Here is a 144,179-nt window from a genome sequence, read left to right on the forward strand (position 1 = left end):
ACAAACTCCAGTTCAATTATCTTCTTCCATGTCCCTTCCAAAAACTGTTACTAAGCATACTACGTCTAAGCTAGAGAGTCTTGTTGAGTATTCCTATATCCCAGATTCTGTCCACGTAAATGAGTCTTCTCTTCCTCTTGTTAATCCTTACCAGTTGTATCAACGTCCTTCTCGTTTCACTCGTTCTATCCGTTCTCTTATTAGTACTTCCCGTTCTACTCCTAAAGAGTACATCCAGTCTTCGTCTCTTGATCAATGTTCCCTCCAATCTACTTCTGCTGAGCAGTATGTCACTTTAGAAATTTCCCCTGAGCTCATTTCCCACTGGAAACAGCAACGATATACTCACTTTCATCTCGGTGGTGTCCGCCTTATTCTCACCCTCCATGGGCGAAAAGGTCTTCCTGTCACAGCCCGTATTGCACTCCTTGACACCCGCTTCAAACAATATGAGCAGGCTACCATTGGTACTGTCCTCACTACCCTGCATGCTGGCAGTGTTGTTCTCACTGTCTATCCCAACTTCAATCTTTCCCTTGATGACCCCAACCATACACAGACCAGCTCAAACTCTATCATTTGGCCCAGTCCCCTGCTGATTATCAGTCTATTTCGGCCCAGTTACTAAGGTTTTGTCCTCCAAATCATTTGGCCTTTGCCCATCCACATCCTCTGTGGAAAAATCCAGCCCATTTCGTTAAGCTCCCTTTTAAGCTTAATGAAGACCTTAATCCTACCAAAGCAACCCATCCGGGTATGCCTCCTTCTGAGCTTCAGTTAGCCCAAACAGAATGTGCAGAGTTACTCGCCCAAGGCCTCATTGAGCCCACAACTTCTCCGTGGGCCTGCCAAGCCTTTTATGTTAATAAACGTGCCGAAACATTACGGGGTAAAAAGCGTCTTGTTATTGATTATCAGCCTTTAAACCAGTTTTTACAGGATGATAAATTTCCTTTACCTCGAAAAAATTCCATCTTTACCTACCTCCAAAATGCCAGAATATTTTCTAAGTTTGACTTAAAGTCTGGGTTTTGGCAGCTGGGTATTGACCCTGCTGAACGTTATAAAACTGCATTCTGTATTCCCAATGCCCATTACCAATGGACCGTTCTTCCCTTTGGTCTCAAAACTGCACCATCCATTTTCCAAAAAGCCATAACCCAAATCTTCCAGCCCCTCCTTCACCATACCATTGTTTATATTGACGATTTACTTCTGTTTTCAGGTACTCCAGAAGAGCATCAAGTTTTACTCCAACAGTTCCATGATATCATAGCTCACTACGGTATTATGCTTTCCGACAAAAAGAGTACAATTGCCACAGATACCGTAGAATATCTCGGTATGCAGATAAAGAATGGATTCTACCAGCCTGGACCCCACATTGCACAAGAATTACTCCACTTTCCAGATAAGGATTTCACAAAGAAACAAGTCCAACAGTTCCTTGGCATCATCAACTACATCCGCGATTTCCTGCCTCATGTGGACCAGCAGACAAGTATACTTTCTGCTTTACTAAAAAAGAATCCTATCTCTTGGGATTCCCGTCACACTACAGCTGTCCAGCGGCTAAAGCAGATAGCCCAGAATCCACCACAACTCAAGATCATGACAGATGGCAAACGTATCCTACAGACTGATGCTTCAGACACATCATGGGGAGCCCTGTTGCTTGAACAGATCGACAAAAAGGAATATCTAATCGGACATGCTAGTGGACATTTTAGTCCAGCCCAGCAGCACTATCACACGATCTACAAGGAGATTCTTGCCGTAAAAAACGGCATTAAAAAGTTCGAATACCACCTCCTTGGCCATAGATTCCTGATCAGATTGGATAATTCCTCTTTCCCTAAAGTCCTCCAGTTTAAAGGTAAAACGATTCCCAACAGCCAGTTACTTCGGTTGCAGGAATGGTTTTCCCGATATGAATTTGATGTTGCACATATAAAAGGACAAAAGAACCTCATTCCAGATTTCCTATCTCGCATTCAGACACCTGCCTCTCCAATCTTCTACACTTCCCCAGTCTTCCCGATCTTCATGGCTACTAGATCTACTGCTACCTCTCTGCCTTCTAAGGCTCTTACCCAAAAGACCTTCCCACGGCCTGTACAAACTTTTCCTTCCCTCTACCGCCTTCAGGAGTTTGCTAAACAATTTCTTTTCCGCTACTACATGAAAGCTTTCTTCCTTGAAGAAAACCCTCACAATCAGTTCCTCACTTTTCATCCCGAGAATCTCTTCCTCACCGGATTCTTCATCCCCTCTGTCTGGGATATCAGTGACGATGAACTCTGGTATTTCTGGTGCTTAATTGCACTCCATGCAACTCAGTTAATCATCCCCTTAGCCTACACAGTCAACACCCTCAATAATCCTTCCAAGGCTACTTCTCTGTTATGGACTCTGTTAGAATGGTTCTCTCCTATTCCTCAATAGAGATCCCAACTCCAGCAGCTTAGTCACAACCATCATCTTTCCACCATCCCTTCTCATGAAGCTGAAAAATTCACATCCGTGTTCATAGTTCACCGACCATATTTCCGTCACCCAGAGACAGCCGCCTTCTTTGCTCAACCACAAATCAGCCACTACCACACAACCCCTCATCCCAGCACACTTTAGCATGGACATTCCCGGGAATGCAGAGAGATCTGCATTGTGATGGTGGATGAGTGATGATGGGCTCAGATTGTGAAATGACTCGTGATGACTGGCCTTGTTCTGGTGGAGTCTGAAACTCTTGGAGGAGTTGACTGAGCGGTAAAAAGTCATCTTCAGGATCCTGAGAATCCTGGTAGTAAATCTGTGGAGGAGTATCTGGAGTATCAGGAGAGAACTGATGTAAGGATTGAAGCTGTTGAACTAAGCGTTGAGACCGCTTAGGGTTCTTAGGGCATTCTTTAGCAAAATGTCCGAGCTTTTTGCAAATGAAGCATCTGCTCTTTGTTCTTCGTCGGTCAAGGATCTCAGAAGGTTGTCGTCTTCTGAAGTACCGAATCTTTTTGGGACGCCTAGGGAATGGGCGTGACTGTGGAGTTCTGGAAGATTTTCTGTGAAACCTGACTTTGTGGTGTTTCTTCGTGGAGGGACAAGTACAATGCTTAGAGTCTTTGCACTTGATTTCCAAGTAGGGTTTCTTGCAGGCGGTTTGGAATCCTTCTTTGTCTTTCATGAGGTTTCGGAAGAATTTCTTCTGATCACAGAGGTAATCAAGAGACACTAAAGCCAGCTGGAAGAGACGGCCAAGAGAAAGATTATTGATGTCGAGCTGGGCATTAGCAATCTGGCGACAGATTTCAGGTTGTAATTCTTCAGGCAAAGAAGACAAGAAGACATGCTTGAGGGTGTGGTCATTGATACCACCAATTTTATGGAACAGGGCAGACATGCGTTTGAAATGATAATGCAGGTCAGATCTCTGCATCGAGCAACATCTCATTTGGAGATATTCTTTACGAGCAGTGGCAAAGATAGCTGCAGGTTCTCCAAGAAACTGGGAATGAATGTCCATGAGAGCAGCAGAGACAGTAGGGTGCTGGAGATATAGTAATTGTCTGTATTGTCCGAGACTGTCAAACCAATCACGGAGAGAGCCAGTAAATCGGGAGACAAATTCTTTAAGAACTGTAGAAAGTTCTGCATCAGGTTTAACCATCTGTAGATCTAACCAGGCAGAGAGTTCCTGGAGACGTTCACGCCACCGAGCCGGTGGAAGATCATCAAAGGTAAACCATGGTCCAACGCCAGGGGCAACTTTAGTTCGAATTCGTGGAGGAGGATTAGAGTTGTCTCCTTCATTTTCTCCTTCAACATCGGAAGGAATGTCAACATAGGGTTGGCCAGGTTCCCGAGGAGGGGGATCAGTAGTGGTAGACTCAGCATGATCCGCCATAAGAAGACGAGAAATATCAGTCAAGTGCTGTTGGGATTCATCGGAACTGAAACTATGGGGCTCAGAAGTCTCAGTGATAGAATCAAAGGAGTCGACTGAATCAGAGGGACTGGATTCTTCTGAGGATCGGTGAAGCTGGTCAAGGTCTGGTGCAGTGATAAGGTAAGTCTCAGTAGGCTTCTTTTGTTCGGCTTTAGAAGGAGATTCCAGAAATGGAGGTAAGGCTGAGGTAGATGGAAGGTCAGGGAATACTGGTTCATGTATCTGAAGGGGTTTTTGGATAGCGTTTGAATACATAGGACGAACTGGAGGAGGGATAGACACTGTAGGAGGTGGAACAGGGCGTCGAGGAGGTCGAGGTTTAGGTTTTGCAGGTTGAGGGTTCAAGTGGTAGGTCATGGGAAAGACTTTCTCAAGAGTATAATCCCTTGGAGTAGTAGGGAAAAAGGACCCGAGAGGGTGATATGGTTCTGTGGGAAAATAGGATAGGGGAGCAGTATGAACTGCTTGACGCCGTTGGTTGTCAGCATCAATTCTGGCAATTTCAGCTTGAAGCTGTCTGATTTCTGTTGGGAATCGTTTTACCTTTAAACTGGAGGACTTTAGGGAAAGAGGAATTATCCAATCTGATCAGGAATCTATGGCCAAGGAGGTGGTATTCGAACTTTTTGATGCCGTTTTTTACAGCAAGAATCTCCTTGTAGATCGTGTGATAGTGCTGCTGGGCTGGACTAAAATGTCCACTAGCATGTCCGATTAGATATTCCTTTTTTTCGATCTGTTCAAGCAACAGGGCTCCCCATGATGTGTCTGAAGCATCAGTCTGTAGGATACGTTTGCCATCTGTCATGATCTTGAGTTGTGGTGGATTCTGGGCTATCTGCTTTAGCCGCTGGACAGCTGTAGTGTGACGGGAATCCCAAGAGATAGGATTCTTTTTTAGTAAAGCAGAAAGTATACTTGTCTGCTGGTCCACATGAGGCAGGAAATCGCGGATGTAGTTGATGATGCCAAGGAACTGTTGGACTTGTTTCTTTGTGAAATCCTTATCTGGAAAGTGGAGTAATTCTTGTGCAATGTGGGGTCCAGGCTGGTAGAATCCATTCTTTATCTGCATACCGAGATATTCTACGGTATCTGTGGCAATTGTACTCTTTTTGTCGGAAAGCATAATACCGTAGTGAGCTATGATATCATGGAACTGTTAGAGTAAAACTTGATGCTCTTCTGGAGTACCTGAAAACAGAAGTAAATCGTCAATATAAACAAGGGTATGGTGAAGGAGGGGCTGGAAGATTTGGGTCATGGCTTTTTGGAAAATGGATGGTGCAATTTTGAGACCAAAGGGAAGAACGGTCCATTGGTAATGGGCATTGGGAATACAGAATGCAGTTTTATAACGTTCAGCAGGGTCAATACCCAGCTGCCAAAACCCAGACTTTAAGTCAAACTTAGAAAATATTCTGGCATTTTGGAGGTAGGTAAAGATGGAATTTTTTCGAGGTAAAGGAAATTTATCATCCTGTAAAAACTGGTTTAAAGGCTGATAATCAATAACAAGACGCTTTTTACCCCGTAATGTTTCGGCACGTTTATTAACATAAAAGGCTTGGCAGGCCCACGGAGAAGTTGTGGGCTCAATGAGGCCTTGGGCGAGTAACTCTGCACATTCTGTTTGGGCTAACTGAAGCTCAGAAGGAGGCATACCCGGATGGGTTGCTTTGGTAGGATTAAGGTCTTCATTAAGCTTAAAAGGGAGCTTAACGAAATGGGCTGGATTTTTCCACAGAGGATGTGGATGGGCAAAGGCCAAATGATTTGGAGGACAAAACCTTAGTAACTGGGCCGAAATAGACTGATAATCAGCAGGGGACTGGGCCAAATGATAGAGTTTGAGCTGGTCTGTGTATGGTTGGAACATAGACTGGAATCTGAGACCAGTAGGAAGGACTTGAATCTTTTGGGCTTGGAATAGGATATCAAACCCAAGAAGAAGATCTTTGTCAGGTAGGCTAGACCCGATTACATGGGTCCAAACTGTGAGCTTTGGGAATAGCTGAATTCCAATTCTAGACTTGGTGTGGAGCTTTGTAGAAAACAATTTTCCACTAGCAGCACGGAAATGATTTTCATTTGAAATCCAGGTTTCAGTCGGCAAAATAGCAGGGTTTAAAATACTGCGCTGAGCGCCAGTGTCTATGAAGGCAATAGCAGGAATGGGCCGACTGTATTTGGATAACAGGATTTGGATTTTGACGGAAGGAATGGGTTGAACTGACAATTGAGTGGAGGATGAAGGTACTGACTGGATGTGGAAGACAGGGGAATAGTCTTCTGGTTCAGTAGATGAAGTTGAATCTGAATCTGAATCAGAAGTGCCAAGGGCAAAAACTGTATCCGGATCAGGACTTTCTTGTTCAGAGTATAAGAACTCAATTTAATAAATTTTAGTTGAGTGTATAACCATTGTTTCAATCTACGTATTTTTCATATGAATAGTCATCGTTGGGGTGAACAATCGATTGAAAAATATTTCAAATTTATCTTTGAAGAAGTTCATCAAAAACACTATCTAATATATATACCCTCCGAAGGGAGCATCACCGTATCATGAAGTCGAGGTATATATATAATTTTATTATTGAACTAACAATGGAGCCTGTGGAAAAATTAACTTGAATTTTCCCTCTCCCACTCAATATTTTAAAATTGGTTTTTCCTTTTAAAACATACATATTGTTAATTGCATGCTTCCTATAATATTATCTAGATGATATCCAATATTATTAAGCATAGGCAAATTACAAACAATATAATGAGATTCATAATTAATGAATGACATGTATCATTATTCATAGAGTGGCACTAGCTATTCTATATGATATGTTATCATGACATGTTATCATCCAAAACATAACATATAGAAAAATAATTAAATAATTTTAATTCATGACTTTCTTAAAATGAAAAAAATACATTAACCTTAAGCCTAATCTTCATTGGGCTTCTTGTTAATATCCATCTTCCATAAGATTGTCTTTGTGGATGGACTAGGGGAAATTGGGCTTTTAAATTTATTATTGGTCCAATTTTAATTTTTGAAAGGAAATAAATAAATAAATAATTTTTTTTATTAAAATAAAACTTTTGGACAAAAAATAAATTTAATGTGTTCAATTTTATATATGCATTTTAATCCATTAAGCCCAATTTCAATTGGACCTAAAACTAGGATTCATTAAGCCTAAATTTTTTTTTTGGACTTAAATGCAAAAAATTAAACCTTTTCTGCCAAAAGAAAAATGGTGGAACCATAGGGACCTCAATGATAAAAACCATTGAAACCCTAAATCCATCTTTTTCTCTCCCCTTCTTCTCCAGCCGCCATCAACATAAAGCCAGCCGCTGGTCACAATTTCCAGCCATCTCTGACACTGAGTTTGCTGCCGCCGTCAAGCCAAAAACGCACTAAACGACACCCTCCGCCAGCAGCCTGCGCACGCGCGTCACAAGTCCTCGCCCGTGATGCTGGAAACGCTGCTTGCAGCGTTGCAGCGCACGCTGCTCACGCAGCAGCGTGTGCTGCTGGCCGCTTGTTGCTGAAATTTCCGGCCTCGATTCTTGGAGCTCATTTTCTAGTGATGATTCTTTAGTGATTTACAAATTTTGTACGCCAATTTTAGCTTACAAAATTTTCTATTACAGTAAAATAAATTAAGAGGGAAACATGGTGTTAAAAGACCACCTCTCTTGTTACAGATCCAAAGAAAAATACAGTAGAGAATCTAACCATGAATTAAGACAAACCAAAACATGCTTTATTCATATATTAAAGAAATAATATATATCTGAATAAATTGTGCCACACTAATACATAAATTTCAAGATTGATTTCATACAATATTCTTATATATTAATATGAGATGGCTCTGATACCAACTGTTGGAGAAAAATCTTTTTTAAATTTTTATAAAACCTTTTAAGATCGCTCTCATACAATATATAAGAATTTGTAATCTAGAAATCGTACCTTGAAAATTTGATTTGGCTTTTTCTGCTGAAGTGATTTAGGCTCCCAGATCACGATCCGTCACCACCACTCATGTTAGATCACGATCCGTCACCACCACGCTTGTTAGATCACGAATTGTCACCAATGATCTTCCAGGTTATGACTCAGGTTTGATCTGCATTTGATGTGTAGGCGCCTTTTTCACTACCAAAGCCACTAACACGAAAAATTTTTTCTCTCAACAACAGAGAGAAAAATATTTTTCTCTGATCTGTATAAAGTAGCTGCTCTCTATTTTTTTTTAGAGAAAATAAGCCTTTTTATATCTTCCTTTAGTGAAAACCCTAGACTCCAAATAATGAAAAATAAAACTCACGTTACTTGCTTTTTCTATAGGGGACCCACCTTGTAAAATAACATAAGGCCCTTACACACAAGCTAATTAAATGGAGCCTCTCACTAAATGATATATTTAGGCTTTTGACCCAAATAACTAGTTATCTTGCTTATTAATTCAGTAGTGGTGCAGTCAATTAAATGAGCTAACCCGGGGATCATTGGGATCATACAATAGTGGCTATAACAATTAGGCCTGTAATTAAAATAGCCTAATTATTTAATTCCAAATTTACTCCACTAAAAGATTGGAATTGACCTCCATAATTGTATGCTCGAATAATAATTCGTCCCAAACCACATTGATTTCGTTAATACACAATCCTTTGTACCACATCATTAATTAAATCGATATCTCAACTGTCCAATCAATTTAATTACATCTTGTTCCTTTATACTTACTAGTTTTCTTTAATGATCATTTTCAACATACTAAATATGTTGACACACTCTGGCCAAAGAATTCTATGATCAAGTGCCGAAAACCCATAAAGAGATGTGTTGTACAAATTCTATATTGTTAATCCATAACTCCAATACTCATAATTGCTCCCACCAAGATACCGGGTAATCTTGACCACAAGTATGTGTCGTGCCCATTGGTAACTCAAATAGAATAACAATTACAATCATGAAATCATAATTAACTCAAGATTAAGATTACAGTAAAATCAATGCCTATGAGATTTAATAAGTCTGACAATTATTACAAAGTTAATTAAATCTCATATGTGATCATGTTCAATGTAGTCGTACTACATCAATAAATTCATGCATGATTAAGACAAATCATTCAATGAATTCATTACAGTCTATACCTAAATAAAGTGCCCAACTTTATTTATCAACTGCGAACTAAATTTATTTAATCATGAGATAACTGGTATTTATGTTTTCTGTGAATCCACATGGTGATCACATAAATACATATAATATGATTAAATGGACTTTAATCAAAATATTAAAGCAATTAAGATATTTGAATAAAATATTGCATTTATTTTATTAGTTAGAAAAATTATTTATTACAATTAAATAAACAGATATGCTTTTAAAGAGCACATTTCCCCAACATTGCCATTGTGAGAAAGACGACAAATTGGCGTGTTTGGTTGAATTGAGTGGGAAGACGAGGTTTTGAGAGAAGAAAATGCATGTTTGGTTAGCAAGAAAGTGAGAGAAATATTTTGAGTTCGTGAAGTGATATCCTCTTTGTTTTTATTTTTTATTATTTTTTATTGAGTTGATGGTGACAGTACATGCTTTTAACAGTATTTACAAATAAATAACAATCTTACTTGACTGTTTTGATTTATCAGATAAATCAGTTAGAGAAGAATGGAGATGATGTTGCTCAAGCACAAGCAATTACAGCTCTAAATGCTCTGCCCCATCTTTCTTTCATCAATTTCATCAATGACTAGGTTTTTGTTGAGTGTTAGAAAATGCATATTTATAAAGGAGAAAACCGTCATTTTACATTTTAAGTCTTACTAACAACCCTTACTTTTATATATTTAACCTTCTTGTGATTTAATTACATGTGTTTTATTTTAATTAAGTATTTTATGTATTTTAGGGGCATTATAGTCATTTCACAATAAAGGAGAGATCAGACGGCAAAACGGACATCACTTTTGAACTCAGGACGGTCGAAAACCTTAGGAGGAGCATAAAAGGAAAAATGGCACTATTCACATGTACGGTACTATTCACGTGTACGGTACTGTATACGTTACTGTTCACGACACTGTTCACATAGACGGATGATGACGTGGCATTGACCGATGATGTGGCATTGACTGATGAGGTGTCACGATCCTGTTGGACTAAAATTCTTATGTACTGTTGATGGTGACGTGGCAGCATATCAGTGGACGAAAAATCTCGCGTACGGTGCATGCATCACACAGGATTATTTTCAACCAAACCGCGTTACTGTTCATCCGGGTCAAACCGCGTTACTGTTCAAAGTCGGGTCAAACCGTGTTACTGTTCATCCGCGTGGTCAAACCGTGGACTGTTGACTGATGACGTGGCGCAATCCTGAGCGTCCAAACTGTTTTTAATCCGATGGCCATGATTTACTCCATGTATCTATAAAAAGGGGGCCTCCCCCCCCTAATCTGATATCTCTGAATCCATTTTTGGGATCCATTTTCTGTAATTCCTTCTCCATCTTGTATTTTCTTTGTATTTTAATAAATTCCCTTTTTGCCCCTAGTTCAATTATGAGTGGATAATTTTCTTTCAAGCTTGGGTTGAAGGTGAAGTCTCAACATGTGTCATGGGCTTAATTTGGTAAATTTATTTTCTCTTCCCCTCTAGTTTTTGTGGATGTTTTGACTTCTCGTCGACAAATAATACTAATCTTGTCTAGTACCGCCTTGATTACACCGGCCCTCTAGTACAAGGTTATTATTATTTGGCACGATAAGCCCTTAGCACCATATTGATTAGAGCGTGGTTCATGAGGTGTGGATTCCCCCCTCATGATTTAATTGGCATTAATACGGATTATTTAGCCCATGATGCATGTTGATACGGATCCAGATACCCAAGTACGTCATTTCAATAGAATTATCTTCAATTTATTCTCGCCATTGCAATTCCAATTTTACAATTTATTCTCGCCATTTTAATTTAAGTTTTAGCATATACCAAATCATTTCCACCATAAATCCAACAACCCATTTACAAAATTAATTCTATACACAATTAAAATCCACCTCCTCGTGGGATCGACACTCGTCACCATAGATCTATACTACAATAGATTCGTGCGCTTGCGAGTACATTAAAATTTGCACAACAAGTTTTTGGCGCCGTTGCCGGGGAGGTAAGTAATTTTAATTCATAGAATTAATTTTTGTGAATAATTTCTTTTATTTGTTTTCTTGTATTTTTTTTATTATTAAAAAAAAAAAGAAAAAAAAAAGTGAATCTACATTTAAAGGTTAGTATTTCTTTTCTTTTTCTCTTCTTTAAAATTTTGTAATTTAATTTTCCATTTATTTTTCTTTGTAATTTTTTTTTTGTTTATCTTATTAATTTAATTTTTAGTTAATTTCTTTCACGTATTTATTTTTGTGTATTTTTATAGAAAGGTTGTAATAGCGCAATAAGGTTAGTATCGTAATTTCTTCCTCTTCTTTATTTTTATTTGTTTTGTTCCCATCTTTATTTTTTGTTTTGTTTGCATCTTTATTTTTATTTATTTCGCATGCATGGTTGTAGATCATTATTACCTAATCTTGAACCTATAGACCTTGAATTAGAAAAAACACTTCGCACACACAAACACGTTAAAAATAAAATGGATTTACAAGCACCACAGGAGAGGCCATTTAAGGACTATTTTAGTCCCTTAGCTAATTTGAGCACGTCATGCATAAGATACCCAAATGTAGCTGCTAGGAGTTTTGAATTAAAACCTAGTGTGTTAAATTGTCTCCCTACATTTTATGGCCTAGAAAATGAGGATCCATATAATCATTTGAATGATTTTCATGCCATTTGTCAAACATTCAAATATGAGAATTTTTCAGATGATGATGTTAAACTTAGACTATTCCCATTTTCTTTAAAAGATAGAGCTCGTTCATGGCTTAATACATTGCCTGCTAATAACATTGCATCATGGGAACAAATGGTTACAAAATTTTTAAATAAATATTTTCCAGTGCATAAAACCAATGCTATTCGCAGGGAAATCTCGGAGTTTACCCAGAGAGAGGACGAGCAATTTTTTGAAACATGGGAGCGATTTAATGGGCTACTCTTGAAGTGTCCACATCATGGGTACGAAAAATGGCACCAATGTCAATACTTTTTGGAGGGATTACTACCAAATGTGCAAGAATGGCTAATGGCAACAAGTGGAGGAGAGCTAATGTCAAAAAGTGCATCAGAAATTTGGGAATTCTTCCAGCGACAAGCAGATAATTCCCAACAACGGAGTCGATCACTCAGGACTACTAGAAGAATTAAAGGAGTGAATGAGGTTCAAATTGGCGAATCAAGTTCAGAAATTAAAGAAGTCAAAGCGATAATTGAAGGTCTCTATCGACAAATAGCATCATTATCGACTGCTAAATCAACAGAGCCACATGACCATGACTCATACTCAGATCAAGCCAATGCCATAGGTGTAATGAGAAAACCATCGAATTACAACCCATACTCCAACACATATAACCCTGGATGGAGAGACCACCCCAATTTTTCATGGTCTCAAGGACTCCAACAGAATGGACCAGCAGCTCCAGCTCCACCAATGCAACCAATTCCTCAAATTTCTCAAGCCTCTCAACCACCATTTAGACCATACAATCAGAACCAGAACCACTCTCAACCTAGACCATGGGAGGATGCATTCCAGAATTTCAGGAATGTTACTCACTCCACGATTGAGCAACAGAACCGCACCATTGATGGACTACGAAATGAGTTGAGAGCAGGCTTCAATTCACAAGCCCAATCAGTTTCAAGCCTCGAGAAGATGGTGGGACAACTTGCTTCTTCAGTTCAGACCTTGGCAATGACTGTTGAGAAAGGCAAGTTTCCAAGTCAACCAGTGCCTAATCCTAAAGGAGTACATGAAGCAAGTACCAGTTCACCACAGCAGCATGGAGAGATCAAAGCAGTAATGACCTTGCGAAAAGGAAAGGAAGTCGACAACAAAGTGGAGATGCCGGTGAAAAAAGAAAATCAAATTGTACCTGTGAATGTTGAGGACTCATCACCGGAGGAGAAAGAAGAAACCAACCCACGAGAATACATTCCGAAAGCTCCATTTCCTCAGAGGTTAGCGAAAGGCAAGAAGGGAAAATCCACAGGTGAGATTCTTGAAATCTTCAAACAGGTAAGTGTTAACATCCCTTTGCTTGATGCTATTAAACAAGTTCCATCTTATGCCAAGTTTCTTAAAGACCTTTGTACTAAAAAGAGAAATATGCATGTTCAAAAGAAGGCATTTTTAACAGAAAACGTTAGTTCTATACTCCAACATAAAATTCCTTTAAAATGCAAAGACCCAGGCTCCCCCACTATCTCATGTAGTATAGGGAACCACACAATTGAGAATGCTTTGTTGGATTTAGGAGCTAGTGTAAATTTATTGCCTTACTCTGTGTTTGTGAAACTTGGACTGGGAGAATTACACCCAACTCCAGTGGTGTTACAACTTGCAGATCGGTCCACGAAAATACCTCGTGGTATTGTGGAGGACGTGCTTATCCAGGTAGACAAGTTTTATTTTCCTGTTGATTTCATTGTAATTGACACTCAACCAATACAGGATTCAAGGAAGCACATCCCCATTATTCTAGGCCGACCTTTCTTGGCAACTGCGGATGCTCACATTCAATGCAGGACTGGAAATATGCAGTTGTCCTTCGGCAACATGACTATGGAGCTAAACATTTTCAACATTGCCAAACAACCTCACAGTGCAGATGATGGAATTGTTGATGTGGATTTAATAGAAGCATTAGTTGATGACACTTTTGTTTCAAACCTTAGTGATGATCCTTTACAGACATGCTTAACTCACTTTGGTTTTGATTTTGATATTGACAGATCGGTCGAAGAGGTCAATGCCCTGCTTGACTCAGCACCATCTATGGACACTAATAAATGGAAGTCAAGAGTTGAACAACTAGCACCATTAGAGAAGCAACTCATTCCATCATCAGAATCACCACCGAAACTCGAGCTCAAACCATTGCCCAACACTTTGGAATATGCGTTTTTGGGAGAAGAAAGCACTCTGCCGGTAATCATCTCATCATCCCTCAATGACGAACAAAAAGGTAAGTTGTTGGATGTTTTAAAAGAGCATAAAGGGGCATTAGGATGGACCATAGCAGACATCAAAGGTATAAACCCAGTAGACTGCATGCATTACATTCACCTTGATGAAAATGCTAAATCTACTAGGGAAATGCAACGTCGGTTAAATCCTAATATGAAAGAAGTGGTTAGAACTGAAGTCCTTAAGCTATTAGATGCAGGTATCATTTACCCCATTTCTGATAGTTCATGGGTCAGTCCTGTACAAGTTGTCCCCAAAAAGTCAGGAGTCACAGTAGTTACGAATGCCGATAATGAATTGATACCAACTAGAGTAACTACAGGAAGGCGTGTATGCATTGATTATAGAAAATTGAATTCTGTCACACGTAAAGACCATTTTCCTTTACCATTTATTGATCAAATGCTTGATAGATTAGCAGGCCACGAATTTTATTGCTTTCTAGATGGTTACTCAGGATATAATCAGATTCCCATAGCACCAAAAGATCAAGAGAAAACTACTTTCACTTGCCCTTTTGGCACATTTGCATATAGGAGAATGCCATTTGGATTATGTAATGCACCTGCTACATTTCAACGATGCATGTTGAGCATTTTTTCTGATATGGTGGAACGATTCCTTGAAGTCTTTATGGATGATTTTTCTGTCTTTGGTGACTCGTTTGATCAATGTTTACATCATCTAACACTAGTTCTGCAGAGATGTATCGAGAAGAACTTGGTCTTAAATTGGGAGAAATGCCATTTTATGGTAAAACAAGGTATTGTTCTCGGTCACATCATTTCGAGCAAAGGTATTGAGGTTGACAAAGCCAAGGTGGATCTCATTTCTAATCTTCCTCCACCCAAAACAGTCAGAGAAGTAAGATCTTTCCTTGGGCATGCTGGTTTCTATAGACGTTTCATTAAAGATTTTAGCAAAGTTTCTAGACCCTTATGCAATTTACTTGCTAAGGATGTACCTTTTATCTTTAATGATTCATGTCTTATGGCGTTTGAAAAATTAAAACAGTTGTTGACACCATCACCCATCATTCAGGCCCCAAACTGGAACTTACCATTTGAGCTAATGTGTGATGCATCTGATTATGCAGTAGGAGCAGTATTAGGACAAAGAGTTGATCGAATTCCCCATGTTATTTACTATGCTAGTATGACATTGAATGATGCACAGTTGAACTATTCAACTACTGAAAAAGAAATGCTAGCAGTAGTGTTTGCATTGGAAAAATTTCGATCATATCTCATTGGTTGTAAAATAATTATATTCACAGATCATGCTGCTCTTAAATATCTTCTCACAAAGAAAGATGCAAAAGCCAGACTAATTCGTTGGGTGTTACTTTTGCAGGAATTTGACTTGGAATTCAAAGATAAAAAAGGGACAGAAAATGTTGTGGCGGACCACCTCTCTCGTCTCCATTTTGACACAATTATAGAACAATTACCATTAAATGAGTCATTTCCAGATGAACAATTAATGAGTGTGGAAGTATTACCTTGGTATGCTGATATAGTTAATTATCTTGTTACAGGTAAACTTCCAGAGCATTGGACCAAGCAAGACAAGGCTAAATTCTTTGCAGAGATAAAGAATTTCTTTTGGGATGACCCGTATTTGTTCAAGTATTGTGCGGATCAAATTGTTAGACGATGTGTCCCAGAAAGTGAAATTCAGAATATCCTTTCATTCTGCCATGAACAAGCTTGTGGAGGCCATTTCAGTGCTAAGAAGACAGCGACTAAAGTTTTACAATGTGGTTTCTATTGGCCATCTATATTTCGAGACGCTTACACTTTTTGTTCTTCATGTGATAGGTGTCAACGAATGGGAAGCATTACACGAAGGAACATGATGCCACTAAATCCAATTTTAGTGGTTGAGATTTTTGACGTATGGGGTATCGACTTCATGGGACCCTTTCTCCCTTCTTTTGGCCATCAATACATATTGGTTGCTGTTGACTACGTATCAAAATGGGTAGAAGCAATTCCATGTAGGACCAATGATCACAAGGTGGTAATAGCATTTTTAAAAAGCAACATTGTTTCACGCTTTGGATTCCCTCGAGCAATAATCAGTGATGGTGGTGCCCACTTTTGTAACAAAGCATTCAAAGCTCTTTTGACAAAGTATTCAATCACACACAAAGTGGCGACCCCGTATCATCCGCAAACCAGTGGCCAAGTTGAGATCTCCAATCGAGAAATAAAGCACATATTAGAAAAAACGGTGAGGCCGGACAGAAAAGATTGGTCATTAAGACTTGATGATGCCTTATGGGCATATAGAACGGCTTTCAAGACCCCGATTGGGATGTCACCCTACAGGCTAGTGTATGGAAAAGCTTGCCACCTACCTGTGGAACTCGAGCATCGTGCATATTGGGCCATCAAGAAATTCAATTTTGACATGCAGCAAGCCAGCTCAGAAAGAAGATTACAGCTGGCAGAACTTGAAGAAATTCGCAATGACGCGTACGAAAATGCCAAGATTTACAAGCAACGAATGAAAGTCTTCCATGATAAGCAAATTATGAGAAAATCGTTCACTCCAGGTCAGAAAGTGCTTTTATTCAATTCTCGCTTGCACCTATTCCCAGGTAAGTTACGCTCTCGTTGGTCTGGCCCATTTATTGTTCATACTGTTTTTCCACATGGGGCAATTGAAATTAAAGACCCAAAGAATGGTGTCACGTTTAAAGTTAATGGTCAAAGATTAAAGCCATATCTAGAGTACCAACCACATGAAGAAGACACCGAAATAAATTTGAGTGACCCACCAAATTTGAATTGATTTTTTTTTCTTTTCGTTGATTTGATTTTTCTTTCTTTCTTTTTATTATTATTCTTTTGCTAATTGAAATTGTTTTTGCATAAGTGTGTTTATTTTACCATTAAGTTTTCTCTTATCATTTTTAATCATGAGTCTCATACTTAGACCGTTCCTCCTGAACATTCTTAAACCACTTCAACGTGTCAAAACTCATCTCAAAAGACAGATTCAATTTTGTAAAACACATCGCATTTGGTCTCTACAACCACCAGAGTTAGTAGCCTATGTTGAGGGTTTAGAACACTAACTCAGAGACATTGAGAGAAGTGTTTACGACATCCAGTTGGAGCTTGAGGTAAATTCAATAAGAGGACGATTTTAATTTTCTTTGTGTGTTTTAATTTGTTTTTCTATTTGTGTGCTTTAGTTTGTTACCCCGGTGAAGTGGCGGATAACGGTACTCCGTGACAATCAAGTCGGTTACTTCAGTTTCCCATAATAACTGATATTCTGAGGCGAAGGTATGGACAGAAACGAGATTCTAGCGAAGCTTCACAAGCGATTCCCTTCACTTCCTCAGAATGCCCTCCTTACGATCTATAAAGCTCGGTCCGAACGCATGCGATTACTCATGAGGAATAACATACCTGCTGACATCCGTTGGTTAATCGAGGCTAAAGTACGATCGGCAGGTGAGTTACCTCCAAAATTTATTGCATACATGCCTGGTTGTGGTAAAGGAAATTATGCAAGAAAACGACGAGCTCGAAGAATTTCTGTTGCTTGTCATAAGTGTGCCAGAATGAGTTGCAATAAAAACCCATGTTCTTTAGGAATGGTGTCTGATAACAGGGAAGATAAGATTCAATTCATTAGGGATGGCTTGAATAAGGAGTCATTGGATGATATCCTTTTGTCTCTTGAAACGCATCCCAGTGGATATGTGCAAGGAGCGATTCTCCAGTTATGGCCATTATTCCAGAAAGAGCATGCACGATATAGTCTCGGGAATCTGACTATAAACGACCCTGTTTGCCAGTTTATAAGAAAACTGGATAGGAAGCCTATCCTCGACCCATAGAGGGCGTTCAAGCCGTTTCTGGACGTAAAACCAGAGGAAGATGTGAGCCACAGTCGCAACTACGTGTAAATATCCTTTTACTTTACTGTTATTTTATTTCATTTCACTGTTGTTTTATTGTTTTCATTATTGTCTTTAATAATTTTATTACTGTTTGCTTTTTCCTTTTTACTGTTTTCTTTTTGACTCGCGAGCCATGTGCTTCATGCGTTATTTGACACTAACATGTTACCTCATTCACAGCTGTGACCCACTATCACCAAGACTCTTAAATGTGATTTCTTTTGTCAAACACTCACAAATTGTTTTTGAGAAATATTCCAATGGCAGCTACTCCCAATAGACAATTCAAGAACATTTGTGTGCTTTCTGGATTTACCTATGGCAAACATAAAGAGTTCGTTGAGGCAGCCATAGATCTTGGTCGAAGCATAGCAGCGAGAAATTTACATTTGGTGTATGGAGGAGGTAACCGAGGGTTATCAAAAATGGTCTCCGAAGCAGCTTTTATCAAAGGAAGTCAAGTGTTAGGCATCATCCCAAGAGTCCTAAAACCATTGGGCAGTTCGTCTGACTCATCAACTGGAGAAGAGTTAGTCGTCTCAGGTATGCAAGAAAGAATAACTGAAATGCTTAATTATGCTGATGCTTTTATTTTCCTTCCAGGAGATCTTGCAACACTAGAGGCACTTATGACACTAGCATCTTGGGCCCATCTACACATTCACCAGAAACCCATCGGTTTGTTAAATGTCAATAACTTTTATGATGGCTTTATCGCATTTCTTAACCATGCAATAAAAAACTATTTCATTCCCTCTAATGCGAAAAAACTCTTTATTTGTGCTCACACTGCTAATGAGCTACTTGATATGTTACAAGCTTATCGACCGGAGCCAGACCCCTGGACCTTTGTGTTGGAGAGTCCAAATAATGATGGTAACAGTAGCCGCAGTAAGAAGTACAAATTAGATTTAACTCTCCGCCTGTAAATATTTTCTTCTGTTTTGCACTATCCAGGTGATGTCTTCTAAACTCTACTTCTTTCATTTCAAACATTGAGGACAATGTTTCGTTCTGGTTGGGGGGAGGGAATAGTCGACAATTGTGGAATTTTGGTTAAGTTTTTACTAATTTTTTGTTGTAGAAACTAACTGTTGCTAACTTTTTGTGTTGAAGATGGCTGAATATGGAGTGTAGTTACTCTAGAAACGCATCTTCATTGTTTGAAAAAAAAAAATTCAAAAAAAAAAAAAATTCAGACATTTTCTTTTTCTTTATTATGTGTTTATGTTTATTTTTCTTCTTTAATTTCTCCTCTATAAATATACATTTTCCAACTTTTGAGTCGAAGATGGCTGAATATGGAGTGTAGTTCCTCTAGAAACGCATCTTCTTTTAAAAAAAAAATCATTTTCGTTTTCTATCATTTTACGTGTAACTTTTCTAATTAGTTTTTATACATCATTTTCACATTTCTGCATGCATATTTTTCTTTCATGTTTAGAATAGGTTGGGGGGTAGAATGATGTTTAAAAAAAAAAAAAATGTGTGATTTGTTTTAACATTGGATAACATGATTAATTTCAAATTTTAGTATTTGTATTATCTTTGGTCTTAAGTGATGTTACGCTATGTTTGCTACTTTACATGTTGATGTCGGAGACAAATGTGAGTTGCTTGAAGGAATGAACATGTCATAATAAGTACCAAGTGAGTTTTTGAGCCTATTATTTTTCTTGGAGAATAACCCTTTTGCCCACTCTTTATACAGCTTAGCAGTTTATTATTTTATACACGATCTCTAAATTACTTTTGAGTTAACCCTTAAAAAAAAAATGTAAAATAAAAAAAAGAGAAAAAAAGAAAAAGAAAAAAGAGTGTGTTGCTACATTTGGAGGCCCATCTAACTAGTAGATATGGAAGATTATTTAGAGCCCTAAAAGACGATGGAGAGGCCATCTTTGATCCGTTTGAGCCTTTCAAGCCATCCCTTTTATTTAATATCCATAGTTAACCCTTTTGAGCCTTAAAAAAAAAAAAAAAAAAAAAAAAACCTTTTCTTTGTCAACTTATCATCTTGACCCACTCCGATTTGGAGTATTACCCGATATCTTATAAGTTCCATCACCTATTTATGTTTGAGAAAATGTAAATAATTATTTTGTTCAGTGAAGTTATGCCAAATAAAAGCAAAAAAAAAACAAAAAAAAACAAAAACAAAAACAAAAGTTGTTGTTTCAAAAGAATAAAAATAGGTGAAATCCACCTTGCAACTTCCAAAAAAAAAAAAAAAAAAAAAATTCTCTGCATTTTTCTCAAACATACACTTTGTTTTCCTTATTTTCCTTCTTTGTTAGCCATGTCCCTAGCCTACGTTTCGCCCTAATAAAAGTCCTTCTTGATTTTAGGGAACTATAGTTTGAAGTAGAAGCTAGTTATATGGGCTAAAAAGATGTAGTGATGCATAATTAAAAAAAAAAAGATAAATAAAGTGGGTTGACTAACATTTTATTTGACTTGAGATCGTATTATTTCTAAGCTGAGGGCATATTTATTTTATCTTGGTGAGAGCATGTGATATCACTTCTTTATTATTTTCTCTCTCAATTACCATTCATTGGAGTGACTATTTTTATTGGGATTAATTTATTTGTGAGAGTGTCACTACTTCCAGTGAGATTTTGGGGTTTGACATGTCATTCTTGAGAGTAGCTAAAACAAAGTCTACTGGGCTAATTCATGTGGATGGTTGATGTGGGTGTGATGTTGCTTTAGACTGGAGATAATGCTTATACTTTTATTTGATTGCTATCATTAATCTGATGGAATAAATACGAGTGTTTCTATTAAAACAAAAAAAAATTATTTTGAATTTGAATTTTGTTTTCGCTTTATTTGCTAGGGACTAGCAATAAGCTGGTTGGGGGTGTGTTGAGTGTTAGAAAATGCATATTTATAAAGGAGAAAACCGTCATTTTACATTTTAAGTCTTACTAACAACCCTTACTTTTATATATTTAACCTTCTTGTGATTTAATTACATGTGTTTTATTTTAATTAAGTATTTTATGTATTTTAGGGGCATTATAGTCATTTCACAATAAAGGAGAGATCAGACGGCAAAACGGACATCACTTTTGAACTCAGGACGGTCGAAAACCTTAGAAGGAGCATAAAAGGAAAAATGGCACTATTCACATGTACGGTACTATTCACGTGTACGGTACTGTATACGTTACTGTTCACGACACTGTTCACATAGACGGATGATGACGTGGCATTGACCGATGATGTGGCATTGACTGATGAGGTGTCACGATCCTGTTGGACTAAAATTCTTATGTACTGTTGATGGTGACGTGGCAGCATATCAGTGGACGAAAAATCTCGCGTACGGTGCATGCATCACACAGGATTATTTTCAACCAAACCGCGTTACTGTTCATCCGGGTCAAACCGCGTTACTGTTCAAAGTCGGGTCAAACCGTGTTACTGTTCATCCGCGTGGTCAAACCGTGGACTGTTGACTGATGACGTGGCGCAATCCTGAGCGTCCAAACTGTTTTTAATCCGATGGCCATGATTTACTCCATGTATCTATAAAAAGGGGGCCTCCCCCCCCTAATCTGATATCTCTGAATCCATTTTTGGGATCCATTTTCTGTAATTCCTTCTCCATCTTGTATTTTCTTTGTATTTTAATAAATTCCCTTTTTGCCCCTAGTTCAATTATGAGTGGATAATTTTCTTTCAAGCTTGGGTTGAAGGTGAAGTCTCAACATGTGTCATGGGCTTAATTTGGTAAATTTATTTTCTCTTCCCCTCTAGTTTTTGTGGATGTTTTGACTTCTCGTCGACAAATAATACTAATCTTGTCTAGTACCGCCTTGATTACACCGGCCCTCTAGTACAAGGTTATTATTATTTGGCACGATAAGCCCTTAGCACCATATTGATTAGAGCGTGGTTCATGAGGTGTGGATTCCCCCCTCATGATTTAATTGGCATTAATACGGATTATTTAGCCCATGATGCATGTTGATACGGATCCAGATACCCAAGTACGTCATTTCAATAGAATTATCTTCAATTTATTCTCGCCATTGCAATTCCAATTTTACAATTTATTCTCGCCATTTTAATTTAAGTTTTAGCATATACCAAATCATTTCCACCATAAATCCAACAACCCATTTACAAAATTAATTCTATACACAATTAAAATCCACCTCCTCGTGGGATCGACACTCGTCACCATAGATCTATACTACAATAGATTCGTGCGCTTGCGAGTACATTAAAATTTGCACAACAGTTTTAATTAAATTTTGAACTAAAAAATAGAGGGAACAAAAGTAGAATAGTCAGCCTAAAAGTTGGAACCACTTAACAATATTTGAAAAGTTCCAACAACATGTAGGTATTGAAACATTCGTTGAAAACATTAAAATTGAATTAAAGGAATGGGAATATAGTATAAAAAAAATAGTGGGAAAAAAAAGAGACGAGAGCTCTAACTTAAAAATTGAATAGCTTATTAATATTTTAAGTAAAATTTAATGAGAAATAGGATCTAAAATGCGAACTTAAAATATCTAGTCAAAATTTTTGAATTTAGTCAAAAGAAGAAGAATATGAAACCATAATATGGTGGGAATGAAAGTTGAAGAGCTCGACGAAAAAATTAAAACTTCATACTAATAATTTGGTAAATTCCAATTCTAAGTAGGGATATAAAACTGAAAAAAATTATTCGAAATATTGGTGCTTAATGAAAAGAGTGGGAATGTGGAATTAAAAAATGGTGGGAACAAGAGCTAAAAAACATAACCAAAAAGGTGGAATAATTTACTAATATTTTGATAAATTCTAATGTTAAGTAGGGATCTCACCATGAACTATAAACATCTATCCAAAATGTTAGGATTCAATAAAAGTAGAAATAGTATAAAACTTAAAAGTGGTCGGAAAAAGAACTGAAAAAACTAACTAAAACTAGAAAAGTCTAAGAGAATGTTGGGATATAAAAGTAAATTTGAATTATCTATTTAAAAAGTTGGAATTTAATAAAAAGAGTAGAATTATATAACCAAAAACTGGTGTGAAAATGATTTGAAAAACTTACCAAAATTTTGATAAATGATAACAAAAATAGGAATTTGAAAAATAAACTTAAAAACATGAACTATAAATATTGGAATGTGACAAAAATTGAAAATATGACTATTTTGTGAAATATTTATACTATTTTTATAATTTTGCACTATTTAAAAATTTAGAATTGCTAAAATCTTTTACCTCATTTAATTTAAATTTTATCTTTCTTCTTTTTTTCATAAAATTTTCACATTAAAAACAAATAATTAACGGTGTAAAAACCGGTTGTACCGGTTGTGTGCATACAGCATTATCCTCTTTTACAACAAAAGATAATCGCCACATGAAAGGATAAGAAAGACACTCAATCTCTTTGAAACCCAACCTTCATTGTGTTTCACGTGGAGTGATGACAATATTGAAAGCGACTGTAGAGTGTTGTAAAATATTTTTTTTGAGCAAATACTTCTGGTGATGTATATAAATCAAGTCTACATGGACCACATTAGCAGGGCCATATTATTAGGCGTTCAATGGACTAAGAGCCCATTGGTAGCTACCGAGGCAGTCATAGTTTGCATACTTGGGTTCGAGTCACAGCAATGGTTGGGACTCAATTCTCTCCCAGAATGAACTCGATATTTTTTTAGAGTCAATATTCCTCTAGTCTTATATAAAAATAAAAAAATTCATTTGTATCCTACAAAGCTCATCAAAACAAGTTCTGATAGATTTTTTATTGTAAATATTATAAGATTTCTAATTGTAATATCAGTGTATCAAAAAACAATTATTGGGTTTCCTTAATATACACGGTTGTATCTAACATAGTCGTTGTTTATTATTATCATTATTATTTTTGCCTAATCGAGTATATTGTGGGCTACAAAAATAATGGTTTTAATAGGTAATTTTTAACTAAATGTCGAACGAATCAATTTAAACTATAAAACTGTCAAAGAACCCCAAGCATTACATGAAAATTACATGAAAATATGCTCTCTCTCTCTCTCTTTCTTTTTGAATAACATGAAAATATACATAAAAAATATGACTTTATGCTAATGAAACAGATGTTCCAGACGTTCCAATATAAGTTAATAAAATTGATTATAAATTAATTAAATTATTTTTAATAATAGCTTATAAATTTAGTAATATTTTGCATAAAAATTATTAGAATATTTTTATCAACTTTTTAATAATGCATTACAGTTTGAATATCTATACACCTATAATGAATCAATTTTCTTTTTCAAAATAGTTTAGAATAAATCAATCCCACAATGTACATAGAGTGATTCAAATCTCTGCTGCCAATATGAGGGCAATTGTTTTTATCAAAATATTGGATAATTATTAGATAATTATCTTGTTGATAGTATCAGACATTATAATTACCGATAACTATTATTGTTTTAGAGACCTTAGTTCAAATCTTTACAACCACATAATTTTTTAAAAAGATATTTATTGATATTTTCTTTGATTTATTACTTTCCTTTTCAAAATTTTAAAAAAAGATAAAATCCAAATATTTATGCAGATTTCTTTTAATTTATTACTATTACTTTTTTCAATTAAAAAAGAATAATTTGAGTTAAGTGAACAATTAAAAAAATCAAGTTCCTCCAAACTGAACTAAACTTTTTGAGCCAAGCTTTCCCAATCCAACTAGCTTGGTCCGCCATTGATCATATTCTTACATTTTTGGTTAAATATCAATATGTTAACTCATTTTTTCAAGTTTGTTAAAAATTTAGATCTATTAAAACAAATGTAGACAAAATAAAACAATAGATAAATTAATTCCCCTAATTAAGTAATCTTGAAAATACTATTCATTGATTACTATTCATGTGATAATATTCATACAAGTTACTATTCCCATGTATTGTTTATTGACTGTTCAACGTAACTATTCACCACACTATTCGTGTTTACTCTTCAATCATTATAAATATGCTAACAACAATAAATTGTAGAAAGTAAAACACATAGAGGATTTTTACATGGTTTTGATCACAATCCTACATGCATGGGGCTGCGCCCAGACAATAAGCAATTCATCAAGTAATGAAAAGATTACAATCTATTGGATTCTTACACAATTTTAGACACCTTTTTACTCTTTCCATCACCTCATTGTATCTAACTTAATCGACCTTACTTAACAAGAACTTCTCGTCTTCAATTGTGTTTGCAGCTTTCCTCGATATCCTCTCAATACAACATACATCTTCATCTCGAAAAGACCAAAGTAAATATAAAGAATGTCTAATAAAACACTTGATATGATGAAAAACTTAGTGAAGAAGACTAAAACATCATAGATATGAAACAACTAAAATACATTACTCTCCCCCTTTCATGAGGCAATAAACTAAAATATATTACTCTCAGCCTTTTTATAAAAGGTGCCAAAGCATGATGGAGGCATAGTCGAAAAAATTGAAATAGCATCTTAAATTAGATAAAAATCAAAACTAACAAGCAAAGGTGGTATAAAGTAAATAAATCAAGGGTAATGAACACGCCTAATGTCATCTTCCTTTGATCATCCAAGCATTGAAGAGTGGTGCGAATGGTTGAAGCTCAAAATAGACAGTGGAAATCTAGGAGAGAATTTTTAGTTTGAGTATCTTCATCTTGATCACCAACAACACTAAAAGACTTTAACACAGGATAGGTTTGTTCATTATAAATAGGCAAAGAAGTAAAAACCCCATCTTGTTCAACTAAATTATAATCCAGAGATGTCAACACATGATGAATCAAGAAAAGGAATAGTAATGCATGGCACTTCCAAAAGACATCTTCATTTTTTACAGTCAAATCAAAAGCCACATTGCCAAAGTTAAAAGGAATATTGCTGTTAATTAGAAACAAGACTTTAGCAAATAAAGGTTGCACTGTAACATAATCTTCAGTAGAATACCAATTGTGTGCCCTAATTCAGTGTAAAGCTTGATATTTAGAATCAAGCTTAGAAACCATTAGGTCTTTAGACCAAGAAGAACATCTTCTTGAAAGTCAAATAACGATGATAGACATGTCCAAAGTATTATGTGTGTCTTGGGTATTGGTATCATCAAAATCTTTCCATCGAAACTAATGATTGATTAAAGTAGGAAAAAAAATCCAAGATACAAACTCTAAAATAAATTTTATGGAGATAACTTGGCTTAGTCTTATCCGTAATATTTTCATTCAAATTGGCATAGAATTCTCGAATCAGGTTAGGCGTATATGAAGAAATATTCTTAATAGTGTTTTCTAAACTAGAAGCATTAACTAGATGGTTTAATCTCAAAAGGAATTAACTTAGAAATAACAATATTACATTCATAATTAACTTAGAAATAACAATTATACTAGGAGGACAAGTATAGTACCTTTTACTATAAGCACAAGCTAACACATACCCAAAGATTGAGTGGCCACCATTATGATGAATTGGAGACTTTTAGACATGCTCATCTGAATTGGAACCACTAGAATCTTCTTCAACTGAATCAACAGTACCTTTATGAGATAGAACAAGATTGTTACATGAATTGGTGCAATCGGCATAAGTTCCCTCTCTTTGTGTGTTGAGCAATTTCGATGTAGCTCCTGTTATAGGCCATGGGTTGTCATCTTTCTACTCTTTATGAAAAGCATTCATCACATTAATTGGATTAGATTTATACATGTTGGAATTACCAAGAGCATCCATTTCCTTTGCTTGTTCAACATGCATCTTTGGTCTCTTCTTCATGGAACTTGATCTTGTGGAAACCATGATGCACAATTAAAAAAAAAAAAACTAAAATAGAGAAGCTTTGAAGAGAGAGGTTGTTGTTTGGATTAGAAAAAATGAGAAAAATGAACTAAACAAGAGCTCTTATATTGAGACATAACCCTAGACCTTATATTGGTAGGAAAGTGTATTTTGGATAGGAATCAATATTTATTGGTGCACTTGGGATTGATGTTGGGCAGCTGTAGTTTAAAAGCTACAACACTAAAGTGTTTGGTAAACACTAGCTGCTGTAGTTTGGAGACTATATTTATATAATTTTTCACTTGTTTGATGAAAAATTTATTATATTTTTAAATAATAATTTTGTCAAAATTATTTTTTAAAATTTATATTTAGTACATATTATTAATTTTTGTTTCATAGTTGCAACTTTCTTTTCATAGCAGCTGTACCTTAAAAGGTACAACACTTCCATCCCAAATAAGACCCATATTTTTCATAAATAATAAAACAACTCAAACAAAGCCATATAATCCTTTTATAACAATAATGGCTAAGATATGCCTGAAATAAAATCATAAACAATGATTATATCAATGTAGAATCACAAAAATCGCAATTAAGATGCAAAATCATGTAAGAAAGACTACATAAAAAATCGCATCAGATTCAGGAAACAGCTTAAACATAGGAAAGTTTCATGCTCAATCTCAAAACATTCAAATTTTATGGGACAATTACTGAAAGGTCCCTGAAGACTATAGAATATATGAGCATCCCTAAATGGCTAAGTTTTATCTATTTAAACCCTAAATCGAGAAAAACCCTAAAAATAAAATACATATAAAAATGTTTTATGCAAATATCCAAGCAATAATGACTAAAATGCACCTTTAATGAATAAACACATAATAATGCAATTTTTATGCAACAAGACGCAATTTTTTTATTTTAAAAAAAAGTTAATATGCAATTTTGTAAATTTTTGAAAAATTAAACAGACATGTTCATCAATAATCATCACAATACATACAAAATCAAGATAATCAAACCCTAACCACTCAAACCAATATCAGAATAGTGAAATTTAAACTTTGTGTGTACAATACAAATTATCGAGGCCAATCTCAATTTTTCTCAAAATCACAACTTTTGTATCAAAATAGAATGAGTAAGTCAAACTAACCTTGTCATCTTGATCTCCAAATTGATCTTTTCAATGTGCCAGGCAATATGATAAGAGATTGTAGTAATAAATTTTTTCTTTCTACTTGATATATAAATTTTTTAAGAATTTTCTTGCTTTTCTTTTTCAGTTGCCTACAATTAGTAACTTTCACTCTACCTTCTAAGGTAGGTTTTTTCTCATGGTAGTCCATCATTTGTCATATTTATGATATACAGACTCATATTACTCAAGGATAACTTTACTCTTAAGAGTTGCAGGTAGCTATGTTTGACTAAGGTGCCTACACATCTTAATATCTTTAATTAAGATAAGAGTCAAAAGTATATAGTCAATGTTCAATCCATTAATTCAACATTAGAAGTCTTAAAATCAAAAAATCAAGTTAGAGTCAAGACTTTAAAGATATATATGTATTAAAATAAGTCTAAGTTAAGCAATAAAAAAAATGTTTCAAGCTTTCAAGTCATCTAGTCAAGACTTTTATGCACATAGTGATTCAAATAAAGAACATGTCATGTAAGAACACATGCGAATTATGTATTAACCATGTCATGAGATGTAAAAAATAATAATACATATACATAAGTTGTAGAACATGACTGCATAAAACCAATACCTAATGCTTTTCCTAAGGAATCAAATCTAGACACTTTCAAAGCTTTAGTAAAGAAATCCAAAAGTTGATTTTCTATTTTAATGTACTTCAGAGAAATAGTCTTACTTTCAACTAAGTCACAAATGAAATGATGTCTAATATCAATAGGCTTAGTTCTAGAATGTTGAACAAGATTCTTTGAAATATTAATAACGCTTGTGTTATCACAGTATGCAATAAAAATATCTTGAACAATACCATACTCTTCGAGAATTTGTTTCAACCATAGCAATTGAGTATAATAGCTGCCAATAGCAAAATATTCGGCCTCAGGAGTAGATAAAGAAATTGAATTTTATTTTTTTATTGTGCCAAGGTATAAGATTGTCACCAAAATGAAAACCTCCATTGATGCTCTTTCTATCATTAGAATTACCTACCTAATCAGCATCACTATGTCTTACAGTACTTGAATTAGTATCTTTAACATACCAAATTCCATCATTAATAGTTCCATTTACAAAATGAATGATATGTTTGGCTGCAGATAAATGAGATTCCTCCGGATTTGCTTGGCATCTAGCACAATCACCAACACTAAAAATAAATATTCACTCTACATCCAGTTAAATAAAGTACGCTACCAATCATACTTCTGTATAGACATGGATCAACATCAGAACCACTGTCGTCTTTTGTTAGTCTTAAATTAGTGCTCATAGGTGTTCTTATATGTTTGGCCAAATCTAGCCTAAACTTTTTCACTAAATGTTTGGCATACTTACTTTGAGAAATGAAGATGCCATTTTCAAGTTGTTTCACTTGTAAGCCTAAAAGACTCACCGACCACGCTCATTTCAAATTATTTTTTTCATTTGATCAGCAAATTCCCGAACATGCATTAGAGATTAGAACCAAAAACAATATCATCCACATAAATATGAGCAATCATAATTCTAGGATTAAAGATATTTAATAAATAAAGTCTTGTCTACTCCCCCTCTCTTGTAGCCTTTTTCAATTAAGAATTTAGTTAATCTTTCATACCATGCACTAGAGTTTGGTTTAATTCATATAAAGCTTCTTTCAATTCGAAAACATAACTAGAATTATATGGATCTTCAAAGCCTTTGGGTTGTTCAACACAACCTTCTTCATTCAAAATTCCATTAAAAAATGCACTTCTAAAATCCATTTGAAATAATGTAAAGCCAATTAAACTAGTTATAGCAAGTAATAGTCTATTAGACTGTAGTCTAGCCACAAGACCTTTAATTTATGTATAACCTTGTCCTACTAACCTAATCTTCTTCATTCAAAATTCAATTAAAAAATGCACTTTTAAAATCCATTTGAAATAATTTAAAGCCAATTAAACTAGCTATAACAAGTAATAGCCTATTAGACTGTAGTCTAGCCACAAGACCTTTAATTTATGTATAACCTTGTCCTATTAACATAATCTTCTTCATTCAAAATTTCATTAAAAATGTACTTTTAAAATCCATTTGAAATAATTTAAAGCCAATTAAACCAACTACAACTAGTAATAGCCTATTAGAATATAGTCTAGCCACATGACCTTTTATTTATGTATAACCTAGTGCTACTAACCTAGCCTTATATCTCACTATATTACCAAATTCTTCTATTTGCCCTTGAAGATCCATTGGGTACTAATAATATTAATGTGATTTTACCTAGGAACTAGTGTCCAAACAATATTACACTCAAATTATTCAAGTTCTTCTTGCATAGCTTTAACCCAAAATTTATCCTAAAGCTTCCTTCACATTTTTTTTGGTTCAATTAATGAGGTAAAACAATTAAATCGAACAAGATTTTCATACTCACTAGTTACCATAGAGTTTCCTGGACTTCTAATAATAAGATCCAATTAGTGGTTCTTTACAAGCTTGAAGATAATGTTTTCTTCACTTGATCATGATCAATTTTGATATGTGATTTTATATTTTCTTCCTCACTATTTTCTTGAGACGACTAGGAAGAATTATTATTCGTCAATAATAACATTAGCGAATTCTATAATAGTTTGAGTCCTCACATTATACACATAAAAAGCTTTGCTATTAGTAGAATAACCAAGAAAAATACACTCATCACTTTTGAATCAAACTTACTCAAGTATTCATAATGTTTCAAGATATAACATTTACTACCAAAGATGTGACAATAACTTAGATTAGGTTTCTTACCTTTCCACAATTCATAAGAAGTTTTCTCAATGCCTGGATACAAGTACACGGTTAATAATATAACATGCAGTATCGAAAGCTTTTGCCCAAAGATGTTTACTTAACTCTTAGAATTTAACATCGTACATGCCATTTTGTTCAACAATTTCATTTTATTCAAGAGTAACAGGTGCTGGAAATTTATGTGTTATACCATGTCTATAAAAAACTCCTCAAAATTGGCATTTTCAAAATTTTTACATGATCACTTCTAATTTTTCCAATATCATGATCTTTTTAATTTTTTTAATTTAACATATTATTTTTTAACACACCAAATATATCAAATTTTTCTGTAATAAAATCAACTTATATATATCTAGAGAAATAGTCTATGCAAACAAAACCATACCTTTTTTCAGCAACAATTTCCACTGACATTGGACCCATAAGATCCATATGAAGTAAATCAAGTACTGCAGATGTGGTGATGTATTGTACAGCCTTGTGCAATGTTATTTGTTGTTTGCAAATTAACAAGAATCACAAACTCCAAATTGTTTATTGTTGAGCTTAGGTATTCCTTGTACAATTTCTGCACTCATCCGCTTGATCAATAATTTATAATTCAAATGACCAAGTTTTTGATGTCATTTCTCAGTCTCATCAAAAGTAATTTATGATACGTAATAGATTGGATCAATTTATACTAATGATTAGATGATCTAATTCCTTCAAGCATACATTCGCCCTTGTTATTATATATTTGATGTTTATTGCTATCTATCAAAAGTTACCATTAAGTTTTGATCATAAATTTGACTAATACTCAAAAGCTTAGGGCCTGTTTGACCTCTATTTTCATTCTTGGTTTATAAATACAATTGAAAAACACGTTTGGTGGGCTAAACTCAGAAATATATTATAAAACAAAAAATTCAGATTCAGTTTTCCAGTTGTAAAGGTGAAAACGTGTTTAATGTGTTTTCAAATGAATTTACAGTTCACACTAAAGAACAAACTACAGAACAAATCTCAAACATCTCTGGCTCGTATTCTCTTCATCAACAGCTCCCAAAGTCCCCGATCTAAACTCTCTGCTCTCATTATCACTCTCTTCTTCCTCTTTCTCTAGATCTACAACACATATCTCTCTCTCTCTAACTCGATCTGCCAGTCCGTTGCTGCTGCTGCTGCTCGATCTCGGCTGTTGCAGCTGTTGTCTTCACTTGGTATTTGCTCCAGCTGCTTCCAGTCCGTTGCTGCTGCTGCTGCTTGATCTCGGTTGTTGCAGCTGTTGTCTTCACTTGGTATTTGCTCTAGCTACTTCCAGTCTGTTGCTGTTGCTGCTGCACTTCCAATCCGTTGCTGCTGCTGCTAGATCTTAGCTGTTGTAGCTGCTGTCTTCACTTGGTATTTGCTCCAGCTACTTCCAGTCCATTGCTGTTGCTGCTGCTCTTCCAGTCTGTTGCTGCTACTGCTAGATCTCGGCTGTTGCAGCTGCTTTCTTCACTTGCTCTTTGCTCCAACTACGAGTGCTTGCTGCAATCTGCTCTTCCACTCGTTTGCTGCAACCACTCACTCGGTGCCATCTTTGCTCCATCTCTTACTGGTATATTTCTTTCTTTTTTCTATTTGGCTGAATTTTGAATGTAATTCTTTTTGTTTAGCTTGGACCCATATCATGTTCAATTCGGCAAATTGGATTCAATTGGGCAGATTGGATGTTGCTATGTTCAATTAGTTTTTTAGGCAAATTAATTGGGTGTAGTTTTTGATTATCTTGTGTATTGGTGTTTGCTCTGGTTTTAAGTGGCATGTGGAAACTGTTATTTTCTTTGGATGTACCCATCTTTGATAATGGACAATATATCCAGTAATTGAAGCCTAGCACTTATTATCCATAGAGCAAGTTACTCCGACTAGCTTACTGAGCCTCATCTTTATTTCATATTTGAAATTGAAATTCATTTGGCAATTGCCTAATGCTGTGGGAGAAAATTAACTACAACTTCATGGAAAAATCAGAAATTATTTTAAGATGTTATTGAATTATTTTGAGTTGTTGGAATTTTTGCTTTACAGAACTTGCTACGTATAGATATTCAGAGACTTGTTTGTGAAATACATGATTTTGTATTGGAAGGTTGCACCCAACATATACAATTGAACTTGGTGTAACTTTCTGGTGAATTTTGGCAGCTTCCAGTCCTTCTGAGTTTGAATTACCTCTTGAATATATCGATATGCATTTTATTGACATTTGTTGCAAACAATTACTTTGATTTTTTTTATTCATTTTATGAAGTTGTGATTATTAGAATTTGGGATAGGGCTTGTAATAAGGTTTGGACTGTCAAATTTTGAATAACATTGTACATTTGAAAGCTGTCTTTTTCTACGCAAACATGCTGACATGCACATACACACCATGATCTTTCGAGTAACATTCATTTTGTAATCTATGACATGTTGCTAAAATTACTTTCATGTTATGTTGAATTTGATTAATATTTGATATGTATTATTTTTTTTTTAATTTTTCAAGATATGGATCCACATGATGTTGATGTTGAGGATAAGGCCGATTGGTCTAGCCGAATTGAAAATGTTTTTATTTGTATAGTGCATGACCATGTTAAAAAAGGTGATTTATAAACATCAACCTTTACTAAGAAAATTTGGACCATTATAAGTGATGAGTTATTTGAACAATCCCACAAAAGATTCAATGTAGGGCAACTTAAGTCCAAGTTTAATAGGTTGCGCAAAAAACATCGAGAGTTTTCTGACTTAGTAGCTCATACTGGGTTTGGTTGGGATCTTGTTTCAAATACGGTCACAGCATCGGAAGCTGTTTGGGCTGAATATATTAAGGTAAAACTATATTCACAGTATATTAAATAGTTTCGTATAAAATTAAACTATTATTATTTGGTTTTATACACTTATTTGTTTTCCACAGAGAGTGCCTGGAGTGAAGCTATATCGTAAAAAAGGATTAGAGCACTACCAAACCTTAGGGGAGATATTCAACACCACCACAGCTTCTGGCCATTTGTGTTTTTCATCTAGCCAAGTTCCATTGTCCTCGGATGAGGAACGTGAATTGGAAGAGAATTTCCTTGGTCATGGAGTTCATGTTGATATTGAGGATGACGATTTAATGGAACCTCTTTCTGAGACTAGGACGGAAAAAAGGCCTCGTCGGCCAATTGCAACTGAGCGTGGTAAAAACAATAAGAGTGAGTTTGACAATTACTTTAAAATGGCTAGTTTAGTGATGAATGCTAGAATGGAGATGGTTAAGTGAAAAAGTGCGGAGTCAACTTCTCAATGTGTTGAAAAGTGGTCTATTGAAGAGTGTATTGAAGCTGTCGAGAAATTGGGAGACATTGATGGAGATACATACAACAAATTGATGGATAAGCTAGTGCCCAGTATTGAGTGGAGGAAAGCATTTCTGAGCATGCCTGAGCATAGGAAAAAATATTGGTTAACTAGTTTATAGTTTGTTGTTTAAGATATAATGTGTTTAACTTGGATGTTATTTGGATATTATTGGTTGTGAACTGTGTGCTTGTTTATTTTATAGTTTGGACTTTGCAATACTTTTATTTGTTGAACTTTATGTTATTTTTATAAGTTGAAATGTGTTTGTTGAACTTTATGTTATTTTTATAAGTTGAAATGTGTTTGCTGAACTTTATTTTATTTTATTTTTGTGAGTTGAACTTTTTATTTTTTTAGATCAATTATCATATACTTGAAATATAATCTAGGATTTTTTTTTAATCAGATCAAAAAAATGAATAACAATAACAATGAAGATGATGATATTGACAGTTTAACTGATATTGAAGAAGAGGTTTTAGCTGTAGCCATTGCTATAAAAATTTATGAGAAACAACAGCGTGCTATTAGAAGGCAATGCTATACAGGACAATTGTCTGGAATTGAATTTGTTCAAGAGTTGTTAAATGGTCATCCGGACAGGATGTATAACATGTTTCGAATAGATAAAGAAGTTTTTATTCGATTATGTTATACACTTGAACATTTACAGTTATTAGAGAATGATAGACAAGTTTGTATCAAGGAGGCTGTAGCAATGTGCTTGTATATATTGTCCCATGGTGCTGTTGTGCGGGTTGTATCTGAACATTTTGAATGTTCACCGAAACTGTGTTTACACACTTTAAGCGTGTGTTAAAAGCATTTTGTCACTTGGCAAATCACATTATAAAACCAAAACCTCAAGGGGAAGCGCCATTAGAGATTAGAAACAATCCAAATTTTTTCTATATTTTGAGGTAAGAAATTCAATACACGTTACTTTAATATTTATGTGACATTAACATTTGGTTAATAAATTATTAATTTTTTCATTTTTTCGCAGAAGTGTATCGGTGCAATTGATGGAACCCACATTGCTGCATGGTCACCAGCACAGAAATAGATATCATATCGAGATAGAAAGACTCAGGTAACTCAAAATATCTTGTGTGCATGTTCTTTTGACATGATGTTTACATTTGTATATACGGGCTGGGAAGGTACCGCCAATGACTCAAGGGTGTTTATCGATGCCTTAAATAGACCAGAATCTGGGTTTCCACTACCGGAAGAAGGTAAGAATATTTATATATATATGTGTGTTAATATGTTTGGCTTTTATTTTTTAATTAAGTTATGTTTTATTGTTTCTATATTTTAGGATATTACTAAATTGTGGATTCTGGATACATAAATATGAAGGGATTTTTGACACCATATAGAGGTAAGAGATATCATTTACGTGATTATAGAGGACCAAGTCGAGCACCTAGAGGTCCCCAAGAATTGTTTAATTATAGACATTCATCATTGCGTAATGTAATTGAGCGATGCTTTGGTGTTTTAAAGGTGCGATTTTCAATTTTAAGGGACATGTATAATTATAGTTTACGTAAGCAATGTCTAATTCCAATTGCATGTTGCGCTTTGCATAATTTTATTCGACGAGAAAATGCAAGTGATAGGTTATTTGGGGACTTTGATGTGGAAGATTTGGTTACCAATGATGAAGGAGACACTAGTAGGCCACTTACTAATATTGATTTATCTCCAGCAACTGTCACAGAGATGAATGCTACAAGAGATGGAATTGCAGCTTTTATGTGACATGATTACATACGTAATGCATAATGTGTATCATGTAGTTTTTTTATAATTATTTTGTTTAAATCATGTGTTGTAATATATATCTTAATTATATGGTGTAAAAACAATGACAATGTCAAACTTTTTTTAATTAATGTTAATTCATAAACTTTATTATCGTGTAATTTTTTTATATTAAATTTGGTTAAATTATTTTGTTGTATTTGTGTGTATTAGCTAAATAATTATTTTATTACTATAAATATAATGTAAATGATTAGTAAAAACTGTTTTTGAAAAAAGCATTACCAAATGCATATTCTTTGTTTTTATCATTTTCAACTGTGTCTACCAAATGCATATTATTGTTTTCAATTTTAAAATATAGGATACAAAAAATGATACCAGACACATATTTAAATTCGAAATACAGCAACTGCAAAACACCATTTTCATTTTCGTTTTTATTCTCATAAAATACAAATTAAAAATAATACCAAACAGACCCTTAGCTATCAAGTTTGCAATATGTAAAATATTTTAAAATCTAGGAAAACTTTCAATATTTAAAGTTCCTTTTCCAAGCACACAACTTTAAATAACATCAGCAAAGGTTGCATGTTCTCGGCTGCGTTTTTCATAATTAATTAAGACACTAAAATCACCTGCCATGTGTCTAGAACAACCACTATCAAAGTACCAGAAATAATTAGTATAGGCTTGCAAAGATGTAATTTTCATATATGCCTTTAATTCATGTTTCCTAATCCAAATTGGTAAATAAAATCACCATCAGATTCAAGTTTAGAATGGGAAGCATATTGAGATTTATTTTTTGAAGATAAATTAGATGAAAAAACTTTTTTTTATTTACTTTATAAGCTTATAGTATCTAGGTATAATGTGTTCTTTAACATGGCAAAAGTGACAAGTTGGAATAAACCTTTCATACTTACCATATGAGCTCAAAGTATAATATGCCACCGATTTACCTTCCACTTCATTCGGAGGCTTTGCCATAGGTAGTGGTAGAGATGGCAATTTAACCCGGACCCAGCTCGGACCCGGACGAACCCGGATAATCCGGTCCGGGTTGAACCCGTACCGGAATAAAAATAAATCCGGATCCGGATGTGATTTTACCAACCCGTACGTCTCCGGGTCCGGTTCTGGGTTCGCATAAACCCGCATATGCGGAATCCGGACCCGGATGTCCTTATTTTAGCATTATATTTAAATTAATTTTTTAATATAAAAAGGGGAGATAAAGTCAATGCCCTAGTTCATACTTTCACTTCACAGCCGCCCAATTCATTTTTCTCCTATTTCTTTATCTTTTCTCTTCTCTTCTCTTCACTTCATCAAATCATCCTTTTCATCTCTCTTCAATTCTTCTCTTCGTCAAATCATCATCGTTACTCATCATCACTTCGCAACGCTGTGTTCCCGTTCATCATCATCATCAGCCTCTGTTTGGCAGCCATTTGTCCATCACGATCTTGATTTTGGCTGCTGTTCATCCGCCTTTTGCAAATAATGATCGCAGCTGTGACGTGTTCATCATCATCATATCATCAACAGCCGTTGTTCGTTGCTTTACCAGACTCCGATTGTTGAATTTTGTGAACTAAATCCCTAAATCGCGACTGTGAGATGAATTGTAGATATGGATTTGTATTTTGTGAATGTTGTATCATAGATCTATGGTTTATTGCTTTGAAATTTAAAATCTGTAAATTTAAAATGGTTTATTGCTTTGTATTTTATTTGGGTAGAATCTGGATTTGTAAATTTGTGAAGTGAATTTGATTTTTTTTTTATTTGTATGTGATATGGGTTGAAAACCCGCAATCCGGAAACCTAGATTATTCCGGGTGTAACTTGTACCGAACCCGGTGTCATAAAAACCAGGTTTAAATCCGAGTCCGGTACAATATTTTAGTGTTCGGGTCCAGAATCGGGAAGGCCAAACCTGGACCCGGACCCGATTTTTGCCATCCCTAGGTAGTGGTAGTTTGATCGTCAGTTGAAAGACTTTAACAAAAGCAATATTTGAACTTGAAGTAATTTTATTCTGATACCCAAGACCAGGATGATTTGAACTAGATTTTCCCAATCAAAATTTGGACAAGTTGCTCTATTCCAGTATTCATCATTCTTAAATATTTTTGACTACTTTCTAGCTTCGCTGAAGTTGCCTTCAATTTTTTTTTAGGAATAATGTTTAAAGGTTGATTGTCTCACTTTCAAACTTCAACTTTTCATGAAAAAGTTCTGATAATTAAGCTCACATTTTCTTGCATTTTTAATTCATCTTTATCCATTCTAAATACATTTGATCATATTCTTTACTCGCAGTTCTAGAAACAACATTAACATTATGGCTCCTTTCAACTTCTAAATTAGATTATTCATCACTTGACTTCATACTCGAAATTATAACATTATTATAGGGAAGAATCCTTAAATCACAAGGAGAAGAAATATCACTTGATTTTAATATTTGATCATCAGAATCTTCAAGTTTCAACCTTTTATCATGAACAAGTCCCCCGACAATATCCTCATCATCAATGCTCGAGCATTATTATAACTTTTTATTGTTTGCATTGCTTTCTTCTTTTTCAAGATGTAATTAGGACATTGAGTTTGAATATGATTGAAACCATCACAAGCCCTGTATTGAATACTTCGGTCTGTATTAGTTTCAAACAAATTAAAATTACAAGAAAATTTACCCTTTTGTGTAGGTTGTGGCTTTGATGCGAATTTCTTCTTCTTGCTGTTTCGAGAATTTCCTCGAGTCAAATTTTGAACCTTCTTGGTGATCATAGCTAGGAAATTTTGCATGTTTTTTATGGTTGTCGAAGCCAACAAAAATAAATTCCTACTCTAAATAAATTGTGTATAGTGATTGAGCAGGATCGTGTCCACAGAGATCAGTAATTATTTAAATCCTTTTGAAACGTAAAACGTAAAATGGGGGAATTGTTGACAATAATAAAAATCAAATTAAAATAACAAGAATGCAAATTAAAGTTGTAATTCAAATTGGAGAAAGCTCTGGTTGAAGGAATTAATTCAGCTTGATTCGACTACTGATCATTGATTCAAATATAGATTATTATTACTCATGAATAGACCGGTTATAACTATTGAGACCCTCTAATAGCCAATCTCTCCTTAATTAGTCGATAACCAAGGTACGACCGTTGGATATTTCCCTAATCAATAGACAACCCTAGATACGATCATAGGATTTAATCAATTGACAGCCTGAAAAACTAGAGAGACCCAAATCCCAATCAACACATATGATGATTCATTTAAATTAGATTGTTTATTTTCACAACACAACTCTCTGCTAGTTATTTGTCACAAACATTAAATTCTTCATACGATGAATCCTTTAATTGACAATAGATTAAGTTGATAATTAAATAGTGGCCAATTACCTAATTAACAAACATAATCATGAAACTAATTCAGAGAATAAACAAATACCCAAAAAGTAATAAAAAAATTAAAGCATAAGAAAGATCTCACAGTAGTGATGAATCAAAGCTTCATTATCCTTCAACCAAAAAAATAGGTTTAGTTCTTCATAGAGAGAAGAGAAAAATTAGATCTAGGGCTTCTTTCTTTTTCTCCAATCCAAATCCCCCTTTTTCACAATAGATTCATCCCTTAAATACTCTCTCTCTCTTCTCCTCTAGAATTCTATTTAAAATAAAATACTAATATCTGAAATATTAAATTCGTAATTACAAAAATAACCAAAAATACAAAACACGTTAAACTAAAAACTGCAGGTTCGTAGTTGACAGCACGCGCCCACGCCTTATCAATAAAGTTCTTCTGACGCTCTAAATTTCTCCAAGAGAACAATCATCTTTAAACATCATCTTATACCTCAATTTTATCACAAATCAATAGAATTGCACCTACAAAAGTAAAACACAAGTAAATCATTATTATTAAGTGCAAAACATCGATATTAAGAGAAGTAAACAATGCAAAACTAGTGCATAAATTGCACTCTAACAAATTCCCCCACACCAAGATGATGCTTGTCCTCAAGCATATAACTCAAGATTAATCCCAAATCTCCACTCAATTCATATCTCAACTCATCCAAAAACAATTTTAAGCAAGTATACCTCAAGAAATTAAGTTGATCAACATTCGAGAGACAAGGATTTTAAAGCATAGAATCTCATAAGATAGAATAAGAACATTCAACCACCAAGAAGATCCATTCAAAATTCAAGTGCAACAAAATTTAATAGCCCTCTCAATAACTTCACTCCATGCACTCAAAGTGTTTAGGGTGTCATTTATTCACTCAAATCAAATCAAAGAATGCTATTACCATAAGCTTGCTCATATATCACATCTCAATCCACAAAACATGAATAAAATGCAAAAATCTAAGGGTCTTAAAAGGGTTGTAATGGGGTTAAATAGGTTGAATGAAAAAGAAAGGTTTAAGAAAAAAAAAAGAGATCAAAATGAGAAGAATGAACTCATGGAATGAACTTATGATATCAAAATGCTTATTTCTAATCAAGTCACCAAGAATGTAAACATTTTTTTTCTTCCTCTTTTTTTTTTCGATTATTCTTTTTTTTTTGGTGATTTTTTTTCTTTTTTTTTGTTTGTTTGTTTTTTTTTTGAATCAAACAAAAGAAACGAACCTTGCACAATTTAATTCAAGCATAATGCTTGTTGATCTAATTGAGAAACTTTATTACAAGGTAGAAAAAGCAACAAAATATATCCACACAATGAGTCCAAAAGTCTCCTTAAATTGAGGCTCAAAAAGAAGAAAAATGGTTAAGTAGACGGAGAAAATTAGATGGGTAATGGTTAAGGCTCAAGCAAAGATAGCAAATAAAGGTCTTCGGGTAGAGAAAAAAAAATGCGAGAATAGAAAAATGGAAAAGGGTTTGCCCTTATCATTTTAATGCATAAAATCCTGTAATGCGGCTTCAACATGCATAACAAAGCAAGTTCTAGAATAAACAAACTAAGATTGATATTCACATAACAAAAATATTAGAGCAAAGTGATTGCTCATAGGCTCAAATCCTCACAAAGTTGGTAAATTTGCCATCAAATCATGTACACTCTTCAAATGAATCAACCATCAATAGTGGTGTAGAATGAGAAGAAGGTATGAGTAATATATAAAAGAAAAGGTAAAAATGATAAGAAGTGAGAAAGATGTATGTAGTAATATGAAAAGTGAAAGATAAAATGTGAGTGATGAAAGAGTATGGTAAAATAAAAATAGACATGAATAATTTGAGATAAATGGGAAAAAAGTAGTGAGAAGGAAAAGAAAAGAAAAATAATAATATATGAAGCATACTAACTCCAAAATCATTTAAGGATGAGTAGAGTGAAAATAGATGAGTAGAGTGAAAATAATAATTCCAGGCATCAATAATGCAAAAATCCCTCCCCCACACCAAGAACTTACATTGTCCCCAATGTAAGATAATCAAAGCTCACAACAAAATTAAAGCGTAAGGATAAAAGATTAAAGGCAAAAAGAAACTTTCCTGAATTGTGAGCTTTGATCCACATAACGTCTATGGGTTTGGCGTGAATCTGAAATTGTGTTCCATGGAACCGTAGTGGGAGCGGCAATCTTAGATTTCTTCGCGACGGGTGTCTTTTTTGATGACTTGGAAGTATATGCTTTCCTCTTCGGCATTTTTACAATAATTGCACTCACAGATTTTGATTTACCCGGTTGGAATACATGGCATAGGCTGGTTGCGTTGCGCTGCTGCTCGATTGGAGCTTGCTGCGTGGCTGTGTTGCGCGCGAGAGCTGGTTCGCGCTGCTGGTTCGTGCTGCGTTGCGGGGCTGGATCTACGCACTGCTGTGTTGCGCGCTGCTGGCGGGGTACGCGGCTGCTGCTGCTGCGTGGGATGTGTTGCGCGCACGGTTGCTGCTGCTGCGTGGGCTGCGGAGAAAAAGGTAATCAACAGTGAATTTTTTTTTTGAATTAGGGATTTGTGAACAGTGATTTGTGATTTTTTTCTTTTTTTTTCATTTTTTTTAAATAAATAAATAATATATATATATAAAAGAAAGAAAAGAAGGAAAAAAATAAATAAATAAAAAGTTTTTTTTTTTTTTAGTGATGTATCACTTTCAGACACTAAAAATTTCAGAAGTACTTTTCTAATAAGCACGTGGGCACGCCTTAAAACTATTTTACTTTAAAAATCACAGAAGTACTTATTAGTTAAGACGTGGGCACGCCTTATCGAAAATTTTCTTCTGGCCAAAATAAGCAAAAACATTATTTAAAAAAAATCTGAATCAAAATTAAAAATAAAAGATATAACTAAAATCAAAATAAATAAATCTTTTAGGTTGCCTCCCAAAAAGCGCCTTTGTTTTATGTCTTTGGCTAGACACATTTATGCATCAATCTCCATAATTGGGACTCTCGAGAGCCACATCCTTCACAATATTCATCGAAAAACCTTCATAAAAAGGTTTTAAGCGATGACCGTTAACCTTAAAAACTTTGTCAGAGGTCGGACTTCGAATCTCAACTGCACCATGAGGAAAAATATTAGTAACAATAAAAGGTCCAACCCAACAAGAACGTAATTTACTCGGAAAAAGTTTAAGCTTAGAATGAAAAAGAAGAACTTTTTGACCAACAGAGCACTCATTTCTCAAAATTATTCTATCATGAAATGTCTTCGTTTTTTCCTTGGCAAAAACTTCCTGCATTATAGGGTTAATAACATCCACAGAAAATACCGAATGTTCCTCACTAGGATATTTTATGGCATCATTCATATTGAATTCTATAACCTCTCCATCAAACTCCATAGTGAGAGTCCCTTTATGTATATCCATTTTAGTCCTAGCAGTCTTAAGAAAAGGTCTTCCTAGCAAAATTGTGATAGAATTAGAGGAGCTATCATCTTCCATATCAAGTACATAAAAATCAGTAGGAAAAACCAACTCATTAACTTGTACTAAGACATCTTCTAATACCCCATCAGGATATGCATTAGACCTATCAACTAGTTGAATTATCACGCCAGTTTCTTTTAATGGACCAACATTTAAAGATGAATAAATAGAACGAGGCATGACATTAATAGAAGCTCCTAGATCTAACATAGCTTTTTCAACTCTAACACTACCAATTTTACAAGGGATAGTAAACATACCTGGATCCTTACACTTAGGAGGTAGTTTCTTTTGGAGAACTGCTGAAACATTCTCCCCCATGTGAACTTTTTCATCTCCTCTTAATTTTCTCTTAGAGGTGCATAGTTCCTTAAGGACTTTAGCATATCGAGGTATTTGTTTTATAACACCTAATAAAAGAATATTTACCTCAACCTTGCGAAATGTCTTAAGGATGTCTTTCTCTTGTTCCTCCTTGGATTTTGCAAACCGGCTTGGAAAAGGAGGAGTTATCACAATAGGTAGGGGTTTCGCTCTGGTGGGTTGCGCATCTTGAGATTTAGGCATCAATTCATTCTTTTCAAGCTCATCTTCTACATGCTTTGTCACTTTCTTACTAGGCTCTTGCAACTCCTTCCCACTTCTAAGGATGACAGCACTGACGTTTTTCTTTGGATTCACCTCATATTGTAAAGGCAATCTTCCTAATACTTGAGACTCCAGACGACTCACTATAGTCGCCAATTGACTCATTTGGTTCTCCAAGTTTTGAATGCTTGCTGTAGTTGCCTGCTGAAATTGTTGAGTGTTAGTTGCAAGTGATTTAACAATTTCTTCAAGAGATATACCTGACTTGGAGTTTGACTGTGAAGGTGCTGGTTGTCTTGGTGGATACTGTTGTGGGAATCCTGACGGTCTAACTCCATAGCTAAAGTTGGGATGATCCTTCCATCCCGGATTGTATGTTTGTGCATAAGGATCATACCTCCTCTGAGGCATGCCTGGAAATCCTCCAACTGCATTGGCTTGTTCAACGGGTTCTTCTTAGAGTGTAGGACACATATCAGTTGAATGACCCATATTGTAACAAATGCCACAAGTCTTCACCTGTTGCACATTACTACAACAAACTTTTCCACAAGAGAAGTAAGTTTATCTAAACGTTGTTCAACAGAAGAAATATTTACCTCATTTACCTTTCTTGAAGTGGGATCTTGCCTGCTGCCAAATTGTTGTGCATTGGCAGCCATATTTGAGATCAACTCCCTTGCTTGAGTAGGGGTTTTGTTCACCAACACGCCTCTACTAGCAGCATCTATCATACTCCTATCCATCAATGATAGTCCTTCGTAAAAATATTGAATAAGAAGTTGATCAGAAATCTGATGCTGAGGACAGCTGGCACACAATTGTTTAAATCGCTCCCAATACTCATACAAAGTCTCCCCAGGAAGTTGTCTGATCCCACAAATGTCTTTTCTGATGTTAGCAGCTCTTGAAGCAGGAAAGTACTTCTCGAGGAACTGCTTTTTCAAACTATTCCACGTTGTAATTGATCCAGGAGGCAAGTAGTACAACCAATCTTTAGCTAATCCATCTAAAGAGAAAGGAAAAGCACGCAGCTTAATCTGCTCTTCAGTCACGCCTTGTGGTCTCATACTTGAACACACAACATGAAACTCCTTAAGATGTTTATGAGGATCTTCACCTGCAAAACCATGAGACTTGGGTAATAAATGAATAAGACCAGACTTTAATTCAAAATTTACCTCCAAATCTACATATTGAATGCAGAGTGGTTGCTGATTCAAGTCTGGTTCAGCTAACTCTCTAAGAGTTCTTTCTACAGGTGCAGGTCTATCCATCACTTGTTCTTCTGAATTGCTAGATGATTAAACTAAATCAGGCACTGTATCTGTTTCAGAAAGCAAAGGCGACGAGGATCGTTACTTAGCTCGCTTCGTCTGCTGTCTCAGCTGGCGAGCTGTCTTCTCAATTTCAGGATCAAACGAAAGTATACTTGTACGAGAAGAACGAACCATACACCAAGTAAAACGTAAAAAGGATTAAATAAATGACACCAATCCCCGGCAACGGCGCCAAAATTTGATGGTTGTCGAAGCCAACAAAAATAAATTCATACTCTAAATAAATTATGTATAGTGATTGAGCAGGGTCGTGTCCACAGAGATCGGTAATTATTTAAATCCTTTTGAAACGTAAAACGTAAAATGGGGGAATTGTTGACAATAATAAAAATCAAATTAAAATAACAAGAATGCAAATTAAAGTTGTAATTCAAATTGGAGAAAGCTCTAGTTAAATGAATTAATTCAGCTTGATTCGACTACTGATCATTGATTCAAATATAAATTATTATTACTTATGAATAGACCGGTTATAGCTATTGAGACCCTCTAATAGCCAATCTCTCATTAACTAGTCGATAACCAAGGTACGACCGTTGGATATTTCCCTAATCAATAGACAACCCTAGATACGATCATAGGATTTAATCAATTGACAGCCTGAAAAACTAGAGAGACCAAAATCCTAATCAACACATATGATGATTCATTTAAATTAGATTGTTTATTTTCACAACACAACTCTCTGCTATGTTATTTGTCACAAACATTAAATTCTTCATACGATGAATCCTTTAATTGACAATAGATTAAGTTGATAATTAAATAGTGGCCAATTACCTAATTAACAAACATAATCATGAAACTAATTCAGAGAATAAACAAATACCCAAAAAGTAATAAACAATTAAAGCATAAAAAAGATCTCACAGTAGTGATGAATCAAAGCTTCATTATCCTTCAACCAAAAAAATAGGTTTAGTTCTTCATAGAGAGAAGAGAAAAATTAGATCTAGGGCTTCTTTCTTTTTCTCCAATCCAAATCCCCCTTTTTCACAATAGATTCATCCCTTAAATACTCTCTCTCTCTTCTCCTCTAGAATTCTATTTAAAATAAAATACTAATATCTGAAATATTAAATTCGTAATTACAAAAATAACCAAAAATACAAAACACGTTAAACTAAAAACTGCAGGTTCGTAGTTGACAGCACGCGCCCACGCCTTATCAATAAAGTTCTTCTGACACTCTAAATTTCTCCAAGAGAACAATCATCTTTAAACATCATCTTATACCTCAATTTTATCACAAATCAATAGAATTGCACCTACAAAAGTAAAACACAAGTAAATCATTATTATTAAGTGCAAAACATCGATATTAAGAGAAGTAAACAATGCAAAACTAGTGCATAAATTGCACTCTAACAGTTTTCAACTTCATTATTAGCGTCATCAACATCATCAGCATCACTCTCAAAATTTCGAATCTTAGCTTAAAAAGCAATACTCGTTTCTTTCTTCTTCTTCAAATGATTAATCTCAAAACTTTGAAGTTTGCTAGTCACTTGATTTTTGGTTATGGTGCTTATATCACAATATTCTCCAATTGCTGCAACTTTAATAAGAAATCTTTTCGGCAAAGATCTCAAAATTTTGTAACTAATTCTTCTTTAGAAGTTCTTTTACCAAGAGAATATGAGCTATTAGTGATTGACACTAAAAAGTGTACATTTAATAAGGATAAAATTATTAGTTTTTTACTTATTGTGTCAATTATTCCGTTCATTATTTCTAAATTATTTTAATACTCCCCAAATATATTTTATGTTAAATTAATTTACAATTTATTAATTTTTATCTTGTAAATATTTTTCAGGAATAAAGATGGAATTTGAATTGAAAGTGGGAACAAAGAAGAACTATTGGAACACAATTGAAGAGATGTAATAATAAATAATAAATAAAATAAAATAAAAATAAAAAATAAAAAAAAAAATAAAAAAAAATAAATAAAAAAAAGAACAAAAAGCAACCATGATTGCTTGTGATGGCCAGGAGGCCATCATGCCTCCTGACCATCACACATTTCAATATATAATATATAATATATATATATATATATATATATATATATATATAATAATAATAATAATAATAATAATAATAAAATAAATACAGACAATGCATTCCTTGCCTATAAAAGGCAAGGAAATGTAGGGAGCCAAGGGGAGCAAAGCTAGTATTGAGAAGTTTAAGCTACGAGAGAGAGTTGTAGCCAAGAGGGAACTGAAGAATTTCTGTCTTTCTTTCTTTTCTTTTCTTGTTTCCTTTTGTATCAATTTTCCTTATAATATATTTCAAAAGTTTATCAAATAAAAAGGGTGTTGTGTTTTCTTTCAATATGAGTGACTAATTTTACTAACCTGAGGTGAAAGGTGAAGCTCAATGTTTCAAACTATTAAATTTATTATTTTCCCAAATGAGTTTTTAAGTTTATTTTTTTCTTTTCTAGTTATTTTTATGTCATGTTAATTTCTAAATTTTCTTGGATCTGTATGGTATTTTGACATAGCGTCGACACATTAAAATAGTTGTGGCACATTAGGTACTTTATTCCATATTTATCCACACATATAGTTAGTTGAGAATTAAATGATATAATAATTAACTGGCAAAAGTCAGGCAAAAATATAAAAATGAGAGAATAGTAAAATTATAGTTTGAATACTGAAAGTGGATCTCGTAACCTTAGCATGTCTTTAAATTGATTTCTAGTGATTTCTTTTCTCGCAATTAAATTTCTTTGTTTAAACAAATTGACAATTAGATTTTTAAATTCCATGTGGTTCGACCCCGGACTCACTGGGTTATATTATAACTAAACACTCTTATACTTGGAAGTAATACACTTTTGAGCCGTCTTAAGTTTTTGGCGCCGTTGCCGGGGAGTTTTCTAAATTTGGTGTTAGTTTGTCTTTACTTTATTTTTATTTTATTTTATTATTATTTTTTTGTCGTTACTATCTTTCTGTGATTCTATTTTATTCTCTTTTTGCAAAACTTCAGTTAGCATCCCTCCTCTTTTCAAACTTTAACATTATCCATAAAATTTGTGAGAAACTTCATCTTAACCCATAAACCTTTGCAAATCAGTCCCCAAATTGAATTTATTTATTTAAATTTATACAATTTACTTTATGCATTTATTTTAAATGGTCAGTTCTACGCCTAACATTTTAATTTCAATTTATTTATTCTTGTATATTAATTTATTTAATTTTATGTTTTATTATATGGTTGATTTTAAAATACCGCCTAAACTGTTTCTTTTAATTTCATTGTTTATGGCTGGTTTCACTGCCTAATTTATTTATTTTATTTATTTTCAGTTTTTTTATTTTTATTTCGCATTTTTGCTTATTTAATTTCCAGTTTATTTTTATTTTCTGCAATTTTCATTTAGCGTTTTATACATCATTGTTTTAGCACACATCATTAGCATTGCATGCGTCGTTGGTCTCGTACAAATAGTGGCAGACTAATTAGAAGATCACCTTCACCACCCTTAAATATGGCTGATATAGGAGCTGAAAATTTTTTGGAGCACGAAAATGACCAAGCCTTGCAAAATCTGTTAGCCTAAAGGGCTACACATAATGTAATTTTAATGATAACAAACATGTGTCTTAAGTAAAAATAATAAATATTGTATTTCACATTTTCACTAGTTTTTGAAGGATAATATTTATGCAAGTGAATCAAGCTCAAGACACTCAACGGACAACGGTGAAATCAAGAATAAAGTTTAGAGCTCAACGGATAAATTAGTGCGATAAATTCTTGTAAAGCCGGTATGATTTAATTGATGCATGATTTAGCATTTGAGAAGCTCAAGAGATTAATTTAATTAATTACTTTTTATAAACTAAAAGGTTTTATTTTTATAAGATAAAGTACCTTGTGGTTTTGAGTAATTTGGACTTAAATGTAAAGTTTTGAAATCTTTGATTAAATTTCGAAGTTGGACGTTTTTAGAAACATTTGAAATGCTTTGGATCATACTATAATTTATGAATATTTTGGACTAAAGTGAAAGGTTTTGAGAACTTTGAAAAATATGGGTATTATGTTGAAAAGTACCTTTTTGCGAAATAATAATATCTTTGGGGTCATATCATAATTTTAAAAAGTTTTGGAAAGACAACAATTCTTAGGAAATTCTAAAATTGGACCTATTTGTAAAGTTCTATGACATTTTGGGCCGTAGTATAATTATAGAAAGTTTTAGGCTAAAGTGCAATTTTAGTGAATAATTTTACTGTAGTAAAATTTAAAAATAACTGTAATATCACTGTTCATGAGCGGCTAGCCGGATAAATCAAGCGGCTAACCGCTTGGGCGCGGGAATTTGCCTATAACGGCTAGTTTTCGGGCTTTAACTATAAAAACTCAACTCAAACTTCATTCTAAGAACTAATACAAGCAAATATAAGATCATACAACATATATTGAGCTTCCAAAACACAAATCATCATAGATTGAATCATTGTTGAGCTATTATTTCCATATCTACTCTTAAAGAGAGTTTTTGTTGTAATTTTCATTTCTTATCAAATTGTGAGTGTGTAAGTGTGATAAATACTTAGGGTGAAGAGATTGAGAGATAATCTCTTGATTGTAAAGGTTAATTGAAACCTTGGAAGTCAATTGTAAGAACTTGAAGCCTTGGGAGGCTTGGATAGTGGAATCCTTAAGCTTGGTTGGCTTGGAGGCGTGGACGTAGGCGGAGATTGCCGAACCACGTAAAAATTTATGTGTTTGTTTTTCTCTTCCCTTACTCTTTTATTTTTATGCTTGTTTGAATTTATTGTTCTCTATTCCATTAAGGCGTTAGATTAATTTGTTGTGCGAATTGTATTGCATAATTTTAAAAAACCCAATTCACCCCCCCTCTTGGGTTGCGTAACTTGCATTTCATTTGGTATCAGAGTTTGGTTCTCTTTGTTAACATATATATTTTCATAATGTTGATTTTGATGATAACAAGCAAGATTAAGAATGATTAATCGTTTAAGCTCAAATTATTATTATTATACATTTTAAATAAATCATTATTTTTACATTATAAAGGTTTTATATTTAATGGAAAAATGATTTTATGAAATTGGTTGTTTTTCAAGTTTATGGTTTAATTGAAAGAGTTTTGAAAACTTTGAAATCAATAAGTATTGCTTGAAATTTTGGAGAAGGACTTATTTGAAAAGTGTCATAGCATTTTTGGCTATATCATAATTTCAGAAAGTTTTGAGATTAACAAAGTATTATTTAAAAATTATGAAATTGGACCTATTTGTAAACTTTCATAACGTTTTGGGCCATAATATAGTTTTATAAAGTTTTGGGGTCAAACTATAAATTTGGAAAATAATTTCACTGTGGCAATCATTGTAGCAAACGGCTAACCGTTTATTTAAAACGGCTAACTGATAATATCCAGGAAGTATGTTTTGCAAAGTATTGTTAAAATGATGATTCTGGAAAATAACAGTGAACTGTTTACTGAAAACGGTTAATCGATTATTTTCAGATTGCTAACCTTGAACCGTTTAGTAAGAACGGTTAAACCAAATTTATTTTGCAGGTCTCTGGAATTTAACGGCAAAAGGGTAAGCCTAAACGGCAAACCGTTTATTTGAAATTTGGCCCAACAGTAACTTTTGACCAGCCTAAACGGTTAACTGTTAATGGTTAACAGCGAACCATTTTTGTGCAGATAGTCTATAACGGCTAGTTTTTTAGCTCCAGTTATAAATAAGCTCATTCAAATTCAAACAAGATAGATCACAACACGACCATTAAGCTTATATTCGAGAATACAATCTTCATAGAGCTTTAAACACATTCTTGCTTCATCTATTCACACATTGGGCATTGATTTGTAATCTTAAATATTGTGTGAGAGAAAAATAATTTGTAATCTTTTACTTTGAGTGATTGTAAGTGTTGGGATACACTTGGGTTAAGAGATTGAGGATAATCTCTTGTTGTAAAGGTTCATTGACACCTTGGAAGTCAAGTGTAAGCATTTGAAGCCTTGGAGGCTTGCTTAGTGAAATCCTTAAGCCCGGCAAGCTTGGAGGCGTGGACGTAGGCAAGGTTGGCCGAACCACGTAAAAATCTTCGTGTTTGAATCTCTCTTCCCTTATCTTTTTATATTGTGATTGATTTAATTGTTATTTCTTTAAATTCGTTTTAGATTTGCATGATATTTTGTTTTAGAATTGAATAATTTTTAGAATCCCAATTCAGCCCCCCTCTTGGGTTGCATAACTAGAATTTCATTTGGTATCAGAGCGAGGTGCTATTGTGTAGACTTAACCGTCTATAGTTAAAGATCCATGGCAACCCATAATGACTCAACCTTTAGAGAAGGACAATCCACAATTAGACCACCGTTCTTTGACGGTAATGACTACCCATATTGGAAAACTAGGATGAGAATTTATTTAGAAGCTTTAGATTATGAAATTTGGGAAATTGTTTGTGATGGTTCATTTATGCCTTTGACTAAAAACAAAGTTGGGAAAGATATTCCAAAACCTTCACGGGAATGGAATGAATTGGAAAAGAGAAAAGCTTCTCTAAATTCCAAAGCCATGAATGCCTTGTTTTGTGCACTTGATAAGAAAGAGTTTCATAGAGTGTCTAATTGTGAAAGTGCTAATGAAATTTGGCACAAACTTGAAGTTGTTTATGAAGGCACGAATCAAGTGAAAGAGTCTAAAATTAGTAGGTACACTCGGCAATATGAATTGTTCCAAATGGAACAAAGTGAGAGTGTGTATTCTATGTATATTAGATTTACGGACATAGTGAACACTCTAGGAGCCCTAGGAAAGACCTTTTCAAATAGGGAGAAAGTTAAGAAAATCGTTAGGTCGTTACCTAAGGAATGGAGACTAAAAAGGACTGCCATTGAGAAAGCTAAAGATTTGAATATCTTACTTGTTGATGATTTAATTGGTTCTCTTATTTCTTATGAGGAAGACATGGCAGCCGAAAGAGGCAATGAGGAGAAGAAGAAAAGCATTGCTCTCAAAGCCTCGAAACATGAGAGTGATGAGGAAAGCGAGCTGGATGAGGAGGAGATGGATATGCTGGCTAGGAGGTTCAGAAAACTTTTTAAGAAATCCGGTGAGCGAAGAAAATTTAGAGACCTCAAGAACCGAAAGGAGAAGAAAGAAGTAATCAAATGTTATGAGTGCAAGAAGCCTGGCCATATAAGAATGAATTGCCCTCTTCTCAACAAGCTCAAGAAGAAAGCAATGGTAGCCACATAGGATGATAGCGATGAGGAAACAAGTGATGATGAAGAGCATCAAGAAATGACAAATCTAGCTCTCATGGTAATTGGAGATGAATCGGATGATGAACTTGATGAGGTAAATGATCTTTTTACTTATGATGAATTATATGATGCTTTTAAAAATTGCATGATAATTGGATAAAAATTGGTAAAAAGAATGCATGTCTTAAAAAGAAAATGGTAAAGCTCACAAATGAAAATGAATCTCTAAGTGCAAAGATTACATGCCTAGAATTAGAGAATAAAACATTGCATGATAGAGTTGCATTATCAAATGAGAAACCTAGCACTTCACATGAGCATCTAGAATCATCTGTAGATGACTTGAAAAATGAAAAGGATGCTTTACAAAAATGCAATGATTCATTAAATGAAAAGATTAAAGGACTAGAGTTAGATCATAAAATGTTGCATGATAGAATTGCATCATTTAAAGGTAAACAAAGTATTTCATATGAGCATGAAAAATCAGATGTTGATGAGTTGATGAAAGAAAATGAAGTACTTAAGAAAAAGAGTAATGAGCTCAACGAAATTGTGTTAAAATTCACAAGTGGTCAAAAGAACTTAGAAAAATTACTAAGTACTCAAAAATGTGTGCTTGAGAAAGGAGAACTTGGGTATAAGCCTAACTTGAAACAAAAATATTATAAAAATATTTTGTAAAGGCTACCTCCACAAGTAATCATAAGATTGTTTGTCATTATTGTAATGGAAATGGTCATATGAGTTTTCGATTTCCAATTAAGAGAAATGTATATTATGGAGTCAAGTGTATTTGGGTTCCAAAAGGAACCAAATCTAACACTCAAGGACCCAAGAGTATTTGGGTACCAAAATGCACACCTTGAATATTTTCTTTGTAGGTACCACAATCAAGGAATAGTGGAGAAGTTTCTCGATGAAAGCTTGTGAGGATAATCACTTGAGTATGATCTAGGAGAAAAAGATGAGGCAAGATGATTTAATTGTTTTGGTAACAATTCTTGCCATATTAATTTTGTTGAATGAATCATGATAAATGAATTTGCGAAAGTATGTTTGTATGATGGAATTATCATTTTGTTTAACATTGAGTGCTTTATCATGATGCATGGTTATATATTTATGATGTAGCTTGTCAATTCATCATGATAGATTTGTTTGATTTTGATGATTGTATGGTCTTTGATTTCATCTTCTTAATTGTCTATCATCATTGTCCATCTCTTATGTATGTGTGAATTCATATGCTATTAATTGTGTTATATCATTTATAAAATTCGTACAAATGACTTATTGCACTTATGAATTTGATCACTTGTTCTTTACTTATAATGATGGCTTTTCGTAATAGTTATGTTGATTTTGATGATCTATATATTGTCATTATGTACTTATGCTTTTCTTAAGTTTTGATGATAAAGAATGTGCATTGATGATTACATTGTATTTGATGAAGCTTTGATCTTATGCAATCTATGATTAGTGAATGAATGCATTTTTTGTACTTTATCGATGTATTGTTGAATATGTCTTACTTGTTTTAAATGATATCGAAAAAGGAAAAAATACATATACTTCGAGAATTTTAAGCATATAAGATTTTTTAAGTTATATTGAAATGTCACATTAGATCTTTGATGAGTTTAGTTGTCTTGATTTATAAAATGTGATTGGTAATTATGGAGCTTGGATAGTTGATAATATGCATGCCAATTTGGTAAAGAAATCAAAACCTCTTTGCGAAGAGCAATTTTAAAAAATTCGGCATAAACTTGGGATGATTTGATTTCTTGATGATTTTGATGATTGAAGATTATATGTGCGCTGCTTGATGAATTGAAGGAGTTGTTGGTTTGTTATAATTGTTTGAACTTATATGGAAGTGTTTTTAACCATATTGTGAATTTGAGGATTTGTTAATTTTTAAGGGGAGACTCTGTCGAAATTTTTGCTCACACAAAATGGGTAATATCTTCATCGAATTATTTTTTTTATGATCTTGTTTCGATTGCATCTATCTATCTTTTCTTTTTTATGATGAAGGGGGGGATAAATATGATATGTTTTTTTGTTAAAATCATTTTAGTTAAAATTTTAAATTGGCCATATATTTAGGGGGAGCATATAATATGATTTTGGATAATATGCATTTTGAACTTTTTTGTTGTCCAAAGGGGGAAACAAAGTAATATATCATTTTGATGTTATCAAAAAGAGGAGAATAATATGGACTTTTGAATATTGTTTTGATGATTAATATGTGATTATGGTGATGATTTTGAGATATGATGATGATTTGATTACATGGTGTGTATCATAATTTATAATAATTTGGGAGTAATATTACTAAACTTGTATTTGAGGTGATGCTTGTTGTTAGGGGGAGTATCTATCCCAATTTCTACTCGGACAACATGGGTAACAAATTTGCTACTCTTTTTCATTTCCACTAAGTTTTCTTTTTGATGATGAGGGGGAGAAGAATACATGTATTTAAATTTGTTAATTTAGGAAAATTGTAAGAGAAGATTATATTTAGGGGGAGCAATTTGTGGAATTATTCTTTAAATACATGAAATGTTTGTCATCATCAAAAAGGGGGAGATTGTTAACATATATGTTTTCATAATGTTGATTTTGATGATAACAAACAACATTAAGAATGATTAATCTTTTAAGCTCAAATTATTATTTTTATACATTTTAAATAAATCATTATTTTTACACTATAAAGGTTTTATATTTAATGGAAAAATGATTTTATGAAATTGGTTGTTTTTCAAGTTTATGATTTAATTGAAAGAGTTTTAAAAACTTTGAAATCAACAAGTATTGCTTGAAATTTTGGAGAAGGACTTATTTGAAAAGTGTCACAGCATTTTGGGCTATATCATAATTTCAAAAAGTTTTGAGATTAACAAAGCATTATTTAGAAATTCTGAAATTGGACTTATTTGTAAACTTTCATAACATTTTGGGCCATAACATAGTTTTATAAAGTTTTAGGGTCAAACTATAAATTTAGAAAATAATTTCACTATGGCAATCACTGTAGCAAACGGCTAACCGTTTATTTAAAACGGCTAACCGATAATATCCAGAAAGTATGTTCTGCAAAGTATTGTTAAAATGATGATTCTGGAAAATAACGGTGAACCGTTTACTGAAAACGGTTAACCGATTATTTTCAGATTGCTAACCTTGAACCGTTTAGTAAGAACGGTTAAACCAAATTTGTTTTGCAGGTCTCTGGAATTTAACGGCGAAAGGGTAAGCCTAAACGGCAAACCGTTTATTTGAAATTTGGCCCAACGGTAACTTTTGACCAGCCTAAACGGTTAACCGTTAATGGTTAACGGCGAACCGTTTTCGTGTAGACAGTTTATAACGGCTAGTTTTTTAGCTCCAGCTATAAATAAGCTCATTCAAATTCAAACAAGATAGATCACAACACGACCATTGAGCTTATATTCGAGAATACAATCTTCATAGAGCTTTAAACACATTCTTACTTCATCTATTCACACATTGGGCATTGATTTGTAATCTTAAATATTGTGTGAGAGAAAAATAATTTGTAATCTTTTACTTTGAGTGATTGTAAGTGTTGGGATACACTTGGGTTAAGAGATTGAGGATAATCTCTTATTGTAAAGGTTCATTGACACCTTGGAAGTCAAGTGTAAGCATTTGAAGCCTTGGAGGCTTGCTTAGTGAAATCCTCAAGCCCGGAAAGCTTGGAGGCGTGGACGTAGGTAAGGTTGGCCGAACCACGTAAAAATCTTTGTGTTTGAATCTCTCTTCCCTTATCTTTTTATATTGTGATTGATTTAATTGTTATTGCTTTAAATTCGTTTTAGATTTGCATGATATTTTGTTTTAGAATTGAATAATTTTTAGAATCCCAATTCACCCCCCCTCTTGGGTTGCATAACTAGAATTTCACTTTTGTTAGGACTTAACCGTCTATAGTTAAAGATCCATGGCAACACAAAATGATTTAATTTTTAGGGAAGGACAATCCATAACTAGGCCACCGTTCTTTGACGGAAATGACTACCCGTATTGGAAAACTAGGATTAGAATTTATTTACAAGCACTAGATTATGAAATTTGAGAAGTTGTATGTGATGGTCCATTTATGCCTTTGACTAAAAATGAATTAGGGGAAGACATTCCAAAACCTTCACGGGAATGGAATGAATTGGAAAAGAGAAAAGCTTCTCTAAATTCCAAACCTATGAATGCCTTGTTTTGTGCACTCGATAAGAAAGAGTTTCATAGAGTGTTTAGTTGTGAAAGTGCTAATGAAATTTGGCACAAACTTGAAGTTGTTTATGAAGGCACGCATCAAGTGAAAGAGTCTAAAATTAGTAGGTACACTCGGCAATATGAATTGTTCTAAATGAAACAAAATGAGAGTGTGTATTCTATGTATACTAGATTCACGGACATAGTAAACACTCTAGGAGCCCTAGGAAAGACCTTTTCAAATAGCGAGAAAGTTAAGAAAATCATTAGGTCATTACCTAAGGAATGGAGACAAAAAAGGACTGCCATTGAGGAAGCTAAAGATTTGAATATCTTACTTATTGATGATTTAATTGGTTCTTTTATTTCTTATGAGGAAGATTTGGCAGCCGAAAGAGGAAATGAGGAAATGAAGAAAAACATTGCTCTCAAAGCCACAAAATATGAGAGTGATGGGGAAAGTGAGCCGGATGATGAGGAGTTGGCTATGCTAGTAAGGAGGTTCAGAAAAATTTTTAGGAAAACCGGTGACCGAAGAAAATTTAGAAACTTAAAAACCAAAAGGAGAAGAAAGAGGTAATCATATGCTATGAATGCAAAAAACCCAGCCATATAAGATCAGAATGCCCACTTCTCAACAAACTCAAGAAGAAAGCTATGGTTGCTACTTGGGATGATAGCGATGAAGATTCAAGTGATGAAAAAGAGTCGCAAGAAGTAACAAACCTAGCACTTATGGCAATAGAAGATGATGATGATCTCAATGAGGTAAGTGATCCAACCTATGATGAATTGTATAATGCTTTCAAAGAAATGCATGATGAGTTGATGAAAATTGGTAAAAAGAATGCATGCCTTAAAAAGAAATTGCTAGAATTTACAAATGAAAAGGATGCCATGCAAAAATGCAATGAGTCATTGAATGAGAAGATTAAAGGATTAGAATTAGAGAATAAAACCTTGCATAATAGAGTTGCATTATCAAATGAAAAACCTAGCACTTCACATGAGCATTTAGAGTCACATGTAGATGATTTGAAAAAGGAAAATGAAATGCTCAAGAAAAAGAATATTGAACTTAGTAATGTTGTTCTAAAATTTACAAATGGGCAAAAGATATTGGATAATATGCTTAACTCTCAAAAATGTGTTTTTGATAAAGGAGGACTTGGGTATAAGCCTAACTTGAAGCAAAAGTATTATAAGAATTATTTTGTTAAAGCTACCTCCACAAGTGATCATAAGATTGTTTGTCATTATTGTAATCAAAATGGTCACATGAAATATAGATGTCCCGTGAAAAGGAATGCATAGTATGGTGTCAAATGTATTTGGATTCCAAAAGAAACCGTTGCTAACGCTCAAGGACCCAAAAAGGTTTGGGTACCTAAGACATAAGATTTTCTTTACAGGGCTTGAAGAAAAAGAAAAATAAATGGTACTTGGATAGCGAATGTTCTAGGCATATAACCGGAAACTATGCATGGTTCTCAAGTTTCACTAAAATAAAAAATAGTGGAGATGTATCCTTTGGAGATAACTCAAAAGGAAAAATTCTCGGAATTGGTAATGTTGGTAAAGTTTCTTCAACTCTAATTGAAAATGTGTGTTTGGTTGAAAATTTGAAACACAATTTAATTAGCATTAGTCAACTATGTGACAAAGGTTATAAAGTTGCTTTTGATAAATCAAGATGTGGTATTGAGAATGCATGTGATGGGAAAATTTTGTGTATGAGAAATAGATGTGGCAATGTTTACACGATTGATATAGAGTGTGCATCTACTCATGATAAATTTTTTTCGGCATTGCATGATGATGGTTGGTTATGGCATAGAAGACTAGGACATGCAAGCATGGATTTAATTTCAAAAATTTCGAAAAATGATTTAGTTAAAGGTCTTCCAAAAATTAGTTTTCAAAAGGATAGAATTTGTGAAACTTGTCAATTTGGAAAACAAATCAAAACCTCTTTATAAAACAAGAATCATATCTCTACTTCAAAACCTCTTCAATTACTTCACATAGATTTGTTTGAACCTTCTAGATATGCTAGTTTAAGTGGCAAATTTTATGCATTTGTAATTGTAGATGATTATTCTAGATACACATGGGTATTATTCTTAGCTAATAAGGATGATGCCATTGATGCATTTAGAATTTTTTGTAAAAAGGTTCAAAATGAAAAAGGGTTATTCTATTACTTGTATTAGAAGTGATCATGGTGGAGAGTTTGAAAATCATGCATTTGAAAATTTTTGTAATGATTTTGGCATTGAGCATCAATTTTCATCACCGAGGACTCCACAACAAAATGGAGTTGTTGAGAGAAAGAATAGGTCTATTCATGAAATGGCTAGGACCATGTTAAATGAAAATGCATTACCAAAATATTTTTGGGCTGAAGCCGTCAACACCGCTTGTTTTGTTTTAAATCGGATGTTGATTAGACCTCATCTCAATAAAACTCCCTATGAGCTTTGGAAAGATAGAAGACCCAACATTAGTTATTTCAAAGTTTTTGGATGCAAATATTTTATTTTAAATACAAAAGATAATCTAGGTAAATTTTATCCAAAATCTGATGTTGGCATCTTTCTCGGGTATTCAAACTCAAGCAAAGCTTATAGAGTTTATAACAAAAGAACTTTAGTTGTGGAAGAATCCATGCATGTTACATTTGATGAATCTAACCCCTCCTCTGCAGAGAAAAGAGTTGTTAATGATGATGCAGATGGAGAATTACAAGAAAAATCATCAAAAGAGAATCAAGAGAATGCACCACAAGAAAATCAAGAGGATAGATAAGAAGAACAAACAAATATGGAACAACAAGAAGGTATTTCCCACACACTCCCCAAGGAGTGGAGATATGTTTCTTCTCATCCTAAGGATTTAATTTTAGGTGATCCTTCAAGAGATATTACAACTAGATCATTACTTAGAAACACATGTGAGCGTGCTGCATTTATTTCTCAAATTGAACCAAAATCTTTTGCGGATGCTGAAAATGATGAGTCTTGGATTATAGCAATGCAAGAGGAGTTAAATCAATTTGAGAGAAATAAAGTGTGGGAATTGGTTCCTAAACCGGAACATCAATCCATTATAGGCACTAAATGAGTTTTTAGAAATAAAATGGATGAATCTGGTGTGGTTGTAAGAAATAAATATAGATTAGTGGCTCAAGGATACAACCAAGAAGAAGGAATCGATTTCAATGAAACCTTTGTACCTGTAGCTAGATTAGAATCCATTAGGATGTTGTTAGCATTTGCATGTCATAAAGATTTTATTTTATTTCAAATGGATGTCAAGAGTGCTTTCCTAAATGGTTATATTATGGAAGAAGTTTATGTGAAACAACCCCCTGGTTTCGAAAATGAAAAATTTCCAAATCATGTTTATAAGTTATCAAAAGCATTGTATGGATTAAAACAAGCACCTAGAGCATGGTATGATAGGCTTAAAAATTTCTTGTTGGATAACGATTTTTCGATGGGAAAAGCGGATACTACCTTTTTTATTAAAAATAAAAATCAAGATATACTTGTTGTTCAAATTTATGTTGATGATATTATTTTTGGTTCTACTAATGAATCTTTGTACAAAGAGTTTTCCTCTTGTATGAGTAAGGAATTTGAGATGAGCATGATGGGAGAATTGAAGTATTTCCTTGGACTTCAAATCAAACAAAACAATGAAGGGATCTTCATCAACCAAGCTAAGTATGTCAAAGACTTGCTCAAGAGATTTGGTATTGATGAATCAAATACCAAGAATACTCAAATGAGTACAACAATCAAGCTTGATAAAGATGAAAAAGGTAAAGAGGTTGATATTAAAAAGTATCGAGGTATGATCGGATCCTTACTTTACTTAACCACAAGTAGACCCGATATCATGTTTAATGTATGTTTGTGTACAAGATTTCAATCATGTCCCAAGAAATCTCATTTGTTTGCTATTAAAAGAATTTTTCATTATGTGAGTGGAACCATAGATATTGACCTTTGGTATCCTAGAGGAACTCACATAGATTTAACTTGTTATTCGGTTGCTGATTTTGCCGGTTACAAGGTCGATAGGAAAAGTACTAGTGGAACTTGCCATTTTCTTGGTCATTCACTCGTTTCATGGTTTAGCAAGAAATAAAATTTGGTTGCACTTTCGACTACTGAGGCGGAATATATTGCCGCAGGTAGTTGTTGTGCACAAACACTTTGGATGAAACAAACACTTAGAGACTATGGCATTAATCTTGAACAAATTCCTATCAAGTGTGATAATACTAGCGCCATAAATCTTTCAAAGAATCCCATTCAACATTCTAGAACTAAGCATATAGAGATTAGTCATCGTTTCTTGAGAGATCATGTACAAAAGGGTGATATTGCATTAGAATTTATCTCTACGAAAAAATAACTTGCCGATATTTTTACAAAACCCCTTTGCGAAGAACAATTTTAAAAAATTTGGCATGAACTTGGGATGATGAAATTTTCACATTAACATCTCTATTTATGTTATTTAATGTATTAAAATTGTTTGCTTGATGATTGTTAATGTTTATGAAGTGTTTGAGCATGTTAGATATATGAGGTGTTTGATTTATTAATTTTTGAATTCTTATGTGCTTCATGAATATATGTTTGTTGGATGGATTATTAGTTTGAATTAATCATCTTTTGGATGTTTAAAATCATGAATCATGCATTAAATTAGCTCTTGAGCTATTTCGGGATCACAAAATGGTCACGGAATTGATCGAAACTAGCCGAAAAGCAAGTATTGTGCAGATGGACAGCCACCAGGCGGCTAGCCGCCTGTTCCGCTTGGAAACTATCCCAAACCTAAGAGCAAGCGGTTAGCCGCTTGGTCACGGGTTGGAGTCATTTTTTTTTTTGCTTCTTCTTCTTCCTTCGTTATTTTTCTGCACTTGTTCTTTCTCTTACCCAAACCGTGAAACACCTCTCCATTTTCACTTCAAATTTCTTCATTTTTCATCCATTTTTATGCCCAAATCAACCATTCAAACTAATACCCATGCATTTCATCTTCATTAAACACTTCTCCATCATCATTTCTTCACTTGTTCTTCATCATTTCATTACCATTTCATTCACGCATGAATAGTGCCCCTCCATTTTCTTTCTCAAATCTCTTCATTTCTCACCCATTTTCTTGTTAAAATCAACCACTCAAATCATTATTTATCCATTACTCCTTCAATTTTCACTCTTAAAACAACATTTCATCAATTCTCCACATAAAACCCAAAATAAAAAATTCTCACTCTACTCGTTTCTCTCTCTTCATTTTCAATCTTCCTTTAGTCCATTTCTAATTCAATCTATATCATAAATTAGCCTCATTCATCTCTAGGATTGATTTTCTTGCCTCAACCAAATCCATTTCACTCAAATTTTGTTAAACCCGAAATTGCATTTTTAAGCTCTTTTTTCTTCCAACAATGGCGGGTGGTGACAAGTCCAAGGGAAAACACGTGGCCAAGAAGCGTAAGGATGATCATGGCGATAATTCGGAATTTATGTTGATTCATTTTCCACGACTACTACTTCGGAAATGTTTTCTCAACATTTTCAAGCCAAGGTCGGTCATTACTCCTTATTTCGTCAATCTCAGTAATATGGAGAATTTAGAAATTTGTGATAAATCTCTTAAAGATTTCCTTATTGCTATGGGATGGAAGAATGTGTTGGTTGTTAATGAACATTACTATGAAAATTTAGTCAAGGTTTTTTATTTGAATATAGATATGAAAGTTTCGAATAGAATTGTTACTAATGTTGGGGGAATTCAAATTGAATTTGATGTTGCTTTGCTAAATTCTACCCTTGGAACTCTAAATGAGGGATTGGAACTATATAGTGCTAGAGCCAAAATCAAAGAACCTTGGTTTTCACTTGAAAATGTCATTCGAAAAATTTGTTGACGGTGTGATTTGTCCACTGCGTTCGGTAACTCACCTTTGAAATCTCAAGCCTTACCTCTTCAAACTCGAATCCTTTATTATGTTCTTCATTATGTTATTACTCCTAGGTCTGGTCATGCGGATGAAGTTAGTCGTTTAGATGTAGCCATTTTGGATTGCATTCTAGAGGAGAGGGTGCTAAATATTGGGCAAATTATCCTTCATCATATGCTTAGTACTCCCAGCTTAGCTAAAAGATCCCTTCCATATGCTAGTATTATTACCCAAATTCTAGAGTATTTCCGTGTCCTTGTAACTGAGTCAATCTCCTTGAATTCGAGGAAATTAGGCGATGACTCAATCGCTAATCTGGGTTTTTATTGGAGGGATGATAGCTGGCATAAAGATCAAAGAAACAAAAAGGTTACGGAACTTGCTCCTTCAGATCATCGTTTCTTTAACGATGTCCGTCCCCCACACTTGCTTCCTGATCTTAGTGCTCCATATCTCTCACGTCCTCCACCTTCCGAGGGCCCTTCCTACTCTACTTCAGCTGACTCTAAGGATTCGTTGCAGCAACTGTTAACTAAAGTGGATTCACTTTCTGAGCGGCAAGACAAACTTCAGTCTATGCTTGAAGCTTTTCAACTTCAGTCCATTTCCGAGCGAGAGCGTCTCTTTGCTCAACAGCAGCAGCTTCTTGATGGCCAACAACAACTTTTTGCAGCTCTTGGATTTCCACCACCATCCTCTTCATAACATCCACCATCTCCTTAGCACTCTATTTTTATTTTTTCATTTGTCACTCTGCACTATATCTCTCCATGCATTGTTGTTTTTCATTTGCGGATGACATCTTGTTGTTTGATATTTGGATATGTTGTTTTTAATTTGTGGATTAAGGATGCTTGTTATTTGATCTTCGGATATGTTATATTTGGATGGTGTTTTCAGATTCTTGGAATATTATAACTCTTTGGTTAATTATATGCTTAATTCTTATGTGTTGCTTGATGACTTGGTAGAGTTGTTGGTTTGTTATACTTGTTTAAATTTATATGGAAGTGTTTTTTTTATCACGTTGTGTATTTGAGGATTTGTTCATTTTTAAGGGGAGACTCTGCCGAAATTTTTGCTCCCACAAAATGGGTAATATCTTCATTGAATTATTTTTGATGATCTTGTTTCAAATTGCATATATCTATCTTTTATTTTTCTTATAAAGGGAGAGATAAATATGATAAGTTTTTGGATAATATCATTTTGGTTAAAATTTTTAATTGGCCATATATTCATGTTTCTCGATTATCCATTAACATATTATCGGTCTTAGCATTAATTTCTAGTAATTTTGATGATGAAGGGGGAGAGATCATGTATTTTGAATTCGGAGACATGTAATACGTATTTTGTATTTCAAGTATTTATGCATGGTTTTGAAATATTAAGGGGGAGCTTACAAATTATCATAAATCATATATTCAGGGGGAGTTTTTGTTTTAATTTTGATTTATGTCTTCAATTATATATGCCGTGTATTAAGGGGGAGTATAAATGTCAAAATACATGAGATGTTTGTCATCATCAAAAAGGGGGAGATTGTTAGCCTAAAGGGCTACTCATAATGTAATTTTGATGATAACAAACATATGTATTAAGTGATTTAATAGATATTGTATTTCACATTTTCACTAGTTTTTGAAGGGTAATATTTATGCAAGTGAATCAAGTGAAATCAAGCTCAAGACACTCAACGGACAAACGGCGAAATCAAGAATAAAGTTTAGAGCTCAACGAATAAATTAGTGCGATAAATTCTTGTAAAGCCGGTATGATTTAATTGATGCATGATTTAGCATTTGAGAAACTAAAGAGATTAATTCAATTAAATACTTTTCATAAACTAAAAGGTTTTATTTTTATAAAGTAAAGTATTTTGTGGATTTGAGTAATTTGGACTTAAATGCTAAGTTTTGAAATCTTTAATTTTAATAAGTATTATTATTAAATTTCAGAGTTGGACGTTTTTACAAACATTTGAAATATTTTGGGCCACACTATAATTTATGAATATTTTGGATTAAAGTGAAAGGTTTTGAGAACTTTGAAAAATATGGGTATTATTTTGAAATGGACCTTTTTGCGAAATAATAATATTTTTGGGGCCATATCATAATTTCAAAAAGTTTCGGAAAGTCAACTATTCTTATGAAATTCTGAAATTGGACATATTTGTAAAGTTTTATGACATTTTGGGCCGTAGTATAATTATAGAAAGTTTTGGGCCAAAGTGTAATTTTAGTGAACAATGTTACTGTAGCAAAATTCAAAAATAACGGTAATATCATTGTTCCTGAGCGGCTAGCCGGATAAATCAAGCGGCTAACCACTTGGGCACGAGAATTTACCTATAACGGCTAGTTTTCGAGCTTGAACTATAAAAATTCAACTCAAACCTCATTCTAAGAAATAATGCAAGCAAATATAAGATCATACAACATATATTGAGCTTCCAAAATGCAAATCATCATTGATTGAATCATTGTTGAGCTATTATTTGCATATCCACTCTTAAAGAGAGTTTTTGTTGTAATTTTCATTACTTATCAAATTGTGAGTGTATAAGTGTGAGAAACCCTTGGGGTAAAGAGATTGGGGAGATAATCTCTTGATTGTAAAGGTTCATTGACACATTGAAAGTCAATTGTAAGAACTTGAAGTCTTGGGAGCCTTGGATAGTGAAATCCTCAAGCTTGGTTGGCTTGGAGGCGTGGATGTAGGTGGGGATTGCCGAACCACGTAAAAATCCGTGTGTTTGTTTTTCTCTTTCCTTTCTCTTTTATTTTTATACTTGTTTGAATTTATTGTTTTCTATTCCATTAAGGCGTTAGATTAATTTGTTGTGCGAATTGTATTGCATAATTTTTAAAAACCCAATTCACCCCCCTTTTTGGGTTGCGTAACTTGCATTTCAAACAATGATCCTAATGCGACTGTGCATGGAGTACCATTGGCAGTCATGGATGTTCGTGTGGCTATTAATATTGCAATTAAAGGGGATGCCTTTTTACCAAGGCCTGTCGGGAATGATTGTTGTTTGATATTTGGATATGTTGTTTTTAATTGAAGATGTATTAGTCCAAGTCGATAAATTCATATACCCTGTGGATTTTATTATTTTGGAAACGGAAACAATTGCTAATGAATGTAAACAAATTCTTGTTATATTGGGTCGACCATTCTTAGCTACTGCTAATACTTTGATTAATTGTAGGAATTGATTAATGAATTTATCTTTCGACAACATACCATTGGAACTCAATGTGTTCAACATGTGTAAATAACCTCACCACCAAGAAGATGATGATAATGAGAATGAAGAGATTGATCTCATTGAGCCAATCATTGAGGAACACATTCAGGATGAAAATTTTACAAACTCTGCGAAAATTTATTTTGTTGGTTCTTTTGAATCAAGTAAAGAATTAAATTGTGATACTGCTAACATATGTTCTACACTTGATTTTATGCCAGTACTTACAGCTGACGATGACTAATCAAACTTTGAAGATATAGTACAACCTGAAGAACCAAACAAAGAGGAAGCACCAAAGCTCGAATTAAAGCCATTACCAGAAGAATTGAAGTATGCCTATCTTGGAAAGCAGCAGACATATCCTGTGATAATTTCTTCCCAGCTCACGCATGATCAAAGAGGCAAGTTGTTATCTGTACTCAAAAGGCATAAAACTACATTTGGTTGGACCTTAAAAGACATAAAAGGCATTAATCCTTTAATTTACACACACCGAATACACTTAGAGGAAAATGCCAAAACAACCAATCAACCACAAAGAAGACTAAACCCTCATATAAAAGAAGTGGTAAAGAATGAGGTCCTTAAACTACTAGATATAGGAATTATCTATCATATCTCTGATAGTAAATGGGTAAGTCCAACACAAATAGTACCAAAGAAATATGGAATAACCATTGTAAAAAATGAAAAAAGGTGAACCAATCCCAACACGAATTCCCTCTAGTTGGCGCATGTGCATTGATTACAAAAAATTAAATGATGCCACTAGAAAAGATCATTTCCCCCTTCAATTTCTAGACCAAATTCTCGAAAGAGTAGCTGGACATCCCTACTATTGCTTTCTTGATGGCTACTCTGGTTATTATCAAATCCCTATTGCCTTAGAAGACCCGGAAAAGACCACATTCACATGCCCATTTGGAACATTTGCATTTAGGAGAATACCCTTTGGACTTTTTAATGCTCATGCAACATTTCAAAGGTGCATGCTAAGCATTTTTAGCGACATGGTTGAAAATTGTCTAGAGGTCTTTATGGATGATTTAACTGTATTTGGAAATTCTTTTGATACATGTCTTGATAATCTAGAAAACGTTTTACAAAGGTGCAAAGAAAAAGGACTGGTTTTAAATTGGGAAAAATGCCATGTCATGACCACTTCTGGAATTGTCTTGGGCCATGTTATGTCTTCAAACGGAATTGAAGTTGACAAAGCCAAAGTTGAAGTCATTTCAAAATTACCCTCACCAAAGACAATTAGAGAAGTCCGTTCCTTTTTAGGACATGCATGATTTTATAGGAGGTTTATAAAAGACTTTAGTGCCATATCTAGACCACTTTGTAGCTTCCTAATAAAAGACACACCTTTTGAATGGACTAAAGATTGTCAACAAGCTTTTGAAAAAATAACTACTCTTTTGACATCAGCCCCAATAATGCAACCCCCTGATTGGTCTTTACCTTTTGAGCTAATGTGTGATGCTAGTGATTTTGCTATTGGCGCTGTTATGGGTCAAAGAAAGGAAGGTAAACCCTTTGTCATCTATTATGCAAGTAGAACTTTGAAAAATGCTTAAATGAATTACACTACAACTGAGAAAGAACTACTTGCTATAATATTTGCATTGGATAAATTTCGTTCGTATTTAATTGGTTAATCCAGTATTGTTTATTCTGATCATGCTGCTGTGAGATATTTAATGCCAAAACAGGATACCAAACCAAGGTTGATACGATGGATTTTGCTACTTCAAGAATTTAACTTGACAATCAAGGACAAAAAAGGCGCTGAAACAATACCCATAAATGATTCTTTCCCTCATGAATTTTTATTTTCTATAAACAAAATGCCTTGGTAATATTGTTAATTATCTTGCAACAGGTGAAATGCCATGTGACTGGAATTCCCAGGACAAGAAGAAATTCTTAACAGAAGTGAAAAGCTTTTACTGGGATGATCCATACCTGTTCAAGTACTGCTCTGATCAAATTTTTTGAAAATGCATACCAGACAACGAGGTAAGTAGGGTCATTCAATTTTGTCATTCTGAAGCATGCGGTGGCCATTTTTCTTTAAAAAAGATAGCTGCAAAAATATTACAGTGTGGATTTTATTGGCCTACATTATTTAAAGATTCACATGCATTCTGTGAAGTGTGTAAGAATTGTCAAATGGTAGGGTCTATTTCAAAGCGAAACATGATGCCTTTAAACCCCATCCTTGTCATTGAAATATTTGATTGTTGGAGAATTGATTTTATGGGCCCTTTTCCATTATCATTTGGGTTTGTATACATTTTGGTTGCCGTTGATTATGTTTCAAAATGGATTGAGGCAATTCCTTATCGGCACAATGATCACAAGATTGTGATCCGCTTTTTAAAAGAAAATCTTTTGAGTAGATTTGGAATACATCGAGCCATTATCAGTGATGGAGGTAAGCATTTTTGTAATAAGCCATTTGAGTCCTTAATGAAGAAATATGGAATTACACATAAAGTTGCTACCCCTTATCACCCTCAAACAAGTGGTCAAGTTAAATTAGCAAATAGGGAGATAAAACAAATTTTAGAAAAGACAGTTAATCCAAACCGTAAAGATTGGTCTCTTTGACTAACTGATGCACTTTGGGCATATCGTATTGCTTTTAAAACATCTTTAGGAATGTCACCCTATCGACTTGTTTATGGAAAATCTTGCCACTTACCAGTTGAACTTGAACATAAATCATTTTGGGTCATTAAAGCTTTTAATTCAAATCTTGATGATGCTGGTAATGTGCGTAAATTGCAATTAAATGAACTTGAGGAATTAAGAAATGATGCGTATGAGAATTCCAGAATTATTAAGGCAAGAACCAAATTTTTTCATGACAAAAGAATTTTTCGGAAAACATTTAAAATTTATAAAAAAATGTTGCTTTATAATTCTCATCTTCATTTATTTTCAGGGAAGTTAAAGTCAAAGTGGAATGGTCTATTTGTTGTAAAAAAATGTGTATCCATATGGAGCCATAGAAATTGAGAATCCAAAGGATGGTGTCACATTTAAAGTTAATGGTCAAAGATTGAAACCATATCTGGAATACCAACCACATGAAGCAAATACCGAAATCAATTTGAGTGACCCACCAAATTTTAATTAAGCCTTTTCATTTTAACTTTTTGTGAATTTGATTTACTGTTACTCTATCGTTTGAATTGTTTGATTTTTTTTTCTTTTTCCTTTTCCCTATGTCTTGACTGGAGTGCATTGCATTGTTTTTAATTGTGTATTGTTTGACAATTGTGCTTTAGCTCACTAAAGTTTTATACTTGTTATGAGTACGTCCATGAGGAGGTTCCTTTTTGATAATCCTAAAGAGCTTTTACATGTAAAATTTCACCTGAGGAAATTGCTTCGATTTTGTAAATCACATCCCATTTGGGATCTACAACCACCAGAGTTAGTATCTCACATAAAAGATCAAGAAAGACAACTCAACAAAATAGAGGATGATATTTATAATCTGCAATTGGAACTGGAGGTAAATTCAATAAAAGGACGAATGTGAGTTATATTCCTTGTGTGTTTTAGTTTTATTTTGTTGTTCTTTTTCACTTTTGATTTGATTTTATAGATTTGATTCGCTTTATTTTGATTCACTCTCCCCGTATAAATGGCGGAAAACGGTACTCTGTGACTTTTTAAGTCGGTATTCTCAGTTTCCCACAATAACTGAAACCTCAATGTCCAACATGGAAGAAATACAACGAAAATTGCATCAAAGTTTTCTTTCTCTCCCTCAAAATGCTCTTAAGAAGATTTACAAAGGTCTTTGTGAACGATTGCGTTTGTTAATGATCAATGGGATTGGCTCTGAATGTTTGCTGGTTAATTGAAGCAAAGGCTTGACTGGCAGGTGAGTTTTCTGATCCATTCATTTCCTACATGCCTGGTTTTGGTAAAAGTACATTTGCTAAGAAAAGAAGAGCTAAGTGACTTGGCTCTGAATGTTCTCACTGTGTAAGACTCGCTTGCAAAAAGCCATGTTGTAAAACTTTAGGAATGGTTTCTGTGAATTGTGAAGATAAAATCAAATTCGTTAAGGATGGCATGAGTAAAGAATCATTGGATGATATCTTACGATCTCTTGAGACGCATCCGAGCAGATATGTTCAACGTGAAATTCAAAATTTGTGGAAGCTGTTCCAAAAGGAAGACCTTGTTTGCCAGTTTATAAGAAAACTGGATGGGAAGCCTATCCTCAACCCATAAAGGGCGTTCAAGTCGTTACTGGACGTAAAACCGGAGGAAGATGTGAGCCACAATCACAACTACCTGTAAATATCCTTTTATTTTACTGTTCTTTTATCTTTTGCATTATTATTATTATTATTTTGTGTCTTTTTTATATCTAATCACTATTTGCTTTTTCTTTTCACTGTTTGCCTTTGAATCATTAAGCTAAAAGCTTCACGCGTCATTTGACAAACACACCACCCCATTTATAGATGTATATCATTATGTCCGTCACCAAGATCCTTAAATTTGAACTCCTTTTCAAGCACTCACAAATTGTTTCTTTTTAGAATTTTTCTAATGGCAGCAACTTCAAGCAGACAACTAAAGAATATTTGTGTGCTTTCTGGATTTCGCTATAGAAAATATAAGGAGTTCGTTTAGGCAGCCATAGATTTTAGTCGTGCTATAGCATAGAGGAAACTATATCTTGTATATGGAGGAGGTGACCGAGGGTTATCAAAGCTTGTCTCTGAAGCTGCTTTCATTTGAGGAAGTCAAGTGCTAGGCATCATTCCAAAAGCCTTAAAACCTTTAGGATGTCTACGAAACCCACAAACTGGAGAAGAGTTAGTTATCTCAGGTATGCAAGAAAGAATATCCGAAATGTTAAATCATGCTAATGCTTTTATTTTCTTACTAGGAGACCTTGCAACTTTAGAGGCGCTAATTACATTTGTTTCTTGAGCCCATTTGAATATCCATAAAAAACCCATCAGTTTGTTAAATGTTAATAACTTTTATGATGGCTTAATAATATTTCTAAATCATACAATAAAAAATTATTTCATTCCATCCTCAGCAAAAAAATTCTTCATTTTTGCTCCTACTGCTAATGAGTTACTTGATCTTTTGCAAGCTTACAAACCAGACCCAGATCCCATGACTTTGGCATTAGATTGGGCAACTGATGACGATGGCAGTAACTCTCGTAAAAAGTGTAAATTAGATTTACCTTTCCGTTTGTAAATATTTCCAGCAGTGGCCAGGTGATATCTTCTAAACTCTACTCCTTTCTTTAGACATTGAGGACAATGTCTCCTTTAAGTTGGAGGGAGGGAATAGTTGATAATTGTGGAATGTCTCAATCTTGGTGATATTTTTACTAATTTTTGTTGTAAAGACTAACTTTGGATAAACATTTGAGTCGAAGATGGCAGAATATAGAATGCAATGTCTCTAGAAACGCATCTTCTTAATTTTAGTGTTTCTTTTAAAAAAAATATTTCTTTTTCGATGTGATCTTTTAACATTGGAAAACATGATGATTTTCAAATTTTGGTATTCGTATTATCTTTGGCCTTGAGTTATGTTACACTATGTTTTCCCTTTTGCATGTTGAAACGTAAATTGAGAAATTGGATGAGTGAAATTGATTAAGCCATTTGGAGGAATGTACATGTTATGAAAAGTCTAAGCGAGTTTTTGAGTCTATTATCCTTGGAGAGTAACCATGTTTGCCTATACAACTTCACAATTTATTGTACAATATCTCTATATTTTCTTTAAAGTTAAAAAAAAAAGAGAGAAAGTTTGTGCAGCCGCATCTAAATTGAACTAGTGGATATGAAAGATTATTTAGAGCCCTAAAAGATGACAAAAGGCCATCTTTGATCCGCTTGAGTATTGCTAGCCAACCCTATTATAAAGAATCCATAGTTAACCCCTTTGAGTCTTTAAAAAAAATTTTTTTTCCTTTGATAACCTATTATCTTATCCCACTCCAATGTGGAGTATCACCTTATATTTTATGTTTTCCACCACCCAATTATGTTTGAAAATAGGGATGATTATTTATTCCTAATAATGGTGTTATTCAAAAAAAAAGAAAAAAAAAAGAGAAATCAATTCCAAAAAAAAAAGCACCTTGTAATCTCCAAAAAGTCCTCTATTTTTCAAACATATATTTTTGTTTTCCCTATTACTTTTTTTATTAGCCATAACCCTAGCCTACGTTACGTCCTAATAAAAGTCCTTCTTGATTTTAGGGAACTATAGTCTGAAGTAAAAGCTGGTAATATGGACTAAAAGATGTGGTGATGCATAAAAATAAAAATAAATTTTGCTAGTAATTCCTTGGACTTGAGATCATTTTATTTCTAAGCCGTGTGCATTATTTTTTCATCTTGGTGAGAGTGTGTGATATTGTTTTATTATTCTCTCAAATCTACAATTTTTAGAGTGACAATTTAATTTGGGGTATACCTTCTTTTGAGAGAATCACTCTTAATCGTGAGATTTTGGGGTTTGATGTATTATTCTTAAAAGTGGCTTGATTAATGTAGCTCTAATAATTGATCATTTTATAGGATTTTACTAAACTATTTTGTGCGGGTGTGATTTTCGTTAGGCTGAAGATAATGCTTATATTTTTATTTGATTGTTTTCATTGATCTGATGAAAGAAGTGAACACAATTTTCAAAAAAAAAATCAATTTGGTTTTGAAATTTCTCTAAATTTTTATTGCTTAAATTGCTAGGGTCTAGTAATAAGCTGGTTGGGGGGTGTGATTGACACTAAAAAGTGTACATTTAATAAGGATAAAATTATTAGTTTTTCACTTATTGTATTGATTAATGCGTTCATTATTTCTAAATTATTTTAATACTCCCCAAATATATTTTATGTTAAATTAATTCACAATTTGTTAATTTTTATCTTGTAAATATTTTTCAGGAATAAAGATGGAATTGGAATTGAAAGCGGGAACAAAGAAGAACTACTGGAACACAATTGAAGAGATGTAATAATAAATAAAAAATAAAATAAAAAAGAAAAAAAGGCAACCATGATTGCTTGTGATGGCCAAGAGGCCATCACGCCTCCTAACCATCACACATTTCAATATAATATATATATATATATATATATATATATAAGAATAATAAAATAAATAAAGATAATGCATTCCTTGCCTATAAACGGCAAGGAAATGCAGGGAGCCAGGGGGAGCAAAACTAGTATTAAGAAGCTTAAGCTGAGAGAGAGAGTTGTAGCTGAGAGGAAACTGAAGAATTTTTGTCTTTCTTTATTTTCTTGTTTCCTTTTGTATCAATTTTCCTTATAACATATTTCAAAATTTTATCAAATAAAAAGGGTGTTGTGTTTTCTTTCAGTAGGAGTGGCTAATTTTACTAAGCTGAGGTGAAAGGTGAAGCTCAATGTTTCAAACTATTAAATTTATTATTTTCTCAAATGAGTTTTTAAGTTTATTTTATTCTTTTCTAGTTATTTTTATGTCATGTTAATTTATAAATTTTCTTGGACCTGTATGGTATTTTGACATAATGTCGAAACATTAAAATAGTTGTGGCACATTAGGTACTTTATTCCATATTTATCCACACATATAGTTAGTTGAGAATTAAATGATATAATAATTAACTGGTAAAAGTGAGGCAAAAATATAAAAATGAGAGTGGATCTCATAACCTTAGCATGTCTTTAAATTGATTTCTAGTGATTTATTTTCTTACAATTAAATTTCTTTGTTTAAACAAATTAACAATTAGATTTTTAAATTCCCTGTGGTTCGACCCTAGACTCACCGGGTTATATTATAACTAAACACTCTTATACTTGGAAGTAATACACTTTTGAGTCATGTCAATTAGCAATCTGAAGAAGTTTAGCATTAAAGTCTATAGTTTCTTCATGTTCATGGATTTTAAGATTCTCAAATTTTCGTTGCAAGTTTTGAAGTTTAGAATGTTTTACCAAATTGTCTGCTTTTTTGAATATCTCAAATAATATCCCAAGCTTCCTTGGTACTCATAGTCTAGAAATTAAATCATGCTGATTGAAGTTAACTCTACTGACAACAACATTGAGCGCCTTGGAATCAGAACCAAATTCTTGAATTTTAGCATTGAAATATTAATTCACAGGTTTAAAAATTATGTTTCTATCGTGATCAAACATAGTGGGTAAAGTATAACCTTATCCTACATATTCCATAGCTCTTATGTCAGTGGATTTAATCAAAGTAGTCATCATTTGCTTCCAATAGGAATAATTAGTGCGATCAAGCAATCATGGACTCCTTCTCTCTGGAAATCCATGCCTACAATAATATATCAAGATCCAAAAATCTCACCAAACAAATTGTTAGCGACATTGCTCTAATATCACTTGTTAAAAACTTAGATCTATTTAAGCAAGTATAGGAAAAATAAAAACAATAGATACATTAATTCCCTTAATTAATTAATCTTGAAAACATTGTTCATCAATTACTGTTTATGCAATACTATTCATATGAGTTACAAATCATGAATAATATTTATAGTATTATTTATCACACTTATTCACTTCATTGTTCACATTTACTGTTCATTCATCATAAATGTACTAGAAATAGCAAATTGCAAAAAGTAAAGCACACAGAGCAAATCCTACATCCACGAGCCGATGCCTAAACTGCAAGCAATTCACTAAGTAATGAAAATATTACATTGGATTCTTAGACAATTTCAAACACCCTCTTGCTTTAACCGCCACTTCGTTATATCTACTTAGTAAACCTTAGTTAGCGAGAATCGTTCGTCTTCAATTGTGTTTGATGCTTTTCTTAATATCTCTAAACACAACAAACGACATTTTCATCTCGAAGAGATCAAAGTAAATATAAAGAATGTCTAATTGATATGCCGAAGACTTGATGAAGGAAACTAAAACATCATAGAGTATGAAACATCATATGTGGCAAAATAGGTTTCTTTCGTTCTCTGGATCGGTTGCTTCTCTAATATAAAATACAATATGTCTTCTTCACTTGCTTCGATGTTCTCTTTATGTAGGAGTAGTATTTCTCCCAATCTCTAGTAGAGGAATATTAAGATATACTTCTTTAAGATTTCAATATACCACAAATAAGTGATACTAGGATGTACTTCCTTAAGAGTCCAATATTCCATAAATACTTGATATACTTGCCAACATAGTAGTCATTTTTATTTGTAACTCTTTGATATGGATTCTTACTTTTGTGCCAATTTGCTTCTTTTATGCCTCCATCCAATATTCCACATAATCTAATCTTAAGTAATTCCCAAGATTAGATAAACCTCTAATAAAAGGAAACATATCCATGATAAAAGAAAGAAATAAATTACAATATTGTTGACACAATGATGCCAATAATAATACTAATATGTTTCTATTTGATTTAACATTATTCTCTCTCTCGCTCTTTATGTATCTATGTGTGTGTGTGTGTGTGTGTGTGTGCGCGCATCTAAAGAAATAGGTCAGGACTATGTTGCCATGGGGCACACACAAAATGTTTTTATCAAGGATCTAGGAATTTAAATAAGAAAAATTATCAATCATCCAAACAAAAAATCATTCTTTTAAAAAATATTATAAAAGTTTGAATTTCTTTGATTTTCGTCCCATTGTTGATAATGCATATCAATTGTCCATCAAAAGGCAGAATTAACATTACAAAATAACTTCCATTAAAATTTGTATATACTTTTGTTTTGCCATTTTATAAAAGTAACTTTATCTTTTTGGTGGATGGTTGAACAAACTCAAACTCAAAATTGAACAAATTTAAACTTTTATAATATTTTTCATAACAAAATAAACTTAGGGTTGGCGGACAAAAATTCCACTATAATCTAAGGAGGCTTAAGTCAAATGTAACTAAAAGATTTTCAACAAAATAATAAGTGTAGAATTATCATATTAGTGCCAAAATAATATTATTTGTTTTGTTCTCTTACTTTTGAATTTTTTAATTTGTGGTGAGTTAGTGAGTTTTGGTATGATATCCTTGAACATTTAAAACTATAAAAGAGGGATAATAATGTTTTCAAACAATGAATGAGAGATAATTGTGTCAATTAAAAGAATATTGAAATGGAACTAAAATATTTATTGGATTTAAAAATAATTAGGTCTAATTTTATTGGACGTTATAATTATAAGAAGATGGATAATCTAGATATTAAATAAAAAGGGGGCCAAGCTTAAACAATACAAATTTTAGGCGTTAGTTAGGTCCACATGATACATCAGATATAATTAGATGTTATCTAGCAAAATCTAACATTAACTAATAATAGATATGGCCAACAAGCCATGCACGAACACATTTGGATAAGGCACACGGCATGGCATGAAATGCACTTGAACTAGATTGGTTTGAGAATTTTAGGGACGTTGGCCTTAAAAGCAAGGCATGATTAACGGTGACCTAAATCACAGCATGTGAAATGGTCAGCAATAAGCACGTTTCACTGATGGATTAGCACATGGCCCATGGTTCATCAATAACATGCGAGCCTAAGTATATTAAAGCAAATCATTTTAATTAAAGTAAACCCAAATTTTTTTATTTTAAAAATAACTTGAAATTCAATCTTTAATGAACTTTATTAGTGTAAGTTTTTCAAATTCATTTAATTCTTATTTTTTAAAAATGCTTTAATCATTTTATGTTTATAACTTGTTAAATGCATGGATGATATCAAGATTTTAATAAGCAAAATTAGAAATATCATGATTTTATAAATATGTGCATTAATGGTATTATGGACCATAATCTATGACTCTATGTAAGTCCAAGTTAACAATTAAGTTAACCCTTAAGAACAATTTATTATTATATTTGTTGTTGTTGTTGTTGTTGTTATCCATAAGGTCTAATTTAGCAGTTAGTATTTTATTCTAATTATTATTATTATTATTAGTTTATTATTATTGAATATGGACTTGAGTTTTGAACTTTTGATTCTATTGAGTTTGATTAAAGTCACATGGACCCAAAAACGTATATGGTCTTGAAAGAAAAAAGCCAATAGCTTGGCATGTCCTCTAAGAAAAAAGCATGTCGTGTTTTCTATTTCAGGCATGATCCACAATACGAGCCCATGCGTGCCATCCAGAGACTAAGCCAAAAACAAATTAGTCACGGAAAAGCACGAATCACATGGTGGGTACGACATGGCACGAGCACGAGCCCACATGGACCTTCTGTTGATAGGTTGGGCCTGCACGACACAACATAGCCCATTGGCCATCTTAGTTAGTGATCACACATTGAAGGTTGAGCTTCATTGGTTTGCCCGATTATTAGTAGGTCAACTTGATTTAAACAATTAACAACACAAATCGAACAAATGAAAGGTGAAAGTGCTAGCAACTGCTATGAATACGTGTTTCGAGCACATTAATTTATTTTCTAGTAAATATTTCTGATTAATAAAATAACAAATATATGCTTGTAATATCTTGAGTGCAAAAGCTTTAAAACAAGGTTTATTTTATCGTAGTATATGTTTCGATGTGATCACGTGGATTAACAAAAAGAATATGATGCAAGTTATCTTATAAATAAATTAATGAGACTGGTAATTGATAAATAGACAAGACTATAGGATATCAATCTTTGATACATGAATATATGCCCTAAAAGAATGTCTTACACTTCCTTTTCATGGCATGAAAATGCATGGTTTCTCTTATGTATAGTAAAACTTTGATAAAATAATATGATCACTTTTATAGCATTTATATACACTTTGATAAATTAATTCGCATTAATTTATGAAGAAATTTCTTGTTTTTGAAAAATATGATCACATTTATAGTATTTATATATCTTGATTCAACATTTATCTTGAATAACAGTTATTTGTGAATTCTAGCTCAACAACCGTGGGGAGGGGGGATTTTTAAAAGTTTCTTCACTAATAAATGCAATTTAACAACTTCAACCAGAAAATCCAACAGTAATAATTAAGAAAATTAATATAAATAGATGAGGGTAGAGTAAACAAACAAAAAGCGTCTTATATGGTTCGATCAACTCATCTATGTCCAAGTCTCCAAGTGATTCGAGCTTGAGAATTCCACTAACTAAGCTTTACAACCTAAGGCTTTAAAATGAGTACAATTAGCTTCAAAGATGTTAATAAACCTTTACAATCCAAGGTGATCCCACACCTCTTTATGATGTGTTTTCCACACTTATAACTTCTCATTCTCACAAATAAAGATGATTCATACAAAATAAAGCTTGTCACAAGAGTGAATAAATAGTTTATAGCTCAATAATTATTTAATGTGTGTAAGTAAGCAATTGAAAGCTCAAGTATGCTTAGAATGATCAGGTTTTTGCTTTGTAAAATTTATGAAAATGAGTTAGAGTTGGCTTTTGTAGATGGATAAAGAAATAACTATTATTCTATTAAAATAAGGTATTCTATGTACTATTGGATCACGGTAACTTTGAAGTAAACAACTACTTGCTGATATGGCATGTTATTGCTTGAAATAGATTTGAAAATTTAAGCTTAAGTTGTAAGGTTCAATTCTCTCACTTAAATATAATAGAATTTATTTTGAGCTAACAAGTCCCTTTAAGTATTAAAATAATAATAATAATATATAATATTTAATTCTAAGAGAATTAATAACATAAGTGATGATGCAATGACTAAGTAATAATGACATAAGCAATGACATAAGTGAAGATGTAAGAGAAGTTTGTAGAGATAGATAAGAATTCTAGAATTTAGTAAAGTATTTATGAAGGATAATCTCAACCATTGATCAAGAGTTATGGTGGTAAAATCCTAGTCATCCATTAGCCTTAAGAAATCCTATAAATACCCCCTAACCCCTTTCATTTTCAATCAAACCTAGGAATTAAAACATTTGTTTAGGAGAGAATCAAAGCAATTGGTGTTGGAGGTGATTGAGGCTTTTAGAGGCTTAAATTTGTGTTAGTTCAAATCCTTTTATTGAGGTAAGTAATTTCATTCCTAATATACTGGATATGTATAACTATTTTGATATTATTATAAGTATTTTCATACTACTTAGAAGATTAAATGAGTTTCATAACAAAATCAGTTTATGAGAATGTTTTCAAATCTAAATTTGTTTAACAAAATATTTTATAAATGCTTTTCAATATGTAAATTATTTTATGACATGACTACCTTTTATAATTTTGTCTATGAAATATTTTACAAGCCTAAATTGTTGCTATAGACTTTCATGAATCTGATACAAATGTTTTGTGCCTATGTATGATTTCAATTATTTATGATTGTACGGGGGCCACCTCTTGATTATGCATTTGATATGCGTTATACAATTTGCTTTTATAATTGATTATACTTTTGATATTCTAAATTACCGTGAATTTATGTCATCTTATTGAAATTTGTTGTTTTATGAAATTTATGAATTACGATATATGTTTTACAAAAAGGAAGGCTTGTAATATTTTCGATACTGAAGCTCAGTGTGTTAGGAATGGTTTTACTTACTGAGTTGACGGCTCACCCCTCGTCATTGCTTTTTGCAGATTAAGTTCCTTTTAAGAGGTGTGCTTAGCTTTGGAGTTATAGATTTCATTTCCTTTTGCTATTTGAATAAAAGGAGGAATAGACTCATATTTATTTTTAGTTTATTTCTGTTATGAACTTGTAATTTAGAGTTTTGAGACTTTTGTTATTTTTTATGTTTCGGGAGAGATTATTTACTGTTAAGTGTATGAATTTTTGGATTTATTTAAAAAAGAATTTGAGGTATTTCAGTTTGGTATTTATGAGTAAGGATTGCGATTTGTAGTAACCTCCTTCTTAGTTGGGGTGTTACAATTGTGGTATCAGAGCACTAGGTTAGGATTATGTAGACTTTCTTTTAAGGTCTAATTGGATTGTCTAATAGAATTAATTACATTTGTTTTGTAGACATGAAGAAGAACATTATGGATATGAAAAGTGCTAAGAATAAGAGATGGACAGAAATTTACAGGACTGAACAATTTATCTTAAGTGGTGTTCTTGTCAAAGATCTTAGAAGACTTCATAAGCAATGAGTGGATGATAGACTTAGACAAACTAGAGTTGTCTACAGAGATACTCCTCCAGGACCTAGAGCTTCAAAGAAGAAATTCAATGAAGTTAACAGGGACTACGTGTTTATGGCAAGGGAGCTAACAAAAATAAGCTTGTAACACATCACCTATTTTAGACAAGAACTTCATTTAAGCCTTGCTATAGCAAAGGATGGGTTTCTTCATGCCTAGATAATCTACCTCATAAAACTCTTAAGGAAAATGGGACGGCTAGAGTCACGACTGAGGAAAGAAAAGTATAATTAGATCATTTCCCTATTCGGTTGAGTAAACCTATAAACTTTGTGGCTGTAGAAAGAAGGCACGAGACTCTGTAGACTTTATTGAGGTTAAGGGAGAGAATAGATCTTTATGGCGAGGAGTAATCATTTATCATTAGTAATTCTTATTGTTGAGTGTTAGAAAATGTATATTTATAAAGGAGAAAATCGTCATTTTACACTTCAAGTTTTACTAACACCCAATCGTCATTTTACACTTCAAGTTTTACTAACACCCTTACTTTTATGTATTTAAACTTGTCATTTAATTATGTGTGTTGTATTATAATTAAGTATTTTATGTATTTTAGGGGCATCATAGTCATTTCACAATGAACGAGAGCTCAGACGGCAAAACAGACATCACTTTTGAACTTAGGATGGTCGAAAACCTTAGGAGGAGCATAAAAGGAAAAATGACACTGTTCACATGTACGGTACTGTCTACGTTACTGTTCACGACACTTTTCATATTGACGGATCGATGATGTGGCATTGACCGATGATGTGGCATTGACTGATGAGGTGTCATGATCCTGTTAGACTAAAATTCTTATGCACTGTTGATCGATGACGTGGCTGCATATCAGTGGACCAAAAATCTCGCATATGGTACATGCATTATACAGGATTATTTTCAACCAAGCTACGTCACTGTTCAAGCCGGGTCAAACACTGTTACTGTTCAAACCGCGTGGTCAAACCGCGTACTGTTGACTGATGACGTGGCGCAATCCTGAGCGTCCGAAATGTTTTTGATCCGATGGCCATGATTTACTCAATGTATCTATAAAAATGGGGCTCTCCCCCCTAATTTGATATCTCTGAATCTATTTTTGGACTCCATTTTCTATAATTCCATCTCCATCTTGTATTTTCTACATATTTTAATAAATTCTCATTTTGCCCCTAGTTCAATTATGAGTAGCTAATTTTCTTTCAAGCTTGGGTTGAAGGTGAAGTCTCAACATGTGTCATGGGCTTTATTTGGTAAATTTATTTTCTCTTCCCCTCTAGTTTTTGTGGATGATTTGACTTTTCATCGACAAATAATAATAATCTTGTCTAGATACCGCCTTGATTTCACCGGCTCCCTAGTACAACGTTATTATTATTTGGCACGATGAGCCCTTAGCACCATATTGATTAGAGTGTGGTTCATGAGGTGTGGATTTCCCCCTCATGATTTAATTGGCACTAATAAGGAATATTTAGCCCATGGTGCATGTTGACACGGATCCAGATACCCAAGTACGTCATTTCAATAGATTTCTCTTCAATTTATTCTTGCCATTTCAATTCCAATTTTAGGATAATCTAAGTCACTTTCACCACAAATCCAACCACCCTCATACAAAATTAATTCTACTTATAATTAAAATCTACCTCTTTGTGGGATCGACATTAGTCACCATTAATCTATGCTACAATAGATTCGTGAACTTGCGAGTTCAATAAAATTTGCCCAACAAGTTTTTGGCGCCGTTGCCGAGGAAGTAAGTTATTTTAATTCATAAAATTAATTATTGTAAATAATTTCTTTTAATTGTTTTCTTGCAATTTTTTTATTAAAAAAAAGAAAAAAAAAGTGAATCTACATTTAGAGGTAAGAATTTCTTTTCTTTTTCTTTTCTTTAAAATTCAGTAATTTAATTTTCTTTGTAATTTTTTTGTTTAGCTTATTAATTTATTTTTAGTTAATTTATTTCACGAATTTTTTGTAGTGTGTTTTTATAGAAAGGTTTTAACAGCGTAATAAGGTTAGTACCGTAATTTCTCCTTCTCCTTTATTTTTATTTGTTTTGTTCCCATTTATTTTTTGTTCTTTGCATGCATGGTCGTAGGTCATTATCACCTAATCTTGAACCATAGACCTTGAACTAGAAGAAACACTTCGTACACACAAGCACATTAAAAATAAATTTGAAATGGATTTGCAACAACAAGCACCACCACTGGAGAGGCCATTTAAGGACTACTTTAGTCCCTTAGCTAATTTGAGCACATCATGCATAAGATACCCAAATGTAGCTGCTAGGAGTTTTGAACTAAAACCTAGTGTGCTAAATTGTCTCCCAACATTTTATGGCTTAGAAAATGAGGACCCATATAATCATCTGAATGATTTTCATGCTGTTTGTCAAACTTTTAAATATGAGAATTTTTCAGACAATGATGTTAAACTTAGATTATTCCCATTTTCTTTAAAGGATAGAGCTCGTTCATGGCTCAATACATTGCTTGCCAATAGCATCACATCATGGGAACAAATGGGAACTAAATTTTTGAATAAATATTTTCCAGTGCATAAAACCAATGCTATTCGCAGGGAAATCTCAGAGTTTACCCAAAGAGAAGACGAGCAGTTTTTCGAAACATGGGAGCGATTCAATGGGTTACTCTTGAAGTGTCCACATCATGGGTACGAGAAATGGCATCAATGCCAATACTTTTTGGAGGGATTATTGCCGAATGTGCAAGAATGGCTAATGGCAACAAATGGAGGAGAGTTAATGTCAAAAAGTGCATCAGAAATTTCGGAATTCTTCCAGCGACAAGCAGATAATTCCCAACAAAAAGTTCATTCCTAATGTACTGGATATGTATAACTATTTTGATATTATTATAAGTGTTTTTGTACTACTTAGAAGATTAAATGATTTTCATAACAAAATCAGTTTATTAAAATGTTTTCAAATATAAATTCTTTTAACAAAATATATTATAAATGTTTTTCAATATGTAAATTATTTTATGACACGACTGTTGAGTGTTAGAAAATGCATATTTATAAAGGAGAAAACCGTCATTTTACATTTCAAGTCTTACTAACACCTTTACTTTTATGAATTTAACCTTCTTTTAATTTAATTCCGTTTGTTTTATTTTAATTAAGTATTTTATGTATTTTAGGGGCATCATAGTCATTTCACAATAAACGAGAGATCAGATGGCAAAACGGACATCACTTTTGAACTCAGGACGGTCGAAAACCTTAGGAGGAGCATAAAAGGAAAAATAGCACTGTTCACATGTACGGTACTGTATACGTTACTGTTCACGACACTGTTCACATAGACGGACTATGACGTGACATTGACCGATGATGTGGCATTGACTGATGAGGTGTCACGATCCTGTTGGGTAAAATTCTTATGTACTGTTGATGGTGACGTGGCAGCATATCAGTGGACAAAAAAATCTCGCGTACGGTACATGCATCACATAGGATTATTTTCAACCAAACCGCGTTACTGTTCATCCGGGTCAAACCGTGTTACTGTTCATCCGCGTGGTCAAACCGCGTACTAATGACGGATGACGTGGCGCAATCCTGAGCGTCCAAACTGTTTTTAATCCGATGGCCATGATTTACTCCATGTATCTATAAAAAGGGGGCCTCTCTCCCCTAATTGGATATCTCTGAATCCATTTTTGGACTCTGTTTTCTATAATTCCCTCTCCATCTTGTATTTTCTTCGTATTTTAATAAATTCCCATTTTGCCCCTAGTTCAATTATGAGTGGCTAATTTTCTTTCAAGCTTGGGTTGAAGGTGAAGTCTCAACATGTGTCATGGGCTTAATTTGGTAAATTTATTTTCTCTTCCCCTCTAGTTTTTATGGATGTTTTGACTTCTCGTCGACAAATAATACTAATCTTGTCTAGTACTGCCTTGGTTTCACCGGCCATCTAGTACAATGTTATTATTATTTGGCACGATAAGCCCTTAGCACCATATTGATTAGAGTGTGGTGAATGAGGTGTGGATTCCTCCCTCATGATTTAATTGGTATTAATAAGGATTATTTAGCCCATGATGCATGTTGATACGGATCCAGATACCCAAGTACGTCATTTCAATAGATTTCTCTTCAATTTATTCTTGCCATTTCAATTCCAATTTTAGAATTTATTCTCGCCATTTTAATTTAAGTTTTAGCATATTCCAAATCATTTCCACCACAAATCCAATCACCCATTCACAAAATTAATTCTACACAATTAAAATCCACCTCCTCGTGGTATCGACACTCGTCACCATTGATCTATACTACAATAGATTTGTGCACTTGCGAGTACATTAAAATTTGCACAACAAGTTTTTGGCGCCGTTGCCGGGGAGGTAAGTAATTTTAATTCATAGAACTAATTTGTGTGAATAATTGCTTTTAAATTGTTGTCTTGTATTTTTGTTTTTAAAAAAAAGTAAAAAAAATGAATCTGCATTTAGAGGTTATTATTTCTTTTCTTTCTCTATTCTTTACAATTATGCAATTTAATTTTTAAGTTATTTTTCTTTGTAATTTTTGTTTATCTTAATTTAATTTTCTTTATTAAGTTTTAATTTAATTTTTAGTTAATTTCACGTATTTGTTTTTGTGTATTTTTATAGAAAGGTTGTAATAGCGCAATAAGGTTAGTATCGTAATTTCTCCATCTTCTTTATTTTTATTTGTTTTGTTCCCATCTTTATTTTTTTTATTTGTTTTGCATGCATGGTCGTAGGTCATTATTACCTAATCTTGAACCTATAGACCTTGAACTAGAAAAAACACTTCGCACACACAAGAACGTTAAAAATAAAATGGATTTACAAGCACCACAGGAGAGGCCATTTAAGGACTATTTTAGTCCCTTAGCTAATTTGAGCACATCATGCATAAGATACCCAAATGTAGCTGCTAGGAGTTTTGAATTAAAACCCAGTGTGCTAAATTGTCTCCCAACATTTTATGGCCTAGAAAATGAGGACCCATATAATCATCTAAATGATTTTCATGCAATTTGTCAAACTTTTAAATATGAAAATTTTTCAGACGATGATGTTACACTCAGATTATTCTCATTTTCTTTAAAGGATAGAGCTCGTTCATGGTTAAATACTTTACCTGCTAATAGCATTTCATCATGGGAACAAATGGTAACAAAATTTTTGAATAAATATTTCCCAGTGCATAAAACCAACGCTACTCGCAGGGAAATCTCGGAGTTTACCCAGAGAGAGGACGAGCAGTTTTTTGAAACATGGGAGCGATTCAATGGGCTACTCTTGAAGTGTCCACATCATGGGTACGAGAAATGGCACCAATGCCAATACTTTTTGGAGGGATTATTGCCGAATTTGCAAGAATGGCTAATGGCAACAAGTGGAGGAGAGCTAATGTCAAAAAGTGCATCAGAGATTTGGGAATTCTTCCAGCGACAAGCGGATAATTCCCAACAACGGAGTCGATCACTCAGGAATACTAGAAGAATTAAGGGAGTAAATGAGGTTTACATTGGTGAGTCAACTTCGGGAATCAAAGAAGTCAAGGAGATGGTTGAAGGTCTTGCTCGACAAATAGCATCGTTATCGATTGCTAAATCAACAGAACCACATGACCATGACTCATACTCCGATCAAGCCAATGCCATAGGTGTAATGAGAAAATCATCGAATTATAACCCATACTCCAACCCATATAACCCTGGATGGAGAGACCACCCCAATTTTTCATGGTCTCAAGGATTCCAACAGAATGGACCAGCAGCTCCAGCTCCACCAATGCAACAAATTCCATAAAATCCTCAAGCCTCTCAGCCACCATTTAGACTATACAATCAGAACCAAAACTACTCTCAACCTAGACCATGGGAGGATGCATTCCAGAATTTCAAGAATGTTACTCACTCCACAATTGAGCAACAAAACCGAACCATTGATGGACTACGAAATGAGTTGAGAGCAGGCTTCAATTCACAAGCCCAATTAGTTTCAAGCCTCGAAAAGATGGTGGGACAACTTGCTTCTTCAGTTCAGACCTTGGCAATGACTGTTGAGAAAGGCAAATTTCCAAGTCAACCAGTGCCTAATCCTAAAGGAGTGCATAAAGCAAGTACCAGTTCACCACAGCAACATGGAGAGGTCAAAGCAGTCATGACCTTGCGAAAAGGAAAAGAAGTCGACAACAAAGTGGAGATGCCGGTGACAAAAGAAAATCAAATTGTACCTGTGAGTGTTGAGGACTCATCACCGGAGGAGAAAGAAGAAACCAACCCACGAGAATACGTTCCCAAAGCTCCATTTCCTCAGAGGTTAGCTAAAGGAAAAAAGGGAAAATCCACAGGTGAGATTCTCGAAATCTTCAAACAGGTAAGTGTTAACATCCCTTTGCTTGATGCTATTAAACAAGTTCCATCTTATGCCAAGTTTCTTAAAGACCTTTGTACTAAAAAGAGAAATATGCATGTTCAAAAGAAGGCATTTTTAATAGAAAATGTTAGTTCTATACTCCAACATAAAATTCCTTTAAAATGCAAAGACCCAGGCTCCCCCACTATCTCATGTAGTATAGGGAACCACACAATTGAGAATGCTTTATTGGATTTAGGAGCTAGTGTAAATCTGTTGCCTTATTCAGTATTCGTGAAACTTGGACTGGGAGAATTACACCCAACTCCAGTGGTGTTACAGCTTGCAGATCGGTCCACGAAAATACCTCGTGGTATTGTGGAGGACGTGCTTATCCAGGTAGACAAGTTTTATTTTCCTGTTGATTTCATTGTAATTGACACTCAACCAATACAGGATTCAAGGAAGCACATCCCCATTATTCTAGGCCGACCTTTCTTGGCAACTGCGGATGCTCACATTCAATGCAGGACCGGAAATATGCAATTGTCCTTCGGCAACATGACTATGGAGCTGAACATCTTCAACATTGCCAAACAACCTCACAATGCAGATGATGGAATTGTTGATGTGGATTTAATAGAAACAATAGTTGATAACACTTTTCTTTCAAACCTTAGTGATGATCTTTTATAAACATGTTTAACTCACTTTGGTTTGGATTTTGATATTGACAGATCGGTTGATGAGGTCAACGCCCTGCTTGACTCAGCACCATCCATGGATACTAATAAATGGAAGTCAAGAGTTGAACAACTAGCACCATCATAGAAGAAACTCATCCCATCATCAGAATCACCACCGAAACTCGATCTCAAACCATTACCCAACACATTGGAATATGCATTTTTGGGAGAAGAAAGTACTCTACCGGTAATCATCTCAGCATCCCTCAATGACGAACAAAAAGGTAAGTTGTTGGATGTTTTGAAAGAGCACAAAGGGGCATTAGGATGGACCATAGCAGACATTAAAGGTATAAACCCAGTAGACTGCATGCATTACATTCACCTTGATGAAAATGCTAAAACTACTAGGGAGATGCAACGTCGGTTAAATCCTAACATGAAAGAAGTTGTTAGAACAGAAGTCCTTAAGCTATTAGATGCATGTATCATTTACCCCATTTCTGATAGTTCATGGGTCAGTCATGTGCAAGTTGTCCCCAAAAAGTCAGGAGTCACAGTAGTTACGAATGCTGATAATGAATTGATACCCACTAGAGTGACTACAGGATGGCGTGTATGCATTGATTATAGGAAGTTGAATTCTGTCACACATAAAGACCATTTTCCTTTACCATTTATTGATCAAATACTTGATAGATTAGCAGGACATGAATTTTATTGCTTTCTAGATGGTTACTCAGGATACAATTAGATCCCCATAGCACCAAAAGATCAAGAGAATACCACTTTCACTTGCCATTTTGGCACATTTGCATATAGGCGAATGCCATTTGGATTATGTAATGCACCTGCTACATTTCAACGATGCATGTTGAGCATTTTTTCTGATATGGTTGAACGATTCCTTGAAGTCTTTATGGATGACTTTTTTGTCTTTGGTGATTCGTTTGATCAATGTTTACATCATCTAACACTAGTTCTGCAGAGATGTATCGAGAAGAACTTGGTCTTAAATTGGGAGAAATGCCATTTTATGGTAAAACAAGGTATTGTTCTCGGTCACATCATTTCGAGCAAAGGTATTGAGGTTGACAAAGCCAAGGTAGATCTCATTTCTAATCTTCCTTCACCCAAAACAGTCAGAGAAGTAAGATCTTTCCTTGGGCATGCTGGTTTTTATAGACGTTTCATTAAAGATTTTAGCAAAATTTCTAGACCCTTATGCAATCTACTTGCTAAGGATGTACCTTTTGTCTTTGATGATTCATGTCTTGTTGCGTTTGAAAAATTAAAGCATTTGTTGACATCATCACCCATCATTCAGCCCCCGAACTGGAGCTTACCATTTGAGCTCATGTGTGATGCATCTGATTATGCAGTAGGAGTAGTATTAGGACAAAGAGCTGATCGAATTCCCCATGTTATTTATTATGCTAGTATGACATTGAATGATGCACAGTTGAATTATTCAACTATTGAAAAAGAAATGCTAGCAGTAGTGTTTGCATTAGAGAAATTTCGATCTTATCTCATTGGTTGTAAAATAATTATATTCACAGATCATGCTGCTCTTAAATATCTTCTCACAAAGAAAGATGCAAAAGCTAGACTAATTCGTTGGGTGTTACTTTTGCAAGAATTTGACTTGGAATTCAAAGATAAGAAAGGGACAAAAAATGTTGTGGTGAACCACCTCTCTCGTCTCCATTTTGACACAATTATAGAGCCATTAATATTGAATGAGTCATTTCCAGATGAACAATTAATGAGTGCGGAAGTATTGCCTTGGTATGCTGATATAGTTAATTATCTTGTTACAGGTAAACTTCCAGAGCATTGGACCAAGCAAGACAAGGCTAAATTCTTTACAGAAATAAAGAATTTCTTTTGGGATGACCCGTATTTGTTCAAGTATTGTGCAGATCAAATTGTTAGACGATGTGTCCCAGAAAATGAAATTCAGAATATTCTTTCATTCTGCCATGAACAAGCTTGTGGAGGCCATTTCAGTGCTAAGAAAACATTAACTAAAGTTTTATAATGTGGTTTCTATTGGCCAACTATATTTCGAGATGCTTACACTTTCTGTTCTTCATGTGATAGGTGTCAACGAATGGGGAGCATTACACGAAGGAACATGATGCCATTAAATCCAATTTTAGTGGTTGAGATTTTTGACGTATGGGGTATTGACTTCATGGGACCCTTTCCCCCTTCTTTTGGCCATCAATACATATTGGTTGCTGTTGACTACGTATCGAAATGGGTAGAAGCAATTCCATGTAGGACCAATGATCACAAGGTGGTGATTGAATTTTTGAAAAGTAATATTGTTTCGCGCTTTGGATTCCCTCGAGCAATAATCAGTGATGGTGGTGCCCACTTTTGTAACAAAGCATTCAAAGCTCTTTTGACAAAGTATTCAATCACACACAAAGTGGCGACTCTGTATCATCCGCAAACCAGTGGTCAAGTTGAGATCTCCAATCGAGAAATAAAGCACATATTAGAAAAGACAGTGAGGCCAGACAGAAAAGATTGGTCATTAAAACTTGATGATGCATTATGGGCATATAGAATGGCTTTCAAGACCCCGATTGGGATGTCACCCTACAGGCTAGTGTATGGAAAAGCTTGCCACCTACCTGTGGAACTCGAGCATCGTGTGTATTGGGCCATCAAGAAATTCAACTTTGACATGCAGCAAGCCAGCTCATAAAGAAGATTACAACTGGCAGAACTTGAAGAAATTCGCAATGATGCATATGAAAATGCCAAGATTTACAAACAACGAATGAAAGTCTTCCATGATAAGCAAATTATAAGAAAATCATTCACTCCAAGTCAGAAAGTGCTTTTACTCAATTCTCGCTTGCACCTATTCCCAAGTAAGTTACGCTCTCGTTGGTCTGACCCATTTATTGTTCATACTGTTTTTTCACATGGGGCAATTGAAATTAAGGACCTAAAGAACGGTGTCACGTTTAAAGTTAATAGTCAAAGATTAAAGCCATATCTAGCATACCAACCACATGGAGAAGACATCGAAATAAATTTGAGTGACCCACCAAATTTGAATTGATTTTTTTTTCTTTTCGGTGATTTGATTTTTTTTTCTTTCTTTCTTTATATTATTCTTTTGCTAATTGAAATTATTTTTCATAAGTGTGTTTGTTTAACTATTAAGTTTTCTCTTATCATTTTTTATCATGAGTACCTTACTTAGACCGTTCCTCCTGAACATTCTTAAACCACTTCAACGTGTTAAAACTCATCTCAAAAGGCAGATTCAATTTTGTAAAACACATCGCATTTGGGCTCTACAACCACCAGAGTTAGTATCTTATGTTGAGGGTCTAGAAAGACAGCTCAAAGATATTGAGAGAAGTGTTTACGACATCCAGTTGGAGCTTGAGGTGAATTCAATAAGAGGACGATTTTAATTTTCTTTGTGTGTTTTAATTTATTTTTCTGTTTGTGTGCTTTAGTTTGTTACCCCGGTGAAGTGGCGGATAACGGTACTCCGTGACAATCAAGTCGGTTACTTCAGCTTCCCATAATAACTTATATTCTGAGGCGAAAGTATGGACAGAAACGAGATTCTAGCGAAACTTCACAAGCGATTCCCTTCAGTTCCTCAGAATGCCCTCCTTACGATCTATAAAGCTCGGTCCGAACGCATGCGATTGCTCATGAGGAATAACATACCTGCTGATATTCGTTGGTTAATTGAGGCAAAAGTACGATCGGCAGGTGAGTTACCTCCAAAATTTATTACATACATGCCTGGTTGTGGTAAAGGAAATTATTCAAGAAAACGACGAGCTCGAAGAATTTCTGTTGCTTGTCATAAGTGTGCCAGAATGAGTTGCAATAAAAACCCATGTTCTTTAGGAATGGTGTCTGATAACAGGGAAGATAAGATTCAATTCATTAGGGATGGCTTGAATAAGGAGTCATTGGATGATATCCTTTTGTCTCTTGAAACGCATCCCAATGGATATGTGCAAGGAGCGATTCTCCAGTTATAGCCATTATTTCAGAAAGAGCATGCACGATATAGTCTCGAGAATCTGACTATAAACGACCCTGTTTGTCAGTTTATAAGAAAACTGGATGGGAAGCCTATCCTCGACCCATAGAGGGCGTTCAAGCCGTTTCTGGACGTAAAATCAGAGGAAGATGTGAGCCACAGTCGCAACTACCTGTAAATATCCTTTCACTTTACTATTATTTTATTTCACTATTGTTTTATTGTGTGCATTATTATCTTTAATAATTTTATTACTGTTTGCTTTTTCCCTTTTACTGTTTCCTTTTTTACTAGCGAGCCACGTGCTTTTCACGTTATCTGACACTGACATGTTACCTCATACACAACTGTGATCCACTGTCACCAAGATTCTTAAATGTGATTTCTTTTTTGTCAAGCACTCACAAATTATTTTTGAGAAGTATCACAATGGCAGCTACTCCCAATAGACAATTCAAGAACATTTGTGTGCTTTCTGGATTTACATATGGCAAACATAAAGAGTTCGTTAAGGCAGCCATAGATCTTGGTCGAAGCATAGCAGCGAGAAAATTACACTTGGTGTAAGGAGGAGATAATCGAGGGTTATCAAAAATGGTCTCAAAAACAGCTTTTATCAGAGGCAGCCAAGTGTTAGGTATCATCCCAAGAGTCCTAAAACCATTGGGCAGTTTGTCTGACTCATCAACTGGAGAAGAGTTAGTTGTCTCAGGTATGCAAGAAAGAATAACTGAAATGCTTAATCATGCTGATGCTTTTATTTTCCTTCTAGGAGATCTTGCAACACTAGAGGCACTTATCACACTAGCATCTTGGGCCAATCTGCACATTCACCAGAAACCCATCGGTTTGTTAACCATGCAAGAAAAACTATTTCATTCCTTCTAATGTGAAAAAACTTTTTATTTGTGCTCACACTGCTAATGAGCTACTTAATCTGTTACAAGCTTATAAACCGGAGCCAAACCCCTAGACCTTTGTGTTGGAGCACCCAAATAATGATGGTAACAGTAGCCGCAGTAAGAAGTACAAATTAGATTTAACTCTCTGCTTGTAAATATTTTCTTTTGTGTTACACCACCCAGGTGATGTCTTCTAAACTCTACTTCTTTCCTTTCAAACATTGAGGACAATGTTTCGTTCTGGTTGGGGGGAGGGAATAGTCGACAATTGTGGAATTTTGGTTAAGTTTTTACTAATTTTTTATTGTAGAAACTAACTGTTGCTAACTTTTTATGTTGAAGATGGCTGAATATGGAGGGTAGTGACTCTAGAAACTCATCTTCATCGTTTTAAAAACAAATTAAAAAAAATATTTCTTTATTAAGTTTTGATGTTCATTTTTCTTCTTCTTTTTAATTTCTCCTCTATAAATATACATTTTCCAACTTTTGAGTCGAAGATGGTTGAATATGGAGTGTAGTTCCTCTAGAAACGCATCTTCTTTAAAAAAAAAAAACCATTTTCGTTTTCTATCATTTTATGTGTAACTTTTCTAATTAGTTTTTATGCATCATTTTCACATTTCTGCATACATATTTTCCTTTCATGCTTAGAATAGGTTAGGGGTAGAATGTTGTTTGAAAAAAAAAAAAATTGTGTGAGTTGTTTTAACTTTGGATGACATGATTAATTTCAAATTTTAGTATTTGTATTATCTTTGGTCTTAAGTGATGTTACATTATGTTTGCTACTCTACATGTTGATGTCGGAGACAAATATGAGTTGCTTGAAGGAATGAACATGTCATAATAAGTACCAAGTCAGTTTTTGAGCCTATTATTTTTCTTAGAGAATAACCCTTTTGCCCACTCTTTATACAGCTTAGCAGTTTATTATTTACACACAATCTCTAAATTGCTTTTGAGTTAACCCTTAAAAAAAATTGTAAAATAAAAAAAGAAAAAAATGTGTGTTGTTACATTGGGAGGCCCATCTAACTAGTAGATATTGATGATTATTTAGAGCCCTAAAAGATGATGGAAAGGCCATCTTTGATCCGTTTGAGCCTTTCTAGCCATCCCTTTTATTAAATATCCATAGTTAACCCTTTTGAGCCTTTTAAAAAAAAAAAACCTTTTCTTTGTCAACTTATCATCTTGATCCACTCCGATTTGGAGTATTACCCCATGTCTTATAAGTTCCATCACCTATTTATATTTGAGAAAAATGTAAATAGTTATTTTGTTCAGTGAAGTTATGCTAAAAAAACAAAAACAAAAGTTGTTGTTTCAAAAGAATAAAAATAAAAATAATAGGTGAAATCCACCTTGCAACTTCAAAAAAAAAAATTCTGCATTTTTCTCAAACATACACTTTGTTTTCCTTATTTCCCTTCTTTGTTAGCCATGTCCCCAGCCTACGTTACGTCCTAATAAAAGTCCTTCTTGTTTTTGGGAACTATAGTTTGAAGTAGAAGCTAGTTATATGGGCTAAAAAGATGTAGTGATGCATAATAAAAAAAAAGATAAATAAAGTGGGTTGACTAGCATTTTTGTTTGACTTGAGATCGTATTATTTCTAAGTTGAGGGCATATTTATTTCTTCTTGGTGAGAGCATGTGATATCACTTCTTTATTATTTTCTCTCTCAATTACCATTCATTGGAGTGACTATTTTTAGTGGGTTTAATTTATTTGTGAGAGTGTCACTACTTCCAGTGAGATTTTGGGGTTTGACATGTCATTCTTGAAAGTAGATATAACAAAGTCTACTGGGCTAATTCATGTGGATGGTTGATGTGAGTGTGATGTTACTTTAGACTAGAGATAATGCTTATACTTTTATTTGATTACTATCATTAATCTGATTGAATAAACACGAGTGTTTCTAAATTTAAAAAAAAATCATTTTGAATTTGAATTTGAATTTTATTTTCGCTTCATTTGCTAGGGACTAGTAATAAGCTGGTTGGGGGGTGTGTTGAGTGTTAGAAAATGCATATTTATAAAGGAGAAAACCGTCATTTTACATTTCAAGTCTTACTAACCTTTACTTTTATGAATTTAACCTTCTTTTGATTTAATTCCGTTTGTTTTATTTTAATTAAGTATTTTATGTATTTTAGGGGCATCATAGTCATTTCACAATAAACGAGAGATCAGATGGCAAAACGGACATCACTTTTGAACTCAGGACGGTCGAAAACCTTAGGAGGAGCATAAAAGGAAAAATAGCACTGTTCATATGTACGGTACTATTCACGTGTACGGTACTGTATACGTTACTGTTCACGACACTGTTCACATAGACGGACGATGACGTGGCATTGACCGATGATGTGGCATTGACTGATGAGGTGTCACGATCCTGTTGGGCTAAAATTCTTATGTACTGTTGATGGTGACGTGGCAGCATATCAGTGGACAAAAAAATCTCGCGTATGGTACATGCACCACATAGGATTATTTTCATCTAAACCGCGTTACTGTTCATCCGGGTCAAACCGCGTTACTGTTCATCTAGGTCAAACCGTGTTACTGTTCATCCGCGTGGTCAAACCGCGTACTGTTGACTGATGATGTGGCGCAATCCTGAGCGTCCAAACTATTTTTAATCCGATGGCCATGATTTACTCCATGTATCTATAAAAAGGGGGCCTCTCTCCCCTAATTGGATATCTCTGAATCCATTTTTGGACTTTGTTTTCTGTAATTCCCTCTCCATCTTGTATTTTCTTCGTATTTTAATAAATTCCCATTTTGCCCCTAGTTCAATTATGAGTGGTTAATTTTCTTTCAAGCTTGGGTTGAAGGTGAAGTCTCAACATGTGTCATGGGCTTAATTTGGTAAATTTATTTTCTCTTCCCCTCTAGTTTTTATGGATGTTTTGACTTCTCGTCGATAAATAATACTAATCTTGTCTAGTACCGCCTTGGTTTCACCGGCCCTCTAGTACAAGGTTATTATTATTTGGCACGATAAGCCCTTAGCACCATATTGATTAGAGTGTGGTGAATGAGGTGTGGATTCCCCCCTCATGATTTAATTGGTATTAATAAGGATTATTTAGTCCATGATGCATGTTGATACGGATCCAGATACCCAAGTACATCATTTCAATAGATTTCTCTTCAATTTATTCTTGTCATTTCAATTCCAATTTTAGAATTTATTCTCGCCATTTTAATTTAAGTTTTAGCATATTCCAAATCATTTCCACCACAAATCCAATCACCCATTCACAAAATTAATTCTACACAATTAAAATCCACCTCCTCGTGGGATTGACACTCGTCACCATTGATCTATACTACAATAGATTCGTGCACTTGCGAGTACATTAAAATTTACACAACAACGACCACCTTTTATAATTTTGACTATGAAATATTTTACAAGCCTAAATTGTTACTATGGACTTTCATGAATCTGATACGAATGTTTTATGCCTATGTATGATTTCAATTATTTATGATTGTATAGGAGCCACCTCTTGAGATTATATGGGGGCCACCTCTTGAGAAACAAAGTGCCGCAAAGTGCCACATATAAGTCATTGCATGTCAAAAACTAATTTGAATGTTTTGGCTCATTGTCCATAGTTATTCGGATTCTGATCGTATTATACGATATATCTGTTCTGGACCAGTACTGGGTTTCTGCTATGAGTGTGCACACGATATTCTGATTATGTTTCTCACCGGGTCAGCGGGACTATAGGTGACACTATGTGACATGAGCTAACTGTTTATTTTTTGTGTATGCGTTATACGATTTGCTTTTATAATTGATTATGCTTTTGATATTCTGAGTTACCGTGAATTTATGTCATCTTATTGAAATTTTTTTGTTTTATGAAATTTATAAATTATGATATATGTTTTACAAAAAGGAAGGCTTGTAATATTTTCGGTACTGAAGCTTAGTATGTTAGGAATTGTTTTACTCAGTTGACGGCTCACCCCTCGTCATTACTTTTTACAGATTAGTTTCCTTTAGAGAGACGTGCTTAACTTTGGAGTTAGAGATTTTGTTTACTTTTGCTATTTGAATAAAAAGAGGAATAAACTCATGTTTCTTTTTAGTTTATTTCTGTTATGAACTTGTAATTTAGAGTTTTAAGACTTTTGTTATTTTTATGTTTCGGGAGAGGTTATTTAGTGTTAAGTGTATGAATTTGTGGATTTATTTGAACAAGAATTTGAGGTATTTCAGTTTGGTATTTATGAGTAAGGATTATTGCTAAAAAATAATCCTTCTTCACGTGCTCTGCACGTGTTAGATTTGGGGTGTTACATAAGTGGATCATTGCTAAAGAATAACTAGATAGTTGTTTCAAAGAAAAAATGCTTTAAAATATTGAGGGATGACCACCAACTAGGAAGTGGATGACAGCTAACTTTGATTTCTCAATTTTTTAGATTTTATAATTTAACCCAAAAATTTCTAACATTACATATTGGCCCAAAATGTTATAAAATCTATCAAATAGGCAATTTTCCATAATTTAAAACAATACTTATATGATTTCAAAGTTTCTGAAATTTTCCAATTACTTAATATATTTGAAAACAACCATTTTGATAAAAACATTTTATTATTTTACTTCATTGCGTATATTTAAAAAACAAAAGAGGGCGATTTATGAGAGTGATACAGTTAGTTAGGTTGGTTATCTCCTCTTCTTAACTTTAAGGTAGAGGGTTCGAGTCTCTCAAGTGGTTGCAAGAGTGATTTCTTATGCTAGGCAATTGGTTGTATTAATTTTATATAAGTTTTTAATAGCTCCACTAAAAAAATAATAGTCCAAAGGTTCTATTTGAGAAAACAATCAAAACGTTATTGGTCAGGTTTAAAATTCAATAATTCTAGAGTTGAACTATTGGCACCCTTCGAAAAATCTTGTTAAAACCCCTTCTCAATATATATTTTATTTAATGTCAAAAAATATCCTTTCTTAAAATAACTAAAATTTTCAAGCGTTCTCTCTACAAAACTCAAAAGCACTATCTTCAGAAAATAGAAATAATGAATATGAAAAAAAAGGAAACACATATTGATATTTTATTTTTGTACAAAATCAATTGTATAGATAAAAAGTTAAAAAAAAAATAAGAGAGAGAAGTAAATGTGATTCAATTAGTTTTGAATCACAAGGGAAGTAGGACTAAGCTTTATTGGTTTATTGTATGAGCGTTTAATCACTTGGTGGAATTTTCAAAATATAGCAAGATTTTATCTTTAAGTTTTAGTAATACATGCAAATTTAAAAAATAAAAAATAAAAATAGAAAGAGAGAACAAATTAAGTAGAGTTAATTTCATTTATAGTCGTCTCACTCTAATTTTAGCTTTTGAAATGTGCAAGCCCAGGGAGACCAATAAACTTGTGCATGTTTCGTGTGTTTTCAAATTGAGTAATGATATTTGACTCGTCAAATTATCACACCAGCCACTACTTTTCAGTTTATCTTATTATTTTTCAGAATTATCCTTATTAAAATTTGTTTTTTATTTTATTTTATTCTTTCTTCTATCCTTTCTAGCACAACTACCACCTCCACCACCTATCTTTGTTAACAACAAGTTTATCATCACTACGACTACCTATCTTCTTCACTATCGACCAATTGAATTAATTTTTTTTTCTTTTCGTTGATTTGATTTTTCTTTCTTTTTTTTTATTATTCTTTTGCTAATTGAAATTATTTTTGCATAAGTATGTTTGTTTAACTATTAAGTTTTCTCTTATCATTTTTAATCATGAGTACCTTACTTAGATCATTCCTCCTAAACATTCTTAAACCACTTCAATGTGTCAAAACTCATCTCAAAAGGCAGATTCAATTTTGTAAAATACATCGCATTTGGGCTCTACAGCCACCAGAGTTAGTAGCCTATGTTGAAGGTTTAGAAAGCCAACTCAGAGACATTGAGAGAAGTGTTTACGACATCCAGTTGGAGCTTGAGGTAAATTCAATAAGAGGACGATTTTAATTTTCTTTGTGTGTTTTAATTTGTTTTTTCTGTTTGTGTGCTTTAGTTTGTTACCTCGGTGAAGTGGCGGAAAACAGTACTCCATGACAATCAAGTCGGTTACTTCAATTTCCCATAATAACTGATATTCTGAGGCGAAGGTATGGACAGAAACGAGACTCTAGCGAAGCTTCACAAGCGATTCCCTTCACTTCCTCAAAATACCCTTCTTACGATCTATAAATCTCGGTCCGAACGCATGCGATTGCTCATGCGAAATAACATACCTGCTGACATCCGTTGGTTAATCGAGGCGAAAGTACGATTGGCAGGTGAGTTACCTCCAAAATTTATTGCATACATGCCTGGTTGTGGTAAAAGAAATTATGCAAGACAACGACGAGCTCGAAGAATTTCTATTGCTTGTCATAAGTGTGCCAGAATGAGTTGCAATAAAAACCCATGTTCTTTAGGAATGGTGTCTGATAACAGGGAAGATAAGATTCAATTCATTAAGGATGGCTTGAATAAGGAGTCATTGGATGATATCCTTTTGTCTCTTGAAACGCATCCCAGTGGATATGTGCAAGGAGCGATTCTCCAGTTATGGCCATTATTCCAGAAAGAGCATGCACGATACAGTCTCGGGAATCTGACTATAAACGACCCTGTTTGCCAGTTTATAAGAAAATTGGATGGGAAGCTTATCCTCGACCCATAGAGGGCATTCAAGCCGTTTCTGGACGTAAAACCAAAGGAAGATGTGAGCCACAGTCGCAACTACTTGTAAATATCCTTTTACTTTACTGTTATTTTATTTCACTATTGTTTTATTGTTTGCATTATTGTCTTTAATAATTTTATTACTGTTTGCTTTTTCCTTATTACTGTTTGCTTTTTCCTTTTTACTGTTTCCTTTTTTACTCGCGAGCCATGTGTTTTACACGTTATTTGACACTGACATGTTACCTCATACACAACTGTGACCCACTGTCACCAAGACTCTTAAATGTGATTTTTTTGTCAAGCACTCACAAATTATTTTTGAGAAGTATTCCAATGGCAGCTACTCCCAATAGACAATTCAAGAACATTTGTGTGCTTTCTGGATTTAACTATGGAAAACATAAAAAGTTCGTTGAGGCAGCCATAGATCTTGGTCGAAGCATAGCAGCGAGAAAATTACACTTGGTGTATGGAGGAGGTAATCGAGTTATCAAAAATGGTCTCAGAAGCAGCTTTTATTAGAGGCAGCCAAGTGTTAGGCATCATTCCAAGAGCCCTAAAACCTTTGGGCGGTTTGACTGACTCATCGACTGGAGAAGAGTTAGTCGTCTCAGGTATGCAAGAACGAATAACTGAAATGCTTAATCATGCTGATGCTTTTATTTTTCTTCCAGGAGATCTTGCAACACTAGAGGCACTTATCACACTAGCATCTTGGGCCCATCTGCACATTCACCAGAAACCCATCGGTTTGTTAAATGTCAATAACTTTTATGATGGCTTCATCGCATTTCTTAACCATGCAATAAAAAACTACTTCATTCCTTCCCATGCAAAAAAACTTTTTATTTGTGCTCACACTGCTAATGAGCTACTTGATCTGTTACAAGCTTATAAACCGGAGCCAGACCCATGGACCTTTGTGTTGGAGCTTCCAAATAATGATGGTAACAGTAGCCACAGTAAGAAGTACAAATTAGATTTAACTCTTCGCCTATAAATATTTTCTTCTGTGTTGCACTACTCAGGTGATGTCTTCTAAAGTCTACTTCTTTCCTTTAAAACATTGAAGACAATGTTTCGTTCTGGTTGGGGGGAGGGAATAGTTGACAATTGTGGAATCTTGGTTAAGTTTTTACTGATTTTTTGTTGTAGAAACTAACTGTTGCTAACTTTTTGTGTTGAAGATGGCTGAATATGGAGTGTAGTGACTCTAGAAACGCATCTTCATCATTTGAAAAAAAAACAAAAAAAACAAAAACAATAAAAAAATTAAAAAAACCAAAAAAAAAATAATAACGTTTTCTTTTTAAGTGTAACTTTTCTAATTAGTTTTTCTGCATCATTTTTACATTTCTGCATGCATATTTTCCTTTCACGTTTAGAATAGGTTGGGGGATAGAATGTTGTTTAAAAAAAAAAAATTGTGTGATTTGTTTTAACATTAGATGACATGATTAATTTCAAATTTTAGTATTTGTATTATCTTTGATCTTAAGTGATGTTACATTATATTTGCTACTCTACCTGTTGATGTCGAAGACAAATATGAGTTGTTTGAAGGAATGAACATGTCATAATAAGTACCAAGTGAGTTTTTTAGCCTATCATTTTTCTTGGAGAGTAACCCTTTTGCCCATTCTTTATACAGCTTAGCAGTTTATTATTGTATACTCGATCTCTAAATTTCTTTTAAATTAACCCTTAAAAAAAATATAAAATAAAAAAAAAGAAAAAAAAATCTGTGTTGCTACATTTGGAGGCCGATCTAACTAGTAGATATGGAAGGTTATTTAGAGCCCTAAAAGGCGATGGAAAGGCCATTTTTGATCCGTTTCTGCCTTTCTAGCCATCCCTTTTGTAAAATATCCATAGTTAACCATTTTGAGCCTTTAAAAAAAAAACTTTTTATTTGTTAAACTTATCATCTTGACCCACTCTGATTTGGAGTATTACCCGATATCTTATGAGTTCCATCACCTATTTATGTTTGAGAAAAATGTAAATAATTATTTTACATTTTGAGCTTATGCCAAACAAAAGCAACAAAAAAAAATTGTTATTTTAGAATAAAAAGAAAGAAAAAATAAATAACAATAATAGGTGAAATCGACCTTGCAACTTTCAAAAAAAAAATTCTCTGCATTTTTCTCAAACATACACTTTGTTTTCCTTATTTTCCTTCTTTGTTAACCATGTCCCTAGCCTACGTTACATCCTAATAAAAGTCCTTCTTGATTTTCGGGAACTATAATCTGAAGTAGAAGCTAGTTATGTGGGCTAAAAAGATGTAGAGGTGCATAATAAAAATAAATAAATAAATAAAAGAAAAAGAAAATAAATAAATAAATAAATTGGGTTGACTAGCATTTTTGTTTGACTTGAGATCGTATTATTTCTAAGCTGAGGGCATATTTATTTCATCTTGGTGAGAGAATGTGATATCACTTTTTTATTATTTTCTCTCTCAATTACCATTCATTGGAGTGACTATTTTTATTGGTTTTAATTTCTTTATGAGAGTGTCACTACTTCCAGTGAGATTTTGGGGTTTGACATGTCATTCTTGAAAGTAGCTATAACAAAGTCTACTGGGCTGATTCATGTGGATGGTTGATGTGGGTGTGATGTTGCTTTAGACTGGAGATAATGCTTATACTTTTATTTGATTGCTATCATTAATCTGATTGAATAAACACGAGTGTTTCTAAAAAAAAAAAATCATTTTGAATTTGAATTTTATTTTCACTTCATTTGATAGGGACTAGCAATAAGCTGGTTGGGGGGTGTGTTGAGTTTTAGAAAATGCATATTTATAAAGGAGAAAATCGTCATTTTACATTTCAAGTCTTACTAACAACTCTTACTTTTATGTATTTAACCTTCTTGTGATTTAATTACGTGTGTTTTATTTTAATTAAGTATTTTATGTATTTTAGGAGTATTATAGTCATTTCACAATAAAGGAGAGATCAGACGGCAAAACAGACATCACTTTTGAACTTAGGACGGTCGAAAACCTTAGGAGGAGCATAAAAGGAAAAATGGCACTGTTCACATGTACGGTACTATTCATGTGTACGGTACTGTCTAAGTTACTGTTCACGACACTGTTCACATAGACGGATCGATGACGTGGCATTGACCAATGATGTGGCATTGACTGATGAGGTGTCACGATCCTGTTGGACTAAAATTCTTATGTACTGTTGATGGTGACGTGGCAGCATATCAGTGGACTAAAAATCTCGCGTACGGTACATGCATCACATAGGATTATTTTCAACCAAACGGCGTCACTATTCAACCCGGGTCAAACCGTGTTACTGTTTATCCACGTGGTCAAACCGTGTACTGTTGACTGATGACGTGGCGCAATCCTGAGCGTCCAAACTGTTTTTAATCCAGTGGCCATAATTTACTCCATGTATCTATAAAAAGGGGGCCTCCCCCCCCTAATTTGATATCTCTGAATCCATTTTTGGGATCCATTTTCTGTAATTCCTTCTCCATCTTATATTTTCTACGTATTTTAATAAATTTCCATTTTGCCCCTAGTTCAATTATGAGTGGCTAATTTTCTTTCAAGCTTGGGTTGGAGGTGAAGTCTCAACATGTGTCATGGGCTTTATTTGGTAAATTTACTTTCTCTTCCCCTCTAATTTTTGTGGATGTTTTGACTTCTCGTCGACAAATAATACTAATCTTGTCTAGTACCGCCTTGGTTTTACCGACCCCCTAGTACAAGGTTATTATTATTTGGCACGATAAGCCCTTAGCACCATATTGATTAGAGCGTGGTTCATGAGGTGTGGATTCTCCCCTCATGATTTAATTGGCATTAATAACGATTATTTAGCCCATGATGATGTTGATACGGATCCAGATACCCAAGTATGTCATCTCAATAGATTCCTCTTCAATTTATTCTCGCCATTTCAATTCCAATTTTAGAATTTATTCTCGCCATTTCAATTCCAATTTTAGGATAATCCAAATCATTTTCACCACAAATCCAACCACCCATTTACAAAATTAATTCTACACACAATTAAAATCCACCTGCTCGTGGGATCGGCACTCGTCACCATTAGTCTATTCTACAATAGATTCGTGCGCTTGCGAGTTCAATAAAATTTACACAACAGTGGTAATATGTAATCTAATGGCTTATTTATTAGAGTGTGTGGAAAAATATGACATAATTATTTTTGTTAAAATATTAATTAAGGTTATAATAGAAACTTTAAAAGGATGTGATAGCTTATTTAATAAGCTACTTATAAAAAGCATCCCCTACCTATTTTTAAAAGATACTGTCAAAACAGAGAAAATTATAAAATAAGCAGCTTTTACAAAATTTACGAAACACTATTTTTATCACTGATTATGAAACATGCAGCTTATTGATTTTTTACCTCAATCCCAAACAGGGCCGAAATTTGATTGCCACATTTTATCTTACATGCTTGCACTTTTTAGTTAATATTATTTATTTCAAAATTACCCTTATTAAAAAATAAAAAAACATTTTTTCTTCTATGGCATGTTGCCAATGGGTCCTCTCTTATGTCTTCCTCATTTTTTAAATTGATTCAAATTTGAATCGAATCTTAACTTCTAATTGAATACTAAATTGTGATTAAATAGAATGTTAGATTATCACACAAAATCAAAACCAATATCGTAAATAATAACAAAATTCATTGTTTCTTCATAAAATTTAACAACAGCCCAACATTAAAATTTATCATATGTTGGTGAAGGTTTTTGGTGGGTCACTCAAATTTATTTCGGTGTTTTCTCCATGTGGTTGGTAATCTAGATATGGCTTTAATCTTTGACCATTAACTTTAAACGTGACACCGTTCTTTGGGTCCTTAATTTCAATTGCCCCATGTGGAAAAATAGTATGTACAATAAATGGGCCAGACCAACGAGAGCGTAACTTACATGGGAATAAGTGCAAGCGAGAATTGAATAAAAGCACTTTCTGACCTGGAGTGAAAGATTTTCTCATAATTGGCTTGTCGTGGAAGACTTTCATTCGTTGCTTGTAAATCTTGGCATTTTCGTATGCATCATTGCGAATTTCTTCAAGTTCTGCCAGTTGTAATCTTCTTTCTGAGCTGGCTTGCTGCATGTCAAAGTTCAATTTCTTGATGGCCCAATACGCACGATGCTCGAGTTCCACAAGTAGGTGGCAAGCTTTTCCATACACTAACATGTAGGGTGACATCCCAATCGGGGTCTTGAAAGTCGTTCTATATGCCCATAAGGCATCATCAAGTCTTAATGACCAATCTTTTATGTCTGGCCTCACCGTCTTTTCTAATATGTGCTTTATTTCTCTATTGGGGATCTCAACTTGGCCACTGGTTTGCGAATGATATGGGGTTGCCACTTTGTGAGTGATTGAATACTTTGTCAAAAGAGCTTTAAATGCTTTGTTACAAAAGTGGGCACCACCATCACTGATTATTGCTCGAGGGAATCCAAAGCGTGAAACAATGTTGCTTTTCAAAAATCCTATCACCACCTTGTGATCATTGGTTCTGCATGGAATTGCTTCTACCCATTTCGATACGTAGTCAACAGCAACCAATATGTATTGATGGCCAAAAAAAGGGGGAAAGGGTCCCATGAAGTCGATACCCCATACGTCAAAAATCTCAACCACTAAAATTGGATTTAGTGGCATCATGTTCCTTCGTGTAATGCTCCCCATTAGTTGACACCTATCACATGAAGAACAGAAAGTGTAAGCATGTCGAAATATAGTTGGCCAATATAAACCACATTGTAAAACTTTAGTTACTGTTTTCTTAGCACTAAAATGGCCTCCACAAGCTTGTTCATGGCAGAATGAAAGAATATTATGAATTTTATTTTCTGGGACACATCGTCTAATAATTTGATCTGCACAATACTTGAACAAATACGGGTCATCCCAAAAGAAATTTTTTATCTCTGCAAAGAATTTAGCCTTGTCTTGCTTGGTCCAATGCTCTGGAAGTTTACCTGTAACAAGATAATTAACTATATCAGTATACCAAGGTAATACTTCCACACTCATTAATTGTTCATTTGGGAATGACTCATTCAATGATAATGTTTCCATAATTGTGTCAAAATGTAGACGAGAGAGATGGTCAGCCACAACATTCTCTGTCCATTTCTTATTTTTGAATTCCAAGTCAAATTCCTGCAAAAGTAACACCCAACGAATTAGTCTAGCTTTTGCATCTTTCTTTGTGAGAAGATATTTAAGAGTAGCATGATTTGTTAATATAATTATTTTACAACCAATGAGATAAGATCAAAATTTCTCTAATGCAAACACTACTGCTAGCATTTCTTTTTCAGTAGTTGAATAGTTCAACTGTGCATCATTCATTGTCATACTAGCATAGTAAATAACGTGGGGAATTCGATCAACTCTTTGTCATAATACTGCTCCTACTGCATAATCAAATGCATCACACATGAGCTCAAATGGTAAGCTCCAGTTTGGGGGCTGAATGATGGGTGATGATGTCAACAACTGCTTTAGTTTTTCAAATACCACAAGACATGAATCATCAAAGATAAAAGGTACATCCTTAGCAAGTAAATTGCATAAGGGTCTAGAAACTTTGCTAAAATCTTTAATGAAACATCTATAGAAACCAGCATGCCCAAGGAAATATCTTACTTCTCTGACTGTTTTGGGTGGAGGAAGATTATAAATGAGATTCACCTTCGCTTTGTCAACCTCAATACCTTTGCTCGAAATGATGTGACCGAGAACAATACCTTGTTTTACCATAAAATGACACTTCTCATAATTTAAGACCAAATTCTTCTCGATACATCTCAGCAGAACTAGTGTTAGATGATGTAAACATTGATCAAACGAGTCACCAAAAATAGAAAAATCATCCATAAAGACTTCAAAGAATCATTCAACCATATCAGAAAAAATGCTTAACATGCATAATTAAAATGTAGCAGGTGCATTATATAATTCAAATGGCATCCTCCTATATGCAAAAGTGCCAAAAGGGCAAGTGAAAGTAGTTTTCTCTTGATCTTTTGGTGCTATAGGGATCTGATTGTATCCTGAGTAGCCATCTAGAGAGCAATAAAATTCATGGCTTGTTAATCTATTAAGCATTTGATCGATAAATGGTAAAGAAAAATGGTCTTTACGTGTGACAGAATTCAACTTTCTATAATCAATGCAAACACGCCATCCTATAGTTACTCTAGTGGGTATCAATTCATTATCGGCATTCGTAACTACTGTAACTCCTGACTTTTTGGGGACGACTTGTACAGGACTGACCCATGAACTATCAGAAATTGGGTAAATGATACCTGCATCTAATAGCTTAAGGACTTCAGTTCTAACAACTTCTTTCATATTAGGATTTAACCGACGTTGCATTTCCTTAGTAGGTTTAGCATTTTCATCAAGGTGAATATAATGCATGCAGTCGACTGGGTTTATACCTTTTATGTCCACTATGGTCCATCCTAATGCTCCTTTATGCTCTTTTAAAACATCCAACAACTTACCTTTTTGTTCGTCATTTAGGGATGATTAGATGATTACCGGCAGAGTACTTTCTTCTCCCAAAAATGCATATTCCAATGTGTTAGGCAATGGTTTGAACTCGAGTTGTAGTGGTGATTCTGATGATGGGATGAGTTTCTTCTCTGATGGTGCTACTTGTTCAACTCTTGACTTCTATTTATTAGTGTCCATGGATGGTGCTGAGTCAAGTAGGGCGTTGACCTCATCAATTGATCTGTCAATATCAAAATCCAAATCAGAGTGAGTTAAACATGTTTGTAAAGGATCATCACTAAGGTTTGAAAGAAAAGTATTAGCAACTATTGTTTCTATTAAATCCAGATCAACAATTCCATCATCTGCACTGTGAGGTTGTTTGGCAATGTTGAAAATGTTTAGCTCCATAGTCATGTTGCCGAAGGACAACTGCATATTTCCAATCCTGCATTGAATGTGAGCATCTGCAGTTGCTAAGAAAGGTCGGCCTAGAATAATGGGGATGTGCTTCCTTGAATCCTGTATTGGTTAAGTGTCAATTACAATAAAATCAACAGGAAAATAAAACTTGTCTACCTGGATAAGCACGTCCTCCATAATACCATGAGGTATTTTTGTGGACCGATCTGCAAGCTGCAACATCACTAGAGTTGGGTGTAATTCTCCAAGTCCAAGTTTCAAAAATACTGAGTAAGGCAACAGATTTACACTAGCTCCTAAATCCAACAAAGCATTCTCAATTGTGTGGTTCCCTATACTACACGAGATAGTGGGGGAGCCTAGGTCTTCGCATTTTAGAGGAATTTTATGTTGGAGTATAGAACTAACGTTTTCTGTTAAAAATGCCTTCTTTTGAACATGAATATTTCTCTTTTTAGTACAAAGGTCTTTAAGAAACTTAGCATAAGATGGAACTTGCTTTATAGCATCAAGTAAAAGGATGTTAACACTTACATGTTTGAAGATTTCGAGAATCTCACCTATGGATTTTCCCTTCTTTCTTTTCGCTAACCTCTGAGGAAATGGAGCTTTCGGAACGTATTCTCGTGGTTTGGTTTCTTCTCTCTCCTCCAGTGATGAGTCCTCAACACTCACAGGTAAAATTTGATTTTCTTTTGTCACCGGCATCTCTACTTTGTTGTCGACTTCTTTTCCTTTTTGCAAGATCATGACTGCTTTGACCTCTCCATGCTGTTGTGGTGAACTGATACTTACTTCATGCACTCCTTTAGGATTAGGCACTGGTTGACTTGGAAACTTGCCTTTCTCAATAGTCATTGCCAAGGTCTGAACTGAAGAAGCAAGCTGTCCCACCATCTTCTCGAGGCTTGAAACTAATTGGGCTTGTGAGTTGAAGCCTGCTCTCAACTCATTTCGTAGTCCATCAATGGTGCGGTTCTGTTGCTCAATCGTGGAGTAAGATTCTTGAGATTCTGGAAAGAATCCTCCCATGGTCTGGGTTGAGAGTAGTTCTGGTTCTGATTGTATGGTCTAAATGGTGGCTGAGAGGCTTGAGGAACTTGAGGAATTTATTGCATTGGTGGAGTTGGAGCTGCTGGTCCATTCTGTTGGAATCCTTGAGACCATGAAAAATTGGGGTGGTCTCTCCATCCAGGGTTATATGTGTTGGAGTATGGGTTGTAATTCGATGGTTTTCTCATTACACCTATGGCATTGGCTTAATCTGAGTATGAGTCATGATCATGTGGCTTTGTTGATTTAGCAGTTGATAACGATGCTATTTGTCGAGCGAGACCTTCAACCATCTCCTTGACTTCTTTGATTTCTGAACTCGACTCGCCAATGTGAACCTCATTTACTGCCTTAATTCTTCTAGTATTCCTGAGTGATCGACTCCGTTGTTGCGAATTATCCGCTTGTCGCTGGAAGAATCCCCAAATCGCTGATGCACTTTTTGACATTAGCTCTCCTCCACTTGTTGCCATTAGCCATTCTTGCACATTCGGCAATAATCCCTCCAAAAAGTATTGGCATTGGTGCCATTTCTCGTACCCATGATGTGGACACTTCAAGAGTAGCCCATTGAATCGCTCCCATGTTTCGAAAAACTGCTCATCTTCTCTCTGGGTAAACTCTGAAATTTCCCTGCGAATAGCATTGGTTTTATACACTGGAAAATATTTATTCAAAAATTTCATTACCATTTGTTCCCATGATGCGATGCTATTAACATGCAAAGTATTTAACCATGAACGAGCTCTATCCTTTAAAAAAATGGGAATAGTCTAAGTTTTACATCATCATCTGAAAAATTCTCATATTTATCATCATCTGAAAAATTCTCATATTTATCATCATCTGAAAAATTCTCATATTTAAATGTTTGACAAATAGCATAAAAATCATTCAAATGATTATATGGGTCCTCATTTTCTAGGCCATAGAATGTTGGGAGACAATTTAGCATACTAGGTTTTAGTTCAAAGCTCCTAGCAGCTACATTTGGGTATCTTATACATGATGTACTCAAATTAGCTAAGGGACTAAAATAGTCCTTAAATGGCCTCTCCTGTGGTTGCAAATCCATTTTATTTTTAACTTGTTTGTGTGTGCGAAGTGTTTTCTCAAGTTCAAGGTCTATAGGTTCAAGATTAGGTAATAATGACCTACGACCATGCATGCAAAACAAATAAAATAAAAATAAAGATGGAAACAAAACAAATAAAAGTAAAGAAGAGGGAGAAATTACGATACTAACCTTATCACGATGTTAAAACCTTTCTATAAAAATACACAAAAATAAATACGTGAAATAAATTAACTAAAAATAAATTAATAAGATAAATAAAAAAATTACAAAGAAAAATAAATTACAAAATTTTAAAGAAGAGAAAAAGAAAAGAAATACTAACCTTTAAATATAGATTCACTTTCTTTTTAAAAAAAAAATACAAGAAAACAATTTAAATGGAATTATTCACAAAAATTAATTCTATAAATTAAAATTACTTACCTCCCCGGTAACGGCGCCAAAAACTGGTTGTGCAAATTTTATTGAACTCGCAAGCGCACGAATCTATTGTAGAATAGACTAATGGTGACGAGTGTCGATCCCATGAGGAGGTGGATTTTAATTGTGTGTAGAATTAATTTTGTAAATGGGTGGTTGGATTTGTGGTGAAAATGATTTGGATTATCCTAAAATTGGAATTGAAATGGCGAGAATAAATTCTAAAATTGGAATTGAAATGGCGAGAATAAATTGAAGAGGAATCTATTGAGATGACATACTTGGGCATCTGGATCCGTATCAACATGCATCATGGACTAAATAATCCTTATTAATGCCAATTAAATCATGAGGGGGGAATCCACACCTCATGAACTACGCTCTAATCAATATGATGCTAAGGGCTTATCGTGCCAAATAATAATAACCTTGTACTAGGGGGCCGGTAAAACCAAGACGGTACTAGATAAGATTAGTATTATTTGTCGACGAGAAGTCAAAACATCCACCAAGGTGGTACTAGATAAGATTAGCCCATGACACATGTTGAGAGTTCACCTTCAAGCCAAGCTTGGAAAAAAATTAGCCACTCATAATTGAACTAGGGGCAAAATGAAAATTTATTAAAATACGTAAAAAATACAAGATGGAGAAGAAATTACATAAAATAGATCCCAAAAATGGATTCAAAGATATCAAATTAGGGGGGGGAGGCCCCCTTTTGATAGATACATGGAGTAAATTATGGTCATCGGATTAAAAACAGTTTGGACGCTCAGGATTGCTCCATGTCATCAGTCAACAGTACGCGGTTTGACCACGTGGATGAATAGTAACACAATTTCACCCGGGTTGAACAGTGACGCGGTTTGGTTGAAAATAATCCTGTGTGATGTATGTACCGTACGCGAGATTTTTAGTCCACTGATATGCTGCCACGTCACCATCAACAGTACATAAGAATTTTAGTCCAATAGGATCGTGTCACCTCATCAGTCAATGCCACATCATCGGTCAATGCCACGTCATCGATCCGTCTACGTGAACAGTGTCATGAACAGTGTCGTGAACAGTAACATAGACAGTACCATACACATGAATAGTACCGTACATGTGAACAGTGCCGTTTTTCCTTTTATGCTCCTCCTAAGGTTTTCGACCGTCCTAAGTTCAAAAGTGATGTCCGTTTTGCCGTCTGATCTCTCCTTTATTGTGAAATGACTATAATGCCCCTAAAATACATAAAATACTTAATTAAAATAAAACACACGTAATTAAATCACAAGAAGGTTAAATACATAAAAGTAAGAGTTGTTAGTAAGACTTGAAATGTAAAATGATGGTTTTCTCCTTTATAAATATGCATTTTCTAAAACTCAACAACCACCACAATCAAATTACCACCACAACTAATATATATTCTCTCCAATATCAAAGTTTTGATTTAGTAAGTTCATATTTTTTATATTATACTTGTATTTTCTACTATAAGATTAAAAAAGACTTGCATATAATTATGTAATTTTTAAATTATGAATAATTTCACACGAAAATTAACGAAAACCAATTTCATAACCAAGGCGTTTAACATTCAATCTATTTATATTTTTTCTATAGTCATGGTGCTTATTGCAACAACTTTAATGTGAAAGTAATGCATATTACTTTTTTATTTTATCTAGATTATATATTATTACAAATATTTATCATATTTTTTGTAACAAATTATTAAGTTCTTTTCACTTAACATAATTTTACGTGTTTTAGAAAGAAAAGGACGCGTCTAAACATTATTAAACATACTTCAAAAAATAAAAGGTAATTTAAACTTATATCTATTTTAGTCACTATATGATAAAATAACACGTGTTAAGTCCATTATTTATAGAGTTAGCATCTTATGGCAAGTCTAGTTAAATTAGAATTTTATTTATTGCATATCTTGTAATAGGGATTAATTTATAATTCCCTAATTTACTGATATTCCAATTTATTAGGAATATTTGTTTCTTAATTTAGTTAGATATCTAATTTAACAAGTCAATTAATGATGCGATTCTATAATTGGCACATGAGATTTATTTAGAGCAAGAAGTTGATTAAAAAAGGAAGTTTATTAAATGTTCTATATATTTCTTGGGAGACAAGTAAGGCAAGAAATCAGATTTATTTTTATTTAGATTCGTAGGAATTATAAGAGTAAAGAAACTCTTATTTGGAAATAATCTAAGTCTTTTAAGACTTGCTATTTTTGTCAAATCCTAGTGCCTATACAAAGAGATGCATTTCATAATTGAAGGCAACATAGAGCATAAAGCATAGAAGCAAAATTCAGCCTTCTCTATAGAGAATTTGATTTGGCGCATAATGTTGTGGATCTTGGATCACTAGACATTGAAGAATTGAAAAATTATTATTGATCACTTTGCAAAGTGCCCTGAGGATCGTGGATCAAGAGGGGTAGCAATTATTCAAGAGAAGCTGATTCAGTCTAAGGTTGAGTAAATTGTATGATGATAAACTTAATCGTGAACAATAACAGTGAACAATATTTCCAGAAATTAATTAAGTTGTTAATTTTAGGTTTTTAATTACTTATATCTATTTTCAATAGATCTAAATTCCTTTCAATTGGCATCAGAGGGGGACACTAACTATTTATTTGGTGAGAATCGTGGAACCTAGATCTATTTTGTAGGTATGAGTTTGCAAAGAGAGAGAGAGGCTCTTTGGCACGTCCACCTGTACCAGATAGGACGAATTATTCTTATGGGCAGCAAAGGATGAAAATTTATTTGACAGCTATTGATGAAAGAGTTTGGCAATGTGTACTTACTGGATATGCTGTACCTACTAGAATTGATGAACATGGTGCAGAATCTCTAAAGCCAGTTAGAGAATGGACTAATGATGAACTCGATGCATCTAGATATAATGCAAAAGGACTTAACGCTATCATCAATGGAGTTGATGTGTTTCAATACCAACTAATTTCTACATACAAGACATCTAAAGTTGCTTGGGATATACACTAAAACACCTTTAAAGGTGACAATACAGCTTCTAAATTTCAAAAACTTACATTTGATTTTGAGAACTTGAAAATGCATGAGCATCAAACCATATCTAAATTTAATTCTAGAATTCTTACTATGTTTAATGATTATCTTACTTTTGGAAAGCCTATTTCTAAGGAAGAAATTTGTAGAAAAATCTTAAGATCTGCCCATCCTAGATATCATCTTAAAATTTTGGCCATTGAAGAATATGATGATATGTCTACCATGACTAGGGATTCACTTATAGGAAAATTGATGATTTATGAGACTAACAACTTTAATTTGAATCCCAAGAAAGAAAATAGTATTGCTTCTAGGCTGAAACACAGGTTCTCGCCACTAAACCAAGTGAGGATGATGATCCATATATGTACGTGGATAATTCACTTGCACTCATTGCAAAAATTTTTAAGAAGATGTTGAAAAAGAAGAACTTTAACAAACTAAAGAAGACTTTTACATCAGTGGCTCAAATGGTTCAAAAAGGTTCTTTTAACTCTAATTTTAAATTGTTTGATTTTAACAAACTTAAGGGCATTCCATTCAGAGAATGTGGAGGCATAGGACACATACAAGCACAATGTGCTAGCACGTTTATGAAAAATAAAGCAATGCAATCCACCTGAAGTGATGATGATTCTAATGATTGAAATAAATGTTGCGAAAATATGCTCTTTAAATGCATATGTGTTTATTTAATTGTAATAAACAATTTTTTTTATTAATAAAATAAATGAGGTATTTTATTCAAATATCTTAATTGCATTAATATTTGTATTAAAGTCCATTTAATCATATTATATGTATTTATGTGATCACCATGTGGATTCACAGAAGACATAATATTTGTATTAAATACAATTTAGTTCGCAGTTGATAAATAAAGTGGGCACTTTATTTAGGTATAGGTTGTAATAAATTCATTGAATGATTTGTCTTAATCATGTATGAATTTATTGATGTAGTACGACTACATTGAACATGATCACACATGAGATTTAATTAACTTTGTAATAACTGTCAGACTTATTAAATCTCATAGGAATTGATTTTACTGTAATCTTAATTTTGAGTTAATTATGATTTCATGATTGTAATTGTTATTCCATTTGAGTTACCAATGGGCACGACTTGTGGTCAAGATTACCCGGTATCTTGGTGGGAGCAATTATGAGTATTGGAGTTATGGATTAACAATATAGAATTTGTACAACACATCTCTTGATGGGTTTTCGGCACTTGATCATAGAATTCTCTGGCCAGAGTGTGTCAACATATTTAGTATGTTGAAAATGATCATTAGAGAAAACCAGTAAGTATCAAGGAACAAGATGTAATTAAATTGATTGGACAGTTGAGATATCGATTTAATTAATGATGTGGTACAAAGGATTGTGCAGTAAAGAAATCAATGTGGCTTGGGACGAATTATTATTCGAGCATACAATTATGGAGGTCAATTCCAATCTTTTAGTGGAGTAGATTTGGAATTAAATAATTAGGCTAGTTTAATTACAGGCCTAATTATTATAGCCACTATTGTATGTTCCCAAATGATCCCTGGGTTAGCTCATTTAATTGACTGCACCACTATTGGACTAATAAGTAAGATAACTAGCTATTTGGGTCAAAAGCCTAAATATATCTTTTAGTGGGAGGCTCCATTTAATTAGCTTGTGTGTAAGGGGCCTTATGTTATTTTACAAGGTGGGTCCCCTATAGAAAAAGCAAGTAACGTGAGTTTTGGTTTTTGATTATTTTGGAGCCTAGGGTTTTCACTAAAGGGAGATATAAAAGGCTTATTTTCTCTAAAGAAAAAGAGAGAAGCCACTTTTACAGATCAGAGAAAAAGATTTTTCTCTCTATTGTTGAGAGAAAAATTTTCTCGTGCTAGTTGCTTTGGTAGTGATAAAGGCGCCCACATGTCAAGTGCAGATCGAACCTGAGTCATAACCTGGAAGATCATTGGTGACAGTTCGTGATCTAACAAGCGTGGTGGTGACAGATCGTGATCTAACAGGAGTGGTGGTGGCAAATCCTGATCTAGGAGCCTAAATCACTTCAACGGAAAAGGCCAATTTCAAGGTACGATTTTTAGATTACAAATTCCTATATATTATATGAGAGCGGTCTTTAAAAGGTTTTATAAAAATTTAAAAACCTGATTTTTCCCCAACAATAATAACTAGGCAACCCAAGAGGGGGGGTGAATTGAGATTTTAAAATTTAAGCTAAGCAAACCACACAACAATTTAATCAAATGTCTTAATGGAATAAAAACAATAAATTCAATAAAGCACAATAATAAGAGAGTAAGGGAAGAGAAAACAAACACAATGATTTTTACATGGTTCGGCAATCCCCGACTACCTCCACGCCTACAGCTCACTTGGTTTGAGGATTTCACTATCCAAGCCTCCCAAGGCTTCAAGTTCTTTACAATTGACTTCAAATGTGTCAATGGACCTTTACAACAAGAGATTATCCCAAATCTCTTAACCCAAGTGTATCCTAACACTTACAACCTCTTAAGGATAAAGATTACAAATGAATTTTCTCTCACACAATGAAGCTCAATAACAGTTTTATGCTCAATAGCGAGCTCAATGATAACTCTTGGATCTCATTTTGTTTGAATTTGATTGAGCCATTTTATAGTTGGAGCTGAAAACTAGCCGTTATTGACTTTCTGCTCAATTTCGGATCGCCGTTATCTGGATGTCGGATCTCGGTTTTGACTTTGAGCAAGTTACCGTTGGACAAAATTTCAAATTGTCAGATCGCTGTTTTCAACATGTCGGATTGCCGTTAGTGTCCAGAGGCTACTCTTCAATTTTGTTCAATGTCGGCTAGCCGTTATCAAGATGTCGGTTAGCCGTTTGCTACAGTGACTGCTACGGTGAACTATTTTGTAAAATTATAGTTTGGCCCCAAAACTTCATAAAATTATACTATGACCCACAACTTTATAAAACTTGATAAATAAGTCCTTCTCTAGAATTCCAAGCAATACTTGTTGATTTCAAAGTTTTCAAAACTCTTTCAATTAGACCATAAACTTGAAAAACAACCAATTTCATAAAATCATTTTTCCATTAAATATAAAACCTTTATAATGTGAAAAAAATGATTTATTTAAAATGTATAAAAAATAATTTGAGCTTTTAAGAACTTAATCATTCTTAATTTTGTTTGTTATCATCAAAATCAACATTATGGATACATAAATGTTAACAATGATAACATTGATGAAAAGGACCTTATTGGAGGACTTGTTGTCCATAATGATATGTCAAAATATACTAATGGCAATGAACAAGAATCAATTATCAGAGTTGAACCCACATCTAAAGCCTCGCACTTAGCTCTTTCAAGGAAGACACTAATTCTCGTCTTGACATAACTGTGTAACATGATGACAATAATAATGATTATTCAGATAGCGATGTTAGTGACATTGATGTAAATGATAAGAAAGCTTTTCATGAAAGCTACAAGATGATGTTCGCTAAATGGGAAGAAGTCTACAATGTGAATGTGACCTTGATGACTCAAATATCCAATCTTTTGGATAGTAAGGTGAAACTTGAGAGTGAGATAATTCATTACAAGTCTTTACTTGCTGACAAAGATAATCAGTTGCTTGCAGCGACCACATAATTAGAGAACACCAAAAAGTCACTCGAAATGATGAATTCTAGAATTCAAAAGTTAGATCATATCTTGTCAACTAGCAAATCTAGCTCAGATCATCATGGTCTTGGATATCAAGATGGTACAAAATCAAATTCTCAAGGTGTGTTAGTTAAAACTTCTCAACTTACAGCTTCTCCACCAATAGTTAAAATTCCATGTCTTCAAAAAGGTAAAGTTGTTGCACATTTTTCACCAGTCCATCAAGGTAAGAACAATAGACTTACTCTCACTTGTCATTTTTGCCATGTAAAAGGACATATAAGACCAGGGGCGGACCCAGAACTTTATATTACCCTGGGCTAAATTAAAAAATTTATATTTTGAAGTGAACATAATTATTCATAAGTAAAAAAAGTACATCAAATAAGGGGGACAGGAAAAACCCTATAAATATGTATTTTAAATAAAAATAATTATACAAAAAGACTAGAAAACAAAAGATAATTCAAATATAAAAATACTATTTTTAAATTATGGAATATAATATAATATTAATTCTAATTATATAAGAATTAATAAATCAATTAAGAATTTCAAGTTAGAATAAATCAATACATGCAATTATAACCCATTAAAAATTGCAAATAGAACTTTATGTTTGAAAAGTACTTAATTACCAAACTTAAATAAATTAAACAATTAAAATTTATTCGTCTTTTTAAATTATAAAAATATTAATCGTCAAGAGTTTCAATAATAAACTAAACTCTAACCTAGCAAAAAGGTATTTATATGCCATTATTTCTTTACCAGGCACTTTGACTCTCTTTAAAAAATCATATCAAAATACTCAAATTTTGTTTTCTAACTTATCCTCTTAGTTAATGTAACTAATAAATAAAACCTCAACATTCACATAAAAAAATTTATGAAATTGTTAATAATTTTTATTATATATATTTTTAGTATTTTTAATACTAGTGACAATGTTATATTAAATTTACATACTTTTCTAAATTAAAGTTTTTAAAAACAAATTAAAGTAGTAATAACATTTTAGACCCCTAATGTTTTCAATCTATTCAATAAATATATAATTTAATCATTTTTATAAAATAAGTCATTAATTTTAGTTGGAAAAAAATATAATTGAATTAGGGACATATTTAAAAATAAAGTAAAAACTCTATTTTTTTATGAAATTTGATGAAAACCTAAGGGTAACTTAATTAGGGACTTATATAAAAATAAAGTGAAAACTCTATTCTTATATAAAGTTGTATAAGACCTAATTGCTTCAAGTTCATAAAATATATGAAAAATGATATATTCTTTAATTATTCTTATGGAAAACCCAGGATGACACTTAGACTTAAGGTTAAGAGTAGAGGTGGCAAAACGAGTCATCGTGTCGTGTCAGTTTCGTGTTGTGTCAAATTTAAGCCGACCCAAACCCGACCCATTTAATAATCGTGTCAAAATATTGAGACCGAAACCCGACACGAAAAATAAATGGGTTACCCAATAACCCGTTTAATATTTATATATTCAACAATATTTACATAAAATATTGCACTCTCAATTGACGCAAATTGTATTCCATCATGTATATATATGTGTAAATAATATAATATATTAATATTATAAAATATATATATGTACCAAAATATTACACATTTAGACCATTAAAGTTCTAAATCTATATAGAATTTTACAAAATAGACTGTCATAGTCCCTATATATTCTTATCCTTTACAAAAAAATGGAGAATCATCTTTAATATGCGAGTTATGATAATTAGCACCTGCAAATTGATTTAAAATTAAAAAAATATAAGTATATTTTAATGCAAACATGAATTAAAAAAAAAAGAGAAATTAGTTAATGATTAAACCTGTCAGTTATCAATTATCAATAACATCTGCTTTGGATGGAAGACTATTAATTATTGTGCTCGAGCATATCAATGGTTAGCTCATCCATAGAAACCATTGCATTTACTGAAGTGAATAAATAAAAAGAAGGAACACAAGTCAGGAAGGACATGTAGCAAGCCAGCAACACTATAAGCCAAAGAAACAAACAAAATCCAGCCTCAAAATTGTAAATAACCATAATTCAGAATCTACCATAACAAATATTATATTTATAAAGACAAGAGAATTGAGAAAAAAAGATAACCTTCTTGTCCAAAAATCCAATCTCTACTGCAAACTATTGATTCCACTATTTTGGGCTTACGTGAACTTCAAAATTGATCAAGAACCCAACCACCTACGCTAAAGGCTGATTCAGATGCAACTGTTGATATTGGAATGGTTAAGACATCACGAGCCATAGAAGCGAGCTCAGAATAACGAACTTGGTTGTCTTTCCTAAAACTTAAAATGTCCAAATGACTGCTCTTATAAGCTCGTGGTTCACTCCAATAAAGTTCTAGCTGAGTTTTTTTAGGTACAACTAGATTCCACACTCTCAAAATTATCAAATTCATGTTATACATGAAAAAAAAAGAAATAATTCAACAAACATGAAATGTAACTAAAATTCATCAAACATAAAATGTAACTATGAAGTAAACAAGAATAAGTTGCGATTAAAAATATCTATATAAATAAATAAAACTAACATCAAGACATGAATCCAATTTTCCACTGCCTTTTCTGTCATCATTCTCATTTGAGTGAGAAACCGAACCTTGCATGGAAGATGTATTGGTAGATTCAGTTGAAATGAGCATATATTCATTAAACAATGAAAACAACTTCTCTCTAATATTTTTTAACTCATTGGAATTTTCACCATAAACCTTTTTGTATGCCCATTCAACAAATTGTAACTTGTAACGAGAATCCAAAATAACGGCCATTGTCAAAATTGTACAAAACTCAGACCAATACTTCAAGAATTTCTCAAGCATCCTCTTCCCCATGTCTTTCATATACCCATCCCCATTTTTTGAGTATTCCCTCAAAGTTAAACAAGCTGCAAATACTTTTGGAAAATACAAATTTGAAGTGGGGTACTTTGATCCAGAAAATATGTAAGTAATCTAATAAAAATGTACCAAAAAATTATTAATTCTCTCCAATTTATTCCCCTCATCTTCTAAAGGGCAGTACCTATAATTAGAATCACTTAAAGCTAAGTGAAAAAAAGCACTTTTGTAATAAAGTGCACAATCAAGCATAATATAAGTGGAATTCCATCTTATAGGGACATCTTGTCTCAAGCCTTTTTTCCTGTGTAACGACATTTGATTAACACACTCCAAAAACTTTTGTTTTCTACCTTGAGATGCTTTCACATATTTCACACTTTCCACGAATTTTATAAAGTTCTCCTTTTATTGCTTTTAATCCATCTTGAACAATTAAATTGAAAATATGAGCACAACAACGCATGTGTAAATAATCACCATTAGACAGTAAAGCTTTCCTAATTTTCAACTGAGATTTCAACATAGTAACACATGCCTTGTTAACTGAAGCATTGTCCAATGTTATAGAAAACACCTTTTTCTCAACACCCCATTATGTCCATAAAGATAATAACTTTTTAGACAAACAAAGTCCAGTGGAAATGGCATCAAGGTGATGTTCAACAATCTTTTTTGTAAAACCCAATTTTTATCAATAAAATGTGCAGTCAGACTCATGTATCCATCAGTAGTGCAAGCAGTCCACAAATCAGAGGTGAAACAAATTCTACCAGGAACCTCCCCTAACATAGCTTTAATCCTAAGTCTTTCTGCATTATAAGCTTTTAGGATATTCGCTTTTGCTGTATTTCTAGAAATATTTTGTATGTCGGAATTCAGAAACTCAAAACAAGTTCTAATTGCATCAAACTTAACAAACTGAAAAGGTAACCCATGCTTCACAATTACTACAGACAACAACTCACGAAAGACAACCTGATCAAATTCTGAAGAACATGACCCTATAGAACCTGAATGGTCTAAAATCATTTGACGGGGGTCACGTGGCTTTTTTAACTTAGGACATTTTTTAATATGCTAAGCATGTTACCAATCCTATAATTACTTTCGCTAATGTAAACTTTTCCATAAACACACATAGACCTTTCCTTTCCATCTTGATATGCATATAATGGCAATTTAGTGAACATACCCCATGCTTTAGATGTTCTTCTCCTCTTGCGTTGTTTCTTTGGAGCATCACTGTCACCATCTTGCTCTAATTCCTCCAAATTCACTCGATGTCCATGTAAGAAGGCTTCAATGTTAGTTGAATTATCATTATTTGGATTCGGTTCCATGTTACTACTGTACCAAAAAAAAATCATATCAATAATGATTGTAACATTAAGTTATAACAGAGGAATCCAATTAAGTGTCAAAAAAATTTAAACAAATTTAAAAAGAATTACTTTCAAACCAAACTGCAAAAGCTATAACCTATAAGCACACAGGTGAAGGAAGCAATAGAAAACAAAACCCATTAAAGAATGCAAACAATATTTAAATAATTGAGAAATTGCTTTTTAAACTAACCTAACCATGAATGTTTGATCTCAAGAGCAGCCGATCAAAGTCTTGCAACTTGCTAGAATTGAAAAACTTGAGATTTAATCAAGTGTTTTCTGATGAAAAAGAAAGTGGAGGTGGTAGGTGGATAAGACCGAAGGTACACCAATATATGGATTGTGGCACATGCAATTTTTTTATCTTAATTTTTAATTGGCAACAATCTAGATTTTTTGGTGGAAATTATTTTTTTAATTAGTGGCTAGAAACTTTTATGAATTGGCGCGCAATATGTTAAAAGCTTAAAGCTTATTTCTTTATGTTATTTTATTTATCTTAATTATAAATGTATTCTTATATTTTTTTTAAATGTAAAAAATGTCATAGTTTAGTGGGTCGTGTTAGAGGGTTTGGGTTGACACGACCCGTTTACCCGCTTAATAATCATGTCATTGATTGAGTAAATGGTTTAAAAATTTCGACCCTAACTCGACACGGAAAAAAGTCGTGTTGACCCGGACCTGACCCATTTAATAATCATGTCAAATTTGACTACCAAACTCATTTATTCATATCGGGTTCGTGTCGGGTATTCGGGTCGTGTCAAATTTTGCCAGCTCTAGTTAAGACAAGTGAAAATAAACCTAGAACTACTTGGAGAAGGAAGACTAGTTATAAAGCTTATATTTCTTTTATTTCCTTAAGAACTTGCACTACTGACCTTTGGTACTTTGGTAGTGGTTGTTCTAGGCACATGACAGGTGATAGAAGTGCCTTGATCAATTATCAAAAAGTTGATTAAGAAAATTTCACTTTACTGATGGCGTGAAAAGTCGAGTACTTGGAAAGGGTACATCGAATGTAGAAGGTTTTCTAAAACTTACAATGTTCTGCATGTGGATGATCTCAAAACAAATTTACTCAGCATTAGTCAAATTTGTGATTAAAACCTATTTGTAAACTTTGATAGGGACAAATGTTGCGTTCTCATTGTTGATCAAAATTGCATTTTAGAAGGACATAGATCATCTGATCAATTATTATAAGTTGACTAGTTCAATTATTTACCATAAGACCACTCTTGATTGAAATACTAACTAGGCAACCCAAGAGGGGGGTGAATTGGGATTTTAAAAATTATCTTAGGCAAACCACACAACAATTTAATCTAATGCCTTAATAAATTCGAAAACAATAAATTCAATAAAAGCACAATAATAAATGAGTAGGGGAAGAGAAAGAAAACTCAAGGATTTTTATGTGGTTCGGCAATCCCCGCCTACATCCACGCCTCCAAGCACACCGGGCTTGAGGATTCCACTAAGCAAGCCTCCAAGGCTTCAAACGCTTACAATTGACTTCCAAGGTGTCAATGGACCTTTACAACAAGAGATTATCCCCAATCTCTTAACCCAAGTGTATCCCAACACTTACAATCTTTTAACTTGATTTTACAAAAAAGATTACAAATGAATCTCTCTCACACAATGTGTTTGATCACAAGTGAAAGCTCAATGTGTGAATGAATAAGATGAATACAAAGATTTAAAGCTCAATGAAAGTTGTATTCTCAATATTTTGCTCAATGATGATCGTTGGAATTCTTCTTGTTTGAATTGGATTGAGCTTATTTATAGTTGGAGCTGAAAAACTAGCCGTTATAGACTGTCGGACAGAAAACGGTTCGCCGTTAACCCTAAACGGTTAACCGTTTCGGTCGGTCAAAGTTACCGTTGGGCCAGATTTCAAATAAACGGTTTGCCGTTTAGGATTGCCCTTTCGCCGTTAATTTCTAGAGACCTGCAAAACAAATTTGGTTTAACCGTTCTTACTAAACGGTTCAAGGTTAGCAAACTGGAAATAATCGGTTAACCGTTTTCAATAAACGGTTCACCGTTAGTTTCCAGAATCATCATATTGACAATACTTTAAAGAACATGCTTTCTGGAAATTATCGGTTAGCCTTTTTAAATAAACGGTTAGCCGTTTTTAAATAAACGGTTAGGCGTTTGCTACAGTGATTGCTACAGTAACCTGCACAGTGCACTATTTTCTAAAATTACAGTTTGACCCCAAAACTTTACAAAACTGTACCATAGCCCAACACGTCATGAAACTTTGCAAATAGGTCTAATTTCAGAATTTTTAAGTAATGCTTTGTTAATCCCAAAACTTTCTGAAATTATGTTATAGCCCAAAATGCTATGACACTTTTCAAATAAGTCCTTCACCAAAATTTCAAGCAATACTTGTTTATTTCAAAGTTTTCAAAATGCTTTCAATTAAACCATAAACTTTGAAAAACAACCAATTTCATAAAATCATTTTTCCATTAAGAATGAAACATTTATAATGTGAAACTAATGATTTATTTAAAAAGAATAAAAACAATCAATTTCATAAAATTATTTTTCCATTAAATACAAAACATTTATAATGTGAAAATAATGATTTATTTAAAAGAATATTAAATAATTTGAGCTTAAAAGATTAATCATTCTTAACTTTGTTTGTTATCATCAAAATCAATATTATGGAAACATATATGTTAACAATCTCCCCCTTTTTGATGATGACAAACATTTCATGTATTTAAAGAATGATTCCACAAATTGCTCCCCGTAAATATAATCTTCTTTTACAATTTGCCAATTAGCTAAATTAACATATTTAAATACATGGATTTTTCTCCCCCTCATCATCAAAAAGAAAAACTTAATTGGCAAAGACAAAAGTAGCAAATTTTTATAGATTTGAAAACATGTATTCTTCTCCCCCTTCATCATAAAAAAGAAAACGTAAAGGAAAAGAATAAAAGTAGCAAATTTGTTACCCATGTTGTTTGAGTAAAAATTTTGAAAGAATCTCCCACTAACAACAAGCATTACCTCAAATACAAGATTAGTAATATTACTCCCAAATTATTATAGATCATGATAAAAGCCAACTCCATACACAAATTATCACACTAAAATATCATGAACCATTATTCCATTAATTACCAAATCAACAACTCAAAATATGAAATTATCATATAAAACACCCATGTAATCAAATCGTCATATCTCAAAATTATCAAAATCATCATCATAATCAAATATCAATTATCAAAACAATTACTCAAAATGCATATTATTCAAAAACATATTATATGCTCCCCCTAAATTTATAGCCAATTAAAAATTTAACCAAAATGATTTTATCCAAAAAAAAATCATATTTATCTCCCCTTTCATCATAAAAAAAGAAAAGAAAAGATAGATAGATGCAATTGAAACAAAATCATTAAAAATAATTTAATAAAGATATTACCCATTTTGTGCGAGAAAAAATTTCGGCAAAGTCTCCCCTTTAAAAATGAACAAATCCTTAAATACACAACATGGTTAAAAATACTTCCATATAAGCTTAAACAATTATAATAAATCAACAACTCCATCCATTCATCAAGCAATGCACATATAATCATTAATCATCAAAATCAATATGAATTCCTCAAACACTTGTAACAATTAAATCCGAGGATTCCATAATCATATATCAACCATTAGAAGAATGCTCAAAATGCATATTATTTCCCCCAATTTATATCATTAAAATGATTTATTACTTTGTCTCCCCCTTTGGACAATAAAAATGTTCAAAAAGCATATTATCCAAAATAGAACAAGTAATAAGCTAAGCAAGGGAATGCAAAAGTCATAAGAGCATAATGTCAACAATTCAAAAAACATATAATTACTAATCACATTTTAGAAATCAAGACAACTAAACTCATCAAAGATCTAATGTGACATTTTAATATAATTTACACTCTCATATGCGCCAAGATCTCAAGGATCATGTATTTCTCCCCCTTTCGATATTATTTAAAGCAAGTAATGGATATTTAACAATACGTCAAGAAAGCATACAAAAAATGTATCCATTCACCAATCATAGATTCCATAAGATCAAATTTCATCAACTACAATGGAATCATCAAAGCACATTCTTTGTCATCAAAGCATAAGTATATAATAGCAATATATAGATAATCAAAATCAACATATGCCATTATAGATCATCAAAATCAACATAGCCAAAAAAACCATCATTATGAGCTAAAGAACAAGTGATCAAATCCATTATTACAAATGCTCACATATTTTTTTAAGTGATGATCTAGTAGTTACACCTTGTGATGGATCTTCAAAATTAAATTCTTAAGGTGAGAAGAAATATACCTCCATTCTTTAGGGAGTGTTTGAGAAGTACCTTCATCTTACTCCGCATTTGTTTCTTCATGTTGCTCCTTTTGATTTTCAAGTGGTGCATTCTTTTGGCTATCATTTGATAATCTTCTTGTAGCTTTTCATCTACATTATCATCAACAACAACTTTCTCCATAGAGGAAGAATTAGACTCATCAAATATAACATGTATAAATTCTTCCACAATCAAAGTTCTTTTGATATACACTCCATAAGTTTTGCTTGTGTTTGAATACCCAAGAGAAATACCAACATCAAATTTTGGATCAAATTTACCAAGATTATCTTTTGTGCTCAAAATAAAACATTTGCATCCAAATATCAAATAATAATCATCATCAATCCACAATGAAAGCAACAATGCATATAAAAATGTAGGTGCATAATATAATAGAAAACTATGGTAAAATCCGTAAGGAGAGCACACTATGGAAGTGGTTGACACAACTTAAAAGTAAATTTTAACTCCCAAGTATAAGAGTGTCTTGTTGTATTATAACTCGGTGAGTCCGAGGTCGATCCACAGAGAAAAGATTTAATTAGTTTATTTTATTTTATCTAAAAATTGAAATTAAAACTTGAATATAAACAACTTAATTTAAATGAAACTATGGAATTGAACTAGTTAGGGTTATGGATCCACTCTTAGAAATAAATAAAACTTAATAAATTCTTTTTGCCAATTTGTTTTAGATTTATTACTCAAAAGATTAATTATACAAATTATTATTATTTTCCCTTTAATTTTATGATGGATTAAGTATTTATTGTGCCAAAATTTAATTTGTCTACAATAAGTCAAAATACCATTTCACCATGCCTTATATTAAGATCTTAAGAATTTATTGTGCCAAATTCATTTGTTTGTCTACAATAAATCAAATTTTCAAAATATAAAACATGTATAAAATTAAATAGAAAATAATTTAATTTATAAAATTAAACATAGAATTTGATTAAATCATATTTATTTCTTAAGAGTTTCACCTTCCCCTAACTAATATTATTTAGTTAAGCATAATTAAAATAAAAAGAAGTAGTAAAATTGAATTACTTATAATTAAAAGAAATAAAAACAACTAAAATTGGAAATAAAACTAATTTTATTAATGAAAATAATTATACAAAATATTAAAAACACACCTGGAAATCAAGATTACAAGGAGATGGAGAGAATTTGAGAAGAAGAGAGTTGTAGAGAGATGATTAAAACATAAAAATGAGGCTCTATTTATAGAAAAATAAATTCATAATCCAGTGCTTTGCGGTCCATCATAGGCTTCATGCATGTGCTCCTCACAACCCTTAGATCAAGATCCAATGGCTGGTCAAACTTTAAAAGTCAACATCACACATGGCATCATTTGACTCGTCCGATTTACCCAAAGAACGGTTGAGATTTGGCGGGTTAATGGGTGGATCGGGTCGACCCAAATACAAAGATTCGGATCCTCCAACTTGCTTCACCAACCATTGCCACGTGGCACAATCATGGCCATTGAATCATGAACGGTTGAGATTTAGTCAAGATTGCCAATTATCCCATGCACTCATATCTATTGTAAGCTCATTTCATCATCCAATCAGTGCTCGGTCAACAGGAAAAGTCAACTTTTTTTTACACAAGCCCAATTTTAAGCCGATCTTGACTGATCTTAAGGTTTTCGGACCTCCGGAATCCAAATTTGACCTCCGTTTATCTGTTTGGAGCCTCGAAGTACGTGAAATTAATAATTTTCCTAATAAACACATAAAAATACACAAAATTAAATATATTTAAAACATAATTAATAATTCATAATATATTACATAAACACAAATATAAATTATAACATAAGCATAAAATAACATATTATCGCTTGATAATTAAACAATTTTTAATACTAATCAGTGGTAATTTGAAATACTCAAAATGCACAAATTCAAATTTTTCAAGCTATTGAGTAAAATGAGTAAGTTTGAATCAATTAAAATGATTTTAGACACAAGAATGATTTTAGACACAAGAATGGATGGGGAATAATTTATATGAATCAATTTGGATTGAAAACGAATGAGAATGATGGATTTTGGAATGAAATCAAGTGAGGAGTAATCGGCTTCTAGTGAGAGAGAGAGAAACGGAAAGCCGAAAGAGAGGGAGAAGATGAATAGTTGAAATAGCATCCGAAACCGGATTGCCGAATGAGATTAACCGGAAATCCGGTTGGTTCCAGCAAATGTTTCACGCAAATCCGGTTTTCCGGATAACACGAACCGGCTTGCCGGTTGGATCCAGAAGATAGCAAGAGAGAATCGGCTTGCCGGTTTGCCAAAATGCAGCTCGAATTCGGAATTCCGAATTGACAGAACCAGAAATCCGGTTTGGTCCAGCAAACGTTCCTTGCGAATCCGGCTTTCCGGTTTTGCTAACCGGTAGTCCGATTTGAGGCAGAAAGTAACATGCAAGCTATATACCATTGGAAAGATGATTAAGTTAGCTTTCCAATAAAATTTACAGAGCTTGATTTAGAGTTCTCTAGAAGAAGTTATGACCAATTCATTACAACATGTGCAGACTTGATTTGGAGTGCTTATAATCATTCAAAAATAAAATGCAGAAAGGTCAAATTCGGAATAAAAACTGTATTGATTGAGCCAGAAGTAATGTACAAGCTATATACCGTTGGAAAGATAATTAAGTTAGCTTTCCAATAAATTTTACAGAGCTGGATTTGGAGTTCTCTAGAAGGAGTTATGACCAATTTATTACAACTTGTGCAGACTAGAGATTTTCACAATAATTAAACATATAAACATTCAAAAGTGAATAAATTAAACACACCACTTAACTATCATGCTTAAACACTTCATAAACATTAACATCAAACAAATCCATCATGATAAATCACTCAATATTACACACAATGATAATTCCATCATGTAAACATACAAGCATACTTTCGCAATTTCATTTATCATGATTCATTCAACAAAATTAATATGGCAAGAATTGTTACCAAAACAATTAAATTATCTTGCCTCATCTTTTTCTCCTAGATCATGCTCAAATAATTATCCTCACAAACTTTCATCAAGGAACTTCTCCACCATTCCTTGATTGTGGTACCTACAAAACAAATTCAAGTTGTACCCTTTGGTACCCAAATACTCTTGGGTCCTTGAATGTTAGATTTAGTTCCTTTTGGAACCCAAATACATTTGACGCCATAATACACATTTCTTTTAATTGGACATCTATTCTTCATGTGACCGTCTTGATTACAATAATGACATACAATTTGATTGTTAATGGATGTATTCTTCACAAAATAACTCTTGTAAAATTTTTGTTTCAAATTTGGTTTGTAACCAATGCCACTTTTGTCAAATACGCATTTTTGTGAATTTAGCAAATTGTCCAACATCTTTTGCCCATTTGTAAATTTTAATACAATTTGATTTAACTCATCACTCTTCTTTCTAAGCACTTCATTTTCTTTTATTAATTCATCACCATATGATTTCTCATGCTCATATGAAGTACTTTGTTTACATGTGAATGATGCAATTCTATCATGTAACATTTCATTATCTAATTCCAATTTTTTGATCTTTTCATTTAATGAAACATTGGATTTTTGCAAGGCATCTTTTTCATATTTCAAGTCATTTACATGTGATTCTAGATGCTTGTATGAAGTGCTAGATTTCTCATTTGATAATGCAACTCTATCATGTAATGTTTTATTTTCTAATTCTAGGCATGTGATCTTTGCACTAAATGATTCATTTTCATTCTTAAGCTCCATCATCTTCTTTTTAAGACATATATTCTTTTTACCAATCTTCATTAACTCATCATGCAAATCCTTAAAAGCATCATGTAATTCATCATATGTAGGAAGATCATTTACCTCTTCAAATTCATCATCCGAGTCATCTCCAATTGCCATAAGTGCCAAATTCGACACTTCATGAAATTCCTCCTCGCTCGTAGTCTCCTCATACACAATTTCAAGTTTTCTCCAAATTTCATAAGCATTAGAACAATTTGAAACTCTATGAAATTCATTTTTATCTAAGGCACAAAATAAAGCATTCATAGCCTTGGAATTTAAAGACATATTTTTCTTATCCAATTCACTTAAAACATTCTTCCTAGGAATGAATGAACCATCACAAACTATTTCCCATAATTCATAATCTAAGGCTTGTAAAAACACTCTCATCCTAATTTTCCAATAAGGATAATCATTACCATCAAAGAATGGAGGTCTAGTGGTGGATTGGCCTTCCATGAAAGTTGAACTAATTTGGGTTGCTATTGATCTTTAACTCTAGACGGTTAAGTCTACACAAGAGCACCTTACTCTGATACCAAATGAAATACTAACTAGGCAACCCAAGAGGGGGGTGAATTGGGATTTTAAAAATTATCTTAGGCAAACCACACAACAATTTAATCTAATGCCTTAATAAATTCGAAAACAATAAATTCAATAAAAGCACAATAATAAATGAGTAGGGGAAGAGAAAGAAAACTCAAGGATTTTTACGTGGTTCGGCAATCCCCGCCTACGTCCACGCCTCCAAGCACACCGGGCTTGAGGATTCCACTAAGCAAGCCTCCAAGGCTTCAAACGCTTACAATTGACTTCCAAGGTGTCAATGGACCTTTACAACAAGAGATTATCCCCAATCTCTTAACCCAAGTGTATCCCAACACTTACAATCTTTTAACTTGATTTTACAAAAAAGATTACAAATGAATCTCTCTCACACAATGTGTTTGATCACAAGTGAAAGCTCAATGTGTGAATGAATAAGATGAATACAAAGATTTAAAGCTCAATGAAAGTTGTATTCTCAATATTTTGCTCAATGATGATCGTTGGAATTCTTCTTGTTTGAATTGGATTGAGCTTATTTATAGTTGGAGCTGAAAAACTAGCCGTTATAGACTGTCGGACAGAAAACGGTTCGCCGTTAACCCTAAACGGTTAACCGTTTCGGTCGGTCAAAGTTACCGTTGGGCCAGATTTCAAATAAACGGTTTGCCGTTTAGGATTGCCCTTTCGCCGTTAATTTCTAGAGACCTGCAAAACAAATTTGGTTTAACCGTTCTTACTAAACGGTTCAAGGTTAGCAAACTGGAAATAATCGGTTAACCGTTTTCAATAAACGGTTCACCGTTAGTTTCCAGAATCATCATATTGACAATACTTTAAAGAACATGCTTTTTGGAAATTATCGGTTAGCCTTTTTAAATAAACGGTTAGCCGTTTTTAAATAAACGGTTAGGCGTTTGCTACAGTGATTGCTACAGTAACCTGCACAGTGCACTATTTTCTAAAATTACAATTTGACCCCAAAACTTTACAAAACTGTACCATAACCCAACACGTCATGAAACTTTGCAAATAGGTCCAATTTCAGAATTTTTAAGTAATGCTTTGTTAATCCCAAAACTTTCTGAAATTATGTTATAGCCCAAAATGCTATGACACTTTTCAAATAAGTCCTTCACCAAAATTTCAAGCAATACTTGTTTATTTCAAAGTTTTCAAAATGCTTTCAATTAAACCATAAACTTTGAAAAACAACCAATTTCATAAAATCATTTTTCCATTAAGAATGAAACATTTATAATGTGAAACTAATGATTTATTTAAAAAGAATAAAAACAATCAATTTCATAAAATCATTTTTCCATTAAATACAAAACATTTTATAATGTGAAAATAATGATTTATTTAAAAGAATATTAAATAATTTGAGCTTAAAAGATTAATCATTCTTAACTTTGTTTGTTATCATCAAAATCAATATTATGGAAACATATATGTTAACATTGATGACACAGAATTATGGCATCAAAAGCTTTGTCATTTAAACTATAAGTCACTAACTAAATTATGAAAACAAGTGCTGCCAAAGGAGTTCCAATACTCAAGAAGAAACAACTAGGGATATGTTGTTCATGTCAATCTGGCAAACAACAAAGGACGTCACGTAAAGCTATTCAAGGTAGAACCACATGTAAGGTACTACAACTGCTTTACATGGACCTTATGGGAGCCAAATGGATTTTTTAGAACAAAATTAATGAATTTAGTAACATAGTGAAAAAAAAGCTAGGTTGATTGCACAAGGATACATGCAAATGGAAGTGTTGACTTTGATGAAACCTTTGTAGTTGTTGCTAGACTCGAATCTGTTCGTTTTCTTTCTGCAGTTGCTTGTTTAATAGCCATAGAAGGCGTAGTAAAACTTAAAACGTTATCTTTAAGGTCATATAACCCAAAACAAACTTTCCTTAGTCTTAAAACAGGGCACCAAACCATTTAAGAAATCATCCTAAGTTTTCTGATGCACAGGATCCTTACAGGAAGGCAAGTGCAGAGCATACTTCCTTAAGGTTTCAAAATGAACAAATAAAGGAGGCGGATTTTGCGCAATTTGCTTGAGGGTAGTGACAGCATTTGTGTGGTCGGCATTCTATTCGGGGGCTTCTTTTTCAATAAAGCTGAGAGGTGGTGAGTGTAGTGGTCCACATGTGGGATGAAATCACGGATGTAATTGATAATGCCAAGAAACTATTGAACTTGCTTTTTGGAAAGTTGCTGATCTGGAAAGTGAAGCAACTCTTGGGCAATATGCTTTCCTGGCTGGTAATGGCCATCTTTTATTATCATACCAAGGAATTCAATATTGTCTATAGCAATGGTGCTTTTCTTGGCCGATAACATGATTCCATGACTTTAGACAATATCATAGAATTGAGTTAACAGCTGGCGATGGTCATCATGTGATCCTGAAAAAAGTAAAATATCATCAATGTAAATTAATGCATGAGGCAGGATGGGCTGAAAGATTTAGACCATGGATGTTTTAAAAATGGATGGGGCAGTTTTGAGGCCGAAGGGTAGGACTGTCCATTGGAAATGGGCATTTGGGATGCAAAAGGCAGTTTTGTAACGTTCAGAGGGTTTAATGCCTAATTGCCAAAAACCTGATTTTAAATTAAATTTGGAAAAGATCTGGGCATTTTTTAGAAAAGTAAACATGCTTTGTCGGTGAGGCAAAGGAAACTTGTCATCTTGCAAAAACATGTTTAATGGCTGATAATCAATGACTAGGCGTTTCTTTCCTCGAACAATTTCAGAATGCTTTTCAACATAAAAGGCTTGGCAAGCCCATTGAGAACTTGTGGGCTCGATCAGACCTTAGGCTAACAGTTGTGAACATTCATTTTGGGCTAGGAGTAAGTCAGAAGGACTCATTCCTGGGTGAGTAGCTTTGGTTGGGTTATTGTCTTCATTGAGTTTGAAAGGTAACTTAATGAAGAAAGACGGGTTTTTCCATAATGGAGTTGGATGGGTGAACTCAGAATGGGACTCTGGACAGACACTCAAAAGTTTAGTTGAAATATCCTGATAGGACTGGGGGGTTTCAGACAGATGGTAGAGTTTCAGAATAGTTGTGAATGGTTTGAACATGGACTTGATTCGAATTCTAGTGGGAATGATTTGGAGGTGTTTGATCTGGTGAAGGATGTCAAAACCTAACAAAAAATCCTTATCAGGAAGGGTTGAACCGATAACCTTGGTCCAAATGACACAATTGGGGAAGATTTGAATACCAATAGGGTTTTTGGTAATCAAAGAGGTGGTGAACAGTTTGCCATTAACGGCTTTGAAATGTTCTTCAGACTCGGTCCAGTATTGTGATGGAAGAATGTGTGGGTTTAATATGCTTCATTGGGCGCCAGTGTCGATGAGACCAATTGCTGGAATCGGCTTTTGGAACTTGGAGGGCAAGATCTGGAGTTTGATGGATGGTATAGGGACAGTAGTGTCAAGGGACAGTAACTGTTGGTGGAAAATGACTTAGGACTGATCACTGTCTGAATCATTAGAGGAATTTTACAGTGCGAACACAGTTTCATCAGTGGGTTCATCTTGTTCAGAGAAATAGAATTCTAGTTCATCCTTCTCGGGAGAGTAGTTTGTAGTGGCTTGAAGATGCTCAATTAGCCGAATAGATTTTTCCCTTTTGTTGGGACAATCTTTGGCGTAATGGCCTTTTTTCTTGCAGATGAAACATCTGCTTGATTTTCTCCGTTTAAAGTCTCTGGAAGAAGATGACGATGACTTCTTTCTGAAGAATCTGTAAGCCTTTCGGGATCTGCGAGGTCTAGATGAAAATTCTGGATTTTTGAATTTCTCAAAATGCATTTTCTTCTTAGAACTGCAATCACAATCCCTTTTCTTCTGACATTTGATCTGCAAGTAAGGCTTTTTGCAACCACTCCGGAATGGTTCTTTATCTTTCAACAGTTCTTTGGAAAACTGTTTCTGTTCGCAAAGTTTGTCAAGACAAGTTTTGGCAAGCTAGAAGATTTTGCCAAGAGAGATGTGTCAAGGGCAAGATTGGAGGCGGTGAGTTGTCGCTGTATGTCTGGTTAGAGTTCGTTTGGAAGGGAAGCTAGAAAGACATGCTTTAATGTCAGCTCATTGAATCCATTAAGCTTATAGAACAGCAGAGACATTCGTTTATAATAGAAGTCAAGATCCTTGGCATTGAGAGAACAACATTTCATATTGAGATAGTCTCGTCGTGCAGCTTCAAAAACTGCAGAAGGGTCTCCAAGGAATTGATCATGGATAACCGCAAGGGCACTTGAGACCTCTGGTAATTGAACAAACTGTAACTGTCGGTAGTGGCCTAAAGAATCAAACCAATCTCTTAGAGCACCCGTAAAACGAGTAGCAAATTCTCTAAGAACGGATTCAGTTGTGGCTCCTGGCCTTAGCATTTGGAGGTCAATCCAGGCAGACATTTCATTAAGTTGGTCACGCCATTTATGAGATGGAAGATCATCAAATGTGAACCATGGACCATTTAACAATTTTTGGCTTGTGGAACCGGTCTGGGCTTGAACTGGAGGGGGTTGGTTTGTGGCCGAAGATTCAAGCATTTCTTCCTCAACTTCTGAGGGAATATCAACATAGGGTTCTGTATGAGAGGTTTGGCCTTGGGCAGGTTGATCAGGTTGAGCCATCAAGATTCTAGTGATATCAGCATAGGACTTTTCAGAGTCACTGGTGGATGCTGAAGATTATGTGTCAGGTTCGGTATGGCTATCAGAAACAGCTAGATTGGAATCAGAAGTTCTTTATCCTTGGATTGTGGAGGAGGTTAGGATAAAGGAGGCGGTGGAGGTGCTGGTGGTGATGCCGGTGTATAACTAGGGGATTGTTGGCCAGGGATGGAAATGGATGAATGATGAATTGTGATGGGTCGCGGTTGTGGTTTAGGCTTTGGTTTAGGTTTAGGTGGTGGTGGCAATGGATTGTCTCGGAAAAGAGTATGAGTCATGCCAAATAACTTGGAGGGATCATACTGCTTGATGGGGAAAGCATAGAGGCAAATGGATGATAAGTTGGGCCGATGGAAGGGATATGAGGTGATGCGGTAAAAAGGATAGGTCTTTATTTTTCAGATTCAATATGATCAAGTTCAGCTTTTAAGCGTCTGATTTCCCTTTCATTTTGGTCAAATTCTAGGCCATAATAACGTTGGGCAAGCAAAGTTCGTAACTCAGAGTCGAGTTGGGTAATTCTGGACTGGAGATTTTGGTGGATCTGCTGCATCTGTGCAGTGATGGAGTCAACTTTTGTTTCAAGTTGTTCAATTCGTAAACTGATTTTTTCAACTTTGGAATTGATATTTAACAAAGTATCATTCTATTCTCTGGCATTTCGGGTTTGCCAGTTGAGGACTGATTCAAAAGGTTTGGGTGGTTCAAGATGACCAGTGGAGGTTATAGCTGAAGGAATAAAAGGTTTGGACACAACATTTCGTTGGGGGTCGGTGTGAGTTTCTAATGGAGGAAAGGAAGAAGAGTACTCCGAAGTGGTGGAAGAAAGCATCATACAAGCCATTGGTTGTACGATAGGTGGTGAATTTGGGATAGGAGATGGAACCTCAGGTTTGCAATGCTTTGCAATCCATTGGAGTTCTGCTTTGTAGATGGGTAATAGGGCTAGTGGAGGTGGAGGATCTTTTGGTGATTTGGGTTCATAGGGTTGGCATGAGGTTGGAGGTTTTTTCTTTTTGGGTTTCTTTTTCCTTATGGTTGCATAATCATCGTCTTCGTCCCAATCATCCCAGTAAGGACAATTTGGGTCACACATGCCGGAGCCAGGGGCATCCCATAGGAAATGGCCATTTTGCTTGGCTGGATAAACAGGGTAGCTGTCAGAATTGAACCCTGTAATGGGCAGATCTTCCTGGGCTGTCTGAATAGCTGTAATCATTGAAGAATAGGTAAAGGAGAGCCGATGAGGCTCTTGTGGAGCACTTGGAGGTGGTTTAAAAGTCATTCTGACTGTGCCATCTTGTCGTCTTTCAAACATGCTTTCAGATGTTTGAATTGGAGCGGTATTGTTATGGAACTGTTCATAGTTGGAGATCCATTCAAGAGGCATAAGTTTGATGAGCTCATGACGGGGGATTTGTCGTGGGATCTGGATAATTGTGGGAATTTGGTCAGATTCTGCTAACACCATGAGGGTGTCAGAGTGGTGTTCTGGAGTGGGTAGATCTAAGGCATGATTTTGAAGCCTATAGACTAGGTGATGATGGAGAGTGGCAATTTTGGCGGAGGAAATTTGTTCTGCACCTTGAATTTGAACTTGAACTTTCAAGGTTGTGGGCAAGTTGGGATCTTGAAGAGAAAGGTTGAAGTTTGGATAGAAAGTGAGTAAAACACTTCCTACATGGAGGGTTGTAAGAACAGTGCTTATAACAGCATCTTGGTATCGTTTAAACTGGGTATCAATCATAGCAATGTGAGCCGTGACCGGTAACCCTTTTCTCCTATGAAGGGTAAGGATTAATAGGATGCCTCAAAGATGGAGATGGATATAACCTTCTCTTTTCCAATTAGAAAGCAATTCGAAGGGTATTTCCAAAGTGACATATTGCTCAGCAGAGGTTGCTTGGAGAGCACATTGGTCCAGGCGAGATGACTGGATATATTCTTTAGGGTGTGGCCGTCTGGTAGAGATCAGGGTACGAATACTACGGGTAAAGGAACTGGGGCGTTTATATAGCTGGTAAAGCTGATGAGAGGGTAGGAGGACTCACTGATTTGGGCTGATTCAGGGATGTAGGAATATTCTACAAGGTTTTCAATCTTATTGGTAGTATGAGAAGTGCAAGATTTGGGCAAAGAAAGGGTAGAAGAAAGAGTAACAGGATTGGAAGAAGTTGAAGATGAAGTGGAAGCTATGAATAAGAAAATCTCTCTCTGCTCCTGAAGCACTAGAAATCAAAGGAGAACAAAGAATTAAATCATACCATTTTGGTCATGAAAAACTGAGTTTTAGAAAACAAAAGTTCAGGGACAAGTATGGCGCTTATACCATAGAAGGCGCAGTAAAACTTAAAACGTTTTGAATGACATCTTAAATAAAGAAGCCTATGTTGAACAACCTAAAGGTTTTGAAGACCTCTATTTCCCAAACTTTGTTTTTAAATTGAAAAAGGCTTTGTATGGTTTAAACGAAGCTCCTCGAGCTTAGTATAAAAGGTTGACCAAATGTTTTACTTGAAAATGGCTATAAACAAGGGGGAGTAGATAGAACACTATTTATTAAGCAACTTAATCTAGGGATTTTAGTTGTTCAAATCTATGTTGATGATATAGCGTTTGGTTCTACTTCTTCTGATCATGTGTAAGAATTTTTGAGTTAAATGAAAAAAGAATTTGAGATGAGCATGGTGTGAGAATTGACTATCTTTTTGGGTTTGCAAGTAAAGCAAATGGAGAATGGAATTTTTGTTCATCAAAGTAAGTATGCCAAGAGTTTAGTTAAGAGGTTTGGCTTAGGTTCTACAAAACACATGAGAACTCCTATGGGTATTAACACCAAGTTGACTATTGATGATAGTGGTTCTAGTGTTAGTCTTTACAGAAGCATGATTTGAAGCTTACTTTATTTGACTGCAAGTAAACCTAACATATGTTTCGGTACTGGTGCATGTACTAGGTACCAAACAAATCCAAAGGAGTCACACTTAGCTATTGCTAAACGAATCACTTGTTTTGTTAGCGGAACAATTAATGATGATATTTGGTACACTAATGACACTAATTCAAGTCTTGTAGGATATAGTGATGCAGATTGGGTTGGCAATGTTGATAATAGAAAAAGCATCACTAGAGGATGTTTTTATCTTGGAAATAACTCAGTGTTGTGACATAGTAAGAAATAGAATTCAATCTCTTTCTCCATGGTTGAAGTTGAATATATTGCAACTGGAAGTTATTGTACCTAATTGCTCTAGATGAAACAAATGCTTGCAGATTATGGACTAAGCATATTGATATTCATCATCACTTCATTAGAGATTTAGTTCAGAGCAAGACCGTGTCCTTCGAATACATTGATACAGAAAACAACTTACAGATATCTTCACAAAAGCTTTAGACTGCAAATGATTTAATTCTTAAAGAAAGCTTTAGATATGTGTTATATATAAGTCAATATATATATATATATATATATATATATTGCATTTAGATTTAAATCATGCATTTGTACATTAGATATAAGACGTGTTTATGAGTTTTTATTTTTAAATCCATGTTTTTCTTGTCTCAATAAAAAAAATTAAGTCTTGATTAATAAATGACAAGCAGTTTTTCATGTTTTTAAAACTTGAAAGTCTTAAATAAGTTTTGATTAGAGTCATTTAACCTTTCTTCAAAAGTAAATGAATGGCAATTCAGTCTTTACTTTGACTCAAGGTTTTGATATTGACATGGTCTTTGTTGCGAATATTTAACTTGAGTTATTACTGTTTACCTTAATTCTTATCTTGTCATAAGACATCAAATATATATAGACACTATGGTTAGAAATAGCTACTTATAACTCTTAAGAGTTAAGCTATCCTTGAGTAATCTGAGTCTGCGTATCGCAAATATGACAGAGGACGAATTACCTGAAATACTAACTAGGGAACCAAGAGGGGGATGAATTGGCTTTTTAAAACTTAAGATAAACAAATTGCACAACAATTTAATCTATTGCCTTAATCAAATAAAAAACAATAAAGCTAAATAATAAAATAGTAAGGGAAGACAGAGCAAACCCAATAATTTTTACATGGTTCCGCAATTCCCGTCTACGTCCACGCCTCCAAGCCAACCAAGCTCGACGATTTCACTATCCAAACCTCCCAAGGCTTCAAATACTTACAATTGACTTCCAAGGTGTCAATGGACCTTTACAATAAGAGATTTTACCAATCTCTTTACCCGAGTGTATCTCAACACTTACAACCTCTCAATTTGATTTTACAAAAAGGATTACAAAAATTTCTCTCACACAATGTGTTTGAATATAAATGAAAGCCCAATATGTGTGAATGAATGAGATGAATACACAAAGTTTATGCTTTAGATTTGTAGAGAAATGCTCAATAATAACAATGGTTGCATAACTTGCATTTAATTTAATTTGAGCCAATTTATAGCTAAAGAAGAAAAATAGCCATTATTAACTTTCTGGTGATAACCGACTTGCCGCTTTGTGAATCCGATTAGCCGCTTTTATGTTACCGTAACAACAAATATTTGAATTTCAGAACATTCGGCATGTTGCTTTCGGAATCCGGTTAGCCACTTTCATTCCAGTTAGCTACTGCCCATAATCTGGCTTGCCACTTTGTAAAATCTAGTTAGCCGCTTTGCTACAGTGAAGGCTACAGTGAACTATTTTTTAAAATTATAGTTTTACCCCATAACTTTCTATAACTGTATTATGGCCCAAAATGTTATAAATAGTTTCAAATAGGTCCAATTTTAGAATTTCTAAATATTGCTTGTTATTCCCAAAACTTTTTAAAATTATGGTATGACCCAAAATATGTGAAATGATAGAATGACCCAAAATATTTAAATATTTGAAAGTAGGTCCAAATTCGAATTTCAAAATAATACTTATCAAAATTAAAGATGGCAAAACTCTTTCATTTTAGTCCACATCTTGAAAAACAATTAATTTCATAAAATCATTCTCTTGTTACAAAAATATAATGTGTAAATCTTTGTTTATCCAAAACATGTGATTTGTTATCATCAAATCAACATTTTACAACCATATAGGTTAACACTACCATGAGAAGAAGGCTATCTTAAGGGGCAAAGTGAAAGCTCCTGACCATAGATTTTTTTTAAAAAAAGAAGAGGCTATGCTATCTTTCACAATTGAAATGGTAAACAATTAGAGATCAAGATGATAAGGTTAATTTGATCAACTCTATGTTTTATATTTAAGAGTTTGACTATGAATATTGATGAATTTTTGAAAAAAAAGGTTTAAATTGAATTGTTTGCACACACACACACACACAAAAGCTTAAATTTCTTTAATCTTTACTTATTTAAGGAAATTAGAGTCTTGATTTCATGTATTAATGCTTGTGAAAAATTCCCAGACATTTTTTTGTTTGTTCAATTTCGTTATTAATGCATTTTTTTAATAAAATAAAAAAACTGACATGATGAATGTGCATTCTCATGTTCTTACATGATAATATGTTTTTAGATTTTAAGAGTTACATATTTTTAAGCAAAACTCAAATTTTTATTTTCTAAGTACATTGACAAGCTTTTGCCCGTCACAACTGAGCTTGTTGCGTTCTTTTGGTCATAACTTTGTCCACAAAAATCTAAATACAATTATGTAAAATCCTATGAAAATCTAATTCAATAAGCTTTCCAACGACATGTTGATTGAATTATGTGTCTGTTTCATAAAATATCATGCATAGCATTTTGTTTTTGTATTTTCCTTTATGTTTCTGACTTGTTCGCATTGGTTTATGTTTATTTATTGATCCTGAACAAAATTTATGCTGGTTACGGCATTAAATTGGAATAAATATTTTTTGTTAATTCTTTCCTTATGCGAGTTGGATTTCCAAACCCTTCTTGAACAAGGCAAGTTCTTCTATATAAGAAAGTCCTTGTATTATTGTTTCTCACTAAAGTTTATGGCTTCCTTCTTCTTTCTTTTGGCTGGTCCAGAATTTTTCCTTCTTCTTGCTCAATTTTATTCTTGTTTTTATTATTCCTCTTCCATGCCTCCAACTCTCTCTAAGCTTAAGGTAGGTGAGAGCTCTTATGCTCAACCTAATTCCAAACATCATCGCACTCTTCCACCCTACCTTTGTTCTGGTTGTGGACGACCTCATGAGATTCATATGCTTGATGATAATGAGGATTTTGGTCCCAAATTTGGACAAGTACCTCCTGAAGAATCCATGCATTCAAGTGAAATGACTCCGTATAAAGTGATCCCAGTGAAAACAGTTTTCACTCTAGACCTTCCACCTTTGACCCTAGGATCACCACCATTGTCGTAACCATTCTGCTGCCGTCGCCGACCACCAGTCGCTGCCACACGCGCCCTCCAACGCCGTCACTAGTGGAGCTCTTCCAAGTACTCCTTGTGATCTTCCTACCTTTGTTGTAGCCTCTGCTCGCTCTTCTCCTCCATCTAATTATTTTGCTCCTGATCTTGCCCATTTTGAGGCTACAATTTTGAAACAAGGGCGTCATATTGCTGACCTTTCTACTCTTTTCGCCAAATTGAATGCCAAACTTCTTTCCTTTTGCAATCTTTTGGCAAAAAGCGGGGAGTAATTTATTTCAAGTCTTCAATTGCTCAATGCAATGAGTTAGGGGATATAATATTTTCAATTCTATAGGGAGTTTTTATTTTTATTCAAGAATTTTTAGATTTTTGGATTTCTAGTTCTTAGGGGGAGTTTATCTTTTTTTGGCTCTTGATTTTCTGCTTTGTGTTGCCTTTCTATTTATTGATTAATACAATTAGCATTTTGTTTTAATTCTTGTCTTGGTTTATTTACATGAACTAACATGCTAATTGCCAATTATTTTGGTTAGTTCCTTGTTGTTGTTTATGCTTGTTTCATATTCATATTTTAATGCCAAGTTTCATGGAAGACTTGTGTTGGATTGCTTTTGCCACAAGAATACCAAAGGGTGAGATTGTTAAGTCCAATATTTATAGAGTTGGCATCTTATGGCAAGTCTAGTTAAATTGAAATTTTATTTATTGCATATCTTGTAAAAGGGATTAATTTATTAATCCCTAATTTAGTGAGATTTCAATTTATTAGGAATATTTATTTCTTAATTTAATTACATGTCTAATTAAGCAAGCCAATTAATGATGGGATTCTATAATTGGCACATGAGATCTATTTAGAGCAAGAAGTTATTTCAAACAGGAAGTTTATTAAATGCTTTAGATATTTCTTGGGAGACAAGTAAGGCAAGAAGATCAAATTTATTAGTATTCTAATTCGTAGGAATTATAAGAGGAAAGAAACTCTTATTTCAAAAGAATCTAAGTTTTTTAAGACTTGTTATTTTTGTGAAACCCTAGTGCCTGTATAAAGAGAGGTATTTCACAATTAAAGGTACGCAACATATAGCATAAAGTAGACAAGCAAAATTCGGCCTCCTCACTAAAGAATCTGGATTTAGCACATAATGTTGTGTTGATTTGTTTTCTTATTTTCTTTTCATCTCTGTGGAGAGTCTATGTGGATCTTGGATAACTAGATATTGAAGAATTGAAGAATTGCTATTGATCACTTCGCGAAGTGCCTTGAGGATCATGGATCAAGATGGGTAGCAATTATTCAAGAGAAGCATATTCAGTCTAAGATTGAGTAAACTGTATGGTGATAAACTTAACCATGAACAATACTTCTAAATTAATTAAGTTGTTAATTTTAGGTTTTTAATTACTTACATCTATTTGCAATAGATCTAAATTCCTTTCAACACGCTTGTAATAAAATTTACCAAATGTATGTGCACTGCTTTTCAAACTCACAGCAACCGCAATAACACAGTTTACCAAACATCAATTTGCTTTTTCAATTAGCTGCTTATTGCATTTGCTCAGCGGAAGCAACTTCTTTAATTAACAAACACAATCCCAAACTAGCCCTTCATCACTTTTTTAATTCTAAGAAATTATTGGAGTAGTAACTTCTGGGATTGGAGTAGGAATCTTAATGAGTAGGATTGCTAAGATTAAGAGTGATAGTGGGAGTAGGAGTAAGAGTAGGAGTCGAATTTTTATTTACACTAGAGTGAAAGTGTAGATTGCCAATCAAAATCTCATTCATGTGTTTACTTTATCTTGCATTGGGAATGAATTGATACAAATTATAGTTTTACCCTTATGTAAAAAAAAAACTACCTTTCAATTAGAAAATGAATAAGAAAATGTATTTGTTAATTATATTTTTTATTTTATTATTAATTTTAAGAAAATAATAATTGTTAATACTTTCAATGATGTAAGTTAAAAAAATTTATTAATTTAATTTTAATTATTTTAATTAAAATTAATTATAATGTTCATTTATATAAAGGAAAGACAAAATTTAAAATATAATGGATTGTATTATTAGATTTCGCCGTGGAGAGGCCATTGCTAGCCTTTCTCTTTTGTTCAATTGCCAACCTTCTTCCTTTCTTCAATTGAGAAACCTAGTATTTAATTCATGCAAAGTTAGTGAAGCTTATTCAATTCTTATTCCAACAATTGACAATATATATGACAACCTCCACTATAAGAAAAAACACCTACTATGGTAGTTTCCCGTGTGATAGGTTTTGGTCTGAAGACCTACAATGAATAATGCGAGATAGATTTGATTTCTATTATAAATTTATCACATACTTGCGATGTAAATATTGTCTATCGAGAATCTCAAATAGACTGGTTATAGATTTTTTGGCTATCAAGAATTCATGGTCGATATTTTTATTTTGACATTAGTTGCATGGATTTGACTTTATTTTTAAAAATATTTTGTTGCCAAAAGCTAATAATAAAAGGATACCTCCACACTGAAATGATGACGTCTCTTGATATAAGATTTACAATTTTAAGTTATAGTTAAAAAATTTTATAAAAAGAATAATAGTAAAATATAGCATTTTGTTAGGAGGGAATGGAAAAATTCTCTAAATTTTGAGAAAATTTTAGTTTGACAATCTCAAATCTCAAAACATATCACGTAGTGAACCCATAAAACCCAAAAAAAATTGATAACACACAAACACTTGCCGTTCTGACTTATTGCCATTCTATCTGCTATTTTTGACGTTGTTCATGTCAGCCACTGTCACCTAATTATTTCAGTCTTAAACTAAAATCAGTCTTAAATTGAAACCCAAATCATAGCCACAGAGGATACCCGACTAAGAACAACAATAACGACACTTTTAGTCACTAAAAAAAACCCAAAATCTTGCCTTGAAAGAAGACCCAACCATAGTTGCTGAAATTGAGACAATAGCATTCACTTTCAATTGAAGCTTCACATTCTCTAGTAAGTCATTGTTGTATTTTGCATGTCTTCAATTTTCATTTCATGAATTAAATTGCTTAAAGTTAACTAATTTACTGATTTTAGTAGTTGATTATTAGAGTTTTAGTCTTTGGTTTTTATTTACTTTCATTTAAATTGCTTGAAGTTATTTTTTATTTTTTCAAAAATAAACTACGCATTGTTTCTCTTAAATCAAGATACATTTTGCTGAGGCTGCCAATTGTATACATTGATGATATTGTTAAAGTCTACGCAAGTGGCTGGACTTAGTTTGTCTATGGAATGTACATATGCATGCATATTATTACTTAGTGTTCTAAATTTGTGGCCTTGCCTGAACCATATATATCAAACCATCTTTGACCATGCCTTTGATATCCTCGAGCTATCAAAAAAGGCTTTCAATGATTTTACCTACCTCTATAATTGTTTTTAAAGACTGATGTCTAGAAAGATTTATCAACCACTGTTGGGTGATTTTATATAAGAGGAAGCTTCAGGGTTTGCTCAGTTAAGAGTGCCAAGGGCTAGTGTTGATGTTGGATATAAATAGGGCCAATACATTAGATTTGGCCTACCTAATTTGTTATTGCTGAATTTAATCTTACTAAAAATATTAGAGGGAAGTGAAAAACAATATTTATATAGTTTTATGCATGGTGTGATCTTTGTTGGGACATACCATTCCCTAATTGCTTTCATCTTTTAGTTGTTGTCATCTATGTGTTTTGGCCATGAACTATGTATATGTAGTAGATTCATCTAATTTTTCCAATTAATTAACATATTTTACTATGCCAACCACTTGGATCAAGATTGTACCCATGTGTGCACAAGTATGTTGGTATCTTACATCCACATTTTAAATGTTTTTATGACTGACATATTTATGTGGGATTGTGGAAACATATGTGTTATTATGATTTATATATTGGAACAACACCTTATTTTCTTTTATTTAATACAAGTGAACACTTTTTGTCTGGCATAAAGTGTTGTTGTCAATGATTAATATTTATACCCAAAGCTATTCTTAAATGTTACTTTAGTTGAATGGTTTTAGTTAAGTTTAAACATTGTTTGTTTCACATGGTTGTTGTAACAGTCGACAAACATTTAATTATGTTGGATTAATTTTTTTGTCTTATATACATAATTTGGGAATCTTTCATTTAACACAACTATAACTATTAATGATCATTTATATATGCACGGTTTTGGTGTGAAATATGACAATTGGTTTT

General features: G+C 33.7%; 1 protein-coding gene, 5 non-coding genes and 1 pseudogene across 6 annotated transcripts; 3 read left to right on the forward strand and 4 right to left on the reverse strand.

The window, feature by feature from the left end:
- Positions 1 to 12,009: 12,009 nt before the first annotated feature.
- Positions 12,010 to 12,113, reverse strand: LOC127903616 (small nucleolar RNA R71). The gene has a single exon (XR_008056325.1). It is a non-coding gene; the product is annotated as a small nucleolar RNA R71 (small nucleolar RNA).
- Positions 12,114 to 12,685: 572 nt separating this feature from the next.
- Positions 12,686 to 88,458, forward strand: LOC127903084 (uncharacterized; annotated as a pseudogene).
- On the forward strand, positions 44,281 to 44,387 carry LOC127903627 (small nucleolar RNA R71). The gene has a single exon (XR_008056336.1). It is a non-coding gene; the product is annotated as a small nucleolar RNA R71 (small nucleolar RNA).
- LOC127903614 (small nucleolar RNA R71) lies at positions 82,371 to 82,474 on the reverse strand. The gene has a single exon (XR_008056323.1). It is a non-coding gene; the product is annotated as a small nucleolar RNA R71 (small nucleolar RNA).
- LOC127903615 (small nucleolar RNA R71) lies at positions 85,021 to 85,124 on the reverse strand. Its single transcript, XR_008056324.1, has one exon. It is a non-coding gene; the product is annotated as a small nucleolar RNA R71 (small nucleolar RNA).
- Positions 88,459 to 108,093: 19,635 nt separating the features above from the next.
- Positions 108,094 to 108,197, forward strand: LOC127903601 (small nucleolar RNA R71). Its single transcript, XR_008056310.1, has one exon. It is a non-coding gene; the product is annotated as a small nucleolar RNA R71 (small nucleolar RNA).
- A 26,025-nt stretch (positions 108,198 to 134,222) lies between these two features.
- On the reverse strand, positions 134,223 to 135,323 carry LOC107174976 (uncharacterized). The gene is made up of 2 exons (XM_015526251.1): positions 134,873 to 135,323; positions 134,223 to 134,785 (listed from the first exon to the last, which is right to left on the reverse strand). Exons 1-2 carry the CDS (start codon positions 135,321 to 135,323, stop codon positions 134,223 to 134,225), a joined length of 1,014 nt encoding a protein of 337 aa, XP_015381737.1.
- Positions 135,324 to 144,179: the final 8,856 nt, after the last annotated feature.

The sequence above is a fragment of the Citrus sinensis genome, chromosome 6 (assembly GCF_022201045.2).
Source record: "Citrus sinensis cultivar Valencia sweet orange chromosome 6, DVS_A1.0, whole genome shotgun sequence".
NCBI lineage: Eukaryota > Viridiplantae > Streptophyta > Magnoliopsida > Sapindales > Rutaceae > Citrus > Citrus sinensis.

Coding starts and splice junctions, on each gene's coding strand:
- LOC107174976 (XM_015526251.1), bottom strand. CDS start 135,323: ATGATTGATACCCAGTTTAAACGATACCAAGATGCTGTTATAAGCACT. Junction 134,786..134,872: donor GTTTGAAAGACGACAAGATG/GCACAGTCAGAA, acceptor CAATGATTACAG/CTATTCAGACAGCCCAGGAA.